A 144179-nucleotide genomic window follows, 5' to 3' on the forward strand; every position below is an offset into this window, starting at 1 on the left:
GGGTCAGGGATGGTGGAAGCAAGTCGGCATTGCTTGCCTCCAGGGACAGACAGCACTGAATCTCTTACTTTGGGTAGAAATACACAGTCTGAATGACAAAACACAACATAACACAGCCCTCTTCCTGTGAAGCCTCTTGAGAATAATAATGTGATCACTTTTTTCTTATTATTATAAATAGATTGTTACACAGCCCTGACTTCTCTAACCTCCATAGAAGTATTAGATGTATTACTCCACCAGGACAATAATAATACAGTGGTAAATTATATTAATTCTACAAATAGTCTGAGAAATTGTGGATAACCAAAAAGGTTAATCCCTGTTTAATCTTCAGTTGCTGTGCTAGTGTGGTATAAATCTGATGGTAAATGGGGTGGCGGGAGAGCAGAATAAAGTACTGCATGTAAAAATAGTCATCTGAAAGTTCACTTCTTACTTTGCTTTGTACTTGGCATTATATTATCTCACAAAAGGCTAGTGAATTAACAATAATTGGAAAATAAGTACTAAAAAGAATGGCATTTTTCTTCCCTTTCTAGTATGCTCACTTTGGATGCAAGAGTGTAGGGAAAGATAGAATTACTGCAGCAGAACTGCACAAACCATTTGTTTGCAGTACAAGAAAAAGGCTCCTCAAGGGGTGGCTAAAATACTCAAAGGATGTATTTTCTATACATCCAAACAAGCCTTAGATTACTCTGTCCATAGCACTGCAACACCAGGCAAGGCAGATACTGAAAACAAGTATTTATTCTCTGCATGGTATTTTTTGTCTCTCCTTGCTGCTGACATTATTCTTATGACACCAGACACTGCATAATTTGACATTTCAAATGTATGGCAGCGTCACAATGATACATGAGGAAATATTTACAGAGCCTGGCACAAGAAGTAAAATTAATACTCAAAAGCAAATGACTTGCTTAGATTGGCTGCCATTTCTCAGTTTGCAGGGTAAATATTCAGTTTAACAGTTAAACTTGGGAACACAAATAATTGATAGCTTTCAAGCAATGACTGTAGATATTTACCAGCTACCTTTTTAAGTACCTGTTTTTTGCCAGCACCAATGTTATTTTGCTGAAGGCATGTCTGGCTATATGACCAAATGTGTCTAAAAATGCACTGTGAATTCATTGTGTTCTTTACGTAAAGAGATTATCTTTAAGATTTCAAGGAGAAAATGTTACATAAACACAACCAAAGAAATAACCCATGGAGGTCATTCAAGGGAAAATTTAAAAACAAAAAAAAAGGAACACCAATGAAGTAGTGCTCTCTGTCCAAAGTATTTGTTCTTTGAACAATTTTAAAATCAATTTGTGAAAAGATAATCAAAAATACACTAAATGTTTCCGCTAGGCTGCCTTGCCCCTCCACCCTCCCCACTCCCTTTGGCAGCATTCATTCAAGACACATCCTCACGCTTGGTTTGCCTTTAGCTCAATCATCTTAAAAGAGTTTTTCTGAAGGTCAAAAAGAAACAAAAAACATGCATCAACATTAAGGGAAGAGGAATAATATGAGTGTGAGTGCCAAGAAAGAATCAAAGAGAAACCAATCATTCCTGGGTAGCAGAAGGAGGACAGGGGAAAAAAAAGCTTCACTCTCCAAATTCCAACACCCCAAACAATCACTTCTCATAATATAAATCAGCAGGATAGATTATGCAAAAATTATAAAACCACTAGTAATATGTCCAATGATCTCATTGCAGCTAATATTAGTGCATAAAATGCTTTGGTCTACATTTTCAAGTGGGTAGCTAAAATGGACAGCTGCATTGCCAAGGACAAAGACCAAATGAATCTTTCCCTGCTCAGTATTTTAGGGTGACAAGGGAAAAGCTAGACTCCTATAGCCTTGAGCACTGCTAGATTAACTTTCTGCAGGTGATAATGGGTCTGTAATCTCCACAGAGTTGGGTTCACTCAGCATCATTACAACACATACTACAGTCACAGCTAGGACTTGGAGATGTTTAGAAGGTTATCAGCCAAGATCTTCCTAAAATAAGATCAAGTTTCTATATAACTCCAGCCTTCTGGATCTAAAATTCCATTTGTTCGTAGGTTTTAGTCTATATATTTGGTTGCAATAAGTTTTGGTTGAGAAGCTTTTGTAATGAGTGATTCTGAATGCATATTTGTGAAGGTGAGAGAATAAGAACTGAATATTCTGCTCCTATTTGTTTCATACTCAGTCCCAAATTAACAAAACCCTGATGTCCTTTCTGGGCTGGTTCTAATTTATATTACCATTTACATTATTTAGTTTTTCCTTAGCTAAAAAGACAAACTCAACAAACACTGGTATAAATAATTTTTGTCATTCTCTAAGCACTCAGATCTGCCATCAAACATCAAGCTGGGTTTCAAATTTTAATGATAAACTAAACAATCTTTTAGTCAGGGCTTTTAATGTCCCTTAGTAAGCTCTTTAAGGTTTTTATTTATTTTTTCGTAACTGCTGAAGAGCTTACTAACTGGCCAATTCACCGTACAATCAAAATAATATAATTTATTTCTAAAGTGGAACTTAGAAGCAGAGTAAATCTCAGCCACAAATTCCTATTAAGCCCTGACCCTGAAAATGAAACCACATGGAAAAAAAACTGGTTTTAGATAAAGAAAAAAAAAGATAAAGTCAGCTTACATTTCAGAGAGGAGCAAGGTCACTTCACCTGGTCTCATGTTGAAGGGTCTTTTGTGAAGACTCTACACTGAACATTTTTCTTCTTGTAGAAGGAATGATCAATAAATATCAATTTGCTTTAAGAAAAATTCTCTGTCTATAAGCAATTTCTCACCAGGGGTTGACAACCCCTCTTTCTTAGAGTCCCAAAGCAGAGCTATTAGACTACATTTTTGTGAGAGCTGTGTCCTTCAGGAACACTTTCAAAGTCAAGTGATATCTCACCTACAAATTGCATGTAGGATTGGCATTGAAGGCATTTAAGTCGGTAATAAAGGTTCACATGGCTAGTTAGATCCTGCAGCTTGGATGGCTCCCATGAGCTCCTACCCCAGGCCTTTACTGAGATGATGCATCAAGACCTTATTTGTTCTTTTCTTAATTCAGATGACTTCCACATCAGCTTGTCAGCAGGTAAGATTCCAGCTCAGAGCTTGAGACTGACATGTCTTTTGAGATAATCGAGCAGATGAATAAATATTATATATATATATATATATATATATATGTACATATATATGCTTATTTTTGGCAGGTTGACAGTATTTGGCACAGAAAGACCAAAGTATTGAGGGAAGGAAAAATAAAGCCTGATCCCCTTTGTTGCAGTTCGTTTATTTAATTTTGTTAAGTATTAGTTGGTACGTTCTTGTTGCTCCCCTGTTATTATGTAATGGTTTAGCCCCAGTTGTCAATATTGTTAACCCCTCCCCTTTTTCCTGAAAGTTCCCTGTCAGTTGTCTTCACCCTGCCCCTTCTCCCCATCCATCATTGTAAACCCCACCTTTCCTTCCAGCTCCTTCTGTGTCTTTCATCCCTTCGTTGATAAGTTATTGGCTACTATGTTGTTACCCCACCCTCGTTGTATCCCCATTGGTCCCCAATACTGTGAACCCCTCCCTTTATTCCTCCCTCTGCGATCCCTGATTGGACCCTGAATTGTGCCCACCCCTGAATAAAATCCGATGCACAGAGGTGCTTGGAGCTTTTTCTCCTGTTCCATCGTGCCAGCTGGCACTGTTGCCTCCGTTCCCTTCACCCTAATAAACTTGTTCCTGGGAAGTGCAGCAGACTGAGCCTCCTCCATCCTTTTGTCGCAACCCACGACGCCTGAGCTAACAGAGCCTAGCAGGGGTCGGAGCTCTGTAGGTTTCGCAGTGGGATCACACTTCCCCTGCGGTTCCTCACTCCTGGCCGCTGCCCGTGCCGGAGTGGCGTTGCAGAGCTAGCCTAAACCTCCAGTGTGGCTGAGGAGCAGCGTCACCCCTTTGCTTTTAAAACCCTGTACTGTCTTGTGAGACCTCATTGGGGGTTACAGTTCATTAGACTAAAAAGACTACCCCAGATAAAAAGATTGAGTAATAATGCCAATTATGCCACTATCTGGGCAAGACAGTGAGACTGAAACAATTACACTAAGTTCTACATTACTGTAGAAGAAAACATTTCATAAATGCTGTCATTGGATGTGTGACACAGTCCACATTGCAGTCCTGTCCAGAGACAAGCAGCACACTGCCAGTCACGCTGCCCAACAGCAAAGTCAATCTCAGACATACGCCACCAAGAACTACATTAGAGAGTGTTGGAAGTATAGAGAAAGAGATTGAAAGAGAAATCTGCTCAATACAGGGAGGGGGTAAAATTCGGAGAGAGAGAGAACATGGAACAAGATAGTGTTGGACTGCATGGCAAATCCTAAAAAAATTGTCAGAACTCCAAAGTATGTTTTTAATACAGAATTGCCTGATATAAGTGAACATACCGTATTTTGCTGCAGGATAGATGAACTCATCTGGACATGGGAAGCAAAACCAGCAGTCAGCAACAGAAGAAATTAGCTCTGTGTACATTGAAAAAAATTCTGAAGCTGTTAGAAATTACGTATCTAAATTCTGAAATTAGAAAACTCTGCAGCTTCCAAAGCAATATCGAGGACCTGATGTAAAACAATACAAAATAACTGCCTAAGTGAATATAGATAAAACTGTGAATATAGACAAAACTGCACACTTGGAATTGTAACAATTAATAGCTTGCATGATAATCTGAAAGAATAATAAACTCTTTAACAACAGATCTCAAGTAGAACTGATTTGTTCAGCATAACTTCCTTTATGTTGTTAAAGCCAAGCTGCATGAAAGAAAAAGATAGATTTATGTATTCTCTCATATGAAAGATGTCAGAAAGTATTGGGGAAAAAAGCTATATTCAGTCTTGCAGGAAGATGATTCACCATCCACCCCTTGTAGTCACTGAAGTCAGACACATTCATTACCCATTATGCTGAGGAGTTTTATTTTTCCCCTTTCAGTGAATAAGTGCTGAATTACCCATATCACTGAGCCATCTCACTAAATGCAGTGGCTGCTGCTCAGCAAAATAATCATGAAAAGTTTACCTGTGAGGAACTCCAGACATTAAAATACACGGAAGCTGCCTCTGACAATATGAGATTTATATTCCATTCTGAGAGGGGTGTACACAAATTCTAAAAATCGCTACTCAGTACTATATGACAGTATAAATGTTCAGAGAATAGTTGTGGCTTAAGTCTGTTCCTTTCATAAGAAGCATTTAGCAATCTTCTGGGACAGGTTGATGAAAATGTGAAAAGAAATCACTACTGAAGATTTATAATCTTCTATATTCTAAGGGTCCCCCGTTCCATATGGATTAGACTTTGAATTGATAGAAGCCATTCCAAACAACAAATTCACTATTTTAATGTAAAATTTAATTTCACTTTTTCTCTAGCTGCACATTATTTTTAACTTTCTTCTTTTAATCAGTTTACTCTGGAACAGCAAAATGCAACCGTTAGGCTGGATTTTTACCAGTCTATGTTTTCCAATATAGCTTGATACTACCTATGTATTAATGTGTTCGTGTAATCAAATCTACTTAAAATAATAGTAATCATTTAAAATGTACTGCTGCTGTCACCTAAATGTATGCTCTGCTGTGCCATATAAAGATCCGCTTACTGTAGAGCTTGAAAATAAATCCATTTTCATCAAAAATGTTTTTATTGAGAATAAACAAATCTCACATGTGTTATAGAACGGTATGGAAGATTCCTCCGAGCTACTATATAGAGGTTTTTTTATGCATTTTATTCACAGTTTTAATGTGGAGTTAGCTTCTTGATTGTTCGCAGAAACAGGAAAAATGAGGCAGGTTCAGTCACTCTATTAAAAATAATGGAATAAGATCTAGTTACTGGACCAAATTTGATCCGTTTAAAATTTTCACTTATTGGATGTGCAGTTAACTACCGTTTCGTTTTTCAACAAAAATTTTAATTAATTACGCGCAATTAAGCTCTGATAAACGTAGCCACAAAAGACACACATTAATTCAAAGCTTTTTCAATTGTCCTTCATGTTTTTGGACAATTATTTTAAATGTTTAAGTGGCTTTTATTCTGCTCTGCTTAAAACTAGAGCTTTACACAGTAGTCCAAAGGGGGTGGGGTCCCTGCCCAGGAAGCAGTTGAGGCAGAGCTTAATGGTAGCGCTCCAACCAAGCTACAAGCAATGATGAAACCAGTTTAACTACTGTACAAGAAAGAAGTAGTTCACATTTTCCTAAAATTTTAATAGAGATGATCAATGCCAATAAGCTAAGCCATGTATTCAGTGTTTTCAAAATCATAAAAAAAAAAAAAAAAAAAGTAAGCCCATATAATTAATCCATTTGCTTGGAAACTGGAATAAGGATAGGCCAGAGAGGTCAGAAGTTAGGTCAGATCATCACAAAGCAAATTTCAGTCCAGGCTCAGCCCTGAGCATGCTGCAAGTTAAGCTGTTTGCTTTGGCCTTCAGACATTTTTAGGACATGTACCAGAAATGCAGATTTCACTCGTTTACCAGTCTCTTGCATTGAACTTCAACAATTCAAAAATAACTCAATCTTATTTCCACTCAGATTTTGTCATCCTTTATGTCAGGGAAACTGCTTGCCCAGTAAAGGACTCCACCATATGTGGCATCCTTCTCACAGCTCATGTAGGGTCTGAAGACAAAAAAAGTAACAGTTAAGCCATGAATATAACATCTCAGTTTTCAACGCACCACTGCAATAAACACATAACAACAACTGCAATAGCTAAATGTAGTACTAAAATTTAAAAAAAAAAAATTTAAAAGTGCTAAGGAATTTGCCTTGATTTTAAAGCTTTTCATCTTGTACTATTTTGCTGAATAAAGATCTTGTATACTTTCAGAACACAGACTTGGATTAAGATTCCCAAAATTGTTCTACAGATATGAAAGAAAACTGACTTCTATGCAACTGCTTCTGGTTGTTGGAAGTGAGGTGCTTGCACACATCATGCTGCCTCTGCCAAACCCAGCTGCAACCAATTTTACAGAGAAAAAATTCTATGCAGGAATTTCAGACAATTACAAGTTGAGTAGCGGTTTTAATTCTGAATATATTGAAAAACCTAGAGTAGATAAAATTACCTATACAAATGGCAAGACTAAAAAAATTATTCAAATCAAAGTATGTTAAGTATAATTAGAAGTTTAGGTGGCATAAATGTACAGTGTGACACAAGAATGATAATGACTCACTTTCAAACTTTCTAGCGTTTCTAACTGACTCAGTCTCAAGATAAATTCAATACTTCAACAATACTCCTCAGAAATTAGCTGTGGTGACAAAACCAGTGCAGATTGCAGGTATTAAAATGCTACTGAACTTCCTGAGTGGGAAGGAAACATTTTGAGGATCTCATTGAATCACATGCACCTTCACTGGGAAAGAAAAAAAAAAAAAAGAAAAAAAGAAGAAAATACTCTGTGAACTGCTGCTATCTACTGGAAATTAAATAGAAAGGCATTTGATTTATCTATGTCTAGAATAAGAGTCAAACCAACAAAAATAAAGCAGCACACTCCTTACAATACTACCCATAATATGTGCCTTGCTGACTTGATCTAATAAGAAAATAATTTCAGTTACTTGTGCAATTGCTTCAGTTAGATTCATAGACTGATTTGTCTGAACTCCTAGGCTTTGTAGGATTTTTGAGTTTTTTCCTTAAATGGTCTCAGATGATTTATTCCCACATACCACCTTCTCATCACTTCAATAAACAAGCCGTTATTTATACTAGGTGGTACTGTTCTTCAGACTAGGAATATGCCTCCTCTTTTAATCAAATGTTCCAGCACATGGCTGAGGTGACACTTCAAATACCAAAAGATGCGCCTTACCAAACTCCAGCTGTCACAAAGACCAGCATCAAGTTCAATGTTACCACTGAGGCTTCTTCTCTGCAGTCAATGGAGAAAGACAGACACCTCCAGAGCTTGATTCATCTCTTCTGTTCCAGGAAAGATAAAGCATTCACTGGGAAGTACCTGCCTCTCTCCTTTTGAGGTGACCAACAAGTCCAGAACTAATAGCTAACCCTCCAACACCTTCAGAAAAGTGAGATGACTCCCACCCTGACTGCCTGAGGCTGTCCCTAATTACCAAGAAAAAAACAGGGCATACTCCAGGATTTTGATTGCCGATCTCGGATCCTCCTGGACTTTGCATGGTTTTCCTTTCTGCAGAAATCAGAGCAATGAGATGAAAGGAGGGAGCAGCCTTGTGCACTCCAGGGTCACAGCCTGACCAGGAGCCAGGATGCAGTCTCTGACAGCCCCTCAATAAGATTAGCAATGGTAGCTTACAGCTGTACATCCTTTCACTGCTGGAGGTATGCCTACTCAGCGTGGTGCAGTACTGCAGAGTGAGCCCCGAGGCTCCTTGGAACAAGGCAGTCCAGGAGCAAGGCAGCTGCCTTGACCCAGCCCTGTGAATCAGCTTTTCATCATAGCTAATTAGCTACTTTAATTCAGCACACTATCCTTGTTATACAAGCTCTACACAGTTCAAAGACAGCTTGGTTATATCTTCATTTTAGATTTAGCCAGAATGCCTGGGAGCTCACACAGATTTAACTCACTCATACTTTTAAAGGTACCTCTGCAACTAAAGGATTGGAAACACGTTTTCCCCACATGAAAATTCATTTTCTGGAGCATAGTTCAGGCTAAGGGAAGATAAGGGAGGAGACCAGTACAAGGACAAGCCCTGAACTACAGGGCTAGAGACAATCTACTAAAACACAAGAAAAAGATCTTTATATATTCAGGAACCTCCATGACTCCAAGGTCAAACTGCTCCCAGTGCTTATAGGCTTAGATAAGCTTATAAAATAGAGTTGGAAAACAAGTGTCTCTTTCTATTCCTTAAAACATTCTGAATGCTAAAAATTTCAATCACATATTACAAGCAGGTATTATGCAAAATTTGTCCTTTTTGGTCTACGTTTCAGTGAAGAGGTTCGGAGAGGACAGTCCCTTTGCAATCTCCAGCCAAGACAGAGCCGCATCTGGGAAGAGTTCCACACTAGGATAGCTGAGGCACGGGCTCAGAATCATCAGAACCAATCCCAGCCTGCACAGCTTGATTTCTTCCAAAAACTGGTATAAATAGTAAAATTACCTAGAGCCTCATCTGACAGTCAGTGAATTCACTGGACAGTGATGATATATATGCGGTATGTCTTTTCCACACATAATCTCTCTTTTTTTCGGTTTAGCCTGCATGTTTTTTGGGAAAGAAGGCTTCTGGCTCACAATACACCAAAAGTGCAAAGACTTGTTTTGCTGTTTTTTGCTGGGGTAGAGTTAAATTCCTTCACAGTGTGGGGTTATGTAAACAGTGTTGGTAATTCAGGGATGTTTTTTGTTATTGCTAATCAATACCAAGGCTTTTTATGCTTCTCCCAGTCCCAGAAGTGAGCAGGCTGGGTGTGCATGAGGAGTTGGGAGGGGAAATAGCCGTGACAGCTGACTCCAACTGATCAAAGGGATATCTGATACTGTATGACACCATGCTCAGCATAAAAAGCTGGGCGCAAGAAGAAGGAAGTAGGGGGGGATATTCAGAGTTGTGGTGCTTGTCCTCCCAAGTCACCACTAGTGCCATGGAGCCCTGCTTTCCTGGATTACTGAACACCTGCCTGCCTATGGGAAGAAGTGAATTCATTCCTTGGTTTGCCTTTCTTGGGTGCACAGCTTTTGCTTAACCTGTTACACTGACTTTATCTCAACCCACAGATTTTCTCACTTGCACCCTTTTGATTCCCTCTGCCACCCCACCAGGAGTGAGTGAGCCCAGAGCCTGTGTGGGGATTTATTGCTGTCTGGGGTTAAACCATGACATTCTCAGGGTATTCATAAGCAGATACCAAAATTACACAGAACTTAACTTCGATACATATTTTTTCTCAGTTTCTGAGAGCGAGGAGCAGCTTAATACATCTACATCATGTAAGGCCAAATGCTCTACTTCCACAATTAGGTTCATGGTGTGCAGGAATGAGTTGTAAATTCCTCCTTCTCATAATCTCCCAGGTAAAGGGAGCTCTCAGAAGAAAAAGACCCTCAGTATCACCTTTACAAAAACAGTAAAGGTGGGGTCACTAAAAACAGTGATGGGGAGTGACAGGAACACGGTATTTCCTGGAATATCTAGTTTAGAAGATAAAGCAAACTTATAAAACACTCATCTTCAAGCTTCATACTGCCCTACCACCAATAATGGCAGCAGAAAAATCCTCCTTTTTTCCTTTTCCACAGAGCAGAAGAGAATCCATACCAGAACGATTTGATCCTTTGTCCATTAGGAGCAACAACAAAATTTGCTAGAGGTAGATGTGGGCTTTTGATGGTTCACTGAAGTTATATCTATTCAATAAAACTACTTTTGAATTCTGTATTCTAAAGATGATTTGGTATGATATGAAAAAGAACCAGCATTGTTCCATGGGTTTCTGAGCATCACAACAAATTCGGAAAGCTTCCATTTTCACCATCACAATAAATATACCAGACCAGTCACTGACATCCACTACTGAATATGCATAGGTCTTTAACAAAACTCACCTTGCTGAAGCCTGATACACTGTGTCAATGAAAACGAAGTACAGTTTATTTAGAACTGTAAGAAAAGGTTTTGAGGTATATCACCATGCTCTGACTCTCAGCACGAACAAAACTCAGTCTCTGAATAGAGTAGCCCTGTCTGCTAATACAGTCTGGGAAATAAATGTCAGAAATGCTTTCATCTGCACTCAAAACTGAACCAAGTTGTCTAAAGGGACAACATACCCTTTCATATACCCACACATCTAGAATGAAACACTTTCACCATGGTATGTGAGACTGGGGAAAAAAAACAATAAATTAATTCCAACTCTGAGAGGAGCTATTCTTTTTTCATTTTAATTTACAGATTTGCACACATTACTCTGTCTTATTTAAAATGTCTGATGGAAATTGGCTTCCGAGTTGACGACAGATCTTGATCTCATGGGACATAAGGAGACAACAGCTTGAGCTAGAAATGAAAGTGCAATTAGAGTTAGTTGCATCATGCTTTAATTTTTAGTCATCCCACAATATCAATCACACAGTTTATACTGGAAAATAAACACCAAGGAACATGGCATAAACATTATGTAACTAAAAAGAAGTAAAAGGAAATACAAGTAGCTTTCTAAGCAGTTTGGGGTGAGGGGTTGATTCCCCATGAGAAAGATAAACATAGGTGTGTTTACTGTCCTCCAGAAGGATGCCTTGCTCCACACAGAGATTTGGTCCAAATCAGACTCAACATACACAGTCCCTGAAGGAAACACTTCACTGCACCAATTGTAACTTGGATTTTTTTAAAATACAGATAAGACTTTTTGAGAAGGAATATAAAGTGTGTTATAGCCTGTTCCATTTATAACTAAAATATTAGCTGATTTTTAATTTTTTTACTGTTTGGATAGTTCTAATCCTTACTACCCTCACATGGTTCCTACTAATCACGTATTGAGGAAAAACATGTGTTTATCAATTCATATTTCCTACAGAATAATATGAATCCTGGCTCCTCAATGTTCAGGAGAAATGCCTAAGAGCAAGCATTTTGTTTATACACAACTTGGTTAAAACTAAACATAATGCAACTGCCTATAGGTGATGACACAGCTAAAACAATCTCCAGCTCCCTTCTGAGTACTGGGGGTCGAAAAGGGATTCAAAATGAAAAATTAGTTTCAGACTTCAAAATGAAATTATGTGAGCCATCCAGGCATAGTGTAAACACCACTGAATGTTAAGCCAAGCAGATGACCTTCTCCCCAGGGAAGAAAGAAAAGCTTTTAAATTACTGTTCAAGCATGGGATTAAGAAAGTAAAATTACAGTTCCACCAACCCCAAGCATAAGCAGCCCACTTCTGCAAAGAAGCAAGTATACTTCTTTCACACTGATTGCCAATGAAGCCCACGTTGGCCAGGACTGCATCTCAGGTGGTTATTTATACCATGTTCACAGCCAGCATTGACTAGCAAACAGACCAGACCTGACCTGACTCCCAGCTGGGCTGTTTGGCTTACCATGAGTTTAGCGAGACAGATACAGGGAAGAACTCACTGTCTCAATTTCTCAGTAGTTTCTGACAGTAGATACTCCTCCTTTGCAGACAAAGTCATTCCCAGCTTAATAGGATTGCAGAGTAGTTTCACATGCAACCCTGGTAGAACCACGATGAAATCAAAGAAACAGACCATAAATGAATCATTCAGTGTGATCAATAGAAACCTCAGCCCAAACTCCAGACACACTGTGGTAGCTGAATGGATGTAAGTCCAGAGCACCAGGAACAGCCTGAAGAGTGAGGCCAGTGTGTGAAACAGTTTGTGCAGATATGAAGAGGAGTCCTTTCTCTGAAGAGAGCCCAAGATAAAACAAGATGTTCTCACTGTGTGGTGATTATCCAAGTGGCCTTGTACTAAACACCCTTCACAACCATTTGTACCATTCAAGCCTTCTGAACTCTCTTTCCTTGCAGATGCCCCTATATAGGTTAGAAGCACAGGCACATTCTCAAGGTGCTTCTAACCTTGAATAACCTTCAGTCCATGATCCTGGTTCAGGAAATGATTTAATGGCATATATCTATGCTCTTTTAAGCAAAGCTGGAAACACGTACTTAAACTTCGGACATAGTGGCATCTAAGCTATGTTTAAACACTCTGGAAAATAAGTTTCTTCTAGAATAAGAATGGGAGAAGGGATGAACTATTAACACTCCTTCCTTTTAACAGACAGTCAAAATGTCTGTGGCAGACTTGGTACTAGCACTAGTCTTACTGTTAGCAAGTTTAATAATTTTAACATCAAAACATTTTACCTATTAGAAGAGTAATTTTAGCATACAACTAGATAGAAGAGTAGGCAATAAGATGAAATGCAGTACTCTAACACTAAGAAAGCATGCCTCCATCACTGAAAAAATGTGAAAGCCAATGTAAATGTTTTACAGTAACATACCCATTTTATAATGTTTGGACCACTGATCAGAGGAAAAAGCTATCAACAGACCAAGACTATAAGAATTCAAAATCATCATTAGAGTCTTCAAAATATTATTAAAATATTACTATTTTAAATTTTTTGAATTATGATATTAAACATCTGTACTACTGTGTGTCAAGAAAGTGAAACACTTATCTGTGTAGTATCTCAGGTAAACAGAGGACCACATCAAAGGAAATAACTGACAAAACCTTCCAAGTACACAAATTAGTCCACAGACATACTTTTATTATTTTTTATTCCTTGCAACCTGTTAGTCAGGTTTTTGGTTATGAAATATCAGCTTCAAAACTTGTCTCCCTCACCTCACTTCAAGAAAAATAGATAAGAATGGTTCAACAAAAATGCCTTTGTATTTGTAAAATATATCTTCCCCTTAGAACCCATAAAAGGACATTTTCCCTTATGTCAAATTTTGCCACAAAAATGTAATTCTGGCTCAGTTACTTTAATTTCTCTTCTCACCTGCTTGACCAGTTCAAATTATAAAACTGACAAAACTGAGTCTTGTTAACTGAGCTGCAACTTAGTTAGCTCAAAGCCAGCTGGGAACAATAGGTATCTTCCATGCCCAAAGAAGAGGAGAAACCTTCACATTCTGTTGGAAAAAGTCAGACTACAAAAGTTTTAGAGAGAATTAAAACAGGCAGGAATAATGTTCCATTTCTTCAGATGCATTCAACATTTTTAAACTGAATGGCAGAGTTGCAAGCTCAGGATTTCTCTCTTACTGCCTGCCAAGCAAGTCAGACCTTCAGCCCTTTCTTTTTACTTCAGTCTACATAATGAATGGCAACACAACACAAAATCCCTGATTCAGTGCTGAGCCTATTTACAATCCATCAGTCCAAGAAAGAGAGTAGATCCTGAGTTTTTTGCTAATAAGCTAAACTCAAATTAAGTTCATCCTTGTCTTTAACATACAGACATTAGCACAGAGGCATCATTTTCCCCAGGGTAAATACAATGGAGTTTTTTTAAACAACTGGTGAAGTTACAATGAGCTCCTAAATAATACATCATCAAGTCTAAACATGTATGTTGACATCCATATTAAAACTTCCAACTTTTAAAATCACAAGTTATCACTCATTTTTACCTCCAAAGAGTCAGTAGATGCCTAACACAAGTCATTGCTTTGAAGACACAGGTCAGACGCCTTACTCAGGTAAGGGGATGTACTAGCAAGCTAGGTGAAAAAAATGTTAAGCTTAACATATTTTCTAACAAAATTTCATTACATGAAAAGATTTCCAGAATGAAGCATTCATACTTTTGAGTTGGAAGCATGTCTTAAATTTAGTTGCCATGTCAGAGAACAGATGAAGAATTACATTAGAGAAGAGCCAAATGGCAAATTTTGTTGTGTTGACCTCAGAAAAGAGAGATAACTATGTTTAAGTCTTTGTTTCTGGCCAAGGAGAGCAGAGATTCAGACTTTTATTTACCATGAAGTACTTTTAGTGTCCTAAATACGTCAGTAATTTCTGTTCCATTATATCAGATTTTCACCTTTGCAGTCATTATTTTCTAGTAAATTTCAAAATAGTTAATGTTTTCCCTACATTCAACCAAGACCAACAAGAAAGGCTTATTTCAGATGGTGTTCCATACACTCAGAAGCTTTAAACTAAAGCACTCGTAAACCCAGCTCATAGCTCACTATACCACACTTAGCAATGCATAAGCAGTTCCATTGACTTGCACCTGTTTGTTCCCAATTCCTCAAGGTCTGATTAAACAGTGACCTCTAAAACACTGTTGAGCAGACCTCAGAGTTGCTTACATTTATTATCTTGTACCATAAGCAACTATTCTACTCTCCAGCATTAATTTAAAATCAATTGCACAGCACCACAGTCAGGTAGTTATCTAAATAGACCTGAGGTAGGTAAGGAGTGAAGAATACACAGAAGAAATTCATCACCAATTCAGATGGATATTGAAAAAAGATAGGGGAAAGAGACTGCATGAATATATAAGAATGTGGACCCATTTTGTGAGTTAATTCTCTCATATTTCATTGCAAACAACTTTCTTTCATTTTTTTTCTCATATTGATTAATTGGGTGAACAAGACAAAACTTTTTACATAGTATAAGTCTGTACAGAGCCTATTATCTAGTTGTCCTGAGGTGACTTTATGATACTAGTCCATAAAAATCAGTGTTGTTTTTTTTTTTACCATTCTTGACAGAATTATTCCAATGACAGACTCTAGCCAACACCCAGACCATCTGGTAAATTTTGTCTTGGCTAGGGTCTAGGTGTGGATTTCACTGGCAAAATTCTCCACATGGATTTTTCTCCCCATCCTCCAGCCCATGAGAGCAGCCCCAGCAACACAGCAGAAACCAGGCACAGGACAGCAGATTGCACGGCAGACCCAGACCTGGCACACAGCTTCAGGCAGAGCAGACACATACAAGAGCAGCCAGGAAGTCACCAAGAATGGACTGAAGAGCATCAAATGAAAAAATAGGAAGGTTCAGAGTGACCAAAAAATGGGGAGGGAACTGTGATGCTGTTCTTAAGCCAGGAACTCTGAGAACATGCTTAGAGATGTTGTGAAATAGACCAGGAGCCTTGAATGAATCTCAACAACTCATTGGGTATATGATGTATTTATTAGATAATAAGAGCAGTGGGAGAAACATGCTGAAGGAATATTCTTCATGATCAAGAGCATGCCAATGGAAACAACAGGGAGAGGCATGTGGCTCTTATTCTCTTATTTCAACTTCCTCCCCGAGAATACTCTTGGGTCTTAGAGTGATTCGGATATTTATTCTCCTTATTTGACAGAAGCAAAGACAGCTGGAGTTACAAATTCTTCTTATACACCGGGATTTCAATTTTGTGCCACGCATGAATGTAGAAAAGCGAGTAAAAATGAAAGACTTTATGACATCTACTGTCAGTCAAAGCCTCAAATCCACTCCATTTGTACAGTAGATTGGTTTTGTTGGTTCTTTTAATTTAAGGGCAATAAAAAGCTTTCTTTTAGAATGAATAACATGCAGAGATTTGGAGCTCTGCATACAAACAAGGCTTTACCAGTGAAAGCATACATTCATCTTTTATTATTGCCATTATTACTATTACGTGATTTTCTTTCCCAAAGTTTTGTTACCTCGGTGAGTTCTACCCTTATCTGTCATTGGAATAATTTATCAGTCCCACACCCATGGGAAAAGGAGACATTTTCTCTTCTTCTTCCTTGAATGTTATCTGCTCCAAGATAAAATATAACACCTGCTGTTTCCTATCAAATACTTATGACTAAAAAAAATAGCACTATATTTGTTATTATAAAGAGATATATTGTATCTCTTTGTGAATGTCACCCAGTTATATTTTTCCATGGAATATACAATTAAGTGTACACACAAGAGAAACAAAACGAAAAGGATCAAGCTAAGCCTGCTTTTCTAAGCAAAAAGAGTAGCAAATGTAGAAATAGGTCATTTTACGGAGCATCCTGGCTACAGATCTGCAGATGGGCTTCTGATGGGTGCTGGGAGCTCTGCTGGGAGCTGCAGGCAGAGGCAGGGATTGCTGGTGTGATGCAATGCCCAGCCCACTCCACAGTGGGGTCTCAGCCTGCAGCACCTGCACATGAGCCAGCCTTTGGGCTAGCACAGCCTCAGGAGCGCTCACTGACTGCAATCGCCTCACTGAACGTGGTAATTTGATTAGATGCTTTGATTAATTTGATTTGATGCTCTTGGAGGTCTTTCCCAACCTTAACAATTCTAGGATAACACAATGTCCATAACTCTCTGTAGCAGGAAGGAAGAGAAACAATTTAACAGACACTTAAGCAAATTAGAAAGGCCAGAGAGATTCAGGGGCTGAAGAAGATTTTTGACACATTCTGCATCCCATTTTGCCAGAGGAAACATGCTGGACCCTGCTGAGGATGTAAGCCTGTGCCTCTGTGTGCATCCTGCTTTCTTCAACATGCACAGACACACTCTGGTCCCCTACAAACATTTGCTGGCAACTAAGAGTCCTTGTGCCTGACATAGCAGTGCCCCAGTGTCCTTGTCCAGATGCATTTATTCCAGAAAAACTACAATTTTGCAGAGAATGCTGAAAGCATTCCATAATTTTCCTGTTACAAACTGTACCCTTAGCAAGAGCGCTTTGATAGCAGAGATCAGCACAGCCACACCAGCATATCCATAGCAGCACTATGTCTGGCCTAAAGTCCTGCACCTTGACCCCTTTTGTCTTCAGCTTTCACCTGTCTGAATAACCACCTTTCACTTTCTCTTACAGCTTTTTCCTTCAGCCTTGATCATCAATTTCCCTGCACAAAGGATGCTGAGTCAGGGTAATGTGCACAAAGATTTATTAGCAGGATCCACTGCTGATGACACATATCGACTCTAATAAAGTAATCTTGAGCAGAAAAACTAAAACAAAAGCAGAGAAGGGCAGAAGAAAGAGGAGATAGGAAAATGCAGAGAGGGGGAGAAAATCTCCCCAGAGGCTAGTGAGTAAGGGCAGCCATGCAGTCCCAGGTGAGCCTCATCCTCTGGACAGCATCTCCTGTGAGGGAGGAGAAGGACTTTTCCATTCATCCTAAATGTTTCACTGAAATAAACTCCAATTCCCTGTGGACTGCTATTGCTTATGTGTTAGCACAGACCACAGTACACTAATATGATGCAAGCACTGTACATCGGCTAATTTTTTAAGCTTTTTTCCACTTATATTATTGGATAATGTTTATTGAGCATGTGGATTACTATTACCTACTTGTTGTACGAAGTGTTTGGTTTCTCTAATGTAAATTAAAGTCTATTCATATTTTAGTGACTGTAATTATCTCACAGTCTTTCCTAATGTAGCTCTCAACTCTTACTGAGGTAGCAATGCCAGAACTAGGCATATGTCTGCAGATTAACACAGAACAGAGCTTTCTGATTTCCAAAGACTGAAACCAGAATTTTTACTATCCTATCCTTGAATTAAACTCACTACATTTCTGGTTATCACAGGTAGGGCAAGTTTATATATGAAAACAGACTCCAGACCAGCAGGGGTGTCTCAGCAAGGAAGCCAAGGACTAAATGCACATGGTGAGTAAATTATCCTCTCGTCTTCCAAACTGCTCCCTCTGGATTGCATTAATGACATGCATTAGTTGTGTGCACCAGCACAGAAAAAACTGAGGCATGTTTCTGAACAATTAATGATCACTTTATCAAGACGGAACAGGTGCACTACATAGGATGGCAGCAGCTAGACAAATAAACTAAATTGTCAAATAAACAATTTGTGAACTTCATTTTACTTCCAAGGATTAGCTCTAATCTCTCCATTTGGATTCTGTCCTCAGCTTCCATTACAGCAAGGTAAACTCACAAGTGTTTGTGCTACGTGCAGGCTTGCTGAGCCACTGACCATGTTTCTCTGAATAAAGATAGAATTCAATTACTAGCATTCAAAGGTTAACAGGGGAAAAAAAAAGACAGAAAATTACTCAGAAAGTTCCAGAAAATGCACTGAATGTCAAAGAGTGCAATCCAAGCAGTTACCTTCTAGCATAACATATGATTAGGTGACTAAATCCACCTATCAACATTACAGGCTGTTAAATGCACTGGGAGACCACCACTGAACCTGTAAGTGAAGATCAAGAGCAAGACAAGACAAGACACACAAGCATAAGGACTCCAGTCCCTGAAAAATTTACAAGTGATTTACTGACATTGGCACGGATGGAAAGAATACAGGCCCACTACCCTGTATCAGGATAACGGGCCAGTCTGCAGGGCATCATCCTGGGAACCACAACAGGTTGTGACAGGCAGTGGGGCTTCCAAGAATCCCACTCATTCCACATATGAAGGGAAACAGGAGTCAGCAAAGTCCATTCCCTGGGAAGCACACCTGTGCTTATCTGGCAATCCAGCCATGCAAAGCACATGCCACTGCCCAGGAACAGGGGCTGTAATCTCAATTTCCCTTGCTTCTTGTGTAAAAGATGTTGACTTTCAGTGTTCCCTGACTCTTGTAGAGGATGGGTGATAATTTCAACACCAGACTGGCACTTAGGACCACACTGTCATATGGATTTCCTATATTCTCAGGTGAAATGTCCCAATGCAAGTGAATTCCAGGACACACTGGGGATGTTCCGTTCTCCAGGCTGACAGTAGAGAGAGGAAGGAAGACTTCGCATTAGGAATGATCCTCGTTCAATGCTGGTGGCTCTTCCTCTGCCAACTTCAAGACATTTCCACCCTTACTTAGAATACTCAAAATTAATTTCCAAAGTGGTGATATTTTTAAATATTGATCTCCTGGGTTTCTTTTAAACAACCCAAACTAAACTGATAAAGCAGTACTCCAGAAAATGAAAATGTTTAACAGCTAGTATCTTTTTTTTCCATGAGGAATATATGATCTTCATTTGGAAAAAAGAACAAAAACAAGAGAAAAAAAAAAAGGTCAGAAGAGTAATTTCAGAAAATTGGTAACAAAAAGCAAGTCTTTCAGCTCCCACAAAACCCCATACACACAAAACTATTATATCACACACTGTGGCAATGGAATAATTTGCCCTTTCAGGTACCTATGAAAACTTGACTGTAAAAATTTTGAATATATAGTACACTGTTAACTCAGAAGACTACTTGTGAGACATCTTTTACAAAAAGCTTCTATTCATTAAAGCAATAATATAGAGAATGGGACAACAGATTTATATTCCAAGAGTCTGTCATTGCAGTTACAGACAGGATGGATGATCATCCTGTACTCTAAATTTCACAAAAGTTTGGTATAAACTAGAAAGTATCACCCAGTTAGAAACTTTTATAAAGAAGTCTTGAAAAGGAATAAACATAAAACCATTTCCAGCAAGCCTCCAGGTCCTACTGAGATGTGCACTAACCTTTGAAGAATCAATCTACACATAGTCCTCAGCCAAATTGTGCTAGTGCTTAAAACTAACAGGCACTTGCTAAAACTGTGCGATTTAAATTGTCCTGGGTTATCTTAAACTTCTTATATGACCTCCTACTGCACAGCACCACAGGACTGAATTGGTTTAAAGCACATGACATCCTTCAAGTACAAAGTTACTACCAGAGCCTTGTTTCTGACCTAGAAACTGAGACTGCCTTTCTGTTACAGAACAGATGGTAGCAGGAAATCAGCTCTAAAGCATGGATCTTACAATTGGCATTTAGCACTGTTTCTAGTTTCTGAATGTGGTCTTCCTCTAAATAAATGCAACCAAATCATTGTGAGAATTGTCTTCTTTTACATATTTGCAGGTTAAATATCTCAATATACCAGAAAAATTACGTTTTTTTTTCTAAATCTTAGCCCCACAAATTCATTCTGGGGAATAGGAAGTCAAGCTGGGCTTTTTCCCATCTTAAACATTCCTACCAGAAATAAAGGCTTCACAAGACAAATTTAACTCCCAGTTGTGCCTCTCTAAATTCCCTACTTTTAAATAAAGCTTTTTGTTTTGAACACCACATCAGGTTAATTTAAATCTTAGATGGTTCTCAGGGCAAATATTTATGTTTTGGAGTTGAATTCAGAGGACTAGAGGTTATAGGAGCACTGCTATGTGCTTCGTACTTGGGATCCTGATGCCGACTGTCCTATGAAGGGTCTCTGCTAGTGGCCAGCCCCAGTCTGCACGCTTGAGTCTCTGAGCATGACTTGTTGCAATGTCTGCTTATTAGTCTTCTAACTCCTTTGGCCCTCAGACTGCTGACTCACACAGATCACCTAGGTTAGAAAAGACGTTTGACTCTCCAAGTCCAACCTAAGTCACCTAACACCACCAAGTCAACTAGAGAATGGCACTAAGAGCCACATCAAGTCTTTTCTTGAACACCTCCAGAGATGATGACTCCACCATCTCCCTGAGCAGCCTATTCCAATAGCCAACCACTCCTTCTGTGAAAAACCTTTTCCTAATGTCCAATCTAAACTTCCCCTGGTGTAGCTTAAGACTACGTCCTCTTGTCCTATTGGTAGTTGCCCACGTGGTTATGTGGTTACAACCTGCTTTTGCACAGTCGTAGAGAGTGATAAGGTCTCTCCTGAGCTTCCTTTCCTCCAGGCTGTGGACCTGCAGCTCCCTCAGCCACTTCTCACAGGACTTGTATTCCAGATCCTTCATCAGCTTCATCACCCTTCTCAGGACATGCTACAGCACCTCAACATTCTCCCTAAATTTAGGGGCCCAGAACTGGACACAGGACTGAAGGTGTGACCTCACCAGTGCTGAGTATCGTGGAAGAATCGCTTCTCCAGTCCTGCTGGCCACTATTCCTGATACAGACCAGGATGCCATTGGCCTTCTGGCAGGGGACAGGTGCTAAGCAAAAGCAGACACACCCATGCTTAACTCTCTTTCCTGAGTGAACACTCTGATCTGACTAAGAAGTTACACAGCTCAGTTGGTATTCTCCTGCACTCCTCAGAGCTTGTGGAAAATTGCTTCAGCACTGGCTTGGGTTCAGTGAGTTTGGCAAAGTCTGTTTGGGATCAAGTGCAAGGTCTGGCCCACACTGGCAATACATTTTAACCATTGTACTGAGTTGCATAAACAAAGTCCTTTCATGGGCAAGCAAGGGAAAGTACCGCCAGACCTGTCAATCTGGTGGAAATTACTTAAAACTAATTTCAACTTTAAGCCCTGTCTCCAAGTCTTCAGCAAACCTGTTAGTTTTAGACCAGCTCTAAAACACTGCAGCACAAATTCCAAAAAACCCAGAAATTATGAGACATAACATTTCTACCTGTTCGTGAAATGCTTCCTAATAAAGCGGACTCTTTTGTCTGAAGGGAGCCCCAGAGAAATCTGGTAGATTTCCTTACTTATTTGGATGCATAAAGCTCCACAGCAATATGGGTACATTTCTGAAAAAGCTGATGGCAAGCCATGTTTATTTGTTCAGGTCTACAGGTTCAAATTGCTCCAGCTAACTTATTTGGAACTAATGCCATTATAAATATTTGTAAATGTCAGAGATTATCCTCTTGGTTGATTCTGTATTACTTACTCTTCAGTGCTTTAAAATGATACAGTACTGTCCTATTTAAAAGTACTTTCTCCAAGTACATGCAAGTGCACCAAATTCAACAGTTTCCTATTGTTTTCAAGTTTCTCAAATGGTGGCAAAAATCAACAACTTGATTCCAGACAAGAAGCTTCATTGCACTATCGTTGCATTCACTGATGGAAAAAAATGCAATAAATAGCTTTAGACTGCAGAGCTGGCAATGTCAAGGTTCTTACTTCTCTATCAGGGAACAGACCTAATTAAATATGCAATACACAGTATACACTAAAGATTTACTGCTGTTTAACCCCTCTACTCTAGAGTTATCAAAAGAGAAAGATAAATATACCAGAAGCACTTCCTAGGAGAAAAGCTGTTTGCTTTGAAAAGAAAAAATTCTCCCTATTTCATCTCTAAAATCCCTTTTAAACAAATACTTAGAAAGGGAAAGATTGTGAAAATTAATACAGAAATTACACAAAAAAGTAGGCCAGGTAATAATACAATCAATCTTGTCATAACCAACACCTACCATCATATAATGGCCATAGCTTCAGTGCATATTATGCTCCATTTTTATTTCTCAGTTTTAGGTATATTATACTTTGCTTGAAATATAAAGAAATAGGGGCCAGAGCTGTCTAAAGACACAAAATCAAACTTACTTTAGTACTTACTTTAAGTACTAAAAATTGCACAGTTCTTGTGTACTTACAATCAGCATGACCCTTACTACTTAGAGAATGGAGCTATATACAAGACATAACAATTCATATATTCAAAATTTGTTCATTTTTCTGCTTTTCCTTCCTTTTGCATTCTTAAAAAAGGCTAATAGCCAAGGATGCATTTCACTGTAAATACTCAATAGCACACTAAAGCACAACATTTCCATTTTAATCCTAAAATAATGTACGCAATAATCTAAACAGCAGTCCAGGTATTTTTCTGTCAGACCACTTGCAGAAAATCAGATTTTACAAAAGGAAAAACTGTCACTGGAACAAAGAAGCAAAGAAATTACTTTGAAAAAGCACATCCAGAAAAGCATTTCTATCATTTTCAGTGGTCAAAAAATTGTAGTAATGTTTGGATTTATCAGCTAAGGACTAATTTTGGTGATAACACTAGATCCATTCTTCAAATAGGAGTCTCACTGTTTGCAAAGGTGGAATGAGGCAACAAACTGAGACAAATCAGGGGAAGTAACTGAAATTATGTATTTGCCAAGACCACTGAGTGCTCTATATTGAGCAAAACAACCTACTAAGGCAGCCTCACTGCAACATATACTTCTTCCTAACTAGACACAGCTTATGCAAACCTTAGCACTGACATACTTTATTGTGCTCACAAAGCCACTACATAGTTCATGTACAACACTCCTAATCTAGATAACCAGATGTTAAAAACAATTCTTTCTGAATACAGTTGATTCCATTCTAAAATACAGATTATACTATGATAGCAAAAGAATTCTTTTCCTGGTATAATACACATCTTCCTTGGAAGATGTGAGAGGTTTACCAGAAAATCTTTTAAAATGATAACAGAAAGCAATACATATTATCAAAAATTATAAATATGCAAGACACAAATTAAATTCTTTATTGTCACGGTGTGAGTGAATGAGAACCTGAGTGTTTTTATATGCTGGATGAGTTCATAATATCTCCCTTGCAGTTTATTTGAACTTTTTCAGAGAAGAAAAATTATTTGCCTGGCCACATTTTATTACTTATAGCACAGATTAGAGGGAATCTTCCTTCCTTCCTGAGACACATTGCAGATCTCTGTCAACGTCTCCTAAACACTTTTCTTTTGTGGGAGTCTCTTCAAAAATGGCAAAGGTGACCCCATGCAGATGAGGGACGAGATGCAACAAAAAACCTTGAGCATCATTAGCTATGGAGATCACACTGTTTTAGGCAAACTACCAAAGATGAGCAAGCAGTTTGCTGGAATGTTCAAAGTAGTCTCACCAAATGTAAGGTGAGTTAGTGATACATCTATGAGAAATGCATAATGCAGGATCAGCACAAATGCAAACCATGCATACGAATTCAAATTGCCTTCCTAAATTCACAGAAGAGCACCTTCCTCATTTGTTTCTCTGAACAAGAATTGTTCTCTACAGATAATAACTGATATTAAGAACTTTCCTAGGGCTGCTAGATTCAACATATTATGTAAATGATGGAATTTATAACTTTCCTCCATCTAAAATTCAATTACAACTCTTATCTGTGATGTAGCAACAGAAAATCCTCTCCTGCACGATGATCCTAATCAGGTTAACCTGAATTTTGACATTGATTTGCATAGAAAAAATATTGGGACTCTGACTACTTATGCATGAAGCAGCAGTTATCTGCCTCCAAGACATCTCCTACATTGGTACAGATCTGTCACCTTGCATGACTCTCCCAGCTTCCAAATTGAGCTTCTGAAGTGGTCCAATTTTCACATCACTGTTCCAAAGTCAGCAGCTATTACCCATAACTAATATAATATGACAACACTCCTCAATGTCTCACTCTTCAAATGCCCTTAGTAATTGCCATCACTCAATGTTTAAAATTATGCATGCTGGGAAAATGTAGCTCATAAGTGTAGAGTCTCTTATGCACAGAGATTCCACTCAAACTTTTAGTCTTGAGTTTTCAGAGGTAATATGAGCCCTGTGGATGCAATTTCTTCTAAACAAATACATTTCAAAGCAATGTTTTCTTCTATGGGGAACATCCTTGAAAATATTATAGAAGGCAGTTTGACCAAATTACCTTCTATTTGCCTGCTACCAATCACACTCAGTTCACGTTGGTTAAGCCATCTGGTTTACCTGGATGCCAGGAACCCACTAGAGTTAATCCTGAGTTTTGCAACCAATTTTGGCAACACAGCTCTAGATTACAGAAGGGGAATATTGACAAATAATGAAGTATAATTACTGCTTGTATTCCTCAAGGTACATTATCCTACTGACTTGTTCTTTCTCTCCCAGAATCAAACATTTCTTTTATGACAGCTCTTCTTCCATAGCAGAGAGTTAATACCCTAACATCAGGCTCAAGCAGACAACCTGATTTTGTCACATAAACAGATACACTGAACCAATAAGCATTTTTAGAGCAAGGTATTACCTGAAATGAGCCAGGGTGACAGAACCAAACCCTTCCTATTTAAAGGGGGCTTAATCTGTAGATACATGCCACCACTGCCTGTTTCCACTGTTCTGGCAGTATAAAAGGACCTTGAAATGGGTGCAAATGCAAATGTCAGATCAAAACCAGCACTGTGCATGCATACTGCAGTCTTTAGCAAGGTACAGAGTTGTGAACTATGGACACAGGTGGTGTTCCTGTGCACAGCAGACAGACAAGTGACTAATGGGTGTGCATGGCTAAATAACAGGAATAAAAGGAACCCAACAGCCACTGCTCCACTCCTTTATCAGAGGTTCAAATGTCCAGATGTAGATCATCACAGAGAAAGAGCGGAAATGCCCTACAACAGCAGCAACTGCAACCCTTAGACCACCAGTGGAAGTCACCGAGACCACAGGAGCTTTCCTAGTGCTTTCTATTACAAACTTTATAAAAGTCTATCATAAGCATTGAGACATGACTGGGGCCCAAAGAAGTGTGGCTCAAAACTCAGCATAAAAAATTTTTATCATTGACAAAAAGTAAGCACAACCTGAGAGAACTCACTCTGAAGGAAATTAGCCCATGTTCTACCAATGATAAACAAGATTAGGTTAAAAGAATTAAGTATGAACTAAGTTTAAGGCAGAAATGTAAAAGTGGCTTTGGGCAAAAAACTTATCTCCTAAAAAGATTGGCTTCACATCACCTGACTTCTTGACACCTTAAGGTGAGAGAAAGCATTAACAAAAGCAACATTTTTCGTCTACCCTGCAATCTTAAGACTGTGACTTGGTCAGTCAGCTGAGTGATCAACCTACCTTCCCTCCATCATCAAGCATTTGACAGGGTGTTATTTTATCAGTGCTAAAAAGCCCTGATGTCTCAGTCCATTACAGAGACTTTCTGAGGGTAGAAGTCTTTTCAGCCTACAGAAACATATACAGAAGTGTCTAGAGAAATCTTTAAAGACTTTTTAAAAGTAAACCACTCAATTTCATGTACTTGACTGGTGGCAAGTTTTTACTGTCATAATCCTTGAAAGCATCCTCTGTTTGCATGGAGGGTAAAAAGTACAGGGTATTTAATTGTATCAAATGCAAACTTATATTTGTTGGTGTATTTACTCTGCAATAAGCCAAGTTTTTGGTTTTTTCCCAATAGAAATAATTGTTAAAAAACATACTGAAGCAAATTAAGTAAAAACAGAAGACAGTTTTCTCAGAACCACTACAAACTCATTTATTTAACAATGTCTTTTCTTTTTGGGATGTTAAACTAACTAAAGATCAGGTAAATTTTGCTTTGCTTTAGTTTTAAGGGTTAGAAAAGAAACAGAAAAGAAAGCAGACAAAAAGAGAAATGGCAAATTTTTCAGATTATACTTCACTGAAAGCATAGACAAAGACGATAGCAAATGCAATCAAGAACAAAAGAGTTTTAAACTAAGCAAGCAGATAGCATATGCAATTAAATGGGGATAAATTAGAATAAGACTAGCAGCAAAAATAAAATCCCAAACTCTCTAAAATCTAGAAGTTTTTTTCTGTTGATCAGGAAAATGCTAAGATAGGCCAATATGGAGAAAGAGATTAAAAAGAGCACTATACATTGCTAACAGTTAATATGATCACATTTTTTGAAGCAAAAATGAAAAGTTTGTTCTGTAGGTGGGACCAGTTAGTCAAGATTTAAAATTTTGCCTATAAACACTTACAGTTCATAATGGAAGTTGTTTCTGGTATTTAGGAAAAAGTAATTTTTTTAAAAAAAGTGGAGATACTGCAGGTGATATAGAAATCCAGAGTGTTAAAGTAGAATAATTATGAACAAGATCTAAAAATTTTGGAAAATTGTCAATTTTTTCCCTGTGTGATTAAATTCAGTTAGCATTAATCTTTCATTAGAAACCCTTTTTGAAGATAAATTATGGACAATTTATTACACACTGTCCCTTTTTAAATTACTTTATAGAATAGATAATAAATTTTTATTTTAAAAATCCTATTGAAAATATACAAGCAAGCTTGTTGCACCTTTCAGCACTAACTCAGCTACAGGAAGACAGCAGTTTTGTCACCCAGAAGTGCTTGAATTATTGATCTGCTCTTGGTGTGGTTGATCCTACATGTAAGAAAATATCCCAGCATTCATCAGCAAATCACAAAGCATTCTCTATTCAGCACCTACCACTACATTATCTTTTAGGGACACCCACTGAGATTCCATTAGTCCTATTTATAGCTTTTAAAACTGGTATTCAGAGACTCCCTGAATCTTCCTTTCCTTTACAGGGATTCTCAAATTCAGACATGAGACTTAAAGGAAAGCACAAGTACACTGTGGAAAACCTTAGGGGAGATAACACATTTTTTCAGACCACCCAGAAAGCTGGGATGCCTCATCCTTTCCTTTAACCACACTGACTTAAAATCACACATGACAATAGGGAGTTAGCACAGAGAAAGATAGTCTTCTAATTTCACACAGCTTTGTGAGAGCATTATTCTTTCACTGTTGGAAAGCAGAAGGAAATGGTATCCATACCCATCACTGCTGAAGAGGTTGCTGAGATATGTGTAGAGATTCACACAATTGAGACTGATGCTGCAAATTGCAGAACAGTATCTCACTGAAAAACATAATGAGCTATTTCAGGAAGCCAAAGTGGGAACAGACAGTGTTTCAGTGCATTTACCTAAGCAATCACAACTCACACTTCAAGGCAATAGAAGCAGTAAAATAAGTATAATCAAAAGAAACTCACTTGTCTAGCTACATTTAATAAATAAGGATGGATGTGGTCCTAAAGAAAGAGAGCTGACCTGTTGGTTGTCCTTCACCAGGATATTTTTTTCCTTAAGTCCTGGTGATGGACAGTCTACATAACATTCTTTTCAATACAGCAAATGTGAATTCTTTGCAATACAGAAACTGCATACAGCTGCTAGGGGTAGAGCCAAAGATGGACCTTCACCCAGAAATCAATCACGTTATGATTAGTTAGCTCTTTCCTCATTAGCAGCACTGGCTCTAGAACAAACATCTGGTCCACATACATGGATCTTTAACGAAACATGGCAATAATTTGTTTTTCAATTTCCCATAACATCCAAATATATAACCAAGAGCACCCTTCTCCTCTGTATTTTCCCTCTGAAAATTAAAAAAAAAAGAGAAAAATTAAGGCCAGAAAGAAAGCACAAAGGAGGGCTCAAAATCAGCAGCTGAAGAATTTCTAAGTTGCACTTGTTGCCTGATAGAAATGTGATAGCTAGATATGTCTGTAACACCCACTTGAAGAGATCTAGGTGCTAGTCTGGGCCTTTGAACACATACAGTACATACCTACCACTGTTGATCTGTAATTCAACACTGAATTCTTAAGTAACATTTTTTGAGGAAGTTAGGAAGTAATGTTTTTCCCATTTTATTGACTCCAAAACTGAAACAGAGACGTCAATAACTAATTTGAGGCCCCTGAAAGAAAAATTTATTATAGACAAGCTTTCACTGCAAGAAGTCATGGAAAGTCCATGCTCTTAAGTAACAGGAAGCACTGGTTTCTGCCTTCAGAGTGAGTTTCATCACTAACGTTTTCAGCATGAATATTTAACATTCACTAAAATGTCACATTCTCCTCTTTTGCTTTTTTTCAACACGATAAGTATCCCCCAGAATACATAAAGCATCTTCTGTTCATCTCTGCACTTAATCTTGTAGCTCTCATGGAAAAGTTTAACCCATATGTCATTTTATTTGTGAGTTCTTGCATGCATTTCCTCTCTGGCCATACAAACAAAACTAAGACCCAGCCATGGATGAACTGGAGTCCAACATTTATGAACATGGAAACCTATGCAAAATGATCTAAAAGGAATCTCAAAAAAAGGTTATCTGAGAAAACCGAAGTCCTCTGAAAATGCTTTTGTTTAGTATGGGCTACTAGGGATATCCACTTTGAACATAAGTTAGATGGCTAAACAAAGGTAAGAAGAAGCCTTGTTCCTGAGTGGGTAGGAAAGACACCCCACTGATATGACAGATGAGATGGCACAAGAATCTGGTCAGCAAAAAGGACAAATTTAATTTACTTAACTTTTTTCTAAAAGGACTGTGTCACGCTAACTACAATTTTCTCTCTGCAATGAATCCTCAACCACTGTTTCTTCCTTGGTATCAATTGGGCGCTATCACTCCAGGCAATTTTTTTTTTTTTTAATGTAAATATCTAACAGGAATGAGACCAAAACAATCAATTCATACCAAATAGACCACTGAATAATCTCCTGGCGATGACCACTTCAAACCACAATTGACGTGGCTGGAAAAGGACTAATGATTTAGATAAGGAAGATGCTTTATGATATTGGCAACCCTTTTGCCCTCTATTTGCTCCCACTACAATCTTTCTAAACTTTCATCAGGGAAGAAGGTTAAGGAAAGATGGCTTGTAATGCAGTATCAGATACAGTGCTTCAAAAACTTCAGCTTCTAATCACATTTCATTTTTAATGGTCATCTCCCAGATTATTTATTTTTCAGATAGCAGCTTAAGTTATTTGAACAACTTTGTGAGCAATTTCCTTTGCCCCATTTCTTCAGACATTTGCAGTAATTTCATAGGTACTAGGTCTTTACATTATTTTCTAGCTCATCACTTTTACTATCATTTTGACTCAGAGCTCATTTCTTTGATGTACAATAATTTGTTATGAGAGCACAGGATATCAAAGGACAGAAATATATTCATCATCTAATGTACAGCATGATCTGCATGTCAGAAAGAAATAGTAAGGTTATCATTTGCGCTTCCTCTCAACCATCTCTCTTGCACAATCGTCAGATTGCTGCATTCAAATTGCAGCTCAAAATTCATTTCACACCAAGAAAGCTCCATTTCATACCAGGCAAGGAGCCTTGCGGTGTAAAATCCTGTATTCTACATTGTACAGAATAAGAAAAGGCCAGCTCCCTTTGTCCCAGAATTGTTCACTGCTCTTTAGATTAATTTGCAACACCATCCAGAACACGGGATTTGGGTTCTATATGTAATTATTTCTTTTTTTTTTTCTTGCTCTGGTTTATTTTTGTTCTTTCCTATTTCACTTTTTCTTTATGGTGGAAATCTGTTTCAGCCAATCAAGGTAGAACCTCTTCTTATTTCATTGTCAACCCATTCCCTGAAAGATGGTTGATGCAGGTTAGCCTGGGCTGGATGCAGCAATGGTATAATGTATCTGTGTGATAAATGTAACCTTGGATAAAAATTCGTGAAAGAATAAATAAGTATATAACTAGATTTATAACAATGTAAAAAGTATATAAAATATAGTGTGGCCGAAGAATTTCCCCAAACCCAGCAGTAACTACCCATTCAGGCGGTAACGACCCTAGGCGACGTTCATCAGCCTGAAAGAAAAAGCAGGACACGAATGATTAAGCTAAACAAAGAAAAGAGCCAGGCCGAGATGGCTATCGACCCCACACCGCACCTGGGCACCCCTCCCTGCAAACCCCAACTGAAGATGCAAACAGGCCGGACAATAAGTGGAAGCCCAGCCGAGATATCTGTCGACTCCACACCGGACTTGGATACTTCACTCTGAAAGCCCAAACCGAAAATGAAATCAAGGAACACTCAGAACTTCTTTACATATGAGGAGACTCTGCCCGGACGTCTATTTGACTCTATTCTCCAACGCCAGGAAATCAATTCATCCAACAATCAAGGACCCTTGGTGAATGGTGCCTGCCTGGAATTTGGCCTCAGGACACAAAATCCCTATAAAAACCCCAGACAGTCTACCCTCCTTCGTGGATTTGGGAACACCTATACCTTTGGGTATAGACCCCTGTCCACCCAGCGCTGCGCTGTTTGTTTTATTGTGGTTTTTCCTCATTGTTTATTTTTATTATAAAAATTGTTTTATAATAAATTGTTTTTTTATTTAACCCAAATTTGCCTTTGCATTTATAACATCTGTAATCCTAATTAATGAAGCTGAAAGATAAAAATCAGCATCAACAACAAGAAGTGCAACATCAGCTTTTGTTGTTCTCTTCCCTTTTATGTCTATTTGTCTTGTTTCATTCCCAGCAAAATGGTACCAAAGCACAAACTTAAGGAAAACAATAACTTGGATTCATTCCAAGCACATTTTCTTTTTCCAAAAGAAGACATTTGATAAAGTCTATAATACCACCTATAATATAGTTCAACTGAAAGAATTCCCTTCTAAAACATTTTTATATACAAAGGAAAACAATTAGGGGATGCCGATAAAACTAATATTCCTTACTTTATTGTATTACATATTTTTACAGATTTTAGTTTTAAATGTATTTTTAAAAATCCCACTTAAATTATACCTCAAATTTTCCAACGATTTTTCTTCCTTTTTTCCATATCTTTATTAAAAGATTAAAATAATTTGCAATGTCAATTGTGGACCTAATAAGCCAAGGTCTTCATGGTGAAACTTCACTATCATACAGAGAGTCAGAATAACATGAGACCATTTAGGAACACTTATTAAAGTAACACCATCAAAAATAAGAATTGTTTGGGTTTTTTTTTCAATTATGCCATTAGTATTCATTTGTGGGGATGTGGGTATTAATGCTTGTACTGGTGAAAGGCAACATTGATTTTTGATAAAAACCTGACCATTCTAATACTAGCTTTGTTCCACCACATATGATGTCTCCTTTGAAACACTTGTGACAGTTCTGATACCAAATCTCCATCTAACATTGCTTACCTTTCTTACATCCACCCTTGTTTTTTGCCACCTCACCCTACACTTGCAATACCTGCCATTCCCATTACATCCAGACACAGCAATGTTTTCATTCAAAAGGCATCCTAATGACTGCCTTCCTCATGAGCACGTCTTGGTTCTAGAAGACAGGTGTCTGCTAGGGAGAGCAGGAGCTTCCCTTGGGATGAAAGAATGTAGACCCCCCTCCCTCCGAATTATTATAATTTTGAAATCAAGGGGCTTTCAGGCAGAGATCTGGGGATAGGAATAACAGTTCTTTACTAGTATAACCAGGCAAACAAACAACAATAACTACAGCATTAACAAGAACACAGAACCAGGGGCCCCGTGACAGCTTTCTCGGCTGAGATGGGATGGGGGAGAGGCTTTGTTTTCACAAACCCCTCGGGCGGTCAGTCCCGGTGCTCCTGCAGGGCTCCGAGGAACAGTCGGCTGGAAACAGCAGGGATGAGCTGAGATCCTGGGCTGGTGGATGAGGTGTATCAGCAGGGATGAGCTGAGATCCTGGGCTGGTGGATGAGGTGTATCAGCAGGGATGAGCTGAGATCCTGGGCCGGTGGATGAGGTGTATCAGCAGCTCCGCGGCGGTGCCTGGCACTGCCACACGTCCCGGCAGGACAGGGGGTGCGAGGCCACTAACAAAGAGGGGAGAAGGAGAAGAAGCAGCAACTCCGTCTGGGTGATGGCGAAAATCCCCTTCTCCCCACCGCAGCAGCTCCGCGACCCAGCAAAACGAAATGTCTTTTTCCCGAAGCCGAAGAAGCCAGCCAAAAACTGTCCCCACCCTCCTTTCCTGCCCCCTTCCCCCCCTGGGCCCGGCCACTCTTTGTCCTTTATCAGTCACCCACTAAATACCCACAGTTAGGTTGCCCCAGCACATAATGGGTAAAAATTCCACGGGCAGGCCAGAACGACAAAAAAAAAAAAAAAAAAAAGGACACCTACCCCTTAACAGCACATAAAGGATATTATTCACTCATACAATTGTCTAATTTTGTCTAATTTTCCCCCTCATTTAAAATTATTGAGTTTTGAGGAATGCTGCAATATACCAGTAATCAGCTGTGTCTATGTTTCTAGGTGAAATTACCACTGCTGCCTCTGAACTGTGGTACCCATGACTCTTCTCCCCAGACTTGGTGTGAGACATGGCCATATCCTACCAGCACACTGGGACCACCCCAACTTCTGCTTCCCTCCCATACCCTTACATTCACTGAGAAATTAGGCATGTGGGCAGTTCAGAAGGAAGGTATCAGCATTCCAGATCCTGCAATCATGTCCAGATGACAGCAAGAAAAGTAGTGTAGAAAAGTGAGGCAGCCTTCCCTCACTGTTTCTGTGACTGAAGGTTTCCTACCATGCTTCTTCAATGAGACTTGACACAGCTGAGATCTGCTAAGGCATTCCCTCTAGATCTCATCTCTCCTAAAGAAAAGTCCGCTCCATGTAATCATTCATTGTAAATAAATACTGTCTGATAATAAATTCTAAGTCAAGGCCTCAGGTAAGTAAGTGATTGATCTTCCTGTGATAACCCTTGCTCTCTCTTATCAATTTGAAATGTTTTTTATCATCACTTGTTTCTTCCTCTTCAGTTACAAATAGAGTTACAAATCCATCCAGAAAATAACAATGTTTTTCTATGTCTCAGCAAATGTTTAGCACACCTGTGGGCTCTGCAAGATAGCAAGAACAATAACCACTAAACAGTAGCCTCCAGCCCTAGAATAGCCTGCAAATGTTAATGCTTAATTAACATGTTAGTGTGCAACATATCCTTTAATTGCAATTAACAAAGAAAATTAGAAATAGAAAGAGACCAAAAGACTAAATAAACAGAAAACAAAGTCCTGAAGAAGAAGTAATTTTGTTCTTCTCAAAGCCAGGAGTCCAAATTATCTGCAGGTTTTTTTACCATAAATTAAGTACACTATTGTATAATATTCATCTAAAACTAACTCCATATTACTACTTGACAAAAAAAAAAATGAGTGTGATTCCATCCAACTTTATACATGTGGATGTCAGGTACAGCAGTAATATTTCAAACCCTACTTCTAACACAGAAGGAAAAGCTGCTAGAATTTTGGCTGGCTGAACAGAACCTGAGCACAATGCAGAAGCTTACTTAAGTGTGGCAGTACTGAACATTGCCACCCTGGCACCTACTGAAGCACAGGGTGTGCTCATTTCCATATCAATGCGACACATGTTTCTCCTAGACAAAGCTGTTTCACACCACTGCAGCTATTTGAACTTTGGAAATAAACGGAAAGGTTTCTGTGTTATTGTTAAAATAACAATGAAACTTATATCCTTTGTGCACAGGATACAGTCAATGAACGCTGTCCTTTGTAGGGCTGTATTGGTGAGTTTGGGCAAAAGGAACGCATTGTTACAGAACTGTGTCATGCAGGAAAGACAAGCATCTCTTTAAATTCAGAACACAGAGTTGCACAAGTAATAGTGATTTAGAAGATTATATTCACTGCAACTTTGTTAGCTAGCTGAATGAGCTTATAACAAAACCTGTGAGTCGACAATAAAGTGAAATATAAGTGATTTGTTCAAGGCCACAGAGAAACACTAGAAACAATTAACAGTCTGTCCCATTTGTGTGCCCATTCATGTTTTAACAAGGCCAAGTTTCTTCTTCTTACCCCACAGACAAAGAAATACTTTCCAGATTCTCACAAATCAATACTAAAATACACTATACCATACAAAACAGTAAGCTGTAAAGCATTAGGAAAGAAAAATAAAATCTTCAAGAAAAGCTGTATCAAAGGACCAGAAGCTTTGTCACATTGCATGAAAACCCAGGGTACCATTGCATCCAAAAGGCTATTACTGGGAAAGAACCACCTCTTCCCTGCAGAGAAAGAAAGCTAAGGGTTCAATGATGTAAAAGCAAGATCATTTAAAATCACTACTTTTAGCTAAGAGGAAACCAACTATTTTTAAACTTGAAGCTTTATAGCCATGTAAAGAACTCATTGTATATGAATATGACTCCTCAATCTGTAATTCCTGTATAATACTTTTATTTAGATTGAAAAGAAAATACATCACATAATAAATTAACAATAATTCCTTATTCTCTGCTCCCTGGGTTTTCCTTACAATGTTCTTTTCACTATGATTACAGGCAAGAAAAAAAGTAACTTACTCAGAAAAAAAAAGTATCAGAAAGTACATTCAAAGATTACCTGTCAACTTGCCACAAGCTGAATTTCATTTCATCACACAACAGCAAATGAGAACAATTTTTTCTCCCATACTCTTTGAAGAGTAGATGCTTTTAAGAAAACAGAAATAGAAATGGTGCTGGTACATTTTTGCTCTTCAGCAACAGCAGGATGGAGGGTCTTTAAGCTCACAAAATCACAGAAGGGTTGCTGATGCAAGGAACCTCTCAAAATCATTTAGTCCAGCCCCTGCTTAAAAGAAGGGTCAGCTAGAGCAAGTAGCTCAGGGCTGTGTCCAGTCAGCTTTTAAATATCATCAAGCAACTACTTCTCTGGACAGTCTCTACCAGTGTTTGATCACTCTTGTGAAAAATGAACTTGTAAAAATTCGTAAAAATCTAAATAAATGTATATAACAATACTATAAAATATAAAGTACAGTATGACACACAAGCCCTTCCCAGATCTAGCCACGAATTCCCACTCAAAGGATAACGATCCTAGCCGGCGCCCATCAACAAAAGAATAGACAGGACGCGGCCCATCAAGCTGACAGGAAAAAAAACTCCTCAAACTGACAAGGACAGGCTCGGTGACCATCAACAGGGAAGAATAGGCAGGACACGAAACATCAAGCCAAAACGGAGAGGCACCGACGAGATATTCATCACCGGACCCGAACACCTCGCCTTGCGGGCTACCGTTGGGGGAAGCCATCAGGTAAACAAAAGGAAAAATCCAGCCGAAATATCCATCGGCTCCAACCCAGATCCAGCCATCCCATCCGGATGGCCTGAACCACAAGAGCCACTCAGAATTTCTTTACATATGAGGAGACTCGGTCCGGACGTCCATTCGACTCTATTCTCCAATGCCAGGAAATCAATTCATACGACAATCAAGGACTGTTGATGAATGGTGCCTGCCTGGAATTTGGCCTCAAGGCTAAAAATCCCTATAAAAACCCCGGACAGTTTACCCTCCTTCGTGGATTTGGGAACACCTATACCTTTGGGTATAGACCCCTGTCCACCCAGCGCTGCGCTGTTCGTTTTATTGTGGTTTTCCCTAATTGTTTATTTTTTTATATAAAAATTGTTTTATAATAAATTGTTTTTATTTAACCCAAATCTGCCTTTGCATTTATAACAGATTGGTGCCGTGACTCGGATCGGAGAAACTGCGGGGAATCTCGCTGCCCGGGACGGGTACCCCCGCTGAATTTGGCGGCCTGGTGAGTGAAGAACCCCCGTAGTTCGTTCCGATATCCGAACCAAATTTAGGCGGAGGTAAAAACCACAATAAAAAAGATAAATCCGGATCGGAGAGCTCGGAAGGCACGGAGCCTTCGGGAGCCGCGGCTTACTTTGCTCGTAAAACGTCTAGTGCGCACAAGGGACACCCACGCAGGAAAATAGCTGTAAGTACTGCTGGTTGAGCGGGCGATCGGGCAAGTGTGTGAGACGTGATCTGATCACGAAGCGAGTGCGGACTTCAAGGTCGCGTTTCCATCCTCCCGCGAGGGAATTGGCCGGCCGCGAAGGAAGCGATACAGAGTGAAAGTTTTTTTTTCCCTCGACACCCCCTCGTAAAACCTGAGACCAAAGGGTGTCTCGGGAACTGATCGCATGGTACTAGGAGGGAAGGGGTCGCCTTGTCGAGCTCGAGGCTGGTAAACCCTCTTAGTAACGGACCCAGGGAGAGGTCCAGGGAAGAATCAAAAGTTCCGATTACAAGAGACCTCAGCTCAGCTCGCTGAAAGGTGAGTATCGGCAAATTTTGATTCCTAAGTACACAACGCAGAAACTGATATCGACTCACGGAGAAGTCGAAGAAAGGTAAGAATATATTTGCGAAGTATAGGGCAGAAAAAGAGTAAGCTTCAAGGAAGAAGCACAGGAAAAGATTCCTCCGATCAAGGGGAGGAATCACCAGACATCCCACTGGAAAGTCCCTTGGGGTGGATGCTAAAACACTGGGAAGATTGTCCCCAAAGGAAGGGGAAATCAAAGGAGAAATTAATACATTACTGTATGGAAGTTTGGAGAGGACAGGAGTTGAGAAGTCACCTCACTTGGCCAGTGTTAGGCACATTTGAAAAATGGACGTGTAACAAGTTGTTCTCCTATGTGGAGGACAAAGTCCCCTCAGATCCTGAGGAGAAGGAATACGCTAAGCTCTCGGTAAATGCCAGAGTAGGGCTATTTCCAATAAAGCAAAAAGAAAAACGTGAGTCGAAAACTGAGTCCTGGGAACCCCTCGATCACTTACCACCCCCGTATCGAGGACCAGCGGGACCTTCCTCTGCCGATCAGGTGGTGCCTTCAGCACCCTTGGGCCCCCGAGACCAACCCACTGAGATACGTGTGTCTCAAGCGGGAGAGTCGGGGCCAGCAGCAATGCCGGCAGCCCTTTCCCTTTCCCCCCTCTGTAACCACCGAAACCACAGCACCCCCCGCGGAGGTTTTTTCTGCGCAGGGCGGGGGAACACCCTCTCCGCTCCTGACGATCCACCCGCCACAACCGGGACCCTCCCATACAACGGAGGGGGCTCCTCCCTTCAACCGGGTGGCGGCAGAAATTCCACAATTAATAACAGGGAGGCAATACACAATCACCAATTCCCCTCCCGCAAGTAGAACCCGTTTAAAAGCAAGAATGATAGATAATGAATGAGGAAAGAGTGAAGAAGGGCACCGGTTGCTCCCTCTTAGGGAAGTACCGACGGCCCCGGGAGTGATCGGTTTTGTGAATGTCCCCCTTAACTCTGGAGATGTAAGAGCATTTAAAAAAGAGATGGGGCGGATGTTAGATGACCCTCTCGGAGTGGCTGAGAGGTTAGATGAATTTTTAGGGAGTAGCATTTATACCTTTGACGATCTTATGGCAATCCTGAGATCACTGTTTAATCCGGAGGAAAGGGAAATGATTAAACAAGCCGGGATCAGAGACTGGGACAGACGCAACCCACAGGGGACGCCAGGTAACCAGAAATAGCCTAGCGCAAGCCCGAGCTGGAATGCACAGACGGAGGAAGGCAGAAAGAACATGATGGATTTAAGGAGCATGATTATACAAGGTATAAGAGAAGCGGTCCCTAGGGGCCAGAACATTAGCAAAGTTTTCAAAGAGTGTCAAAGAAAGGAAGAACCACCCACTGAGTGGATCGAGAGGTTACGGCGAAGTTTACAGATTTATTCTGGGACTGACCCGAACTCTCCTATGGGGGAGGTTCTGTTAAAAACACAATTTGTTGCTAAATCTTAGGAAGATATTAGGAGGAAATTAGAAAAGATTGAGGGGTGGCAAGATAAAAGTCTTCAAGAGCTCCTAAGGGAAGCTCAAAAGGGTACATGAGAAGAGAAGATGAGAAGCAGAAATCGCAAGCTAGAATTTTAGTAACAGCGGTAAAAGAAGTCCAGAAACAAGAACAGATGCAGGGTAAGTTTAAAATCACTACCCGGGAAAGGTCGAGATTCTCACCGGGCAGCCCCGGCCCCATGGAAAGAACCCCCTGAATGCTACTACTGTAAAAAGGTAGGACACATTCAGCGAAAATGTAAACAAAAATTAAAAGATGAGAAAATTTTTCAGGAAGACTAGGGGTGTCAGGGGCTCTTTAATTTAGAGACCAGAACATCCAAGAAGCCCTTGATAAAATTAAAAGTGGGCCCCTAACGACAAGAAGTAAGTTTTCTTGTAGATACTGGGGCAGAGAAAAGTACCCTGCAGAAATTGCCATACGGATGTGTGGCTAGCAGAGAAAAAGTTTTTGTAATCAGTGCAAAGGGAGACCCCTTTGAAGTACCTATAATAAAAGATGTAGAAATAGAATCTGAAAATAAAATTTGCTTAGGGAATTTGCTATTAGTAGAAGCAGCAGATTACAATTTACTGGGAAGGGACATGATTGTTGCTTTAAGAATTAATATCTTGATTAAAAATTCTGAATTAGTGGTGAAAATATTTAAGTTGACTCCTAAAAATGAAGAGAAAATAAACCCTGAAGTATAGCATTCAAAGAGAGAAAGGAGTTGAAACAAATAATTGATGACCTCCTAAACGAGGGTACTTTAGAGCCTTGCATGTCTCAACACATGGGGTGTTGTACCCCCATCCTGGCTGAAAAAAAAAAAAAAAAAAAAAAAAAAAAAAAAAAAAAAGACGGATGATAGTGTCCGATTAGTCCAGGACCGACGAGCGGTAAACGCTAGGACCCAGACTAGATTCCCGGTGGTGGCCAACCCCTATACTTTACTAAATAGACTCACACCAGAAGATGTGTGGTATAGTGTGATTAATTTGAAAGATGCTTTTTAGACTTGCCCTCTGAATGAAAAGAGTAGAGATTATTTTGCATTTCAGTGGGAGGACCCAGATACAAACCGTAAGCAACAGCTAAGGTGGACGGTCCTCCCCCAGGAGTTTGTAGAGTCTCCGAACCTTTTCGGACAAGCTTTAAAACAAATGTTAACCCAATTTGCTCTTGAGGACAGGACAAAGCTTTCACAGTATGTAGATGACTTGCTAATAGCTGGACCGACTGAAGAGAGTGTAAAGAAAAGCACGATTGCCTTGTTAAACTTTCTAAGAAAGAAAAGTTTGAAAGTATCAAAATCCAAGCTGCAATTCACAGAGCCTGAAATAAAAAATAAAATACCTCAGACATTGGATATCTCAAGGAAAAAATTAGACCCGGAGAGGGTAGCAGGCATCCTTGCATTGCCTGCACCAAAAACAAAAAGGCAAATTAGACAAATTCTAGGGCTCTTGGGATATTGCAGGCAGTAGATTGAGGATTTCAGTGAAAAAGTGAAGTTTTTGTATAAAAGATTAAACACTGACAGACTGAAGTAGACTGAACAGAATGAGTCTAATTTCCAGAAATTAAAAACTGTTCTTATGACTGCCCCGGTACTAACTCTACCAGATACGAATAAAGAATTCCAGTCGTTTGTGAATGTGAGTAAACAAACAACACAGGGAGTCCTGACTCAGGAATGGGCAGACAAAAGAAAGCCTATAGGCTTCAAAGATCTTAGATCCAATCAGTCGGGGTTGGCCTACGTGTTTACCAGCAATTGTAACAGTGGCTCTGTTAATAAGAGAAGCAAGGAAAATAACTTTTCCTCCCCTGGTAGTTTACACTCCCCACGATGTGAGAAACATATTGCAGCAAAAAGCAGAGAAGTGGCTGACTGATTCCAGGCTTCTAAAATATGAAGCCATCTTAATCAGCTCACCCGGTTTAGAATTGAAAACCACTGCACAAAAAATCCTGCTCAGTTTCTATTCAGAAAAATTAGTATATGATTGTTCTAAAATCGTAAAGCTGCAGACCAGATAAGTTACATCAACGCAAACTGTGATTGTTTTCCATTTATACATTTTAAATGTGCTTGTTGTAAACAAATTTGAGTAACCCACTGTTGAAGAGAGTACAAACCTAAGAAACTGTGTACCAATTGTCTGACTAAAGAACAGGAGCTGACTAACCGTTTCTTAATACTTGTCACCCGGGCGGAGTTTTTAGAACTTGACTCTCCTGAGTGGTACCTGCTTTTTCAAAAGGGGATTAGAGGTAAACTAGACTCCAAAACAAAAAAAATTGAGTGCCAAAAGACAGTCAAAGTACCGAGCAGGACAGACACAATTAAGTCGTCTCGGTGGGCTGCTTTCAAGAGAAAGTACGCCATTAGGACTACAAGGGCCCCTGAAGAATATCCTTGCTGCCGAGAAGATGGTAATCCCCGCCGTATATTTCTATACGGGCGAAGGGCAAGGCAGAGGGATACACCGGTGGGGAATCCTGACTGTCCTGAGTCTAGCCGTGTGCTTAGCCGAGAGAATGATCCCCGAAGTACCTCCGGGGGAGCGTCTCCTGGGGAAGTGTGAGCAGTGTCAGACTGCCACAGATACCAGACGAATAGTTAACTACTGTCCTCCAGAACGTTGTTTGTCTAACAGCACTCAGTATAATCTTTGTGAATTAAAGGGGAAGGTCTAGTGTTACCACTCAGGGGCAAGGCTTAAGAACGGGCAGTCTAAAACTCCTATGAAAAGAAAGACTGAAACTTCCCATTTCAGGTATAGGAGAGAAGTGGGAATGATTCCCCCAATTCCAATCTGCAGTCAATGTAACAAAACGGTCTAGATAGGGGGGAAAAGACAATCCACCTTTTTGACATATTATGCAGTTAACCCTTTATGTTACAATAAAGCGAATTTGAAAATGTATACCATGGGAGGGAAGGTATATTGAGAAAGTAGAAATTTAAAACATGAAAAAAAAAAAAAAAAAAAAAGGCTTTTTTTAATAATGAACCGATAATCCTTGATTTGTTAAAAAGTAGTGATGACCGGGTATGTTTGCAATTCAACCAAGTATTCTGCTTCTCCAAGGATGAGGAAGGGGTGGACCCTGAAAACAAAATAAAACAACTAACCCTAGAGTTAAAGAAGCAAGAAGCAGAAGCTCGGAAAAAGAGGCTAGAACAGGAGAAGCTTAACTCTCTTAGTGAACATTATGAGCAATTAGAGAAACAATACAGCAATTGGGGGTTGCCAAACCCCAACCAGAATCTTTTCATAGATCTAATGCAAGAAATAGCCACAGAATTAGGTCTATCTAACTGTTGGATCTGTGGCGGTTTAAAATCAGCTGAAAGATAGCCTTGGAAGAGAGAGGAACTAACCCCAGAGTAACTTCTAAAAATGAGAAGGCTCTAAAATATCAAAAACAAAACAAAGACCAGAGGGAAAAGAATTCACTGATTTAGTAGGCTATACCCCGTGTGTAAGCACACTCACGGTGAATTCGGAAAGCAAAACAAAAACCTGGCAACCTGAACCACCCGCGGGCTATTGAAGTCGCTCCCGGGGGAATAACTGTGAATAGATAGAAATAATTGAACTTTACTGGTACAAAAACTCTGGGGCCAATCCCTTCCATGAGCTAATAAGATTGAAGGAATATTGAGATGATCCGGCAAAGTTGAACAAGGGTTGAGAAGCTCCTAATAGTATATATTGGATATGTAAAAAAAAGCATACAGCGAGCTACCCAGAAAATAGAAAGGATCCTGCACACTTGGAATAATTCGGCCCTTTTTCTTTACTCTACCTAAAACAGAGAGTAAATCATTGAGCCCCTCTCTTTGAGACATTAAACAGACAAAGGAGGGAATTAAAACGGAAACTACCAATAGCGGGAGGCAACCAGAAATAGAACGAGGAAGAATGACCTGCCAAAAAGATCATTCAATATTACGGGCCCGCTACTTAAGCAAACGATAGCAGCTGGGGGTACAGAACCCCCATTTATCTCCTCAACAGACTTATCAGATTACAAGCGGTGGTAGAGATAGTTTCTAACCACACTTCAGAAGCCCTAGAACTCCTAGCCAAACAACATTCACAAATGAGAGCTTTTGTGTACCAAAACAGACTAGCTCTCGATTATTTGCTAACCGAGAAGGGAAGAGTGTGTGGCAGATACAACGAATCCGAGTATTGTATGGAAATAGACGATTACGGAGAAACAATAAAAAGATTAGCTGCTGAAATTAAAAAGGTAGCTCATGTGCCAGTCCAAAAATGGAATTCAATCCTACAAGCCTCCTGGTAGGACCAGATATTCGGGCAAGGGGCTTGGTGGAAGAAACTAGTATTTTTCATCACTTGTTCAGTTGCCGGAATCATTTTCCTTCCCTGCTTAATTCCTTGCTTCATCAGACTAATTCACTCTGTTGTGCAAGGAATGCAGATTGCCACACTTCCAATCGATCCTGAAAAAGCACAAGGGAGACCTACTCCTCTCTCTAAACTAATAAAATTAGAGGAAGAAAAAGAAAACGAAAATGTGATTAAAGCCTTAAAGAAGTTTGAAAATAAATATAACCTAGCACAAGCATATAGTGAGAATTCGTTAACAGACTGGGAAGAAGATGAATGTGAGTAAAAAAATTATAGTCCTCCCCTGCAGAATTAGATGAAATAACACGAATTTTTAATGTAATGAATTATTAGGCGGGGGACTGTGAAAAATGAACTTGTAAAAATTCGTAAAAATCTAAATAAATGTATATAACAATACTATAAAATATAAAGTACAGTATGACACACAAGCCCTTCCCAGATCTAGCCACGAATTCCCACTCAAAGGATAACGATCCTAGCCGGCGCCCATCAACAAAAGAATAGACAGGACGCGGCCCATCAAGCTGACAGGAAAAAAAACTCCTCAAACTGACAAGGACAGGCTCGGTGACCATCAACAGGGAAGAATAGACAGGACATGAAACATCAAGCCAAAACGGAGAGGCACCGACGAGATATTCATCACCGGACCCGAACACCTCGCCTTGCGGGCTACCGTTGGGGGAAGCCATCAGGTAAACAAAAGGAAAAATCCAGCCGAAATATCCATCGGCTCCAACCCAGATCCAGCCATCCCATCCGGATGGCCTGAACCACAAGAGCCACTCAGAATTTCTTTACATATGAGGAGACTCGGTCCGGACGTCCATTCGACTCATTCTCACTCCAATGCCAGGAAATCAATTCATACGACAATCAAGGACTGTTGATGAATGGTGCCTGCCTGGAATTTGGCCTCAAGGCTAAAAATCCCTATAAAAACCCCGGACAGTTTACCCTCCTTCGTGGATTTGGGAACACCTATACCTTTGGGTATAGACCCCTGTCCACCCAGTGCTGCGCTGTTTGTTTTATTGTGGTTTTCCCTAATTGTTTATTTTTTTATATAAAAATTGTTTTATAATAAATTGTTTTTATTTAACCCAAATCTGCCTTTGCATTTATAACACTCTCACAAGAAAAATGTGCTTTCTTATGTTCAGATGGAATTTTCTCTATTTCCATTTGTGCCCTCTGACTTTTTTCCTGTCACTGGGAACACCTGAGAAAAGCCTGGCTTCAACTCCTTTGCACACTCCCATCAGGTATTTCTGCACATGGGCAAGGCATCCTTGAACCTGCTCTTCTCCAGGCTGAACAATTCCAGCTTTCCTGGCTTTTCATTCACAGATGAGTGTCTACTTGTACTTAGCATTGGTGAGGCTGCACCTCAAGTGCTGTGTCCAGTTCTGGGCCACTCACTTCAAAAAAGACATTGAGTTGCTGGAGCGTGTCTAGCAAAGGGCAGCAAGGCTCATGAAGGGTCTAGAAAAGGAGTCTTACAAGAAGCAACTGAGGGAGCTGGGATTGTTCAGTCTCAGGAAGGCTCAAGGGGCACCTCATCAACCTCTACAACTCCCTGAAAGGAAGCTGTGGCAAGGTGGGGGCCAGTCTCCTCTACCATGCCTGCAGTAAAAGGAACAGAGGGAACAGCCTTAAACTGAGAGATTCAGATTAGATACTTGAAAAAAATTCTTTTGCTGTTGAAGTAGTCAGGCAGTGGAGTAGGCTACCCAGGGAGGAAGAAGAGTCACTGTCCCTGGAGGTGCTCAAGAAGTGTCTGGATCTGGTGCTGGGTGATCCAGTTTATTGTTAGGTGGACAGTAGGACTGGACCATCTTGAAGGTCTCTTCTAAGACTGATGATTGTATGATTCTATTTATTAATGACACATTATTAGCAGTTGGTGACCATAACTATTTGTGTATTTTAAAGCTGAAGCAAGATACACCCAGCCAGGACAGGGACCAAAAATGCTAATGATAAGGATAAGAAGGAAGGACACAGTTTTCTAGGCATTTCTAGCATAACTGCTACTGAACAGAAGCAAATGTTATAATTCAAATTATTGTAAAGTTAACATTTATAGTCCATTCATCTGAAAATTCTGGCCATAATATCCATGACTTTCTCTACCCATATCCAACTCCTGAGAGAAATATTTCTTATAATTCAAAGTAGTCTTAGCCTCTGGCCAGCAGAAATTTTTTAACTTCTTAGAGGCTTCTGCTTTCTTACTTGAGGACTCCCATCTAAGAGAGAAGCACAACAGGCATACCTGAACAGAAAACTGTTGAGTCCCATTCATAACTCAGTGAATTGCCCAGAATAATATACAACAGCTGAACCCCTCATGTGAACCTGTTATTCCACAAAAAGCCTATTAAGTCTACCTTTATTCCACTAATGGACCATTAGCATCATACCACACTGGAACCAATTTAGGTATAACAAGAAATTATGAGTATGGTTAATGACAAGCATGAGAAGATACTATACCAGTGCTACCAGGCTGGGATAAGTAATCAGTTAGGTGCCATAGCGGTAATCAGTCTCCACCACACAAAATCATGGTCAGGGATCAAGTCTGAAATTCAAAACCTGAGCTAGAAACCATAAAGATCTACAGCTAATAAAAAATGGACTTTGGGAAAGCCTAGTCCTCTGCATGCTACTTTAAACTCTGAACAAGGACTGCAGGCTTCCAGGAGCCTACACTGCACAGGCAAGGTGACCTACAGTGATTTCAAAGGAAGCTTGAACATAGTCAGTCACACAGAAGTGCATCACAGAGAGTCAGACCAAACCTGTAAAGAACCAGACCACAATGGAATCTAAATCCTATCTTAAACCTCTCCCCCAAGTCCTTTCTGGATATCTGAAATAGGGTATTACAGCTCCCAAGGACAGAAGCTCTCAAAGGATATATGATAAAGGTGATGTTTTTTTAGCTTTTAAAAAAATCAAGGTCCTTCTGAACATGTGCTTACATCACACAGGCACAGGAAGTATTAAAATACAACACCCACACATATTGATACACCCCCTCTGAAGTGGAGACATTAGAATGACAGGGCAACTGCTGAAAGTATTCCAAGGATCACAGTTTTGGATCTGCATGCCCACATGAAATTCCTGCAAGTACAAAATTCCCAGTTTTGATGCTAAAGTCTACTTTCAAAATATCCAGCTGTACATTTCCAAAGTTGTACAGTTTTAGAATTTGGAAGGAATTAAAGAACTTCCTTTAGAAGAAGCTCCATAACTTCTAACACTGAAGTCTACAGCTGAGAAAGAAAACTGGCTGTTTTGTCATAAAACAAATGTCCTCCAAGTCATAGATTTCATAGTCTCCTGAGAGAGAAAGGTCCAAATCCCATTGGAATATAACAGGATTGAATGCATGCATTCTAAACTACAATGGAATTTAAGTGCCTACATCCAATTGAAATGCAATTAGATTTGAGTACCTAAATCCTATAAACTGATTGAAAGTCTACCCCCAGTGTTTCACAGGATCATGGGGGTAGGTGGGACTTGGAAATCATATCACACTGTGACTCAACTAAAACAAAAGAATCTACATTTAATTCAATAGGATTATCCCAGTGTTCTCACCTATAGGATTATTTTCTTGGGTTTTATTCTTTTACAACAGAAGGTGGCATTGCTGAACTACTAGTGTTACACAATTACCAGTTCCTGCATTCCCCCTCCCAGCAGAGAAAGTGCTGGGAAGTTAACAGAGGTTGCATAAGGTTCTCTTACATTAATAGGCTTTCCTGATTCTGCAACCCCTAGTCCCTAAACAAGGGTAAATTAAGCTAGTGAGCCAGCCAGCATTAGCAAAACTCATGGTTTTGGCACACAGGATCACAGTGGCTGCACAGATTTTGACCATGCCTATAATATATATACACCAGTCCTCTGGAAAACTAAATAACTAGAAAACGGAGGAAGAACACATCTGGTACCAATATACATTAAAAAAAAAAAAAAAAGACAACAAATACTTTCCACTGTTTTACACATTCAGCAACTAGTTTTGTCGTCCTTTCGCCCTCAATAAAGGCAAATTGCAGGGTACTGCCACAGGGTGGCTTCATCTCGCCTGCGATGCGAGTCACAGCCCTTTCTGCTTAGAGCGGCTTTGCTTCGGCTGCTCGCGTTTCTCCAAGCCGGATTGCCACGGACGGAGCACACAGGGAAGAACTACTACGAAGAGAAAAGCAGGAAGATCACACACCCAATTTTAATCCTGCATAGCTTCTCTCCCGTCAGTGAACTAACAGTCATTCCTGATGATTTTGCGGGCGGATGGAACCTTGAGACATGAAAGCAATGAGCCCACATTCCTCAGCAGCCAGAAAATCCCACTGACTTCCTTGGAATGTCCAAACGACCGAAGAAATTCAGCTTCACGCTTTGTTCCTATACCTGCTCAAGGTGACAGAATAGAATCTCTTCTCTTCAAAGGGCGTGGAAGAGGACTCCTGTTCGACCGACAATGCCATTATAAAAACTGACCTCACTATCACCTGGGGGCTGGTAAAAATTTAATAAATAAATAAAGCCACAAACTGTCAAAAAGCAGACCAGCAAGCTAAAAAATGCGCATTTTGAACTTTCAAATTATTTTAGATGCGAAAAAAACCCACCTTTTTTAAAAAGGAGCTTCATTCGTATAGGTAGGAAACTTCATAAGTAACTATTTACAGTTAAATAAATTGAAACATAGAATATGCAACTAAAATATTGTAATGATGAAATATTATCAACTACTATAAAAAAGTGCTCTGAACAACTGGAAATTAGAATTCTCTTGCTTCTAACTGTTTTTTTTTCTTCTTTTCTGATGCTCTACATTAAGGAATATTTTCATCCTGAATTAGACAAAGTTTAAAGTTCATAATAATTATATACTCAGCATATCTGATTTGGGAGTGCAATTTTCAAAATGTAATTTAATCAATTTCCTCAGATTTAATATAGCATTTTAAAATCTAGTGCATTATCTCTTCCCAGTACTATATATTTAAAAAATAATTGGATCCAAAAAAGTTCCCATTGCATGGCTTCTGAACTAGTCATTCACAAATGCTTTTTGAATGTACTAATTCTACTAATGACGAATACAAGCTACCCTGCAAAATCTGAGACTACTTATTGAAAGACTAGCATCCAGAAAAAACACTAAATTCAAAATTAATTCCAGATAGTTCAATGTGGTGCTGAAACTACTTAACAACAGGAAAAAAGAAAAAAAAAATGGGCACAGAAAAAAAAATTCTCTAATCATCTAAGAATAGAATCCCAAAGAATTCCAGTCCGGTGGTAACATTAGCCCCCAGGGCAGTATTTAGTGACATGGGCAATGTCACAGGCCTGTTCGCAGCCACAGCCCGGATCACCTCACAGCAGTTTTGCTACGCTATTTGTGTCCCCTGCAAAAAGTGCAGAGTTTATACACAGAGAAGCTGTGCAGCACAAACAAGAGGTGCAGTATTTTCCAGAGCCATGAACACAGAAGAGATTTCAGAGAGCGGGTATTGCTTTTAAAAATTACATATAAATAACATAAAATGCATAAAGTGTACTTTTTCACAAGAATTGCGATATGCTTATCTTCTCCAGAGTAACACACTGCTACTTACGTACCCTAAGTCACTATGAGATGGCGAGATACTGATTTATTCCCACCCCCCACGACCCAGAAATTCCCAGATCACTTTGATCCGGGTGCTCCCGCTGCGCAGACACCTCGCGGTACAGCGGGGCTTTGTGGCAGGACTAGGTGAAACCACGTTAAGAGCCCGCAGGCTTTCTTATGCCCAGGAACCCGGAAAGCGGAGACCCCCAGCCCCGCTCCTGCGCCTTCATTCCCAGCACGGCGGCGCAGCCACCCTCAGGGGGCAGCCCCACCCCGCGGGACCCCACCGCGACACCATAGAACTACAAGTCCCAAAACACACCGCGCCCGACGCACCGGAAAGCCAGGCTGGGGCCGACAGACAGGGTACGCCGGTCTTTGTAGTCCCTGCGCGGCCCCGCCCCTCCCGCCGCTCCCGGCCGGCCCCGCCCCCTGCTCCGCCCCCCGTGCGGGGCGGGCCCGGCGGTGGCGCGGCGGGGCGGGGCGCGCGGCGGGAGCAGGTGAGCGGGGCCGCTGTGCGGGCGGGCACCGGCGGCGGGAGCGCCAGCGCCGGGAGTCAGGGGGCAGGCAGGAAGAGAGTGAGGCAGTGGATAGTCCGTGCGGGCAGGACCGGGCCGGTGGAATCTCGCTGCTGCCCGTCCCGTGCCGGACGAGAACGGCCCCCGCCGCCTCCGCACAGCTGTCGCAGCTCCCGCGCACCTGTGGGGAGGCGGCCGCGGGCGGTGGCACCGCCGGGTCCGGTCCCGCTCGGGCGGGACGCCGGGTACGGAACTCTCCGTTCCCCAGGGCGGGGCCTCGCCGCGCCTTCAGGTGTTCTCTCTGCCGGTTCCCACAGCTGTGCAGAGGGACCGGGAGGGTTCCCCGGGCCTCGCCGGTGTCACGGGCTCGGGGCCGCCCTTGGAGTTACGTAAAGCGGTGGCGGCCCTCCCTGAGCGCGGCCCCTCGGCGGCGGGGCCGGGCCGGGCTGGGCGCTGCCCCAGCGGTGCCGGCCGGTCTGGTTTGGTTCTCGGTTTCAGAACCCTCGAGTCGTAGTCAGAAGTAGCGCGCTCCCTGACGTGCGGGTTTTGGGAGTAAGGTACCTGCATTTGCTTCTAGTTCTAGTTTCTAGTAACAGATTCTGGGGCAGGAATTACTCCTGTGTGTGTGAGGTGTGATAAATAGACCACCCCTCCACCCCCTCATTTTGAGTTCATAAGCAAGTAAAAAATGTTAGGTGATTGTTTTGTTTCTAATCAATTATCCTTGAATCGTATGGCTTACATGTTTCTCACTGAATATGCAAGCCATTAGCTGAAAAAGGTTTGGAACTGCGATAGCTGCAAGCTGCAGGCAAGCCCTTTTTAAGTGGTTTTATTACAGCCTATTTGCTTCACCCGCAAAAAGGGAGGTGGCTGCTGTAAACACCAGGATAAGTTGGTGTCATGCTGCTCTTGTAGCATGTGACAGCCGGGTTCCCGGGACTGTCCTATCCTGTTTTAGATCTTACAGTTCAGCGCTTCCAGCAATTCTCTTCCTTCTCTTTTCGTCCTTAACTCACAGCTGGGAATTAAACTAAACAAAATACAGGTTCCGAACAGGAAGCAAACTCTTGCAGAAAGTCAAGTAAATAGCTAGACAAGAAAGTGCAGTCTCTGGGGTATCTCATAGGTGTCATGAGCGGTTTGCTCTTAAAGTTGGTGTGCTGCAATAATTCTGCTGATTCTGTGCAGCTGGGGTAGGAGCAAACTGAGCACACAGACCCTCCTTGATTTGCCGAGGTAAGTAGGGAGTTACGTGGTTTGTCTAAAAGGATTTTTTTTTTTTTTTTAACGAAATTGTTCTCAGTTTCTTTTATTGCACGAATTAGCAGTAAACTATATTCATAGATAAGGCTGGATTCCTGGGGTTGTGACCTTCGTTGGGGCATTGTATTTTTTGCTAATATTCGGTAGCTTTCATAAAGTGCAGTTTGATGTGATTTTGAACCCTGTTGTAACTCATAGCGTGTAAATATTTTATGTACTAGGAAGTTGTGATACTTCTACAGCTGAAGATGGATTTACATATGTATTTAGGAATATATTTGTGTTTGAGAGTCTGGTAATGTAATATTTTGTATATTTATTTCAACTTTTTTTACAACAAAAATATTGAAGTTAAGTGAAGCCATGTATCATTTGCTCACTTGACCTGAAATTTCTGTTACCCAGAGAATACTTTCCTGCTACTCCTCAAAGTTGGAGGAATCTCTGTGTGACACAGGTAGTATCAGTCCCTCTTATTTGTCTGTGGGCATGTTTACTGTGTCAGATTGAGTCAAGAATGTCCTTCAGAAGAAAACAGTGTCATCATCACCTTTAATACTCACTGACTCACAATTTGGGGTGGCCTTGGAGAGTACAAAAGAAACTGAACCAGAAAATGTACCCTGGGAGCAGGCTTAGTGTAGTCCAGCTGCTAATAAGTATCCAGGCAGTGGTACAGAATTAGAGCTGGTCTGAAATGAAAGCTGCTGAAGCATGTACAGTGCAAGTGTTGGCCTCTCAACACCAACGGCTTTATCCTCAGGGTGGTCTGTGTTGAGCTCTCTTGCTTGCCCAATAGGTGCAGCTGCTCAGAAATTCGTGTGCAGTTAGGAGTAGTATGTCGTAAGTAAACAGGCTCAAGATAGTAAGTTCTTGACTGGCATTTGACTTTAAACGAAGAAGTTTTTCTAGGAAAGACTGTTCACAAGTATTGTAACTGGTGAAAGTGACATTGTGGGGTTTTAGGTTTGTTTTGGTTCTTTTCAGAAGGTGATGAAAAGCACAAGCCTTTTTTGCATCTTAAAATTTCACAAACTCCTAGGTTAGCTTAAACACATAGTCCCTGAGATGTGGGTTTATTTTCCACTCCAGATTCACAGTCATGCAACAGAGGATAAACACTTTTTACATACAGATTGTTTGATTTTTTGCACTCTGGAGTCACTTAGGTTCTTCTCTTCACAGGAATTGAATCCTGCACCTCCCAAGAACATAGCTTGGTTGGACATTGTTTAAGGGATGTTCTCAATTTATTGTGCTGGTAACATGGAAGAGCCACTGAAGTGGCAAGTGAAAAAGGAAGTTACCATTTTTAAAATTTCATTTAGATACTTATTTTTTCAGAGAATATTGCTAGAGAAAATTTATCAGACAATGCTTCATGCCTTGCATTAAGGAAAAGTTATTGCAGAGCTTATTGTTCAAGGTAGTAGATTTTCTTACTGAGATGCAGGTGAAAAAAGGCATTTAGATCTGGTATAGCTCCAGGAGAACATCTTGTCTCAGAGACAGGTATGACTTGCTTCTCTCACATTAAGTGAGGCTGAAGCAGGTCAGATGTCTGACACGTGGCTTCGCTCACACAACCAAGTACAGGACTATGTTGCAACAGAAGCTGCTGGATACTTCAAATCCCATCCCTGACCAGCCGAGTGAATCAGCAGGGGTTATGATAGTGACATTTCAGCTCCCTCAGATGCTGCTGAGTGTCCAGCTTCATTCCACAGTGAAGCAGAGATGTTCCAAGAAATGACTGCCAGTTTGAAATTGTTCTCCTGGTCAAGTTAACTGAGCTTTCTGACAGAGTGTGTGAAAATTTCCTGATGTAGCTGAAAGGATGACTGAGTTTGTGTTTTCCTTCACTCAAGGAATTTGTTCAAGAGAATTTTTCAGTCTTGCTCGTGCTGGTTCATTTAAAATTTATTTCTTTATTCCTGTGCTCTAGGATTAATTTTGAGCAAGAGAGGGAATGCATCACTTCACATTCGCAATTAGGAATCTCATTTGGTTTTGCTGCAGTAGATGATTGATTGTCTGATGTGAATCAGGTTGGCGGTTCCCCATTTCACAGCTTCCTGCAGCCTCCTGGTTGATTGGTTTATTCCTGGGTGAAATGGATTATGGCTCAAATCCTGTTAATCCAAAGAGGTGGCATTTAATTTGCATCTTGTAAGAGCTCTTCTTTGGGAGCTTTGTTAAAATGAGGAGAAGGTGCTTTTTGGCAGTTTGATACTGCTGTCTTAATTTTATTTTGCTTTTTCCCCAGAAATGTATGCACACAAAAGGCTTGTATATATTTCAAGACTCATTCGAAATGGTTTTGTGGAAGAAAAAATACTAAATTGTTTATTTATCTTTTTTTTCTGTGCACTTTCTTTTTCTATTTTAATCTTCTGGAATGGAAAACTACCTGCTATAATAACCCTGCTTTTGATGTGTATGCTTGTAAAACTTAATTGCTTCAATTCAGACTCCAGAAAATGTGCCCATTTAACATTGTGACAAACGTCTGTAGCATTATATACAACAGAGTTGTTTTGAAAAAATATCTTGCATTGAAAACAGATCCATTATATTTCAGTGAATGTGTAATATGCAAATATGTTTTCACCTAAGGTGTTTACTGTCATGTCTTTTGATTCATGTCATGTATATTGCTGCCTGTGTGTTTGGCTTGCATAGTCTACTGTGGATGTCTTACGGAACCAATTCTGAGAAAACCTTTTGATGAAACAGTCACCGAAACTACTTCTTATATGCCAAAAAATTGCTGACTCTTTGGATAAGACCAAATAACACTTAAGTCTTAAAGGACAAAAGGATTTTTCTCTTTTGTAATCTTGCTTACCCATGCTATTTTAATAGCTGTGGAAGACAGAACTCTTGTAAAGCTGTCTGTCAAATGGTTGAGATAGAACCTAAAAGCACCATTTTATATGAAGCCAAATTCTTTGTTAAAATGTTTTACCATCAATACTGCAATCTATCATCTCAGAGCTAATACATATTTTTTTCCAAAGCTGTTAATGTTGCTTTGACTTAAAAATGACAGCAATATTTTCTGTCCTTAATTGCAGGTGCTGTTCCTGAAAACAAAAGGAAACATGGTTTATACAACAAATGAAGCTTAAATTACTGGACCAAAAACTGAGGGCTCTTTTTTCATGAAGGATGGCAACACCATATGTTCCTGTTCCTATTCCTATTGGAAGTTCATCATCCAGCTTTACAAACAGAAACCAAAGAAGTTCTTCCTTTGGGAGCATCTCAACGAGTTCAAGCTCCTCAAAAGGACAGCTGGAGGACTCTACAGTTGATAGTTTTAAAAAGATGAGCGTGCCTGACCAGACTGGTTCCACATCATCTGCATGTAGCAGTCCACTTGTTAGGACTAAATTTACAGGTCTGGATACGTCCATAGAATACTGTACTCAGCCTGTAGAAGAAATAGAACAGAATGAAGATTCCAGGAGCTGGGAAGATCGACCATCCACACCTACCATTCTGGGCTATGAGGTGATGGAGGAAAGGGCAAAATTCACTGTAAGTTCTGGGCATAGTATAGTTGATCCTGTAATGAGAAGGCAACAATTGAATGTGCTTTGCATTGTCTTTCAGGAATTAATCGTGCAGTTCAGGGATGTTACCAGTTTAGCTTCAAAGTACTTCCTGACAGGAAAATACCATTCCTGTTACACAGGTGGGAAAACTGGGACTAGAAAGCTGTCTTTCCTGTAATTGTGCATGTGGAATAGAAGGAATTCTGTTTCATGTATCAATTTCTGCTGGAAAAGTCAAGAACTACTTGCAGTTACAATTCCTTGTGAAGTTGAACTTGTGTAAGTTCTGTGTAGTTAAACGTCTAAAATAAAATGTAGTCTTTTGTTTGACATGAATGATAAGAAACTTCGATTTTAGCCCTTTGCAGTTATAATTAACTTACAACATTTCTGTTAAAGTGCAAACATGTAGGTTTCAACTTCTTGCCCAGCTCAGTTTCTAGTGAGGGAAAATCTGTTCTGCAAACAGTCTGGGAAGTTGCTTATGCCATATCTTCTGCCAGAAGAGCAGCCTAACTGGTTTGTATTGATTTGTCTCAAAATGCACTGTTAGCTGGCAGTTCATTTTTTTTGCATGCCATAAATATATCGATGTACTTCTACATTTGTTTTTGTGGGTGTGGTTGAAATACTTCTTTGAGATAATACAGCAGTGCTTGTGGGACTGATGGAAGCTGTTTGTTTCTGATTATTAATTATATTACTTAAGATGAACAACAGAAATATTAATCTGAAATAGGTAAGGAGAAGGAAATAGCAGACAAACATTTTTTTCTTCTGTTTTCTTTTAGATTAGAGAAGTGCAGAATCTTTATGACAGTTAAAACACTAATGAAATCAAGATCTTTTCATAAAAAGTTTAATAATGATGCCTTTTAATTATTTGAGAATGATACCCTGTCTTTTCCTGAGATTCTCAGTTTCTAACATCTTCGTGCATGTTAGCATAAGAGAAGAGCGGAGTTGTTTGTAACAGGCAGATTAAAAAAATATTAAAAAAAGTTTCAAATAATAACCTTCAAAACTAAAATAACAGTCGATATTGTTAAATGTACAAAGATTAGTCTGAAAACACCACAGAATCATTTAGGTTGGAAAAGACCTTTCAGATTGAGTCCAGCCTTTGATCGCCGCCTTGACGACCAGATTATGGCACAAAGTGCCGCATCCAGTCATTTTTTAAGCACGTCCAGGGACAGTGACTCCACCACCTCCCTGGTCAGCTCATTACAGTGTTTAGCCACCCTTTCCATGAAGGAATTCTTCCTGATGTTCAGCCTTCCCTGGCACAGCTTAGGGCCATGTCCTCTTGTCCTGTCACTGGTTCCCTGGGAGAAGAGACTGACCCCCACCTGGCTACAGCTTCCTTTCAGGTGGTTTTAGGGAGCCATAAGGCCTCTCCTGAACCTCGTTTTCTCCAGGATAAATATCCCTCAGCCACTCCTCACATGACTTACCCTTTAGACCTTTCACCAGGTATTGCCCCTTTTCGGACATGCTTCCCTGTTTCTTTCTTGAAGGCATTGCCAAGACATACTCCAGTGTGCCTGTAAGGTGTTCTCTATTAACAATGACAACTTTGTCTCCTTATTGTATGTGGAAGGCCAGGTCACAGTACAAGTGAAACATTCTTCCACTGTAAAATGCTTGGATACATTTTTGCTCTTCCTGATTTCACCTCTGTAGCTGTGTTGGTTTCTGAAATCACACAATTAACTGTTTGTTTTCAGTTGGACGTTCTGCATGCATTTTGCTGTTCTGCATTAAAGCCAGCAAGTAATTAGTCCTAGGAATTTGAGTTGCTTTTGCAGTGCTAAATCAGTCAGATGGAAGACAGTGGAAATCAAAACCACTTGTAAAAGAGAGAAGACTCAATTGCTAAATTTTTTTTTTACTGTTGGTAGCATCTCATAGTTTCCAAAAATAAGAATCTGATTAAGCTGAATGATGTCCAGATTTTGGGAGTTAGATGTTAGTGCAGGTTAGACTACATGTTGCTGAAGCTTTTATGGGAGAGAAAACCTAGGCTGAAAACCTCTCCTAGTAAACATTTAGTCGTAAGTGAATTTGCAGTCTTGGAATGTTCAATTAGCTCAATTAGCTGCTTTTTTTACTTATTTTTTTTTTGTTTTAAGCCAAGTAGAAATGATAATGATACCCTGAATCAGCCAGAGTATGTTACCCCATATGGGTGTATTTTCATAGATGACGATTTTTTTATTTATAGAATGAAGCAATTCATGATTGAGTGGAATAAAGTGAATTTGTTGAATTAATTTGTGATTTTTGCTCAAGATCTTGTATGAAGGAACTGAGAGGTGTTTTTGTAATATTTTAGACCTTATTCATTAATTACAAACTTTAAAGAAAAGTCAAAAAACACTCAACCATCTTTTTTTTTTAACTTTGGCAGGAAAACAAAACATATTTGTTTCAGGTTGCCCATGATTTTGAGGCTGGTAATCAGAAGTTGATTGCACTCCCTATTACAGTTAAGTTCACTGTAATTGGTTAACTTTCTTTTTAAGTTATCTAATGTTCACTTGGAAATTATTCCCTTTTTTCTTGTATACATCTTTAAAAATGCTTTTGCAGAACTCAGAACAGTATACAGGAATAGAATACTGATTAGCAAGTAAATTCACACACACATTCCAAAGTTTCTTGTTCTGTGTTTTGATGTGTACTAACAAAGAGTCTTCACAATTTTTAAGGCAGAAAAATTATATTTTAGTGCTGTTTTTTAAGCATGTCCTGCAGCTTGAATTTTATAAGGTAATAGCTTTTTCCTCTATCACAATCCATGACTTCCACAGGTGACGCCTTCAAAGTGAAATTGTGTTTAAAACATAGATAAGAGAAGTAATTGCTAAAAAATTGCTTTTGATTCACACCATAGTTATCTGTAGTTTCTGTAACTATCTGGAACTTAATATATTATGGAATACAAAATTGCTAGAAACAGTCTCAGACCTGTACAGAACTTAGCTAGCACTGAGGTTATCACATGTTGAGACTGCAGTAAGAAAAATACTCTTTTATCAGCTAGGACAACCTGCTATGACAGCATGAAGTACAGAAAAAGATTTTACTATATTACAGATTAGAAAATGGTTTAAATAGAATTTGGTTAAATGAGGAAGTTTTTATCATTATGATTCTAAAAATACCTTTTTCTTTTTTGTATTATATTTTTAACATACAGACTGGGAAAAAGTAACCCAGTACAATTGCAGAACCTGTCTTTCTTTACATTGAGAGAGTAAGGTTATGACATTTGACACTGTTTAATGTTTTCTATTGAAGTTGTGTTGTTAGATTCATTGTGTTGGAATATTAATCCTCCTAAAAAGTAATTGTAGTATTATCATCATTGTTTTGTTTCTTTATCCATTTGCTTTTAAATAGGGTATGGTGCTTCTTTGCTGTTGTCTCGCTAAATCTGATTTGAGGTATCCATTACTTCCATTATACAGTGCTGGTATAATCATTCTGCTGCAGTTTTCTAGTGAAATCATATTTCGCTTGGAAAGACAAAACCTAACGTTCGAGGCAAATGCAAAGGAGGATGTAATTTTATTCTGCATCATTTCTCCTTGTGAAGCGAGTCAGATGAGACATTTTGAAACAGTATCACACTCAGTACCTGATTGATAACAGTCATCTTAAATACAGAGAGGCCTCCAGTATCAATGAGTAAAACTACAATTTAGTAAAGGTTAAAGTAGATCACTGAAAAATACTTCCCTTACTTTTTTGATAGCCAAGCCTTTTGTTCTGCTGGGCAGTACATTCTTTCTTACAGACAAATAGTTATATGTATTTAGGAATTATAGGAATGCCTTCCTTGAATTCTGAAATTAAATTAAATTCTTTGTACTGGTAATTGTTATCTGCATTTCTTCTACTCTAATTAAGATTTTTTTTTTAATCCATGAGTTTTGTTTCATTAGGAAGTAGAGGATCATTTCAGCCTTCCAGACAGTGCAGTGTGAGGTTTTGCACATTTTTCTGATATTTCTGTCTTTTCACACAGGTATACAAAATACTGGTGAAAAGAAGTCCAGAGGAAAGTTGGGTGGTTTTCAGACGGTACACAGATTTCTCCAGGCTTAATGACAAGGTGGGAATTATAAACTGGTAAATTCTCAGCCATCTTACCTCACCTCTTTCATGTCTTATATTTTTGCCACTTCTTCTATTTTTTTCAGATTTTAATGCATATAAAACACATACTGTATTAATGACTGGAAAAATTATTCCTCATTTTTTCTAAGATACATGAAACAGCTACCACTGATGTAAAGAAGATGTAACAACTTTACCTGAAGCTGTTGGTGTGCTTCAAACTTTATATTTATTCCTAGTTTCTATGATAAAGGAATTAACTCTTGAATATTTATCCCCTGCATGGAAATAGAACTAGGGGCTTGTATTCTCTTGCAGGAATGATCCAGTAGTTCTTTAGTTTTTTTCTGTGTAACAAACTCTACTTTTGTTCATCATAAAACTGAAGATTCATGAACATAAATATGTTCTTTGTGTGTAGATCAGTCTTTAATTGTTTTCAGTATATTCAAAGTTAGTAGTGAAATACTTTTGAAGATGGAGGAAACACCAGATGAATAGGGATTCTGGGTCAACAGCTTAATATTTTTAGAATACTTGAAAAAAATGCTTATCTGGAAAGCACAAGTTTTTATGTTTGGTAAATAGTGTTTGGCTATCTAAAGTAGAGAAACGTAGAGAAACAGTTTCACTTTTCTTTTTCCACTGTTCACTCCTAAGAATAATCTTTCATTGATAGTTCAACACAGTTTCTGCTAGTATGTTCTTTCATATTTCAACATGGACCTTACCAACACATCCTTTCTTTTTCCATAGAAAGGGTTTTTTTTGTATAGATTATCACTTTGGAATTGTGTGCCTAATCAACTAAGAGCTCAAGTCAGCTGAAATTTTAAAAACGGACTTAAAAATTTATCAAGGTTCTTGGTTTGACCTATTTGAATATTTTCTAGGCTACCTTTGAAACACCATTTTAAAACTAAATTGCTAAATGTCAATTAGTTTAAAGATTTAATTCTAAAGAAATACCTGTCTTAAATACAGACTATCTTAAATTAGGGAATGTCTTGATATTGGCAAAAGCCTGACTTCTTTTGAGATGATGATCTTGGTATTTCAACTCAGGTTTTGGAAGTCAGATCAATACAGCACTTTACATTTTGATTCAGCTATGTCAGGTATAAATCAAGGATTGTCTTACCTCCATTGGCTTTTAGTGTGGTTGTTAGTAGTTTGAAAAATTAAGAAGCCAAAATATCTATTAGAATAAATATTTCAATTATATACGTGAAGCCCTTAATCTTTGCCATTAAATCTTTGGCATAAATATTTGGCTTTTACCATTCTTTCTAGGTATAAGTATTTCTGCTTAAAGAAAAATCTCTATTTTTTAAAATTTGTGTCACAGTATGAAGATTTTTCATCTTTCAGTATATATCTAAACCGTTTACTTTTTGGTGTGTAAGACATTATATTTTTATAATACAGAATTGTCAGCTCTAGGAGCTTAAACATACTACCATTCAGGAAATACTAGAGAATTACAAAATAATGACATAATAATAGTTTGAAAACATGTAATGAAGTGTCCAGTCTTAAGAACCAAGAAGTTTACCATTTTTCCCCAAGACTGTGACTCATGTGACATGTGTAATATGTCACATGGTGATGTAGGAAGGAGTAGGAAAGGTGCTGGACCCAATCAAGCAGTCATGGCCAGAATAAGTTGTTTGACCCAGAGGTTTTCCTGCTGTGTCAGAGAAGTGTTCAAGAAAGAATGCCCAGGACTGTGCTGGTGAGAATTAGTCCACTGACAGCAGCTGGCTCTTACACTCTTCATCCACAAAAGAAGTAATCTGTGAGTAGGTGTGCTCTCTCCTTAGAATTAAATTACATGATCCATGTGACCAGACAAGTAAAAGTACCATTAAGCGGACATCTGTGTGGTTGAAAAGCTTTCCCAGTGATAGTTATCTGCAATCTTCTGTACAATTAAGAGGAACTCATGTTGTTGTATTCTATGGGTTCTGTTCTATTCAGATACATTCTTTTATATATATATATCTGTGTGTGTTATTAATCATAACTTGGTAAGAGATGAAGGAATTTTGGAGAACAAAAGATAAAGATATAAAGACGAGTCTAATATCAAGATGAAATTCAGTAAGAGGAAAACATACTTAATATTTAAATTCAGAAATGAAGAGTAAGGCTTTGATAATAAGCCATTCTGTAAATAAGGAACTAGTATTTATCATGGGCTATTCGAATAAACAGTATGTGTGATGTTTAAAAAGCACCTCACTTATGTGTAATGTAAGCAGTACTTACATAAGCAAAGGTTATCCATTAATGTGGTTCTTCCTTTAAAGTGTGTAGAGAAATTCTCTTTGAAATGCAGTATCTGTTCTAACTTTTCTAAAACTTAATCTGGTGAAAGAGTTGTGCATTAGAATTTCCTGTCACTGCAACATTCATATTAATATAATCAATGTATGCAGAACATCTCTGATAGAAATTGGCTAGATCCTGTATTCAGAAAAAAAGGTGAAATCATTCTTGTGGCAACTGAGATACCAGATTTTACAAAGCGTATTTGCTTTTTCATGATGGTTTTAAATCCTCTCCCAGATTTTTCTTTGTCAAGCATAACTTTGAAAAATGTTTTTTTATCAAAGTGGTAAAGTTTTTTATTATCATGCATATTAGAAAAATAATTGGCACCCTTGGAGAGGTTCATTGTTGTATAATCACAGAACCACTAGGTTGGAAGAGACCTCCAAGATCAAGTCCAATGCATGCCCTAATTAGCACCTCAACTAAACCATGGCACCAAGTGCCACATCCAGTCTTTCTTTAAGCACATCCAGGGATGGGGACTCCACCACCTCCCTGAGCAGACCATTCCAGTGCTTTATCACTCTTTTTGTAAAAAACTTTTCCCTAATATCCAACCTATATTTCCCTTGGCACAGCTTAAGACTGTGTCCTCTTCCTCTGTCAGCTGCTGCCTGGAGAAAGAGACCAACCCCCACCTGACCACAGTGACCTCTCAGGAAGTTGTAGAGGGTGATAAGGTAATCTCTGAGTCTCCTTTTCTCCAGGCTGAACAACCCCAGCTCCCTCAGCCGTTCCTCACAGGGTTTGTGTTCCAAGCCCCTCACCAGCCTCGTTGCCTCCTCTGGACTCGCTCTAGCGTCTCAAAGTCCTTCCCAAACTGAGGGTCCCAGAACTGGACACAGCACTCCAGGTGTGGCCTCACCAGTGCCAAGCACAGGGGAAGAATGACCTCCCTGATCCTGCTGGCCACACTATTCCTGATCCAGGCCAGGGGCCATTGGCCTTCTTGGCCACCAGGTCACACTCCTGGCTCGTGTTCAGCAGGCTGTCACCAGTACCCCCAGGTCCCTTTCTGCCTGGGCAATGTCCAGCCACACCATCCCCGGCCTACAATGTTGCAGGGGGTTTTTGTGGCCAAAGTGCAGGACTCAGCACTTGGACTTATTAAACTTCATCCTATTGGACTCTGCCCATCCATCCAGCCATTCCAGGTCTCTCTGCAGAGCACTCCTCCCTTCCAACAGATCAACACACTCTCCCAGCTTAGTGTCATCTGCATATTTACTAATGAAAGACTCAATACCCTCATCCATATTGTCAATAAAAATATTGGACAGAGCTGGCCCCAGCACAGACCCCTGAGGGACACCACTGGTGACTGGCCCCCAGCTGGATGCAGCCCCACTCACCATCTCTCTCTGCCCGGCCATCCAGCCAGTTCCTAACCCAGCACAGAGTGCTCCTGTCCAAGCTGAGGGCTGCCAGCTTTTCCAGGAGTGTTCTGTGGGAGACAGTGTCAAAGGCCTTGCTGAAGTCCAAATAGACACATCCACAGCCTTTCCCACATCCACCAGGTGGGTCACCTGGTCATAAAGGGAGATCAGGTTGGTCAAACATGACCTACCCCTCTTAAATCCATGCTGGCTGGGTCTGATACCCTGGCCATCCTGTATGTGCTGCATGATGGCACTCAGTGTAAACTGTTCTGTTACCTTACCAAATAACTGGCTATGTAAGGCTAACTGGTCTATAATTAATTTTATGCTTTCATTCACTTGTATGTTTTATTTCAAAGAAAAAAATCAGTATTTCTGATGTCAGCTATACCCTGTTGCTATTTAAATAACTCAGAAATACAATTTTGCATGTTACAAGGGTTTGAACCATACTTGCATACTCTTTTTATTCTGGGTGTAGGAAGAACTACTTTTTACAAGAAGTATCTCATGCATGTGCTGTGATTTATTCTTCTAGCCCCCCCAAGAAAGACAAGTTGCAGAGTCGTAGATCTGTAATGGAGTTTTATTCTATATATATGTATATATAGTACTTACTATCCCTGAGTACTTTAGAAGAATTACCACTGAAATTATTATTTACCTTATACATTTTATTTACAGTTTTCTTATGTTTACAGACTCAAAGGCTTTCAATGGAAGACTCAGACACTAAATAACAAATCAAAGGGTTTCATTCCTTTTTGAGGAAAAATGCAAAGCACTCTATTGCATAAGACAGCACAGCAAGTAACAGAACTGTGTCCACAATTTAAGTTGTAATTTGGACTGTACTTCTGGTTGAGACACATCTTGTGGTTGAACTTAGCAGAAGTCAGAAATATCTCATAAATCTGTATAAAGTGAATGCCTGTGGCAAAATTAGTTTTTTTTTTTTAATTTTTAATTTCTTTGTCATTAATTTCAATTTCAGCTGAAAGATATGTTTCCGGGCTTTCGGTTGGCCCTTCCGCCAAAGCGCTGGTTCAAGGATAATTACAATCCTGACTTCTTGGAAGATCGACAGTTGGGGCTGCAGGCATTCCTCCAGAACCTAGTAGCTCACAAAGACATTGCTAACTGGTATGTAATGAACTTTTGCTTGTGCATTTGTGGCTTTTTCCTGTCCATACTCCTCTTATAAAACTCCTAGCTCCAGCAGTGTATCTTTGGGCAGTGTGGTGAGGGATTTCAGTAACATTCATGTCGTGCATTTGGTCATTATGTGAATTATTCAGTGTCCTTTTGAATTAGTCCCATCTTAACATAAAAAAAGTGGAATTGCAATATTTTGAATTGTACAGGGATAATTAAAAGCTGTAATATTTAAAATGTTAGAATAATCCCATTTTTATTCCTAAAACATGACTTTTCTGTGTTTAATGCAGAATTGATAGTATTGTTAATTTATACTAGGTGTGTTAGGCTTACGTAATGGAGTACCTACACTATTGTGCAATTATTTCTTAAAATGTGTATTAAAGTACAATTTTTTATTGACATGACATGAAAGTAATAGGAGTACCTTTTTACAGATTCCTGTACATAAGTAAATGTAAACCACAAATCAAGAAAGTCTTAACAGTTTAAAATAAATCATGTGTTTAAGTAGCAAAGTGCAAAGATTTCTTTCAACGGTATCTTTTTGTACAAAAGCGTGAGATTCTTCCAAAGCAGGAAAATTAATAGGATGTAATTCTGACAAATGAAATGTAAAATAATTTTATTACTGATCAGAAGAGAATTTAAGTAAGCAACTTGCTAGAGGTAACGCAGTTAGTTTTCAAACTTTTGCCAACACCAGAAATAAAAAAGTTGAGGTTGCTGTACTAGAGATTCTTTGAGGAATTTGTCTGAGAGCCTGTCAACATCTGAAACTTCATTCAAAGTAAAGAGTAAGAAATGTTCTAAAGCAAAAATTAATTCCCTTGAGACTTTTAAAGGAACAAAATTTTTAAATTGCCAAGCTGTGGTGTGGGAGAATGAGACCGTATAGTGCTCATACCCACTTTACTTTTTAGTAGAAGGGCTGTTACTACATTTTACATGTTTTTATAAGGCATTTGACTGTTGAGTCTGGACAATAGGTATTTGTACATCAGTCTGAATTTGGTACTGCTTGTAGTAAAAAAAAAGTGGTAAGCATGTAAATAAAAATTATATGTCTCTTGTAGAGACAGGTAGTTATGATAGGGCTTGTATAAAATGGTTAAAAGATAAGGGGAAAAGGTTCAATGGAAATTTAGGGTGGTACCAATGGAATGTTAGATCATAATTGCAGACACTGATGTTCAGAACGTCTTGAAATCTTGAAATTATCTGGAGAGTAGAATGAACAATGAGATCACAAACTACTCCAGAAGGATCCTGAGGTACTGAGTGACTAACATCAATTTTCCTGTCTTGAAGTGGAAAATGACAGTAAGTACAGTCATACAGGTTAATGAACTCAGCTGGTTTTTGCAACCTGGAAAATTAACTATTTATATTGATACCACTAGTTTTCTGGACCAGTTCAGTACTCAGCAACAGTCAAAAAGTTTCATCAAAATCATTAGAGGAACTTAAAAGGGGAAAAGGAAGTTACTACTCTGGGAATCTGAATGGTACTTCTACATAGTTAAGTGCTAAAAGACAGCATTCAGTTTCAAATGAGGTATCTGTTAGAGGTACAGAGAAAGCAAGCAAGAAGAGATGAAACTGCAGAAGAACTTCCCTGCAAGAAGAGTTATCTTTAGTCTGTTGTCTAGGATGAGATGAACAGGGTGTGTGAAGTCATCAAAGGGGAGAGGGAAGGCAAGTAAAGAATGTTAATATTTTGATGATTCATAGTCATCCTGGAGTATGTCACACTGAGTGGCAAAGCTTTGTTGTGAGATGTCAAGAGACAAAGCTTAAATGGTTTCAAAAAGAAATGGGGCTCAACTTATGAGTTTCTGTGTCAGTGGCTATTAAGTATGATTATATGGGTGAGGTATGCAGCTGAGGAGTTTAAAAACTTCTTCATAATTAATTACGCAATATAGGTGTGCCAAAAAGAGAAGGAATCAATCTCTAATAGTCTCTAAATGTAACTTCTGTTATGCTGCTGGAGACATACTGGTGAATGAAGTGGACTTTCTCAAAATAGGTCTGAAGTCTTTATGCTTCATATTGTTGAAGCTAGATCAGCATTTCAGCTGGCGTGTTTTTATCTTGGTGATGGACCATATTGGACAAAATAGTGTTTGTCATAGTTCAAGGCAAAAAACACCAAACTATAACTTTTAGACTGCACTGGATATCAGCTATAAAACGGAATTAATATAAAATGTTTGTGGAACCAAATTGTATTTTGGCTCATGAAGAGATGGTTAACTGAAATGTGGTTTGTAGAATTTTTGTCCGTGTAGGACTCTGCATGAAGACAAAAGTTTTTAATAAACTTTATAACCTACTGATACGGTTCTAATGTTTGGGTCTATGGAAGGTCTAAATTCCTCAAGAAGTGTTTAAAATGAGTGAGATTTGATCCATCTAATATGTTTACCCACTTTTCACAGAATAAATTTACTATTAATGGGAATTAATATTTGTACTACACATAAGCAGTGGTAAGCTTTTCACCCTGTTTCCTACTTTAAAGCTCACCATTTTTCTCCAGTTTTGCAAATAAGTCAAACAGCTTGGGTCAGACCTAAACAAAAAAGGCTTTTCTCTTTGCAGAGAAATCTGTTTTATTTCTCTTTATGTACTGTATTGACAGAGGGAAATTTGCCCTTCGGGGATAGGAGACCTCTTTTGGTATACCTATTTTTTAATAAAACTAGATTCACAAAGTCTTTAAAGATAAAATGGAGGATAATATATGCAGGTGGCTAAATTTAGAGTTTGTGTTTTATAGACTTCTTCTCACTTTTTACATTATATTGAAGATTCAGTGAAAGATCAAATTGAAATTCACCCACAAGTTAAATCATGTTCAGGAAATTTTCATGTAACTCATGAAGTGGGAGAAAGAAGTTTAACCTGCTAAACAGTGGTATCGTCTGGCTTTATATAGATGACAGAGCTGTCCTGTCTCCACCCTGTTATAAGGAGCTTGGAAGGGACGAACTCGGTCAGCTTGGAGTCAGGGATCCCATGTGCTGCGCTGGTCCTTGCTGCCCTCCCTAATGCTGGCACTGCTCCTCCCTGGAGAGAGGTATCAGCCAGCACACATGTACAGCAAGCTCTGTCACAGGACAGAAAAGATCCCTGTGGTACTTTGAAGGCAGAATCTTCTATTCATGAAATGAAAGAAAGAGATATAACACATGGAGACGAGAGCAGGGTCAGAGCAGACTCTTAAGAGCAAAGCTAGGCTGCAGATAAATGTTCATGCCATCAGGTGCCTATTTCAGGTAAAGAAACAACAAGTAAATGTTTAGTGTATTTTAGATGAATGTTCTTTAGAGTCTTTTTAAAACTAAAAGTGATAGTATAATGAATGGTTAGTATTTGAAGTAATTTCTTCTCATTTTGCTTGCCACACCTGGTTGGTTAGGATGGTAGCTGGGTGAAAGTTTTCCTTTCTTGTGAAAGAAAACCTTTGTGAAATCTTTCACTTTGTGAAAGCGTCAAATGCAGAGAAAGAGTGGAAAACAGAAAATTACTGCCTTTTGCCCTCACCTTTCCATAGGACCCAGGTGGGAGGAAGAGACAGGAAATTAAGTTGGGTGTCACATTTTTCATTTTTGTGCACTCACTGCAGTAGGAGATGATTTAAAGATTTACAGTAGTGAGTTCAAGCACAGCATTGCTCCTAAGTTACTATATGCTAATTAATTGTGAATATAATGTTCTGATTTGAGGTTATTTGAAGAAAATTAATGTAACTGAGCAGGAAGGTCTTAAAAAGGTGGCTGAAGAGAGACCTGTTTGGAGATGTTTAGGAGTTCTATGAAAAGTAATCTAAATTTGGAAGGTAGAATGAGACAAATGCTTGAAATACGCTGTAGTAAACCACAGGATTACACCTACTTCCTTCTTCTGGCTTTTGCAAAACAATGCACAAAGGGGGATGGCAACTGTTACACAAATCCAAATGGAATGCATTCATTTGAAATGTGTTTCAGAGATGGCTATGTAGTAGCTCCATGGCACATTGTCTTCTATTATATTATAACTTATTATTTATATAAAAATATATACTGTAAATATAAAAATTATATAATGTGTATATGTTAATGGAGTATGATCCTAGCAAAATGGAGACAGGTTAATACGTTTCAGTACTCATGCTTAAATCCCCTGATACTACCTGAAGGAATTTGCAAATGGATTTTAACAGCATACTTTTCCTCCATCATATAATACTTATAATACTCACTTTTCTCCAGGAGAATTTTTCAAACCTCTTCAATACTTGCCAGTTATCATGTAGCAACAAATTGTATGAAAATTTTAAAAAAATCATGTAAAACTTTGTTCTGAAATTGCTTACTTACCTTCATAATTCATATTCTAAACACTGTCCCTGGTCAACACATACAACTGAGACTTGATAGTTTGTTAACTATTTGTTCATTAATTGTTTTGAATACTAGGGAATAAATTTGAGGATGTAAATTTTTGTGTCACTTAAATACCTCCATTTTGGAATAATTTTTAAGTGTTGTTGCTGGTTTTGTACTTTGAGTAATTAATTTTCTTTTATTTGGTAAAGCCTTGCAGTGAGAGAATTCCTTTGTCTGGATGATCCTCCGGGTCCTTTTGACAGTCTAGAAGAGAGCAGGGTAAGTGCTAAGTAGTGTGATAGAAACAGAATGCAAAAGGCAGGTGTTCTTGGAATATTGTAAGATCTGTGTCATGATACAGAATGAAACACTTCTGTTTCTGATCTTAGACAAAAATCACAAAAGGATGTGTTTCTAGTAGTAGTAGTCTGATAGTAGTCTGTAGTCTGATACTTGGTGCACACTGATCGTCTTTGCTGTACTTCATCCCTGTCCCAGAATATATCTTCTTCTTTGCCTTTTATGAGCCATGGATGAAGTTTGTTTTGTAAAACAACTACTTATATAAGGCACCTGCTGAACATAAGAAGAGATTTTACAAGTTTACATTCAGCACATTGTTACAATGCTTATACCTTAGAGTTCAGGTCTTGCAGGGAAGTATTTCTTGCTATAAAATCACAGAATGATGGAATGGTTTGGGTTGGAAGGAGCCTTAAAGATCACCTACTTCCAACACTCTTGTCGTGGGGGTGTTCTCATGTAATGAATACAGTTACATGATTAACTTTCACCACCAAAAATAATGTTCTTGTAGAAAACTAAGAAGTGTCAAGCAATGTTGTAAACCAGCAGCCTTTCAACATGCATATGAGTGCAGTGAACAAATAATATTGTGTGCTGCAGCCCATTTTATTGGAAGTTCTGCTGACATGCAGAGATGTATCAAGGTTGTCTACAGCAGATGAACTTAGTTTTCTTGCTTTATAGAATAAATAATTCTGTGTTTTAGAATTGTACGTACATTTTTAGTCTTGCAGAAATTATGAATGTTAAATGATGCTTGTTCAACTAAATTGATATTTGCCAGTTTGTTTTGCATATATGTAGGAGTGCCTTGGCTCTTGTTACATCACTGTGTGCGTGCGAAACATTTGGTATGTTTTTTGTGGCAAAAGCTCATATTTGATTTCTGTACAAGCCCTTTTCATCACTGATATTTAAGCTGATGAATTTTTTTTTATATTACCATAATTATTTATTCAGATAATTTAAAAAATTTTAGTGCCTTCTTCATTGGAATTTCAGTCATGCATGCTGTGGTGAAATTATTCTTCCACTGGAATTTAACCAAATCATTAAAACAGCTGTGCTGTTGTAGTTTTAGCTATTACCCATTTCTGTGAAGCTGTTGAGACAGCTGTCATAAAATTGTCCAGGTTATACCGCACCTTATTTATAGAGTGACTGAGGTTGGAAGGGACTTCTTGATATAGTCTATTGCAACCCTTCTGGCTCAAGTAAGGTCAGCTACTGCAGGTAGCCCTGGACCGTGTCCAGTCAGGTTTTTAATGTTCTGCGGAGGAGGCTTCACAGCCTCTCTGTCCAGCCTGCTCCAGTGGCTGACCCACCAGCACAGTTAAAAGGTGCAACCTCTCAGGTCCCGTGGATATTATTATGTCCAATTTGTTTAAGTGCTCCCTGGTCTGGTCTTCCCTCACTGCAGGTGAGTTTTTCTTGATCTTCCTTCTGATTACAGGAAAGGAATTACTCAAGGCTGGTCTTTCCAATCAACACAAAAAGTCCATGGTTTCCCACCTTTCTTTTGTAGATGATGTACTTGTAGAATCCTTTTTTTGTTTCTTTTCACATGCCTTGCCAGATTCAGCTCCAGATTGTGCTTCACTTTCATAAACCTGTCCCTGTAAGATTAGCCAGCAGCCTTACATTCCTCCTGTGTCGTCTCTCCATGCTTTCACCCCTAGCAGAATTGCTTTTTATGTCTGAGCTCAGGAGATACTGAGCCACCTGCCACTTTTGCTTGACTTTCTACTTGTTTAACTGTACTTACTGACCCTGCAGGTGGTGATCCTTAAATATCTACTAGCACTCCTAGACTGCTCTTTGTCTCAAGGTGTTTTCCCATGGATTCTTTCTTCCAAGCAGGTTGCTGAAGAGTCTGCTCACCCTGAAATCCATGGTTGTGATCATGCTTTTTGTCTTGCTTCTGATTGGTAGGAGCCTAAACTCCTGCATACTAAAAGCATCCATATCCATCCCTTACTGTTTGTTGCTTTTATTTTTTTCTTTCCCTGAACTGCCTTATACAGGAAAAACACCAAGGTTCATGTACTTATTCCTGTAGTTCATTTTAAAGATATCTCAAAATTTACTTCTGTTTTGCCTTTCTATTACCATCCAAAGCATGGCAGAAAAAAAAATTCTGTTTACGTGATAATGGAAAATATAGGTATCTTCTGTTTGGTTTGCGTCTATTCTGTTATTCCAAGGACTTGCCAAAACATTTATCTTTTTTCAGGGAGAGATCAAGGTACCTGCTCTGTTAGAAGCTGATTAGGCCTAGAAATTGAATCCCAGAAAAGTAGGCAAAATATTCACTAAATCCATTTTTCTTCTGTCATATCCTTGGTAGCTGTTCCACAGGTCTTTTCCCAGCCATCTCTGTTTCATGATCTGAAGAAGGAAGCAGTGCTGTCTCGCATTCTGTCATTGCTTCTGAAAGGTTGTCCTTTCAGAATTACAGGGAAAATTAGTCCAATGTTGGTATTAAAACTGTTCCAAACTCCAGGTGTTCAGCTGTCTAAAGAACAATATAGCTCATTACAGGCTGTTCTCTTTCTCAGCTTTGGTTCACTTTTCTGTTATTACAGCATCCTTCAGAATATATTGATGTTTTCTTAGTTATGAACCGTGCCTGTGTTTGCTTGGGCAGCTCATACCCAAATTTCAGATAGAGATGAGTTTTTCCAAAAACTCTCATACAGAACAATGAAACAGTTTTTAACACTTGTGCAGGATTTTTATCTATTTTGTGTGTAGGGAAGTTTCCACGTGCCTACATCTAAAGGTTGAAATAATAAACTTAATTATGTTCTTAAGGAAATATTGTCCAATTTTCAGTTAGGGTATCTGCAACCTTGAATGTTTTTACAAAGAGCAGAAAAAATTACTTAGTTGGCTTGGCAGAAATGGGATGACTGCTTAACTAGAGTGATAGCTAAAGCAATCACTACAAATGCTGTGTCAAGAATGAATTGCATGACACCTGCTCTTAGCTCTGGCAGATATGAACAAAGCTATGGCTTAACTCATGGCTGGTCTTCAAGTGCCTATCAACAAAGATATGTTTGCTGTATGAGTCAATAAAATAAATTAAAATTCCATGGAAAAAATAGGTTTACTGAATTGAAAACTCTTCATTTGTTTGTATTGCATAATTACAGGAGAGCTTAACATTTTAAAGATCATGAATCTGCTTCAGTTAAAGCAAAGCATAGTATATTAATGTTTGTAGCATGTTTTAAAACTTTAGGAAAAATAGTGTCTTAACAGCATTGTTCTTAACTGAGCTCGTATAAAATGTTTATATTCATTGGACTCTGAATTAGCAGTTAGTTGCAGGTAATATTAAGCCAAGAAAGTCTCCCACATGGGGCTCTTATTTATAGAGAACATGTAAATTATTAAATCAGAATTGCACATTGCTGCTGGAAGACTTGTGCTTTCCAGTAATAGATGAAGAGGCTCTGTGCCAACGCTTCTGTCACTTCCTGCATTTGCGTTAGACACAGGCTCTTCACGTTAGGTTTTGTGATTGCTCACTGACAGATCCATCAAGATGTGTGACACATACATGTCCTGCTCAGCAGAGGAGCACAGCCTGTTTGTCATGGCTGAGTAATTAATGTTCACAGCATCCTGTTAAACTTCTTCAAAATATTTTGTACTGGTGTTCTGATTGTCATGATTTCATATTTGTAACAGGTGTTTGGTTCAGAACTGTACAGCTTTGTCCTTATCCTGGGTAAGGGAAGTGTACATACTTAATACAGATATTCCTCGCATCATACCTTGAAACTGATTTTCAAGTCATGTGGAAACAAAACTTCTATGAGGAGAAAAGGGACCAGGGAATTCAGTTTATGTTCCATATAGGCAAAAAGGTTCAAAATCAGGAACTACTTTTCTAGTGTCTCTCTTGTGAGACAAACAAATGATGTGATTAAAGTATTTGCATTGCAGTTTAGCATAATAAATTCATCATTCAAAGCAGCATTATTAAGATAATAATTTTGTTTTAAATTTACATAGTTTTTTTATAGTAATCAATCTGAAGGCAAGCAGCTATAACACTGTTACAGATTGATATTTCTAAGAGAAAAGTCAGTAAAGGCAGTCCACTGAAGTTAAAAGTGAAGATGCTCTTAAATTTGTCTTTTAGGCTTTCTGTGAAACTCTGGAGGAAACAAATTATCGCCTACAAAAAGAATTGCTTGAAAAACAAAGGGAGGTTGAATCACTGAAGAAATTATTAACTGAAAAGCAACTTCATATTGATGCTGTTGAAAGAAGAATTAGGTATGTAGAAATTTTAAGGGTTTTAGGAGGTTATCTCCATGAAAGCATTTTCTCTGTCTAGTTACAAGCACCAGCTTTAGTTGTATCTTGGAAACCATTTTCCCTGCATAACCACATACAAAGCAATATTTTCAGTAAGCTCTTTCTCATATGCTGGCTAAAAGCTATTTAGTACAAATGACTGAGAAACCTGTCCTATCTTTTCACTCTAAAGTAACTGTGATTGGTTCCTAATCCTTTAAGTCCTGTTAAGATAGAGCAAGATTCTGTTCTGCTTTTGAAATGTTGAAAATGTGAAATGCCCTGCTAGAGATAAGTGGGAAAATTGCTTTGTGTTACAAAATTCTGTCTGTACTCAAAGCTTTGAACAGAGCATAGGGATCAAGCAGTTCTGTATCTGTAATAATTTGTTTAATTCTGTTCTGAATTGCTTGGAATGAGATGCTGCAGCTACCATTTAAATAGCATGGGAGATTGTCCACTTAAACCCAAGGGAAAATGGTACCTGTCTGCTAAATTCTGTGGCAGGAGCTGAGGAATTGATGTTGTGCTATCCAGCGTCCCATTAGAGCTGCTGAGTCAGTGTGGCAGCATTTCCTTAGCAAGAGAGTGAATTCCTGTGGTATCATTAGAACTTAATCTAATTATTTAGGAACTTTAAAGACCATCCAGTTTCTTCTAGATCAGGTAGCTCAAGGCCCCATCCAACCTGGCCTTCAACACTTACAGGGATGGAGCATTCACTTCTCTGGGCAACCTGTTCCAGTGCCTCCCACCCTCACAGTAAAGAATCTCTTCCTTACATGAGATTAGATGAAAAAATATCCCCTCTGAGTGTGTCAGACCAGGGACAGTGAAGAAATCTAAAAAAAAAAAAAAAAAAAAGGAAAACTTAAAACAAATTTTATTTTAATACTGAATGGGTTGCTGACTGTAGCATATCCAGTTTGACTAACAAATCACAGTTCAAAATGTTCTAGTGAGCTACCTTAGGGAAAGGTTATTAATGGACTTATTGTGGCTGACTGAAAATTCTGATCAGAATACTATATTCAGTTTGTTTCTTACTCCTGAAGGCAAATAATTGTATTTAGAAGATGTTTCCTCTGTTTGATGAAAAAGTTATGACATGCTGCTGGCTTAAATAGTGAAATAGTCAGGAAAAGTTAAATAACTTGCATTTTGCTAAAACATCATGATAGGAAATTCTGTGTAACTGAAAATAAAAAGGCATGAATAGCAAAAATGGGACTTGATATTTTAGTATTTTCCCTGAAGATAGATGATTTTTTTAATACTCAAACAGGCTGCTAGTGTCCCAGACATATAAAATCAGTGAAGGTCAGCTACATAGTGTCTGAAGTCTTGATGAAAAGTAACTATTGTGACTTTTAGCTGTAAAAATTACCAAGTATACTTGTGATGTTGTTTAAGAACTTCAGCTTGTCTGATGGGAAATGAACACAAAAGAAATGTGTCTTTGGCCTTGTTGAAGTAGAATTTTTATTTGGTGGCCCAACAAGAATTAAGCATATTATGCCTACATGCTCTAAAGGTACCTACAATGGATGTGAGGCAGAAGGGGACAGTTGGACAAGTCCTGAGACTTGCAGGAGGATTATTAATATTACTATTGTATTATTGCTGATTTGGTTCAAACATAGGCTGGTAGTCATGTTGCAGAATGCTGTTAAGGCTTTACATAAAATGCATGCATTAAAATAAAATAAGAACAACAGTAGTTGGAGCAATCTTAAAAGGGAAAGAAGTACAGTAGTATCACTTTAAACACAAAACGGATCACAAGTTTTTGTTTCCAATTCAAGTCACAGCTTTCAATGCTAAATTGATGTATGTTTTCTACATAGAGAAATGGTTTGGAAAAAAAGATTTCTTTAGTCAATCTACATGACCATATTCCCATTTGTAGCCAAGCTAGCTGGACCATTATCCTGTGTTGTCATTAAGAAAAAATTGTCTTTATCACTAATGGAAAAATGCATTGCTTTGAAACTTAGTGTGTGGTTTTGGGAAGTTACAGTGAGGAACTTGAGAAACTACTGAAAAATATTTTTGTCATCCTACTCTCTTCCTTCTGACTATATTTCGGTTATAATCCTTCTGCCATTTAGGCAAGATGTGTGTGGCTTAGTCTGAATGTAATTTTTTACTTTGTCATACACACTCCTCTGGGACTTGAATTTTGTGAAGCTGTTAAATTTTCGTTCTCAACCAGAGAATGATAAAATGGCCTGGGTTGAAAGGCCTGCCATGAACAAGGAAACCTCTCACTAGACCAGGTTGCTCAGAGCTCCATCCAACCTGGCCTTGAACACTTCCAGGGATGGGGCATCCACAGCTCTCCAGACAACCTGTTCCAGTGCCTCAGCGTCATCACAATAAAGATTTTTTCCCTAATACTCAATCTAAACCTAACCTCTTTCAGTTTGAAGCCATTCTCTCTTGGGGGAACAGTTCCTGTTACAAGAGGCTCTTATAAAAAGTCTCTCTGCATCTTTCTTTTAGGTTCCCTTCAGGTACTGGAAAGCTACAATTAGGTCACCCCAAAGCCTTCTCTTCTCCAGGCTGAGCAATCCCAATTCTCTGAGCCTTTCCTCATAGGAAAGGTGCTCCAACCCTCTAATCATCTTGGTGGCCCAGAGATTTAGAGGACTTAATTCAGTTTAGGAATAAGCAGCTGGAACAAATAAACTGTTTAAATAGCTATCCAGTGCAAGCCCTGCCATCTCTGTACCAATAAGAGAAATGGGGCATGCAAGAGTGAGATTGAAAGGTTTTTCAATCTTTTTGCAGAAGCTGCCAAGGTTAATATGAAACAAGAGTTCTTCAGTGACAAATGTTTGCTGTATGGATTGGTGGTACTCTGTTCTTATCTGTTGTAGGGATTTATCTTTAGGAAAAGTGAATCGTCAGATATCAGGAGAAGAAAGTGAGTGCAGTGGTGAGGTGGAATCTTCTGCAGTAGAAGCAGACCAGGGTACCCTGTGTGAGGACAGCTGGTAAATACATTATTTTACTTGTATTTTAGTTATTCTTAAAGTATGTTTTTTTAAATGTTTGGTCAAGCATTAATTCTGCACAGCTGAGAAATTCAGCATTTTACTGCAACTCTCTGCTGCATAAAGGCCCTCAGGATAGATAATTTTAGATCTGGAATAAGCAATAAGTTAAAAAAGCTTTGTCAATGTTTTGTGGATTGTCTGCATAAAATGGCTATAGAAAATCATACCAGTTTCCACTTATTGATCTGTCTTTGCAGCTCAGACAAAGAGAACCATGAGCCATGCTGGAGTGGCTCTTTGGCTGGAAATTCTGTTCCAGAAATTGAAGTTGCTGAAGTAGCCTATACCGCGGATGAAGAATAGCTGACCAGCAGCAGCTGCTACCTGGGACAGGTTCATGTTAAGGGTGTATCTGTGGGTAGGATCTTAGAGTAGCTGTGAAGAATTTACAGCAAAGAGCAAGAATGCACATACTGAATGTTTACATAAATCCTTACAAATTTTTAATGTAAGAAATATACCCAGTGCTGCTTTGATTTCAGTTTTTATCTAGCCCTTACATATTTAATATATTGAAATCTAATAAGGGCTAAAATCAGCTAAAGTTTAGATAGTGTACATACACAATTTGGCTGACTTTCTTAGTAGAATGACAAAAGTTTCACATTAAATCATGGAACACATCTAACTCATATGTCATATATTGCCACTGTTGTGACACATTTGATGTGTTCATCTGTTTGGTATTTGTATTTTCTTATAGCCATAAAATAACGCTTGCTGAAGTAAAAATGGACTCGTTTGTTTAGGAATGGAGAATGTGTTGGTTTTAAATTCTAAAGTTGAAGAAAGTTTCTCTGGAAATTTTATGCAATGCAATAGGAAAACTTCCAGTACCAAGAGAAAAGTAGTTACAAAATGGGATCATAGTTGGATATTGTAAAATGGTCATTTTTGCTGAAAGAACTGATCTGAGACCCCCAAAACACTGTGTATTTTCATCCCAAGATAGCATGCTGTAATAGTTTTTGTTCAGTAATGCTGCTTTGAAAATCTGGGATACCTTTGTTATATACCCGTGTAACAAAAAGATCTGTAAGTTTGCCTTTTACTCAGAACACTACCTCTTACCACCTTGCTAATGCATTCATGTTTGTTTAAAAATGTTCCAGATTATATGGAGGTTATTGAAAGACTTCTAAAGAAGCCATATTTTTTCCTGCACAGTTCATAACTAGATTGAATCTAGTTGCAGTGTATTTTTGTTTCAATATATTGTACACATGGGGATGTTGGTACCTATGTTGTATAGCTTATTTTTCAAAATGTATTAAAACAGGAGATGCACTTTATAATTAAGACTCCATTGTGCCAAGTTCAGTTGGCTAATTGGTTGAGAAATGGGAGTTGCAGGGAGAGGATTATGTAGTGCCTTTTTGTATTTTACTTGTTCATTACTGCAGAATTTTGTTACAGTGCTCTGGGTCAGTTCTGTGGAATCTTTGATACAGCATTTTTCTGTTCTTCACTTATTTACTGAAAGTGCCTTGTTTTATTATGCTTTTCCAATAAGAAGAATGCTGTTTTGTTTTAATTTTTTTTGCCCTATTCCACCCACATCGTTGTTTAATGTTGTCAATATGCAGTGTCTTTGTGCTGGAGTTTTCAAAGGGAGCTTTGTACTTCAGGCTATGCATACAATGACCTTGATGCAGAACTGTATAAACCTTCCTAGTGAAATAAAACTATGGACAAAACACCTGTCTTCTTTTTGCATTGTAGAAAAAAACCAAACATTTAATGCCTTGTCTAGTAAAAGGAAAAAATACTGCTAGAATGAGACATTTCTTACCTCGGAGATTTCCTGCACTTACTCAGCCTTGGTCTGAATCCTATTTGTACCAAAAATTGTCTGCATGAAAATGAATGAGAATGCTGTGACACCAGAAACCTTACTGTACTTCCGTTGAAGGTAAAAGTAAAAAGGGAACTGGTTTTCTTTTTGTTTTGTTTTGTTTTGTTTTGTTTTTTAATATCCTACAGAAATCCTCATAGATGCTGAGTGAACTCAATAAAGTTTTGGCACACTATTGAAAATACATGAAATCTTGTGTCAGATGTCACTTACCTATTTGAAAAGATTAAACTTTGTCTATTAAAATCTTGTTAGCTTTACAACTATAAAGATTCTAAAAATATTGAAAAGGTGCTTGGGTCATCCATACCTAGGATTTCCAAAGTACAGTAGGTAAATCTGCAAATCTAGACACTAAACAAAGCATTAATATAATTTGCAGTTTAGTCATGAGAGGGCAAATGAATGAAAACTCCAAGATTTAAAAGATATTTTGCTAACCCAAAGTATTTAGTATGCTATGAATAGACATTTTTGTTCAGGGGGACTTTGTTTTAGCTAAACTGAGCTGGAGAAGGTGAATTTGTTCAGCGGCAGTGTGGCATCACTTCAGCTGTGTTACTGGTTAATGAATGGTTATCCTCCCTAAAGCACATGCAGAATTTGAGGGTGACAGCCCATTGTGGCCTTGAATATCTTGATCAAGGTTTACTGCAAGTCAGTCCCATACTGAATTTTTTTTCTGGTGGACTTGCATCCATTCTGAAACTATTTTCCATGTGTTTCCTTCTTTTTTCATTCACTGCTACAATTTTAGCACAGAAGAAGCCAAGTTTCCGATACTTTATTTGTAAGAATTGACAGTGGAGTTCTGTGCCCTGCTGAAAACAGAGGAATATTCAGACTGGAATTGCAGCAGAGTGAGCTAGTTACAAGAATAACAACCAGTAACACATTGTTCTTTTCTGCTGTAGGTGATGGTCTTAATAGTTCAGCCACTGATTTACAACAGGGTTTTTCCCCTTAGTTTTCGATTGAAATACATAGTGCATAGTTTAATCTTACTGAGGGTTTGCTTTTCCTGAATACTACATCTTTTAATCCTGCAGGATTTTTTATCCTCCAAAGAACATGCAGTCTGCCCACACCAATTCTCTGCTTTTGATTTGTGTACTGCTAAATCAATTAAAATGCTGACTAGTACTGAATCAAGAATGAGTCCCTATAAACTCCCACTCCATACCTTTCCCACTGACAACCTTTAGTTGGGTGTAGAACACCCAACACAACATTAGCAGTGAGTACAATAGTCCCAATTGAACCAGCTCAAGGAGGAGAGAGAATGAATTCACCAAACAGCACCTGACAGTGGTAGGAGAGAGTAGCCTCCATGGTGCACTTTCCAATGAGCTTTTGTGCTCTCCTCTTTGTGGTGAGCATCTTTGTTTTCAGGGGAACAGGTTGGGATCTTACAGTTGAAGTGAAAAGGGACCAGGAAAGCTCCTGTTCTAGATGGTATGTCTGCCCCACATGTTTTTTACTCTCTGCAGCTCATTAGAACACTAAGTAATGTGATTTTTTTTCTCTGCAGTTTCTATTCCTTTTCTTAAATGTAGCTATGAAGGAGCACCATTTATTCTACTAGAAAAAAAAATTGATTTTGAGTAGAACTTTGTGTAGGAAATTTCATGTGTTTTGTTTGTGGAGGAGTTTTCCCTGTACTAGATATGGCAGGCTCTAATACATGCTGGGTGAGTGGTGTGGAATTCCAAAAAGTTATGTTCTGAAGTTGCTGCTACAATCAGGGTTTTTTTTTTAGAAATGTCAGATAACACAAATAAATAGACCAAGGTCACAAATCACCAAGGAAGGGAAGAATCCTATAGGAAACACTCCGGAATGCCAGTTCTTAGGGGTCTTTTCTTCCTGTCGTTCCCTTCTATATTTCAATTAAGTCTGTGGAAGAGATCAACAGGTCCAACACTCCAAACTAGATACATATTTTTCCTACAAAATAGAGAACTTGTTTTGAGGGATGCTTGGGTAACTGAACTGTATCCTCACATCCATGTTTGAATCTAATAAGGAATCTAGGAACTGATAATGCAGCCGTCTCCGAAAGATGTCTCTTCCAAGAGTTTGTACTCTGGCTGAGCAGTCAATGTTCTGACCAGTGGAGTTGGTTGTTCAACATTTTTATGATCTGCAACACATTGTTAATGCAAAGGATCTTAACCTCTTAGAGGAAAGATGAGAGAGGACAGTGAAGGTAGAAGGGAAAGAGGGGATTGCCTTGTCCACAGTTTACACTTTGGCATTTTTCCCCTTCAAAAGTAAAACTCTGTTCACTCATTTGTTGACCAGAACTGCTTCTCCACTAAGTGTTAGTTTCTGTGTTGTGTTTTGGGTTCTGTGTTAATTGTAACCCATTCAGGAACACCTGCTCCCATACTACTGGTGTTTCTTTGCCAGCCTCGCTGCACTAACCTTTATCTCAGTCTTGTCTCAGAGCACAACCTTTTGTGTTTGGTCCTTCTCAGGTTGTGCATTGCAAACAAAACACTGAGCCCGGGGCTTTTGTTCAGTCTTTTTGATCTGACAAGATTTTATTTACCTTTTGTTTCTAATGAAACTATGCGGATTTAGAAGAGGGGAAAAACAGGGAAAATGTTAAACATTTAGCATAAACATGCTTTATGCTAAACAATAAAAGATTAATGTATCTATAGATATCCTTATTTTGTAATAGATAAAACTGACAAACATGTCATCCTCAGAGTAATAGTGACTGTTGGTCAGTTTACAGATTATTTTCCAGCTGGACAGCTTGAGTGTTACACTGGAATAAAGAAGTTTCTCTTGAAATTTCTCCTTGGCTTGATGAGTTCAGAACCATTGTGATGGTTGTTCTAGAGTCAGGAAAAGGCTGTCATGAGACATGTCTAAGCATAACCCCATGTCACATACAAAGCATCTTTTTTCTTCTAGTGGTCATGTTTTAAAAGCCCCAAATTTCAGGTTTATCCAGCATCATCAAAACAAAGTGATACTAGGATTGGAGAATCCTGTTTAACAAGGGTCAGGCAGAGTTACACTGATGCTGCCCAGAGCACAGGATGTGCACAAGCAGGATGTTTCCAAGACAAGCATTTTTCACTGTTATGTAACAGGAAGGCTGAAGGAGCTCTGTAATTGGCTGAGTTTTCAAATGTAATTCTGCTTAGCTGGATAAATCAGAAAGCCTGATGAGCAGGCTATTCTTACTTAAGAGAATTTTTTACATGAAGTCTTACAGAACAGCACCTGACACTGAAATTAAAATTCACGAAATCTAGTGATGTTCTAACTCAACTGGCAAAGCTTCTTTGTCCTTTTATACCTTTAACATCCACCAGACATTGAAAAAATTTGGTCTTCAATGCATTGCTCTGGTGTATAACCCAGATCCTCACAGTTTTCCTGCCTCTCTTTGTATGACTTGTGTCTTTTCTTTGTCATTAAAGGTATCAGAGCATCCAGCCCAGGCTGTAATTTTGGTATGGCTCGCAAATATCATAAACTGCAAAGCTGAGCAGTATGGCTCTGGAGAAAGTGGAGGTGTGGATGTGGGAGTGCTGAACTTGGAGTGATAATTTCAGTCCTCAGAAGTCACCGCTAGCCAGAGCTGAACCCTTTGGCTTTGGGAGACAGGGACATGCATCACCTGTCAGAGAAGAGATCACTCCCCACAGTGCAGAAACCCTTAGCATGGGTCTTCCTTCTAGCAGAGGCTAATTAAAGCACTGGGCTAATAAATGTGATTCTGGGATCAGCAATGACCAAGTCTCATCTATTTTAAGGGAAGTTACAAGGTTCTGCACCTTAACCCTTTGCTCACCCTTCAAAAGCAGTGCTCCAACCTATGTTTTCCTGGTTTCCAACACAATCTTCATGGAGACCCTTCCCCTTTTTAGCCCTTTTAAGCTCTTCACTGAGACTCTAAAGGCTTGCTGATTCATACTCAGTGCTTCATTGACCTGAGGATCACCATAGTGCTCGCCAAAGTTTTTGCCCACTTTGTATCTGAGAGATAGGTTTTATATTTCCCTCTGCTGTGCAAACAAGGAACCTGAGGAAGAAAGCAATTACATGATTCACCCTAATTGCACACTAAGTCAGTTGGTGTAGTCCTAGGGTTACTGCTGATCCCCTTGACTTGTCAGCAGGTTAAAATTAGATGATTTGCTGATCCAGTGAGACTTCTGCCTGTACAATACAGGAACTTTGTCTTGAGATAACTGGATTTCAAGTAGGTTTAAATGTCCTTACTTAAAAATTACTCACTGCTTCTAGATTTATAACATTCCTTTCTTCTACCAGTCAAATTGAACACACTAGGATGCTTGCATGTGGTGGAAAAATGGGCCACTGTTTTCTCAATCCCATGTGGATTAATTCTTTTCATTGAGAAGAAACCACAGCTGCCACAGCTGTTTTATGAGGATGTTGAGGATGACTATGAAATGCTCCTTGGTTGTTCGTTTGGCACTTAATGTAGGTTTGTCAAGCATTGTTCATCTGGCAAGCACCTACTATGAGAAGGTTGCACATTGACCTTTCAAGATCTCATTATTGCCTTGCATTGTCTGAAAAACAGAAAGATAGAAAGACAGATAGATAGAAAGGAAGACAGACAGATTAGATAGACAGATTAGATAGACAGATAGATAGACAGATAGATAGATTAGGAAGCAGCTGCAACATGTGGCAAAACAACAGACTCTCCCCAGATTACCTGTGGCTTGTATCTAGGCATTTCTGGTAACCAGGTTATGGGTGTGATGGAGTGTCCATTTCCCCCTCATTCTACAGGATAAATACACCTGTTACAAACAGAGGCAATAGGCAAGAGCTCTACCCTGTTAGGGCAACTGCTTTGTACGCTTAGAAGTCTTGCCCTGAGAAGTTTATTTTCTGTGTGAGAATGTGCAGTGTGAATTTAGAAGTCCTGCAGCACAGCTTGTAGGATAATTGTAAACTTAACAAAAACATCAGGAGCTTCCTCTTAGATTTTAATTTGGCAAGGGGATAATAACTTGCATTGGAAAAAATAGGTGAGAAAATTGTCTCACTCTGTGTAATTTTTTGCAAAAAAATTAAGATTCGGTGAGGTGTTTGTATGCCTATAGAGACATTGCTCCTGCTTAGGTGTACAAAAGCAGCCCAAAAAATGGCTTCTCATAGAGATAACTGCAGAGAACACTGGTCAGATCTGACTCAGTTGTTACTACCTAAATGGGCAATTAAAAATCATTTAAGAATGCAACAAAATTATGTGCAAAGTAATGTATGATGAAAGTGCATTAAACAATCAAAAATTCAGCTTAACTTTGCTGTGAGATGCATGAGAAACAGAACACATGCAAGTAATCACTTTCATCTATTTTTGCTGCCAGCATGCTGTAGTTCACTACTGGCATCCTCTGTGAGACAAGTTTCACATCTGAATCTAAAAAACCATGGAAAGACCAACATCTTTCACTTTTCAAATGACATGAGTTACACAAGACTCATGATTACCCAAAGGTCACAGGACAAGATCTCTTGTCTTAACAAAGAGGCTTCTATGTTCTGCTCTGGTGAAGCAGCTGTTGACTCAGATTTCAGTTTATTCAGACACAATATGTGCTCTAGACAGATTTTCAGGCTACATAAATTAGTGTCTCAACTTGTTATCATTTTCCTCCATCATTTTTTCTCATTGTCTTCTTTATAAAATTAAATCCTTTGTGTTCAACCACAACTGTCTGCTACAATACAGATAAGATCTGTTCTCAGGTCAGTGCTGTTACAAACTTTTTCCAGAACTACTTGGTTCACACAGGAGGATTTTTTTTCCCTAGCTCAGTAAACTAAATTGACTAAAATATTTTGCTAACAGCTTGCAAAGCATTGGGAACTGAAGGTTTTAACCTGAAAAGTGAAAGGTGGTATCTCCAATCTATGTTTATCTGTGAACTTCTGAAACTGCGTTGCAGCTGTAAGAAGGTGTCTGTTCAGATGGAATTTCCTGTATCAAATAAACCCTCTCCTCGGTAAAGTTACCTTTTAAGATCCAAATCCTCGATAAATCAAAGTGATTAGTTTTACACATGAACATTTACAGCCAACATCAACCAGCAGCTACAATACCTCACTATAGGCATGTCCCAGATGCTCCCACCTAACCCAAAGTAGCACTGACATTATCTCATTACAATGACTGACATGCTCTGAACCCTCACAGCATCTAAGACAGCCTTGACTGAGAAACCCCTCTTGCAATTCAGTCTCCTCAGTGTGTTCCAATGACATCCAGCTTGCAGCTGGTCACTGCAAGGCACAAATCACTGAACAAATCACTGAAAAATTCTTAAAAATTAGTATTTTTAACAGATTTTAAGCTTTGAGGTTAGTATTAGCTCTTTGCCTTGGCCTGAGTGTGTAGAGAGGGCGCTGGTAAACTGCTGCATGAAGATTTGCTTCTGAGCTCCTGCATCAGTCCAGAGCAGGGAACAAAGCTGGGTGCCAAGGTGGCCATAGACAGGGGAAGGGAAGAAAAGAGACAGAAGCCAGAGAAGCAGCTGAGAAGGTGGGTTAGTATTTAAAAGAGCATTTTACCTCTTAACAAGTGGAAATTTGTGGGAGGAGTGGGAGGGTTCCACCCCTGGTTTTTGAACAGCACTTCCAGGCAGGCCTTTTCCTCCAGCATGAGCAATAAGACTGAAATCAGGTCCTGTAAGAAAACTACATCCTGCAGAGTTTCTTTCTGTATGCTGAATCCAGAGCTCCTCCTGGAGGTCTGCAGAGTCCTGCTGCTGATGGAGCTCACCACTGCTGCTGGGCAGCAAAGCGGCTGCACCAGGCACTCCAAAACCCCATATACACACAGACAGTTGGTAATACAACAACCCTACACATGCCTGTACGTCACAGTCCCAGCTGAGTTTAGTTTGTTCATCAGCTGCACCAAGGTCCCCTTAGTAAGCTGAGTACAAAAGTAAAGCTAAGACATCTGGATATATTAATAAATTAAACATACCTGAACACTCACATTACTCCTAAAGTGTAAGTTTAATTTTTTGAGAAAGGAGTGCTAAGCTCAGGGTAGAGCTGGGGTGTCCATGTTAATCCTGTTTGAAAGCACTGAACACTCCTTGCCCCGTAAGACTTGGTGAATGCTGATGTCACAGCAGTGGGAATGAGAGATATTGACACTTACCAGCTCCACGGGAGCAGAACAGCAGCTCAGACAACTAGCCTAACATTTATTTGATTAAATTTAGCTCAAATCACAGATCCTCAACTTGCCTTCAGTCTTAGGGAGAACTGGACGCCAGCCCTGCTGAAAGCCAGCTGAAGGGTACCTACACTGCCCTGCTGCCCCAAAAACAGCCTGGGTAGTAGTGGCTGCTGAGACAGCACAGGCTGTAAGGGCCTGGATGAGCGTCAAGCCCACACTCCCCAAGATGGCATTTGCCCAAAGTTTGTCTTGGTAATAAGGAATTTGACAAATAACTGTAGCAAATAGCAACCAGGGAATCATCAGAAGACTTCTAGTTGCAGGAGGAAAAGTCAGCTAGCATACATACAAGCAAAACATGAAAACACAAGTGTAGTGTGCAGGAGAGGAGGGAAGCAGGGCAGCAGAGAGGCACGAGTGACCCTGCCAGACACACTCATCTTAGGTATGTATACAGGCTGTTCAGAAATTTCTAGGCACATATTAGCATTTCACAACTGTATAATCTAGTTTTATCTGCAGATATTGATCCTAAGAGTATAGTTCAGTGGTGACCAGGCAATTACATGCTGATAACACAACAGACCATTTAAACTACGATCAAAGTCACATAAACCAGCTATACTTTTCCTACAACATACACCTGGCTCAACAGTGCTATGAAGGTGGATCTTGCCACAGTCTCTGCAATGGGGACAGATGTGAGAAAATATGAGAGCTATCTGAGATTATACTACTTGTAGTTCTTAAGATGTGCTACTAAATTATTTTTGAGACTAAATTTTTCTCCTTATGTTTCTAAAAAAATGACAAAATTAAAATAATATAAGCTCTACATCATGAAAGATGGTGAGATTTTCTAAATATTCCCCCTGCACTCTCATCCTGTTCTTCCACCCCCCAGAGCTGTAGACACAGACAGCAGTACTCATACCACAGCAGTTCCTTGGCATTTTGCAACAAAACCCTTAGGATTTACAAAGAGGAAAAGAGAAGCTGCCCAAGCAATTGAAGCCTTTCCACACCAGATAATGAATAGTGGTCCTAAATCTCTTCTCCAGCATTTCATACATACATATAAATATATGTGCGTGTACATAAAAGGTGAGACACTATACACACACACAGACTTTAAAGAAATTTTAATAAGATGAATGAAAAAATGCATTTTATATTTATCTCACTTTATCCTTGCCTATCATATTTTTTTTTCTTTTTCCTTTTTAAAAGACCAGATCATGCTTCCTTTCAAGGCCTGGAAAGTGAAAAACACATATCACTGAAGCAATGATAACATCTTTGTGTCAGAGGGGAGGAGAGGGATGTATTTTTGATATATTAAATTAAAATAATTTCTTGCTACACAATGGTTAAGTGTGAAGGAATGCAGCCCAAACACCACAATTTACACCGAGGTGTGGTTTTTTGTTGGTTGTTTTTTAAAGCAAATCAACTTAAAAGAATTCTTGAATGCTAACTGGCTGCTGAAAGATTAATACATCAAAAAAATGTTTCAAAATATCCTTTGAAGGAGCACTATATCTTAATGACAGTGTAAGGACAGTACTTACAATTTTGCCTGATAGGAAAAGAAATTTAACAAAATCATGTAACACAAACATGACACCAAAATATTTATTTACAGTATATATATATATATATATATATATATATATACACATATATGAACAAGTTTCACTTTTTATTAATGTATTTCCCCTTTTTAAAGTTATCCAGGTTAAAAATTTCTAAGCCTGTTAGGAGAAAAAACAATCTCAGAATAAATAAGCAACAAGAAGGAAGTCAGTTACAGTACACCATCTGCTACCATAGTCCTCCAGTAAAATATGTTCCAGTTAATAGGGTACATTTACAATAACACATTGACACTATTCACTCTCGACTGCTTACATACTAAACAAATACCATCCTGGCGTGAAGAGAGGTATATGTTCAAAGAAGAAAGAGCCATTTGTCCCACTGTTATCTGAATTTACACAGGAAAGCACCACTCCTTCAGCTGAGTTAAATCCCTGCAGCCCCTTTGTCCTTGAAGAAAATGGGTGTCCCAAAAAAATATGGCAACAAACACTGCAGTTATGGAGGTCCATATGGTGTATTTTGGTTTCTGTACATCACTACAGTGTTTCTGAGTACAATTTCACCAACCTCACATCCTGGCCTATGAACTGGTACATAAGTCTGTCTTTCAGGATCACCAGCCACTATACATAAGCCTACAGAGCAGCTCACCTGAACATGGAGTTTCATTTCTTCACCTTTAAAAACAAAATGTTTGAAAGTGCTTGGTCTGAGATTAATAAACTGAACGCACCTGAAGCTCCTTCAGGATCAACACTTGGCCAAACATTGCTGGAAGTCAAACACTGGTTAGCAAAGAAGATCTCTACAGGATTTTTTTGTCTCCAGTGAGGGGTGTTCACATGGAAAATTCTTATTCAAAAACAGCAGGCACACATTTTCCAAAGCAGACTTAAAGTCACTTTAGTTTCAAATTGGAAGTTTAGAGATCCATTAGGTTATAGAGCACTCCAAATAATGCCAAGGGCTGCGTAAGAGCCAAGCACTGTTAAACTACTAATTCAACCAAGAACATAGCCTGGAAGCCAGCTTTTCCAAACTAACCATGGGATTATGTAGGCATGGCTTCATATTTAGAAATACCAGAAGTGTCCAGAACCACTGCCAGCCTCGCATGATCCTGCACCCAGTGTGTGCTAATATGTTTCGTATCCAATTCAGAGACCTACATAAACTACACACTTTGAACACAGGATTCAAGCCAGAAGGGTTAGCAAATGGGTTTGAAATAATTTAGAATATTTTCTATTTTCCTAAATGTTCTTGATTTCAGCTAGCATCTCATGCTGAATTTCAGCAAGCATTAAAACCAAGTAGCATTTTGTTAGTATTTGGTTTCCTACTCCTACAGAGTTCAAAATGTATTTTTAAATTTAAGGCAATTCTGTCCTTTCTTTTTCTGTTTTATTTTGTATTTAAAACAAAAATAATTCCAGACTTTCTCTACTCTCAACAAAAAGGGACAATTTTCTTAGTACCTCCAAATTTTAGGACAGAATTAATACGCACAGTTTTTTCCAGCAAGCAAATTATCGGAAGTGGCAAGATTTGATTCAGCTGTCATACAGATATAATCCAAAAGCAATTCCTCCACAGAGAATGAAAGTTCTGAAAAAGTCAATCTCTCCACAGGGTTTATACATCTTGGGTTTTATTCATGGGGCTCAACTTGAGAGGCTCTGAGCAGACCACATCTAGAAACACATATTTGCTTATACTTAACCTAAAATCCACTAAGCTGAAGGCTACTGGAACCTATTGAAGCTGAACACCCAGCAAATCACAGGCTAAAGCCTGCAGGAGAAGGGGTCAGTCTTCTGTTGCTGAAGACCTACAGAAACCAAGTCCACCACTATTCCCCAGGTGGTTCAGTCACCACTAAATTTAAATTCATTTGAAAACAAGAAGCCTAGATCAAGGACTCTGCTTCCTACACCCCAAAGAACTCCATAGTGTTTTACTATTTCCTTGTGTTGGACAGCAGGCTACTAGCATAGAGCTTAAGAGTTGTTTAATACTTTGTTAGTACAAAGCAGCCTATTTAATTTTTGGGTTGCATTTGAACAGCAATTTCTCCATATATGTAATAGTTTAGCACTCAAGAGTGGCATGTGTTCCTCAGGCTAAAACGCTGTCAGTTGGACAGTAACACACCAACTTCACAAGTAACCCAGAATCAGCTTTTAACCAGGGTTTAAAAAGGCAACTGCAAATGCAACACACTGGTACTATTGCCATTTACAAGCTGAGTAAGAGAAAAGAACCAGATGCTCAGAAATTAAAATTATTTTGAAATTATATAATTAAAAATGTAATCCTTCTGTGAGGATGAGTATTATCACACTAAATAAAGACTCATCCTAGAAAGACAAGGAAGAGGATAAGAATACAGGAAGGTCAAATCTCTTTTGGACTTTTGACAGGGTTAATGCAAATCAGTAGTGTTTGGCAAGAATCTGTAAGAACCTAAGTGTTTTGCTTTCCTCAATCACTGTAATTCTGTAACCTAGTCAGAAATAGTCTAAAATACAATTCAAGTTGACTTAGAGAAATGCATGGGACATTGTGTCCAGTTAAAACAAAACAAGTAACACATCCCACTTCAATAAGCCTACAGAAGAGCTTCCTCTTAATATCTAGGACACCGTAAGTTGCTCCCGGCAGACTTTGAATCTTCATGTCCAAATGAATTGTTAGTAATTCTTGGGCTCAAAGAACTTGCAAGTGAGGACATGTATTAAGTTGTTTTGCTAATATTAAAATAGTCTGAACCAAATAACCCTCTAGTTATAGGGCCCTGACAACTTACTTAACTTCCGCATTTCAAAAACTAATCCAGCTTTGAGCATAAGTGAGGCACACAGGTTTTTACAAACCAACAGATATGGTAAGATAGTACCTATTAAAAACTGATACTAATAATAAAACAAATCTCTTGACAAGGCTGAAAAAAAATATATGCCTGAAGGTTTAGGCAACTACTTAATTATTTTGTTTGCTGGTTTTTAAGCTAGTTTGGTAATATGGCAGTAACACCAGTCTCAGCAAGACATGCCATAAAAAACCCCAGCCTGTATGAAATGCAACCACACTACATCAGTGAGATTATAAAACAGCAGTACAGCTCTTCACATTCTGCACTATAATGTTTGGAGTTTTTAAAAGACCATGCTCTTATGAAGCCCAGGCAGCCAGTTTCTTCATTTCATCTTCATCCTCTGCTCGTTTCCTGGTCGATGCTGCAGATAAAGAGACAATAACAATCAACTAAAGTAACAATCAGAACCATTATATCCATTAGCATGAGGACTTGCATAGTGCTTTTCTGTGTGAAGATCTCAGACCAATTTACTGAGTAGCAAGTTAAACATGAGTAATGCAGGAATGAAGCTCATAAGAGATGTGACTATTCTGCCTCATCATATTTCCTACAGAACCTAAAGTTCATAATACAGGTCTGACGTCATTCCTTCTGAAAGACTCACACAGAAAAAACATTTCATTTCTAAAGGTTGTCACAGCCAGGAAAGGCCCACAAGAATGCTGTCAGTTCTCTCACCCCCATGTAAATGAGCAAAAGTGACCTATCCTGGCCAGCTGCACATCCTGCTACCTTTCCAAATAATGCTGAGAGGTTCTGCACAAGCAAGTCTCTGAATGAACTCACCCTGTTTTAATGGATGGTGTCATTTATTAAATGGAGAAAGACATTCCTGAACTTCCTTTGCTCAGGTGACATCAGTTAACTGCTGTGTTAACAGCAATTCCCAGCGCTGTATCATGCCCCACACACACTTTGTACCCAAATCTCCTATCACACATCACCTGCATCCACTAAACTAAAACCTCATCCAAACTGTCTTCATTTGCTGACCCACAAATTAGACACCAGAGCCCAGGTTCAACCTCAGGCTGCCTCCTCCATGTGCGGGCTGTGCACGCCAGGAGTGGCATCTCTCCAGCCACCAATGGAACACTGCTACTGGGTCCAACACCTGTGTGTGCACCTTTACCGCAGCCAGCTGGCTCCTGCCTGGGGCAGCCACAGGGCCAGGAGCTGCTGTCTTGAGGGAAACTGCAACTACCCTTTGGGGACTAAGGGTGGGAGAGGCACACGGGGGACCACAGGTTCAGTCCCTATTCTGCAAGTGTCACAGGTTCACTTTGTAATCAGGGAAGGTCATTATGCCTCGCTCATTGCAGTTTCCTCATCCTCAAAATCAGGAGGGCAACGTGCATCTCCAGTTGATGCATTATAGATCCATCAACTGGTCTGTTGCTGTGCTGTTTAAGTAAGCAGAGAGTTTCAGAAAGCATAAGCTAGTTTTTCACAGCTTTGAACTATGTAATTGCAACCAGCTCATCTTGCCTGAAGCAGTCATTCAGATGCATGAAGTAGAAAATTAAAATAGTGAGAATCACATGGAGATGGTCTGCATTTAATAAAAATATCAACTGGCACAGCTGGATCTGGAAGGCAATGTATGAACAAATCATAATGGCCAGACTAAATTTTCACTGTTTTTCTAAATCCCTTTTTTTTTACTAACTGTTCTGCAATTCAGTAGATGAGTTCAGTAGATGAGGCCACAGTCTCCACTTGAGCATTTTAAACTGCTTCTCAAGATTTAAGTGTCATCTGCCAAAACACTTACCATAGTATCTGATTTCAGCTGGTCTAGGTAACCTGTTCTGTAGCAGAAACTATAAACAACCTGTGTCACATGTGTGCTGCCCTTACCATCAAGTATTTACATTCTTTTACTAATGTCAGTCACAGCAAGTCTTTCAACTGGCAGTGAAAAGTGTATTAAAAGCTGACTGCCTCTGGCTGAATTCAAAATGAACAGGGCAGAACTACAGGAAAATAAAACTACAGCTTAATACCGGGAATAAGCCTGTTCAGTAGAAAGAAAGCAAAGGAATGAAAATATGTCTTTAAATATGTGCTTCCCAATGCCTCCTTCATTTCCAATTAAAGTACCAGTATAAAATATCAAACCACTACCCTGCAAAGCTGGATCTTTATGACGTAAACATTTGGAATCTAGGTCGGACTCTAATTGAAAGACACTAAGGATTTAATTGCCAAAAAGAAGGAAAAAAAAGGCAAAAAAAAGATCATTCCTCAATGATCTTACTACATTTCAGTAGGAGATTCATCAGTATACAAGCAAGGTATGTGCTGAGTTTGTCACCCCAAATCTACAGAGAATTTGGTCCTAAATGCTTTCACAGAGAAAAATGGAATCCCACTCTGTTTTTTCTGTTAAGCAGATACAGAAATAGGAAAATTAATTTATAACATTTGAAAAGTTACAACAGAGTTAAATGCATATCTGAAACATTCTTTTCCTCTCCCCTTTCTCACAGCACAGCTTAATAATGAGAAATATATAATGGCAAGCAGGCATTTTACCAGGGCGAGAAGGCAGCGATGTGGACGGAACACTTGGCAACCTGACATCTCTCATTCCCTTGTTCAGTTCTTCTTGCTCCAGTTCTTCTAATTCTGCCATCAACTCATCCTAAATTCAAGGAAAACATGATTTACAAATGCAAGGGTACATTTAACCACTATGAAGCAAAGTACTACAAAAAAAAACAGTTTACACCTGAAAGGACATATCAAGAAACAGCACATTAAAAAGTGTAATTTTTACTAAGTATGGGCAATTAAGTAAACCTTAATTGAACACTGAAAATAGGATAATGAAAGTTAGAAACAGGACAAGGAATAAAATTAGAAACAAAACTAACAGCAGTACAATACATGCCAAAAAGGCAAATACAGAGTAAAAAGCCTCGCTGCTGTTCTCAGGTTTGTTCCAAATCTAGAGTCTGTACCCTTCAATGGATTCTAACTTTAATGTGCCTTTTTTCCAATTTTAAAAGGTAAACACCTTCCAGCGGTTATAAGGCAGATTGTCATTAAACATTATGCTTCAGCCCTATCATGTAAGTCCAGGATTATATGTGATTTCAAAGCAGCACTGGAATCAAAACTGTCCTTTGGGTCCTGTTATTCACTCTTGAAGCATTCAGCACTCATGGGCTTTTAGGTGCAGAGGCTGACTTGGACAGACAATCTAATCCACTCGTACAATGCTAAAAATTAAAAGGTCGTATGCTTTTTTAAAAAGCAAGGAACTTATTTCTCAGCTGAAGCTTCCTAAAGAAAGGAAGATAAATGTTACATATTTGTAGAGAAATGGATCTTTGCCACATTGATAAAATGGTTTCAAAGAAACAACGGGCAAAAACCACTGGAGCGGGGTGGGGGAAGTTTAAAAAAAGTAGTAAAGTAGGAGCTATTAGATACTGAAATGGGCTTTGCCTACACATTTATACTTTGTTTATCACCAATGTCGAACTTAAAATGATAGTTGCATAACCACCACAGGATTTATACCTGTATTTACTTTCTCATGGTTTTATAATTTAAGGTAAACATACACTGTGCCAACCCAGGGAAAAGGAACTCATGTTTCTGTGCCTGTCTGGAGCAGGAGAAATCACATGTTTCCATGGTCTCCTTACAGCCATGGCACACATGTTAAGAGAAAATGCATCCAAGTGCATGGAATAAACATCCTTAAAAAAAAAATTAAATTAAATATTATCCTTCAACACAAACCACCTTATACCCCAGCAATTAAGTCACTGATTCTAGCACTCTTAAGGTAGAGTAGCCTACAAACCAGGTTTCCCAGTTACTGCCAAGTGCTCTAAGTGTTAGGCTCCTATGCAAAAGCTGGTAAGATGACACTCCAAGTGACAGGGGCTTATTTCCCACATGAGAACAAAGCACATCAGCTTCAACTGGGATCCCTTAGGAACTTCCTTAGGTCAATCTATAACATGCTTACTAAGCCTAGACTACAAAAAGTTAAGCACTGTTGAAAAGTAAGACACTGTATAACTGTTTGGGGTGACAGGATGTTTTTCAATTGTTCGAAGCTCAGGCCAAATCCCATTCTTTGTGCCAGTAATGAATAAATGTTTCTTGGAAAGTCTATTTACATTCTAAATGGAATTACAGGAAAGCAGGTAATGGGAACAAAATACAAAGAATCATTCTTATTTTCAACAAATTAGAACTGTTGAATGAAACTTCCAATCAAGGCAATATGTGCCATATAGCATTTATATTTTTCTTTGTTGTGCATTTGGGCACATAGGAACAAATTAGCTGGGAACAGAATGAATGGTTTGAGCATTCGGGATATTCTTCAAACCATTCTTAGTGCTTGGCCATTTTGAAACAAAATTGAAAAACAAAACAAAACTGGTTGTGATATTGAGCATGATACCCATCTCTGCATTCCACAGATTACAAGAATTTTTGAGTAACCTTGACCATTGAGTCCTCAACCGTGGTTCAATCAGAAATAAGTTATATCCTGTTTAGATGTACAAAATCAAATCTGGGAGCACTGGATGAAAGCTACTGCAACAAAATTTGAGAAGGTCCTAAATGCCTTGTGGGGTTTCAGAAGAAAAGAGTTTTAGAATGAAACCTTACTGCCTCCAAGAGGTATTACTTCCACCTATCAGACCTACTTCTGCGGTCTGGGCAACAGGGAAAGGACCTGCATCTCCAAGCACCAAAAACAACCTTAAAAAATGGTCCAAATATTCAGAATTATGAACAGCAGCCTGTCCATGACATAGGGACATACACTTAAGTCAAATGGATGTCTATTCGGAGCAACAAAAAATTATATGTTTCAGTGTCCACTTGGAGTAGTACAAATTACATGTTTCAGTGACCTTCCTCCGATGCTCAAATGAGAATAACTACAGGAGTGTAGTTAAAAATGCTTTTCTTAAAATTTAGACAAAAATAAAAATAATTTTTATATTTTTACAGGTGCAGATTTTTATTTAGTGCATTATATATTTTATATATAATATTTTTATTTCATTTTTATATTTATAATAAAATTATACAATTGTCCTGGAGACGGTAAGCTAGAACCAAGGAATTTCACATCCACATTTCCTGAGAAACAAACCACTGCACAGCAAAATAACTATGGAGTTAAAACTCACAGGCCTGAAGTACTAACCTCATCAAACTCATCACCAAAGTTGGCTCGGTTTGAGATAGCATCTGAAATTTCCTGGGCAACATCTTGCTGTTCAGTGATATCTTGCATCAAATCATCGATTTTGTTCAAATCCCTGGCAAGGTAACATGGAAACATTTTTTTAAAGATATATCATTCAAATCCTACAGAACACAGAGGGGGAGTACTTCAAGAACACACTTGAAAAGACCTTATTTTCTTTCTATGCCCATGACTTCTTAAACAGCAGAATTCACCGGCAATGGTCTTCCTCACCTACACCCAGTCCACCTACTTCCATGCTGGGATTACAACAAAAGTCAAACTGCAGTAGACCGCATCTCTCCCTCTATGTGCTCCTCATACCTCTGCCAGACAGTCACAGCTCATGACCAGACCCCCAAGGTCAGCATCTTTACAGGCCTTTTGGTACTTAAAAGGGGGTTTATAAAAAAGAGGGGAAGAGGGTAACATCTTTAACCCAAAAGAGGGCCAATTTAGATTTGATTCAAGGAAGAAGTTTTTTAAAATGAGGGTGGTGAAGCACCGGCACAGGCTGCCCAGAAGTGGTGGATGCCCCATCACTAGAAATATCCAAGGTCAGGTTGGATGGACTCTGGACAACCTGATCTAGTTGAAGATCCTCCTCTTCACTGCAGGGTGTTTGGACAGGATTGTCTTTAAAAGTCCCTTTGAACCCAAACTATTCTACGATTTTATGAATCTTTTTTGATGTTAAGCTTTCACCAGAACTGGGGGGAACTTAACAGAATTTTACCCCATTTAAAGGTTTCCCCTTATCGTTAACTTCATTATTGTTTCAGTTCCTGTTTATTTCTCCCAGAACAACCCTTCTGATTTAACTCTGTTTGTTCAGGCAGAAAAACATCCCTTGAAACAATATAGGACCTATGAAAATAAAAATGTAATTCTCTTTTAGAAGGGGCAGATAGGAAGGAGATGGATCTATTTAGTATTTTGAATCCCACAGTCCAGCTTATGGATTCTGAGGAAAAGAGTCCACCTAGTTTCTATTAGACTTTCTTCTAGACAAACCAAGGACAGAGACCACTCTCCACTGCCAAGATAGACTTAAGAAAACAGATCTCACTAGTTTTAACTAGTAAGTGAATTTCCTTCTAGAGTTATTGTTAGGGAAATATATTTTCCTGCCAAATATAACACTACAGCACTAACAGCATTCCTGACATTCAATGCCCGAACCAAAAATTAAGTCAAAACTATCTAACTTGATACAACAGTCTGTAGTGATGGAATAATTTGAAAGTGGTTAGTAAGTTCAACTTGGAAGCTACTAGAAAACACTTACATATTTTCATGTACTTTTTTCATAGCTTGTGCAGCATAACCCATGTTCTTGAGCACTTCTGTGTTGGTGTGGGAATTTTCCAATGCCTCTCTCTGGAACTCAATAGTCGAAAGTGTCCCATCAATTTGATTCAACTGTTTCTCATATCTCTTTTTTCTCTTCAGCGCTTGTAAGGCAGCTAGAATGGGAAGAGGCAAAGTGCACTGTGTGTTTTCATAGCAAATGCAAGGACAAGTAGTTCAGCACCAAGCTGACCTGAAGAATTTGTAATTCCCACCCTCCTACCTTACTATGAGGGAGACAAACTTTGGCCACACCAGATCAGCAGCCTGTTAATCACCAACAGGCTGTTGCATGAACATGCTGGGAAGCCTCTTTTAGATTAACTCCTTTTAGCACCACAAGGAAAAGCAGCGTCTTCCTCCACTGTGGGAGATCTTGAACTCCATCCTGTGCACACAGGCAAAGCAGGGAAGATGGGAAGGAAAAAGAAAAACATCACAGAGAAGTCAGAAGGGAGGAAACAGAAGAGAGAAGAAAAGAATAAGATGCAAAATGTAAGTAAAACCTAAGGAAGACAGTGTAAGAAGATCTGCCATGATAACCACAACTCCACCAAAAGCGCTTTTTAAACTTTGTCTCAGCAGCAATAACTGTGAAGTGCAACAGAGGGCCCAAATGGTCCAGCCAGGCAGATGAGTTACATCAGAGGAGGATTTGCATTACTCCATTTTTTAGTTCATCTATTTCTTACAATCACTTAGGAATGTGATCTTTAAACCTTAGAATTTAAAAACATAAAGAACTTTGTAGACACAGGCACAGTCAAATCCAGCTACACCCCATTATCTTTGTAAATTGTTGAGATTAGTCTTTTATATTCACTAAGTTATGAGCAGCGTACTCTGCCCAGAGTAAATCATTACCAGAATAAATGCACGTGACAAGCATGAGGAGAAAAGAACTTTCTCTTGGCCTCAGGGTGTAGAACACAGTTTTGCCACAAGCATTTCCTGATGAGAGGCCTTTCCAAACTACACGTGCCAGGCAAAAAAGCCCCACCAAACGAAACCAAGGGGACTGAGTTAACCCATCGTTTGGTTTCTTTCAATGCTATTAGCAGCCCCATTCCTTCCCATGTCTCCTAGAGTTAATTTTTCAAACAGATTCAGTGCCTACAAGCCCCAGCAGCCCTGTGCCCCCCCAAACTCAACCAAAAGTAGCAGCTACTGTTGCAGTCCTGTTAAAATTGCCCATGTGCAATAACACTGAACCTTGACACTGGGTACACAACTTTCCAAATTAAATTAGGATTCCCCCAAGGAGAGCACAAAGATTTAAGGTGTGTAACAGCACACTAAAAAAATCAATGCTTTGTTGACAAATGCTTAAATCAACCTGATCAAAATTACTCATCATGAGCTGCACAAGGACAGGCATTCACACAGCCTAAGATGCCTTCCACCATCTGCAGTGAGATGTTTCAGGACAGCAAACCACAACACCAACAGATTAATCACAGCATTCAAATCCAAGATTTTCCCAGGTTTTGGGGGATGGTTCAAAGATCACGCATATTCTGAAGAAGTTGCACAAACTCCAGATGATGCCATGCACACAGCAAATGTAAGAATTGTAAGTCTCACTGGTGATTCTAAAATACTTAATTATTGATATAATTGATATATTGAATAATTATAATTGATTATATATATAATATATATATAATTGATAATTGATTATTGAATAATTGATATAATACTTAATTAATATTGATTTAATCCCCAACAAGCTTTACCTACTTATTATTTCCCCACTTATTTATGCTTAGTATTCATAGAGTTAAGACACCACCCACTTCCTTTCTTAGCTTCCATTGGATCAAATTTGATCCTGGATTCTTAGGTTAGGAAGCTAGAGGTTCCAGACAAATGTAACAGTCTGAAACTGCGCATAACACCGGCTGGGCCAGAGCGGAGTCGGAGGCCCTGAGGACTAAGGAGCACTAATAAACTGATGCAGAAAGACTTCAGCTGGAACAAGCATCTATCATGGACAGTCTTTTTAGTCAGTGTTCTTCAGAAATGGGACTCCGCAATGCTGCTGTTATTATTGGTTGCTCACAGAGAAAATGGATTTCCTCAGTTACACACAAAGCAGTTGTTTTCAAAATCTCAAGATAATTTAATTAAACCACACCCAAATCAAGAAAACACAGAGAAGCTAAACTCTCTGTGACTTCAGTATTCATAAACAGCTCTTCCTAATTATTGTGGTGCAACATATTATCTTCCTTCTCTTTAGTTTTACCAGTGACTTACAGAATAAAGCACTTCATAGGAAATAAATTCATACTCCTTCCTTATCAAGCAAAGCATTATAAATTCACACCACGCTATATGATTTTCCTGATTTGTGTTAAATGACTGCCCTTTATTGCAGAGTATTTCACTACAGTAGCTCCAACCACTAATTTAAGAGGATTTCATTGTTATTTGGTATCTATTTTTCTGTGTTTTACAAAGTACATAGAACATTTACTGGTTTTCCACTGCATATCGCAAGCATTTTTAAATATTGCTACAATGCTGACACTTTGTTAAGGAAGCAGAAATGGCCAGCTGGGCAGTAAGAATCCTGGCCACACTGAATATCCAGATTTCAAAATGAAAAACGGCAGTAATGACATAATAAGAGTTGTGGCACCCTTCTCATGGTTTCATGACACATCAGACTGAAAAGCAACAGTGCAGTAATACCACCTTTACCTGTCAAGCCCACCACCAACACCCATTAGTACAGAAAGCACCAATGAGCTCATCATCTTCTGAAGCAGAAATAAACTGTTGTCTAATAATCCTTATCATTCCAATGAGAAAACTATGGAAGTAGGCTAAGACTCTTTCTTCTGAAGATGTAACACCACTGTGAAAATACCAGGTCTCATTCTTGGATACAGTTCACAAACCTCCACCTCAGGCCTGCAAGGGATTCTGACCTCCCTCACTCCAGGGACAGCCAAAGACAATGCTGCTGAGGCCATAAAAATTATAGGACCCTAATTAGGCTCATTTTCAGCACTTCATAGTCCTTAAAGCCTTGTGGAGGAAGCCACATGCAGTTACAACTGAGGAGCAAAATCAAGAATACTAATGAGCTGAACCAGTTAAAAGTATTCCAGTTCATGGCAAGACACTTGAAATGTGATCATGAAAGTCAGAGAACAATCACTGTAACTCACAGAGCAAAGACACACCAAGGACTCTCCTTTATGTCCCTGCCAAAACCCCTCACTCCCAACCTGTCCCACAGCCTACCGTAGGCATGACTGTCCTGTCCATCTAACACACATCATTGTTTGGCTTCCACAGCCTCCTGGTTACACCTCATTGAAAAGGAATGCTACACAGCTACATAAACCCTGCCCAAACATAACACACAACATACTTAGCAGCATCTACTTGTGAAAGCCTCACTGTTATTCACACTTTCTTCATAGGTTTTGTCCTCACTAATACTATGGGATTTTTTATGGTTAAGATTTAATCATATTCTGGATGGCTTATCTTTATTCTTTTTATTAAGTTTTTTTAATATTTTTAGGATCTGTGAAAGACACCAGGTTGAAACAACACACATTCATGTGTATGTTACTTTCACAATTATAGGCATGCTTCAGAAAACACATTTCATTTTAAACAAAGTTCTCAAATATTGAGTATCACTTCCTGTTCTTTAAATTTTCTTCTAATGTCATTCAAAATAATGGAGAAGAAAAGCCAATATGTAGATGGAGTTGGGAGCTATGCACTGGCTGAAACTGAGAAACTCCCAAAAAGTACAGCAAGAGATTAAAAAAATAATTTGTCCCTGGAAAGGAGAGGCATTAGAACTCAGTGCTAACTGTGATAAAAATATTGCTTGTCATGATATAACATCTTCAGAAGGAACTTCAGCAAACAAAAACCCCTGAAGTGGTCTAGCTACAATCAGATATTAATGGAGAATGCTGGAAATGTATCACCTCGAAAGCACAGGTAATTCCAGATTAGGTACAGGAACTGCAGAGATTCTTCATAAAGGAAAAGCCAGGAGTATTTCAGGGATGTTTCACATCTATGGCATAGCTAGCACATTACAGCTTTCAAATCAAGTTAAGCCTACTGATGTCACATGAAACCCATTCAAGAATCATATGAAGTCATGAGAAATTGCTGGTGCTTGAATCTGCTCTCTCTTGTGTTGGTGCAACTGACTCAGACTCATGCACATAAAAATCAAGTGAGATCATACTAATTTGGTGCAGTTTCTAGCCCTACATTCATCTTGCTCCAGTTGCAGACAGCCCCATTTTAGTTCACGTAGGCTTCTACACAGATGCAATGAAAAAAAAACCAAAACAAACTACATTAAAATTACCAGTGTTGTCCCTCTGAAACACTCACTTCAACAAGGCAGTGTAGATTAAAACCTTCATTCTCTCATTTGTGTGTATGTTTACATAATATATTTCCAATAGATGGTGGTCAGCACAGATTTTCTCTGAGCTATACAGTACTGTACACTTGCTAATATGCTACCATATGTAAATCAACAGTAATTAAACTGCAAAGCAATTGACATATCAAATGAAGATATATTATTGGGATTTTAAGTTCACTGACTATCCTGCTAAATTTAAGCACTTTGGCACAGCAGGGTTATATTTTAAACAATATGTGGTTCATACTGCTTCTCCTCTGACTGCACTTAGTTTATCCCATTTTGGTTTCAGAAACATTTTTGGTGTGAATAAAAACTATCACACTGAACTTTTAGCCCTACTCCTCCCTCTTTACTGTTCTTAACTTTTGGTCCCTGAGCAAATGACAAAATAAAAAGGCAGTTATTTTTAACCACAATCAGTTTGCAATACAACTCCATGAATAATTTTGTAGATAAAAAACTAGGTAAATTGCGCATTGAGCACTGCAGTAGAAACAACGATCTGGGAGAAAAGCTTCAGATATAAAATGCTGCATGCCTGAAGCAAAAGGCCATCACACACCTGAAACCACTATCAAACAGCTGAGTTAAAGGAGAAGCAGATCCACCTTTTCCCAACAAGTTCTTTTTCCTGTCTGTGCCCCACCCTCTGCTTCGCAGGTGCACAAGCACTCGTGTAGCTACCAGGTCAACTGGATAAGTGGAACTTAAACTATCCTGGGTAAAAATAACAGCCCAGACAAAGAAAACCACAGTATTTTAAAATATGCAGCTTTCTGAAACACACCCTTCAGGGAGCTCTGCTAAGGAAAAGGAAGGGAGCAGCACAAGGGCAGGAGTGAGGCAGGAAATGTTTCTTCTTCCTGAAAATGTGCCAGCTTATAGTTCAGGTTTGGGAAGAAGTTCAGGAGCAGCATGTTGGGATTTAACCAGGAATTGCTACAGTCATAGGAACCAACCTTTTTTCTTGGACCAGCTCAGCAAGCTCAGGCTTTTGCACAATGAATTCAGCCCTAAGAGCCACCTGGTCACTTTGTCCCATAGCAAGTTAGCTTCCAGCTGAACTGTGACAGTACAGAGGTGCTTGGAGAAGGAACCAAGAGACACTCCAGCTGAAGCCAGGGGAGTAGAAAGTGTGAGACTGGGACAAGTGTGACAACTCCCATGCTCTTAAACAGCTGGCTCAGTTAAGCTCTCAAGTGACTTTACTCCCTCTGGATCTGCCTTCGAATCTATCCCATCTTAACCCACAATTTTAAATCCACTCTAACTAAAAGTTAGTTTAGTTAAACTGTCTTTGCTAATAATTATTAAATGCTAAAGTATTACAAATACATTAGAGAGCTAACCAAAATACCTCTAACAGCTCCTCTAAAGTTTGAGCTTACAGGGCATTATTTTTTAAATTATTGAGTAACAGAACAGGCAAAAGACCTGCTTTCTTGTTACATCACAAATCTTTAACTCAAAATGTTCTTCTGTTTTGAAGCATTTAAATTAAAATACAGCTCAGAGTACACAAACAGGTCTCCATGTGACTTCAGGAAGTAATTAACTTGTTTCTCTGAGGCCTGTATATCCCCAAGACACTGACTACCATCATTTGCTTCCCAGGGATGACAACACCAGTATACATAGGAGCCAGACCTTTTGACCCCCTAGCATCCTCTCCTTTGATAGCTTAGAGCATTAGTGACTACTGCTTTATTAGCTACATTCTTTTTTTTGGTTGTATATATAGCTCTTACATGATTTGGACAAAGCATTGCATCACTTTGTTCCTCAGTTGTCAGCAATGGGGATAATGTGCATTTATTCGTGAATATACAGGAGATCCGCACATCCTTCATCTCCTTTGCCAGCTGCCCAGCCAATGCTGAGCCCCCACACAGCAATTCCCTCCCCTCGCTGAGGAGCAGTACTTTGCCCTCCGTGTATCCAGCCAGCATCGACTGCGGTGCAAAGCACGGACAGGTGAATCGCACAGGAAACCACAGACAGTAAATTTGTGAGGAATAACAAATTCCCATCCCGCTATATTAATTCACCGTTCATTAAACACTAATAGATGCCAAAGACCCAAAACCACCATCCCGCCTCGCGTGTGGTGATACTTGCTCAGAGCCCACCGTCGAACCACACTGCACACCTGCGGAATCTGCGGGCCCAGCCCCGGCGAGATCCGAATCCCCGCCGCAGCCAGAGCGCTCCATTCCCGGGATTTAATCGCGCGGGGCCCGGCCGGCACTCACCTCGCTTGTTCTTGGTGCCGTGCTGCCGGGCTACCGCCAGCTCCCGCTCGATCCGCGTCTCCAGGTACTCCTGCTTCTTGCTCAGCATCTCCTCAGTCTCTCGCAGCCGGGCCAGCGCCTCCTGCGGCGAGGGACCCCTGCGGCCCTTGGAGGCGGCCGAGCCGCCCCCCTTGAAGAACTTGGAGATCTTGCTCATGGCGGAGATCCCGGCTCGGCACCCGCCAGCCCGGTCCTCAGGAGCCTCCCTGCCCGGCACACGCCGTGACTGCACTTCCAGATCCCACGGGCGGCGGCGGCACCGCACCTGGTGGCGGGGCGGGCCCGGGGGCGGCCCCGCGGAGGCCGAGCCGCCGCTGCCCTCAGCCAGCGCCGGGCAGAGCGGCGGGAGGAGCCGCAGGGACTCGGGCCAGGCCGGCGCTGCGGACGCGGCTGCCGAGTTTGAGCTTCCCCCCTGCTTTTTTCCCTCATGTCTTAGAATAGCAGAATGCACTAGGGGGTCATCTGGTCCAACATCCCCGCTCATGCAGGGTCATCCTAGAGCGCACGGCACAGGGGTTCAGTATCTCCAGGGAGAGAGATTGCACAACCTCTCTGGACAGCCTGTTCGATTGAGTGGTCACCCACACAATAAAAAAAAAGTTCTTCCTCATATTCATGTGGAAATTCCTGTGCATCAGTTTCTGCCTGTTGCCTCGTCTTATTGCTTGGCACCACTGAGAAGAACCTGGCCCCAACCTCTTGGAACCCTCCCATAAGAGGCTTATAGACATTGGTGAGGCCACCTCTCAGTCGCTTCTTCTCAAGGCTGAAGAGGCTCAACTCTCTTCTTTCCTCCGAAGAGAGATGTTCCAGTCCCTTGATTAATTTGTAGCTCCCTGCCGTATCCTCTCCAGAAGCCCCATGTCTCTCTCTCTCTCTCTCTCTCTGAGGAGCATAGAACTGGAGACATGCCGCAGGAAGGTGTTTCGGAAGGGCATCACGCTCGGAGAATGGCGTGCACGCGGGTCAGGGCTGGGAAAATAACACTGAATTCTGAAGGAATGTGTTTTTTTACAAAAGTGGTGCGTGCGCCATGGCTAAGGAAACCTCAGTGGCATCAACAGGTTACAGGGTGCATGAAGTGCTTCGGGAAACCGGGCTATCTCCGCTCTGCCTCCGGGAATGGCCTCTGCGCCGAAGGACGACGCAAATAGCGACACAAATAAGACACAAAACATGCACTTTTTTTTTTTGCCTGGAACAGCCCAGGAGGAGAACCAGCCGCGCCTCTGAATGCTTGGGTCTGAATGGGCCCGCTGGAGTCTGGAGCTTGGACCGACAAGGGCTGCTAAGAGCAGGTTTTCCTGAGCGCGGAGATGTGGCCCATCCCGCCGGCATTCCCGCAGCTCTGAGCCCGCGGGGCGGGGGTGGGCTCGGGCTCAGGCGCTTAGGCTCTGCCCCGGGGCGGGCCCCGCCGGCCCCTCCGCAGCGCGGCCCCGCCCGCCCCGCCGCTTCCCCGCCTCCTGCGTGCCGCGGACATGGCGGAGCTGGAGGTGGGGCAGCACTGTGGGGTGCCCGAGTGCCGCCAGCTCGGTAAGGGGGAGCTCGGCGGGTCCCGGCGGAGACGGGGATGGTGGGCCGGGGACGGTGCGGGGTCTGCGAGGAGTGCCCCTCCCAGCTCGGGGAGTCCTCTGTGCTGCTATAGCCCTGCCACAGTCCGGTGCCAGCACCTGTCACCTCGGTTGTGTCACTGGGTGGTTAATAGCCCTCTTGCCCCTTCCTCACATTTGGTTGCCTTCAGTGATCTCGGAGAGGTGTGACTGGAGATGTAAGCTCTCAGAAAGAAGCAGCAGAACCGCCTGCACCGAAGGCTTTCTGAGGGACCACTCAAAGATGAAGGGATTGAGATGATCGCGACCTGAGCTGCACGGTCCATTGCGTGGTGGTCTGTCAGAATAAAATCTGAAGGATGGAGAAGCAGAGTAGTGGGCTGGACTTGGAATTTGCTGCCATTAATGATGTGGTGGAGTTCGGCAGATAGTGAAGTGATTTTATCTGTAAGAATTTATGTAGTAGGCAGGGGATGTGCACAGAGGCTTAGGAAGTGTGTGTAATTTTAATCACCCAAGGTCAGTATGTATGATATGATGTGAAGAAGGGGCAGGATCATTATGACTATCCAGTGGAGGAGATGTTCTCCCTTCCAAAGAGCCAGCATGTTGGCAACTCATAAAATAAAATGTAAATTGTTCACTGTCAGTAAATAGTGTTCTGAGGGATCTTGCAATAAATTCAGTTTTTAACATAACTGGTAATTTTGATGGCTAGCCAAATGTTCCAGTATCATAGCTTGATGCTGAAAAAATTTTAATTTAAAGCCTAATTCCAACTTCTGGAAGGTATATTATTTACCTGCTCATATGTTTTTCTGTAATATGAATTAGGGGAGTTAACAAAAGCTACTTCTAGCTAAAGTGTAGATGCAGTTGCTAAGTATTCTTATAAAGATTCCTACCCTGTGATGTAAGCAAAAGTTAATAATGTGAAAATTAAGCTATAAACTATTAGCAAAACAACAACCATGTTGTGTTAACTGAAAAAAAAATCTTTGTTTCAGATTTTCTTCCGTTTGTATGTGATGGCTGTTCAGGTATCTTTTGGTAAGTTCATAGAACCACAGAGTATCTCAAGTTGAAAGGGTCCCACAAGGGTCAACAAGTCCAACTCCCTATTCCTCACAGGACTGAAACTAAAGCATACAACTGAGTATCATTCAGACAGTCCTTGGACTCCAACAGACTTGATGCCATGACCGTTTCATTAGGGAGCCCGATCCAGTGCCCTACCACCCTCTCTAAGAAACTTTTCTTGGTGTTCAACCTGAACTTCCTGTGACACAGCTGTTTTTCATTTCCTCATTTTTTATGCTGTCACTGGGATTTCCTCATCCCAGGTGAAGAATCCTGCACTTGCTCTCATTAAATTTTATATGGTTGGTGACTGCCCAGCTCTCTAGTCTATCCAGAATCTCTCTGTGTGACTTCTCCACCCTCAAGGAAGTTCACAGCTTTTCCTGGTTTAGTATGGCTGGCAACCATGACATGTATTCAGATAATTTATAAAAATATTAAAGAGCACTGGTACTAAAATTGAGCCCTGTGGAACTCCACTGGCCACCAGACTGAAGCAATTGCATTAACTGTGGCTCTCAGAGCCCAAATCATCAGCCACTTCATACTACAGACTTGTCTAGCTGTGTGCTGGACCTTTTGTCAAGAAGGACACTCTGTGAGACAATGTCAAAAGCTTTGCTAAAATGCAGAACACCACATCGGCTGGCCTCCTAGTGTCAACTAAATAGGTGACCTTGTCACAAAATGAGGAGGCTGATTGTGGTTTTTTTCTTGAAAAAAAGTTTGGGGTTTCTTGCAAGGTTGAAATCAGGGCCTGCACTTTGATTTACACTTTGGATTAGGAGAGAGTAGCTGAGAGAAACTCAGAGATTGGGGGCAGATTTCACTTCTAACATATGAGAAGCCTTCAAGGGATTTCTGCCATTTTGGAAGGTGATTGAAAATCCATTTAAACAGACAAACTCTGGTTGCTTTGAATTGAACTCTTAAGCATGTTAGTGTCTTCATTCTCTTGAAATGATTTGTTTACCTTGAGGAATAAGTTCCAAAAGCTAAATGTTTTACATTCTGAGAAAGAATATGATCTATCCATTCAAGAAGTGAAATGCATGGGGATAGAACAAACTTTGGAGAAGATTCATTATCTAATTGAAGTTTTCCCATGATAAAATTTGTCATATTACTCTTTAAACACTTAAATGTTTTCACATGCAGGTTTTTTTTTCCTGGAATGTTGATAACAGTGTGATATTTTCTTCTTTTTCCATAAAGTCTTCAGCACAGGAGCCGGGATGCTCATGGGTGTTCTGAGGTAATTTAATAATATATGACAGCATTAAATTAAAATTCCATGCAACTTAGCTGTGTGTTTTCAGACTAGATGAATGCATATGGTATATAAGTATGAATTATTTAACTGAGAATTTGAAAAGCTTAAAAAAATGAATCTACTCATTTTCTTCTGCTCGAAAGTAAATTGACTGAGTAGGATGACGGTTCTTTTTCTGCCTCTGAGCTGAACATAACCAGGGCAAAAGCAGGAGGGAATAGCCAGACCAGGTTTGCCCATAGAATGGAGAGCTAGGACAGATCTTTGGGGAAGCTGGGATTGCAACTTATATCTGTGGTATCTGTTGATTTACACAAAGTATTTTGTACTTACTCCTAGGTGAATGTGAGAAACAGTTCAGTGAAACCCGATCAGCACAGATCTTACCCATGCTCATACAAGAACTGTAATGGAAAGGAGCTTTTGCCAGTGTTATGTCCTTATTGTGAAAAATATTTTTGTCTCAAGTGAGTGGAAAAGAGTGTTTAAACATCAATATTCATTCACTGATGTATGGAAAAGTCAATATAAGTTTTACTTTGTTGTTTACAGGCATCGTCATCAATCAGACCATGAATGTGAGAAGCTGGACATGCCAAAACCTCGAATGGCTGCCACCCAGCAACTTGTTCAAGATATTATAGGCAAGTACAGAGGGATATATATTCTTTTTCTTATATCTTTTTCAGAACACTATTTGAGCTTCTGGCCTCCTTTGAGGGGTCAGGTTTGACCAAATGAGAGGAAGTGATAGGAGTTCCTTGGTTAAATAGCCCTTAACTCACATGTCAGCATTTAATACTGTTCATCTAAACTGAACCAAAGCAACAGTACAAGGAGAATCTCTAAAGAATAAATAGGAAGCAGGCTTCTTTCAGAATTACTGTCTTGTTGTCATTCTACAAGTACCATAACATAATGAACTGTACTTAGCCATTATTATTTACATATTAATTCATGTGCAAATAATGCAATTGTGTTGGATGCGCATGTCAGTCTGCTGGGATCACACCTACACATTCAAGATGGACAGAAAAGTCTGATTCTACCATGTAATGTTTTGCAGGTTTTGAACAAGCTTTAGGATGGGAAAGAGAATAAATAGCACTGCCCAGCTGGACAGTGGGGTTATGTGTAGAACGGAGGACCTGAAATTGTTACCATATGAACGCTGTAATGGCCATAGGTCATTAAACTTAAGAATTTGTATCTATTTGGCTTTTGCAGCTTGTGTTTACATGATGATAATGTTAATCTGCTTTTCAATGTAAAGGAATTCTGCTAGAACTAAAAATTCTGATGCATGACTTTGGGAGAATATGAACAGACACAAAAGGGGGTGGGATCCTTGGAAATACAATGAGACCCAACAGACTAAGTGGGTGTATGTCATATAATATGGTCAGGAAACTGTAAGAATGTTCACACTAACAGGAATAATACTTTTCTCAGATTCTAAAAAAAGTGATGAAGTGAAAAGCAAAAAACGTAAAGGAGCAAAAAACAGTGAGACGGCAGCAAAAGTGGCATTAATGAAACTGAAAATGCACGCATGTGGGGACAAGTCCTTGCCTCAGGTCAGTGATGTTTGTTTTCAATAACTGAATTCTCAAAGGAACTAGAAAGTTTTCTAAATTGCTTGATCTTCATTGAGTTCCCTCAGCTTGGTTTTGGATTTAATTTCTCAAGACCACAATCCCTTAAAGGTATATTTCAGCCTAGTTTCCAAAAGCAGTCTCACTAGTCTTATGTCCGTTATGTCTGTGTGGGGTTTGGAGCAGTGGAGTCAAGTTCTGTTACTTTATAGCAGAAATGTATTTGTCTGCCACATGGCTGTTACATAGCACTGCAGGGACAAACAGGGTCTTTTGGGGATTTTTGGCAGAAAGATGACATTACTAAGATTTAATAAAGCTTATCAGTCTAGCAGAATTTGATGATCAGCAGAGCATAGAATTTTATTATTAGACTAGAACAGGATTTCTACAATCACTGTCGCACAATTTTGTAAGTAGTGCAGCTCAGAATTTTATAGCACATCTTAGCTTGTGGTTCCTTAGCACCTGGACCCTTTGCAGATAGTGTCAAATCTTAATACTTGGCTAGCAATATTTCCGATTATCTAGACGTGAAATAAAATTGCTTGGTATTCCCACCTAGATTGAATTCATATGTTGGGGCATTGCAGTGGACAATGTGGTCTTATGGTAAGAATGTGCCTTAAAAGTTTGAGTTTGCTAATCTTGAGAGTGTAAAGGGATGAGTATGCCAACTCAGATTGGTACCAAGATGTTTCAGGTGCAGATTCAGCTACTCACCCAGAATTAGCATCTGAAGATTGAGAATGTTGTATATACAACTCCATTTGTATTTGTAAAAAACCCATTGAGAAATTATTTTCATAAACTGAATGACACGATTATCATCCCATTCATGAAACAGGGAAGAAGGAGGTATAGGTAAAGGTCAGTACAATACAGTGGGTGTTGTGATCATCTTTTTACAGCTGAGTTTTCTACAAAGGTAAAAGTAATGATTCCTTGGGCATACTTCAGGTTTGCTTGGGCTAAAAAATCTGTCCAAGTTTCACTCATTTCCTGAGTGATAATGATAAATGATAAAAATGATAAGGAATTATTCATTCTTGGGAATTATCCAAACCTCAGTGAAGGTAAATAGAGTCCCCATTTAGAAACAGTTTTTTATGCGTCCTTTACTTTGGGAGTTAGTAAAGGGACAGACAGGTATTTAAACTTCATAAGGGTAGTTAATAAGAATATTGTCACCCTGAAGAAAGAGAAGGACTGACAGTAGGGGATTCATTTTACTGGTTGGAGAACAGGAGAATGAGTTTTTTCTACTGGGCATCTGGTGGGTGTCTACTGGTTATTTTAAACATCAAACAGCTTTTAAGTAGAGCTTTTACCCATTTTCCCATAAGGAAACTTTGCCCTGGAGCCCATTTTAGTGGACGTTCCACTTCTTGACTTTGAGGACAGGGGGGACACCCAGGCAACCACATGATCATCCTACCATTCCTGGATTTTTTTTCTTTTTAATGAATGCCATTGTCAGATTGCACAGCAGAGGGCATGGGAATGTCAGCAATCTGTTGATTAAATCCTGCCAGAGTGGTATGAACATGCACTTTACCACATGCAAAAGCTTTCCGTAAGCCTTCCTTATTTTATCTCCAGTAAGGGTGTAACACCACCCTTCGGGTGTTCAAGGGAGAAGTCCAACATAATTAATTTGCCAAGTGGACCAGGGGGCTTATTTCCTGTTCACAATCCACTTGGTACCCTGAAAAGGTGACCTTCTTTGTGAGGCCCTAGCATGGTTTCTTCATCAATTGTTTTAATGGCTCAGTAGGTGTTCCCCTGAATGCAGCTCACAGAATATCCATACTGAATGCATTCAGGTTTCCTGGTTGCATTTGCTGGTTTTGGGGGATGCAGGAAGACAAAAAAAGGAGTTCAAATTTTACCTTAACAATTGAATAAGAAACCACTGCTCCATTTACTTCAGTTACTAATATTTTCTGATGTTTCAGAGGGATAGCTCCAGGACATTATTCTCTTTTCTTCTGTGTGGAGAACACTCAGATTTCAAGGAAAATGTACAGGTTGAAATTCAGAGCCAGTTCTATGAACATGGTTGAGATAGTTCCATATGTTCTGAGGGGACACATAAATAAATCCTTTAAAAAAAAGACTTCTGTCTTGTTTCTGACTTTGACTCAGCAAGGATGATCCTAAATAATGAATATATAGCAGTCATCCTTGTTATATTTTACCCCAATCCCATTCAGAATCTCTCCCTCATAGATTACTCTTGACGTTTCTTAAACAAATCTTTCAGTCTAGTAGAAAGAGTGTTTAGTACATAAAAGGAGGATACAGTACAGGATGAAGGATTATCTGAATGCTGGTTTGTGAAGCAAGCATTTCTAGTACAGTGAACTGCTCTAACTGCTTCTGCATTCCCATTTGAGACACTATACTACTGCCAAAAACAAATACTGTTTAATCAAACGCACGTTTTTCTCACGAGGGCAGATACCTTTTCATGTCTGTCTATACATAACAGTGTGCTGTAGGACTGGTGGGAAAAGATGTTCTCTCCACCTTTAAGAACTTACTGTCTGTCTTATCCTCTCCTCCTGCAGCTGGAGAGGATTTGATTTGATGATCTTGGTCATTTATATTTTGCAGTAAAATTGGACTGATGTAATAAAACAAATTTCAGTTGGTAATTTTGGGTCTGAAGTTTTAAGGTTTTTACTGAAAAACTTAAAAAAGTTTTAAGCTTTACTTATAAAAACTTACTAGATGTATATGACTGGAATTACGTGTTTCTGCTGTGGGTAATTTTTGTTTTGTATTTCATGTTTTTCTAGAAAGAAAGAATTTACTTTCAAGTATTTTTACCAAAAGGGAACAAAGAGAAAAGCAAACCCATGTTCTTTTGCAGTAAGTGGAGTATTGGCAAAGTAGTAGATTTTGCAGCTTCCTTAGCAAGCCTTAAAAATGACAACAACAAATCAACATCTCAGGTAAGTCAACAATAACAAACATTTTCTAGATTTTGGCATTTTGGGTTTAGTTTTACTTTTGCCTTTTGTGCCTCTCCCACCCCACTTCTTTCATCTTGGATAGGCAACTCTTGATGTTAATTTCTGTGCTATTTGTCTTACAGAAACTGAGATTATGCCATACTGCCTCTGGAGAAGCCTTGCCATTTGAACACACACTGGAAACATGGCTATCTGATAAAGACTACCCACTGTACAATGGAGGGAATATAATTCTAGAGTATCTTGATAATGATGTTCTGTTTATAGAAGATACAGAGTCCTACTTTAGTTAGTCAATAAATTTTCACAAACAAAAAAAAATCCAGTATTTTTTGGAAGCATGGTATTAAAGCAAGTCCAGTTTTCTTTTAAAATCACTGGTATGCCAGAATCTGTCCTCCACTGTAAAGACACAATTCCCATAAGTTTCTCAGTTGCTTGACTGACAGAAGAGCTATTTCCTGAAAGGAAAGTTATAGTAACTAATATTACAGAAATTCACATTCTAGAATTCTTGCTGTATTGAGCTGTATAATATCAAGAATGTTTTCTTAAATTCGGTATTTATTTTTGTGTAAGTGGTGGCGACAGTATGTCTTAATAAATAATGAAAATGTGAACTTGCAGTATGACAGTTTTCTGAAGGACAGAAACATCCTACACTATTGCAGCGTCTTTTCTACATCTACATGAACAGATTTTATTGCATTTGGAAACCAGCACTGTCCATACACCGGCTCCACATTTTATTCTTGTAATGACATTTAGAAGGAAAGCTTTAGGAAGCAAAAGTAAATTCACTCAGGTGAAGTGAATTTAAAAAACTTCATTTACCCCTGATTGTAAATCTCATTCTGTGATTAGGTGGGGATAAAAAATCTTGATAAGCCTGTCACTTATTTTGTTTTACAATACTCTTTACTGTAGTTTTAACATTACTTAGGTATGAATAAATTACTGGATGTAGTGTGGGTGTCACATAAAGGAAAGTGGTTTTGGTTTCTATGAAGGAAAGGGTTTTCAGTAGCTGGATATTTTGGAAATCTTTGTCTCTTGGCAGCAGAAAGTACAGGAGCACTTTTCTGCTTTCCCTTGCCTGTCTCTCCAGTTATCTTGCTTTCCAGGACAAGAGGAACAGTTCCCTTTTCCCTTGTTTTTTATCTTCCTCCCTTTCATCTGCAATTGTCTATTCATCTTTCTTTTTATCTTAGGCTGCTGTGGTACAGAATATGCTGTCAGAGGCCTACCAGCATTGTGGAACCAGTGAGTTGAGAAAAGCCCTAAACAGAACTTGTTCCCTGCACTGTTGCTACAAAAGCAAGTGAAAAAATGCTGTTGTGCAACAGGGTCATTTCTTTTTAGCAGAAAATCTTTGTTCACTACTTACACCCTTCTTCCTGCCCCTGATTTTTCTGCCTTAGCAGTTGCAGGCAAAATAATTGAAACAACATTTTTTTTGTGGATAAAGAGAAGATAGACTTGGAATGCAGGAATTAAATATTTGGGGAGACCTCAAAGGTTTTACCAGGGTGGTTGCTTTCATCAATCGCCAGTAATGGCTAAGGGCTATCAGCGTGTAAATGACAGTACAAACATGGCAAGTCACAGTTGGTAAGACTCCAAAAAGTTCTCACTATCATCTTATTCCAGGAATGTGTCTAGGATTGTACACAGAAGCTCATTCTAGGTAGTTTTCGGAAACTGAGCAGCAAAATCAAATTAGTCTGACAGATAAATAATTGAGAAGAGGTGAAAACTCTACCCTAATCAATGGTACTAGGAAAAAAAGCAGAAACTTTCCCAGACCTTTAGGATCTTGCATAGGCTAGAATTGCTCCCATTTTACCTGTTTAGATTCAAACATATCATTACTTAGCTTTTTGGTTTTGTTTTTAAAACATGATCTTAGCACATTTTCATACAGAAGTTCAACAGTTGCATTTTCAAAAAAAAAAAACCCAAAAGACTTTGGAGGAGTCATTTCATTCAGTGAAACCACTGTTAATTTTACTGGCCTGTGCTTAGAAGGTGCTGAACTGTTTCACTTCAGAGTTAATAAATCAAACTTTACATACTTTTTTTTTTTTTTTTGCATCTAGAAGTCATGCAAGCAAGAAGAGGAATTTATCAAAAGAACTACTTTGTGGTTTTTACAATAAACAGTGCTTTTAGCCAAACTACAAAAATAGGTGAATACAAGCATTTTAGTTGTTCTAGCTGCAATTTTAGAGAATGCACAAGGTAAAGGACTTACTAACATTTTATGAGATAGTGTGGTAGCAGCTTCTGGCCTTATTCCAGTTCAAAGTCTGCTACAAGGTTGCCTGGCATGTTTTTGTAATATATACAACATTTTGGAAAGGGTTGTATTAACACCAAGAGTTGATTCTGAGTGGATTCTTGATCTGTTAGATTGGCTAGGCAATGCTGTAGTAAACAAGAAATAATATATCACACTAAGAAAGCAGGCAGTAATCTCTCATACTTTTATTTGCACCAAATTCTATTTCTGTGTCTTTCTTAGAAAAGTATGCACCCTGGAGTGTGATCAGTCTGTTTTCAGTCTGATATTCAGTCTGATAGAAAGCAGACTTTCAATAAATCACAGTTGTTAATTTAGTTTATCAGGTGACACATAACAATACACCTTGCAGCTTAGTTCTCTACCTAGTAGCCTTGTACATAAAAGACAAAATTTCATTTCAGCTGAAATAGAAATTGTGGTTTGGATTAGGAAATTTTTTATACTTTTTAGGAGAGAACTTCAGGCATTCCTGTTTTACTTCTGCTGATTTTAAGGTGAATACAGAATTTGAAATCTCCTGTAAGAAATCTCCTGCTGTAATGTTAAGTATAAAATAATGATATAAAAAAAATCATTTTTCATAACACTCGTGTAGTCCTATATAGGTTGTACTGAGGCATGTCCAGCAGCTTGCCTCAACAAAAACCAAATATGAGCCAAAGGACTGTGTGCTTTTGGTATAACCCTGTAAAGAATTATTTACAAAATAATCAACAAAAACACAACTTATCACCTCTGTAGTTCTTTAATGACTCTGAATCCTTACAAAAGCCAGCTTATTCCTGTTTATGAGATGGGAAGGAGGAAATGTGGAATTGCACAGTGACTTGCCCCACACAACAGATTCAATGAGTGGAAACTGTGATTTGGAAGCTGTGATCTTCAGTGATTTGGAAAGGACAAAACTTTTGCCTAGCCCTTTGGCCTAGCTCTGCCTTGGGTCAGCATTGGGGCAATGGGGTAAGACTGCTTCTTTTGGTGTAGTAGGTATTCTATGATTAAGTGTAAAGCAAATTGCAACCCTTGCCCTGTTTAGCCAGATCACCATTTTACATGGGTCAGTTACATCACTTGCAATTTGTAAGGACAAAACAAGCCCTGAATATTCTGCCTTTACTTGATGAGAGACAGTAGCTCAAAAGACCACAGGGAAAAAAAAAATAAAATGAAACTGGTATCAGTCAGGCTTGGAACGTTCTTCTCTCTATAATTTTAATTAATATTGATGGCATCAGTTGCACTGGAAACCGTTTTCAAAAATCGTCGAACTCAGTGAACTTGCTCAGAACCAGTGATGATTCTGAGGCACTGGCACAGGTTTCCCAAGGATGATGTGGATGTCCCACCTCTGGAAGGGAGTAAGGCCCGGTTGGATGGGGCTCTGAACAACCAGGTCTAGGGGAAGGTGATCCCAGCCACGGCAGAGGGGTTGCTTACGATCTTCAAAGTTCCCTCCCACTCAAACCATCTTTTCAATTCTATGATAAACTTCAATCGCATGCTCCATGGGAGAGCATTTACGGTATCTCCGCCCTGCCACGTCCAATTATTAACAAGAAGTCGACATCAAAGTCTAATTTTAACACTTCCCCTGTAAATTTTGACAGCGCCGGCGCCGAAGCTGCCGCGCCCGGCCCTGGGCTCCCTCACACGCAGGCGCGGCCGCCACCGAGCGGCGGCGCCGGAGGAGGCGGGCCCGCGGCGCGTGCGCCTGGGCGGCAGCGGCGGCGGTGAGGGCGGCGCGCGCCGCAGCCGCCATTTCGGGCGCCGCCAGGGGCCTGCGCGTCCTGCAGCGCCCGGGACGCGTCCTGCAGCCACGGGGCGGGGCGTGCGCTCAGCCCATTTCCTCATTTGAGCGGCGCTTGAACGAGGTGAAGCAAAAAAACTTCGAATTGATAAAAAAAAAAAAAAAAGAATGAAAGAAAACAAGCCACAATAATTTTTTTGCATTAATCTCTCCTTTTGCTAGGCTCTTTATCTCGGGAAAGATGGCAGATCCCTGGCAAGAATGTATGGATTATGCAGTTGGTTTAGCAAGGAAAGCTGGGGAGGTATGTATAAGCTCTTCATAAATGATAACGTGATTTATTGAGTCTAATATATGTATAACTTTTGAAAGAGGTTGATGTTGGAATTTCTTTGGAAGAGTATTTTGTCAGAAACCTAAATGGGCATAATAGTTTGTGATGTTCAAGTGCAAGATTAGAGTGTCTTTTATGTTTGCAGCTTGGTTAACTTAAGAAAGCAACTTTGTGCTTTTCCTCGACCTGGAGTCTGATTAAAGCCTAAGGAGTAACTTATTCCTTGAGTTTGATTTAAAAAATAAAATTCAGAACTGTAAACAAAGAGCATCTCGATTTTCACTCCTGTCTGCCTTATTATTTTTCGAACCTGAAAGCTGGTGACAGTCGTTCTTGTGAACACCTCAATCAGCTTTATACAGTGGCTTGTTGATGGCACACAATGCTGTGTTGTGTTCTCTCCATCCTTGGAAGTGTCTGAGGCAGGGCCAGTTGGAGCTCTTAAGTCTGGTCTAGTGGAAGGTGTCCCTGCCCATGGCAGGAGGGTTGGAACTAGATGGTCTTTAAAGCTCCTTCCAACCCAAACCATTCTGTGATTGTTCCTCTAAGTGAAGACTGCTTTGCTTCTGTAAATAAGAGCCATCCCTTACAGTGATGATATTTTGCCATTTGAGATGTAAAATGGCCTAGAACAAGAAAAAGTGTGTACATCTTGGCAGAGCCTCAGCACGAGTGGTTACAAAATGTTTTGGTTCTTAGTAGTTCTGCTTAGTAGATTTGAAGGCTGTGGCGGCCAGACAAGATGGCACATGTACTAATTCTGTCCCCTGGAGCTACAGAATCCGTGGAACACGTGTCTCTGCAACAACCTCATTAAAGTCTTTCCTCAGAAAGTCTTTCTGAGTTACAGTAAAATAATTCTGTGGGTTGTGAAGCCTGAATTCTTGCTTAAGCTGATACTGGTGGTTTTAAGATCATAAATGCAGGGTGTAGCTAAAAATAGCTGACTTGAGCTCAGTGTTAGGTGTTTTATTCAACTCTGGTATTTAAATTTGTAAATCTAAAACTTGTTCTTACAAAATGGACCCTAGTTTCATCTACCTGGAGATCTTCCTTTTTTACTTAGATTTAAAGCCATATAAAACTTTGTACTGAGTAGGGACTAGAGATGCAAATCCCAGCTCCTGCATTTAAATCCAGTTTATGTCACTGCTTGTGTTTTGTGTATGCAGTATGGAAAATGATTGTAAAAATTATACTCAAGTTTTTCTGGAAAACTTAATATTTTCCGTAATGTTAACAGTGAAAGATGTTTTTTCTATTTGTTTTTGTTGTAACAGATAATCTGTGGAGCGCTCAAAGAAGAAAGATCTTTTATGACTAAAAGTTCACCTGTGGATCTAGTGACAGAAACTGATCAAAAAGTAGAAAACTTCATTATTTCTTTGATAAAAGAGAAGTATCCTTCTCACAGGTATGGCTTGTTACCAGTATACTTTTGACAGAAGAAAATTGAAAAGTTTATGATTTTGCTTCGAAAAGTTTTATTACAAGTGGCATGCTGGAAAGTTGTGGCATTCTCCTTCAATAAATGAAGTATTTTAGAGTAGAAGTGGGTTGAAGTTTTGCCCAGGGCTCTAGCAACAAAACAAGGCGTCCCCAGGACTACTGACATGAGACAAAACTTAGGCTGAAAGTCACTTTCAGTTGAGCCAGCTGTAAGAAACTTCTTGGTTATTGTGTTGGAAAATCAAAGATGGCCCCAGGAGACCTGGAACACAAATTTCTTGTCTGCTTTTGAGACTAGTGTTCCTTTGCTGTCTGTGTTGGATGGGTCCTGTGGAACTGAGTGTGCCTTTTGCAAATCTCATACAGTTTTACAACATAAAGCATCCTTAAAAGAAGACAGGATCTTCTTGCTCTGCATAACAGAAAGACTGTCATACAAAATACTAGTTTTCTTAATTGCTCTTCACCTTTTTTCCTTTCTCCTGTCCCTCTCTATACCACTGTTGCCCACCTCCTGAAAAATGTATTCTTGAAGCGTGATCTTTATGTATTTTGCTTACATGGGTCTGTCTTTAGCATTTTGACATAATGGCTCAAATTTAATACAGTTTCCTTAAAGTCAGTTTGCCATCTTTTTCTTTCATTTTTGCAGAGATTTTGTTATTGTGGCTGTATGTGTGAAATGTAAGAAATCTGTGTAGAACTAGAACAACTGAGGTGGTGCAAAAGTTCAGTAACCAAATTGGTATATGCGTAAGGCTTATGGAATGACCTTGAAATAACGGTTTCTGTGACATTGATAAGCATTTTAGACTATTTTAGCTTCTTTTTATTTTAAGTAACCAATGTCGCAGTAGACATAATGATGCTGAACTTCTCCTAGTGAATTACTCATCCACCTGTATTCAGTCTCATTTTTCTGAAGGTCTGCTGCTTTTTGGAAACAAGCTGTTTCTTTCTGATTAGTCATCTTCACTTCTGTAGTTAATCATAAAACTCCCAATCAATATTAAAGGGACTTCATTTGTTTCCTCTCAGCAGTTATTTTACGTGTTTTTGAAGGAAAGTGTGCTGCAGATTTTTCATAGGTTGAGTAATTTGTGATAAATTGTGACCACCTGCAAAAGACCTCAAAGATAATTCCACCCACTTAAGTCATTCTAATAATTTTGCAGTTTAAAACGCATTCATGAGCAGCAAAACTTGTGAAATTTGGGGTGCTGTGGCACTGTTACTTCTGTGTCCCTGGAGTTTAGTACTGTGGCTGAGCATGCACTTATCCATCTACTTCAGGAGCTCTGGTTTGAATTTCATCCCTTTTGTCATGCTTGTAAAACTAAAGTTTTGAGATTAACAACTTTCTGTCATATCTGGGTTGAAATCAGTCTTGAAATTCAACAGTGGCTGCAGTGTTCTAACCAGGTACATAAGACCACAAAGTCTTCACTGAAAACACAAGCTACAAAATAATGTTGTATAACACAAATAAGCTGAAAGGTGTAAATATCTATAGGTATTTTGAAGAAAATTTTATGATGTTACTGGAAAAAAATGATGAAAACATCAATATTCTGAATGCTAAATTCTGGTATTACTTCTGAGTTTAAACATAAAATTACTTTCCCAGCATATTGTGCTTATCCTTGACATTATAAATATTCATGCAAGCTTGGTCAGATATTGTTGGTGCTTTCCGGATAAATAATGTATTTCTCAGCTTTTTGCATATGATCACTGGTGGTACTCAAAGCTTCATCTCACTTTTAAGAATTTCAATGTCAAGGACAATGTTGTAATTCAGATATTTTAAACAATTTCTGTCTTTTAAATGTGTTTCAACTGTAGCTTTATTGGAGAAGAATCTGTTGCAGCTGGAGAGGGCAGCATTCTGACAGATAACCCCACATGGATTATAGACCCTATTGATGGAACTACCAACTTTGTACACAGGTCCACCTTTCTTTTTCTTTTTTTTTTATGCAATCTCAACTGATTACCCTTTTTACTTCTCCAGTTCCATGCATGTAAGGTTGTTTTTAATTTTTAAACTGCTTTAAAAGAGATACTATGAACTTGTTAATAGTTACAATTACTACATATTGAGAGCCATTGGGCAGATTTTGCAAGCATTTTAATGTTCCTGTGAGTATTGTGAGAGTCTTGCTCTTTTACCTACATCAGTTCCATATAGGGCCTGTATTATATGGCAGGGGTCAGCAGCCTGGCATGGATTCCAAAGATAGATGGGCAGATTTGTACAGGAACAGGATTCAGAATAAGAAGTTGAAGCAACTCAACTTCAGGAAAGGAGTAACAGCTCCAGGTGCTGATTTCTAAGAATTTTCAAATCCATTGACCTCTAGGAGCCCCAACTATGAAGGAAATCAGGATATCACTAGTAGTTATCAGTGATATTTCGCAACAAGATGAGGAAGGGACTAGTATAGTAATGCTGACAGCCTGTTTCTTACCTCTTTTAAATGTGACAAATTTTGGCCACTGTGAGCTTTTCTGAGTCTGCTTGATTTCAGTTTTGAAGTGACTGCTGCTATGTGCATAATGGCTTTCAAACACCTTTTGAATCATGCTAAATTACATATTCAGGAAGTTATAAGAAAATAACCCATTCTGCTGAATCTACAGGCTTAAATTTGGGGTTTTTTGCAGAAAGAATAAAAGCAAATGTCTGAGAATTAAAAAAAAATAAAATAATTAATTGGTTGATTGTTTCAAACTAGACTGAGATGCAGTCCACCATGTCTTGCATGGTCCTACTGTCTTCACTCTTTCTGCATTCTTCAGTATCTGTCTTTGTCATAGTTTTGGTGGAGAAAGGGGGGGTGGTAGGAAGTAACTTGGTTCTTTTTATGAGAACATTTTGGCCAGCTTATTCCTTCTGAGAAAGGTTAGTAGCATGAAGGTTTGTTTGCATTCTTCAGCTGTAAAGAACAGTCCCTAGGATAGGAGCAGCTGTTACAGAAATGGCAGCCCCTGGTGGGTCGAAAAGTTTTGTGTTTCAAATGGTAATCAATGTTGTTGGCTCTGTTTTCAGCTAAATTGTGCAAATTTCAAAAAACTATGTTTTATATAGTGCAAGTTTATTTTTGAAATATATATTACATTTAACTGAACACTGTCTTTATTGAGATTAAGCATGGTAATAAAAGAAATGTAGTATCTCACTATAAATTAGTGAAATGTTTTGTTTTGTAGGTTTCCATTTGTGGCAGTTTCAATTGGCTTTGTTGTAAACAAAAAGGTATACTTTTTATTACTTAATATCTAATCAAATCCAGATTAATTACTTGCTCCTAGTTACAACTAAGTTCTGCAATTTCCTATTTCACAGTTAATAAGAAGAAAAGGAAAAAGCCCCTCAAGATATTTTTCCTTTTTCTTGCAGATAGAGTTTGGAATTGTGTATAGTTGTATAGAAGACAAGATGTATACTGCCAGAAAAGGAAAAGGTGCATTTTGCAATGGTCAGAAACTTCAAGTATCGGGCCAAGAAGGTAAGCTGAACTGAGTAGCTTCTTTCTGGTAATTACCAGATTGCAAATGAGACGAGAAATTTGGGACCTGGATATATTGGTATTACTTAGCTCATATTTTTGTTTTGCAAGACTTTCTTTGGCTGTGGGAAGTTTAGTTTTGAGAAACACCTTTTATGTTCTCTTTGATGCATATAATGTGATCTGTGCAAAACCAGGACTCGGCAGTTGAAGATTTTATTTCCCATGTATTGTGGTTTTGTTTCTTTGTTTTTAATTCCCCGTATGTCTGCAGTCTTTCTGAGATTGTTCTTTAGAGTGAAACAAATCTGCCAAACAATTCAGCTTCTCCCAGGTGTGACCTATAAGTCAGTACCATTCTTCCGTGCTTATAACCCTACATCAAGTGAAATCCATGCTTCAAATGAGCTCTTCAAGTATCTCAAGACTGTTTTAATTTTTACAGCAATAGAATTTTATTTAGTAGTGGCATCATTTCGTGTATATGCACAGTTGGAGCAGATAGTGCTTCTTTCATTTTATTTTATTTTTCCTGACATTTTCCAAATAATAACAGACTTTCATATGTTTGATATATGTAATATTTTATTAAGATACCTCACTTTTATTCAGTCTTGTAAGAAAGCAATGAAGTAAACTCTGCTAGTTACTGTGACTATGTAAATTGTGCTGTTGGAAGAGCAAGGTTTTTTTCTTTTACAGACATTACAAAATCCCTTTTAGTAACAGAATTGGGGTCAAATCGTGATCCAGAGGCTATAAAAATAATTCTTTCTAATATGGAAAGACTTCTCAGTATTCCTATTCATGGGTAAGATACGTCCTATTTTCATATATATATATATATATATATATATATATTGACAGCGGTTAATATTGTAAATATGATAATTTTTAGAGCACTTTGGTTGCATTATATTTGACATCTTAAATATGAAATATGATTTAAATGTTTCTGTCTAGTAGCTTCCACAAAGAAACTGTGTTTAACTTTTTCAAGCTGAGACATGCAGAAGAGAACCCTAGCAATAAGTGTTGAGAAGCAAAGCATGTTTGGGCTTGCAGGACTACAAAGTGTTGTATTTACTAGTTAGTTAAAAAAATTAAATACAATTTTGTGCTTTATTTTTCCCTATATAAAACTAGATTAACAGAAGCTATATTACATTTCTTAGTTTCCTTTACCTTGTAGTAATGAAAGTTGTTTTACATATAGATTTATAAGACAAAAGTAGAGCTCCCTTTCCTCTTTCAAAACCATAGTTTTGAGTAGTTTAAATTGTCATAAACTGCTCTTACTTTGTTTGCATTCCATGCTTCTTTTCCTCCAGATAAGCCCAAGTCTACATTTCCACAAACCATTTTGTATAAAGTTAGTTTCAGTAGACAGTTTTTCGTTACTCAACCATATTCATGTTTCTGATCTAACAAGTTTTATACTGAGATTCTCAGGATTCTTGTTTTGGCACTTAACATTTTTCTACTTCCAAAAGTAGAAAGTTGTTGTTAAAGAATATATGCCAAGATGTAAGTAGGAAATACATTTGTGATTTCAACTTAGGCATTTTATTTGTATACAATAGTTTGAGACTGGAGTTGATTTAAGTTGCTTCTTGCAATAGTTTAGCTGCCCTCAGTTAGAATTTAATGTACAGTTTACTGTTAACTGAAATAACTGGAGTTTTTTGTACAAGTCACACTTGCTAAGTACATTGACATTTCCAAAAGAAACTGGAATTTGTGACGCAAGGATTTGGTGAAGTTATCCAGACTAAATTTATGCTGTGTAATTTATTTTTTGTGATTACTGTTAGAAGGTTTGGCAAGTCAGAGATGTTTACTGAGCATCACCAAAGAAACTGAAAAAATACGTGCTTTCAGCACTGAAAAGTGTATACCCTCCTTGAATTCTGATATTCAAAGAGCAGAATAGACTGTTACTGTTTCATCGGACATTATCTTCTATAATATGTTCTAGTTTAAGAAATCATTTAAGATGTGTTCAAACAAAAATTGATTAACAGAATTTGTAAATGTAATTCCTAGAAATTTACTGTATTTTGAAAACACTTCAAGCTGCTTAAGCAACACTTAATTCCCATTTTTTATGTTTCACTGCAGCATTTCATCATACTTGCTCTAGTTCAGTTCACGTCCATCATGACATTCCTGTGTTCTCTGTGCAGTGTACACAGACACTGTAACTTTTTTGCAAACTCTTCTCAGTTAAAACAACATCTTGTATCTCCTTTAGGATTAGAGCTGTTGGTACAGCAGCTGTGAACATGTGCCTTGTGGCTACAGGTGGAGCTGATGCCTATTACGAAATGGGGATTCACTGCTGGGATATGGCAGGAGCTGGAATCATTATTACTGAAGCCGGTGGAGTACTGCTGGATGTAACAGGTAAGTACATGGGCCTGCATAATACTCCTTTGTCCTTTCAAGTGGCTAATAGGGAGCAAAATGTAGCTGAAACGAGAAGGTGAGAAGTTCTTTGCGGTCCTCTTTCCAAGCTACCACTACTGAACAGTTCCCAACCCATTAATAGATTGTATGTTCTAAAGCAACAAGACAACCTTTACTCCCTTGGCTGGTTTCCTGGAAAAGTGAAAAAAGACAGTAAACATGCATTGAAGAGAATTTAAATGCAGCTCATACAAGATAACTGTTGTGTTAAATGCATTTTTGTCCAGAGGAAAAACGCGGTCCTAAATAATAATGTATAATTTACATTCAACTTTTTCAGTGCTTATTTTCATACCAACTTTTTATTTTCTTCATATATAAACTGGTTGCTTTGTTTGCTTTTCTTTCTAGGTGGACCATTTGATTTGATGTCTCGAAGAATAATTGCAGCAAGTAGTCGAGCTATCGGAGAGAGAATAGCCAAAGCACTTCAAGTAATTCCTCTGAGAAGAGATGATGCAACCAACTGAACACCAAAGCTGCACCATAAATGTCCTTATCTATTGTTGTCTCATATCCCACATGGTGGTTGTTCTACACCTTGAATAGATGGTAGTCTTTCAGTACTGATGTGGCTGCTAAGTAGAGCTTTGAGATTGAACAACATTCTAAGTAAGCTTTAACTGTTGAGTACTTTATTTAACATCACAATTAGATAAAAACCTAGAAAAATAAGCCAATATATGCAACTAGTATTTTCAAGTTTTATACTATACTGGAACACATAGCAAGAGACTCTTTGATGTATAGATAAATAAAGATCTCTAGTTCTGTAAGTGACAAAAATAAAACCCACTGTCCTAATACCGCATCATCGTATCTGATCCTGAACCCAAAAAGATGAAGGCATTACTGTTTGTCCAGTCTTTCTCTGTCCAGTCTCCAATGTATTGATTTCCTTACCTCATTGCAGTTTTTGTAGACGTGGTTCACACATTTCCAAACTTGCTGGTTGCTTGTAGTTTTGGCTACAATTTAAAGCCTTTATTACTTGTCTGTCATTGGTTTTGTAGTCATCATTCTACCTTTCCAGTGGTAGATGGACACAATCTCTTCCTTAGCCTCACGTGTGGCCAGTACACTTGCAAATCCATTACAATTTCAAAAGTAACTGTGCCAGAAAATAATGTGCATCTTCCAGAATTAAGTTCTGAGCACACCTGTCACCAAATGTACTTGAAATTAAGTTGCAGTATGATTTGCATTTTGTTAATTTCAATTGGGTTTCTTCATGGATGAGTGTGCTTCAAAGTCTAAGGAATCATTAAATCCAAGAGAGTTTTCAGTACTTCAGCTGGCAAAAAATAAGCCCATAGTATGTATTCTTCACATAATTTTCTAATTTTTCATAATTTTTTATAAGCTACAAAAGCAATGACTAACCAGGATCAGATTTACATTGTGTTTTACAGAATGTACGTAGAGGATGATACATACCTGAACCTAAAGGGTTTATAAATTAAGAAATATTAGTGATTTAATTCTAGGTCGTAGCTGTTGTAAACTTTGAAAATTATACTGGTTCTCTGCATTTTTGTATTTAAGATTGTTAAAAGCATCAGTGCACTGTTCAGATAATTAATGCACTTTAAAAAAATTATGTCAGATCGGTTTTTAGACTGATTTTTTTTTTTTTTTTCCTGTTGAAGAGAAAGTTGTCTCATTGGTTGTTTAGTTAAGACGCAGCAGTGCTTTGGAAAGTCTGACTTTATGTACTGCTGTCCCACTATTTTTACTTTGAAAAATGGTATATTGAAGTTTTAACGGATTGCGTATTATAAATGCCAGGTTTTTATATCAGTTGATTTTGTAGATTTTTCAGAAACGTTTAATTTTAAGATATGTCTAATGCCAGACAATTTTTATTAACAAGGTCAGCCTCCTATTTGAAGGTCTTCCCAAAAAGCCAGACTTAAAATTAATTTACTTTTTAATTCCTGTTGACAAGGATGTAAACCTTTTGAGCATTTCACTGTAACTTTATTGCTGTAAACTATGTGTGTGGGATCACAGTTATTTTTAAGATGTCTTCTGTACCATTTCTGTGGCTTTTGTATAACAAAATCTGCATAACTTTATTTGTGAAATGGATGTATGTCTAAAAAGTACTTAAGGTGGGAGAAGATGTTAGAAATAAATATACTTCAGCAGCAGTGGCTTGAGCTGTGCTTCCTTTCTTAGTATTCATCAGGTCCAGTGCTGTGGCCCATCAAGCTGGATCTGAGCTGAACACTTTGTTCTTGGCCTCGGATGTTCACAGATCATAAACTGTTGTGCCTTTAGATGTAGGATTATGTGTGCACCTGCAGTTGGGTTTTGGAGCAAATACTTCTGCTTGTTCGTATTAGATCATGGTTCATTAATCATCTCCAACCTTAGACTCAAACTTTATCGATTATCTTGCCAGTTGTTTGTGTTGGAGGTCTATCAGCTGATTGAAGCATGTAGTTTTCTCATTGTTAGCTTTCCTAATAATGCCTGAGGAAAAAAATATGTTATTTCCTTTTTTTGGCCCTCTTCTCACTATTTGTGTTGCATACTAGCCATTTTGCTAAGCATTACCTTCTCAGATACCTCTTCAATAAGTGCCCACTTTTTTTGTCATGTGAAAGGACACTGAAATGTAATTATTAAGTTTAAAGACATTTTGTTTATTTTCTAGCCTGTGATTTTGACAAGATTTTGTAATGGAACAGAGAAGTCAAGGTTGCTGTGTATTCAAAATGCTTTTGTAAGTTTGTATATGAAGTAATCCCTGAATGTTCAAAACTACAAGAAGTGTGGTTTTGTTGCTTTGAAAGATGGAGTGGCAGAATTAATCCTCTTATAATTTTTCTAATAATTTCAGATAAAATTGCCTGTTTACAAGGTAGCTTTTGCTGGGTAATGAGACAATTGGAAAGGAAGGGTAGTTACCACAGGTCGAACAGACTGTCAAATTAAGGTCATGAATATTCCTTACAAAGGACTGAATATACAGGAAACTTTCAATGATAGCTTTTCAGTGAGTAACAGGGGACTTCAGCTGGCAAATTCCACTGTGGTTTGAACCCCAGCTCTGAGTGAAGAACACTCAAAATTTACAGATGCAAGAAGATGAAAAGGATGGAGTCAGCAACGACACCAAGTGAAAAAAAAAATTAAAAATACTACTGGAAATTAAAGGACTATATGAGTAAATTTAACCAGTCCCTTCACCTTTGAGAATTTAAATGGTAAACATTGTCACTACACTTACTACAGCACCTACTGCTCGTCTTAACAAAGGTCTTCAGCATAGGGGACTGATTTTTAGCCCTAGTTATATATACTTTATTAGTTTATTAATAAAGTTAAAATATCAATAACATTTTGAAGCATGAAATTTTTACTTTGGAAACCAGACACAAATGGTAAACACTTAAATGGGTATAAATCATGCCAAATCCATTGTGGTCCTTTCTCTCCCAACTGGCTATGGAGAGAGCTTACTAAATATCTGCTGAATACATCTGTAGCTAAGACACAGTAATCATTGTAATAATTCAATTAGAAAATAAATCAACAAAGAACTTCAGGAATTCATCACTATCACTGCTACTACTAAACAAGTAGTGCTGCAAAATAGGTAATAGTGATTTCTAGCACTGCTGTGTATGCAGGAGTGCATCTAGTGTCCTGTCAATCATCCATCACTGACCACTTACTGATTTGCTGATAATTTGTGATTGTTTCCTGTGACAGCCTGTGGAGCTTTGTTCTAGCTGCAAAGTAGAGTATTCCAATAGATACAACCCTCTAGAGCTTTTCCCAGCATGAAGTATTGCCATAGTCCCAAAAGGCTTCAGCATCTGCCCAGCCCTCTTAAACAGCCCTGCAGAAAATCCCTCCTCTGCCCCCCCTCCCCTGATGGAATATGGACTGTCCCTCATAATATCTGTGACCTAAAGCTGTGGTGTAATTTTGCTTAGTCTAATGTCTGTGGGAACTAGGCATTCTGACTAGATATAAAATGTCATCCTGTGGCCTTGGTAATGAAGCATTTTAAATAAGGAAGCTCTCTTTCTTTTCCTGAGGTTCTTCCCATCCTCTCAAAGCCAGCTGCTGATCCAATTCTATTCATTACCAGTGAGAGAGGTAATTACTTCCTTCACAAGTCTGATCCTGTTGCTAAACTGCAACTCTCCAACAGCACATTGGTTTTGGATCTACGGCTGCTGGCAAGGCTGCCTTTATTTGCACAGACTCCAAGAATCACAAGGATGTTAATGATGTGACACCTCAGGAGTGTCAGCCAGATCTCCTGGATGGCAAAATCCATTCCACCTCTGGATGACTGCTTGTCCAGCACCAAGAGCAGCAGTGGATGTAGCCTGTCACATCACTCTCCAGTTTACAATCTTCACACAAAGATCTGCAGCTTCTTAAAGATCAGCAGGAGCTTCTGAAATGTCCCCTGTGCCCACTATCTGGCTTTCTGCCTGCTAAAACAACAGGGCAAAGAAAATCAGACACACTTCAAAGCCATGTGCAGCATTTGGAACAAACAAATTGGAGGACTGTGCTCAGCCGAGAGCACATTATGGCACTGTATGAAAGAGCTACAAACTCCCGCCTGTTTGAGGAGGAAAATGGATTAAAGAATGGAATACTTTCTCCCAAAACAAAGCAGAACTAAATTTCTAGCACAATTCAAGCTATTAAGATGCTAAAAATAATGGTGAGTGTACATCCTGTTCCAGAAGCTTACAGCCTGTCTTGATGACTGGTACATTGCCTGCATACGCTGTGTCACACTTGGTTTGCACAATCCCAATGATGATTTTTACACTGAGGTGATTCCCTCTATACAAAAGTTGCTTCAGCTGGGAATTGGGCCTTCTGTACTCCCATTAAATGGGAAGGAAAAGAGGAAGAGAATACAACAGCAATGGCTGTGCCGCAGCAACAGGCAAACCAACCTCCCCTTTTCATGCAGTGGAAGATTAAGGCTTATGTTTTGTTATGTCTTTCCTTAGTTCTGCAGAGACTACGTTTACAACCACGTGAATCACTTCATTTAGAAGTGGTTGTACTGCAAATACTTGATAAATCACTTCATAGGAGCTCTTCTTCAGCTTTCTGGGTAACATCTTCCTCTGCTGCTGTCCTGGGAGAGGTGGGTCCGTGCTGTTCCATCCTGCCCGCGGATGCAGGCGGAGGGCGGGCTCGGAAGATGCTCAAACCCGCAGGGAGCCGCGCCCCTCACCGCTCCCGGCGCAACACTAGATGGCAGCCGGAGCCAGAGAAACACCAGGAGTCCTTCGGAGAACATTCTCCCACACCTCCCTTTCTCCCTCCTCCTGCTCCCTGTGGTTATTGTCGGATACAATAACTGAGAGCTATTCAGAAGAATTATGCCAAAATTTTTTGAGGACTTTAGCTCTGTTTTTCTGTGATTTGAGAAGGAGTGTGAAACAGTATTTGTGCCAGCAGAATTAACGTTCCCTCCTTTTCAATGTATGTTGAAGATTGTGGTATCAATCACAAAAGATCACAATTCTGAATTCTAAAATAATATAAAAACCATGCAAGTCACTAGATTATTTTGCATTTAATTCTGTAGGAATTTCCCCTGTATTTTTTGTTGTCATAAATTAGGACATGGTTTTTTAAAAGCCTTTCTTTAATCCTACCAGATAATCTTCTGGGCATGCACATATTAATCTGCATGCAGATATAGCCCTGGTACAACAAACCCAGATACAAATAAGCAGGTCTTTATGAGTTTTGAGATATAACTGTTTTATTTTCCAGAGAGAACACAAGCTCTATATTTTTGCCTCCAAATGTGTTGTGATGATGTAAAGGAACTATTGTAGCTGTGTCTGCATTGTCCCTGTACAATAGTATATTGAGACTATATTTTTCAGGATCTGCTCAAGCATGGACAGGTAACACATCTGCTTATTTCGAGGTTCCATGGTCTCTGTGCTGCCTCCTGTAAAAAGTTTATTTGTATTTATTACCTTGCCTACAAAGGCAGTGGCCTAGAGGTTGAATGCCGATGCATTATTGACAGAAGGTTCACTGTTTGTTTCAGTGTGGTTGTTGAGAGCTACTGCCTCCCACAAAAAGAATTTTCTCAGGAAAAGACTTTTCTGGCCTGCCTGTAACACATCAGGAGATGCCCTGCCAGGGCTCACCACCCAGGACATGTCCAGCATAAGGACGCTACCCAGCACATCTCCACAGGCTGATGGGGAGACCCCAAGGTACTCTGCTTCCTAAAAGCAAATAGTGAAAAGAGAGAGATGTCCTGTGATGTCTGCAATGCTCTTTAATACAGCTCAGGGTGAATTAAAATAAGTTACTCTAGTGGGGTTCAGCATGGTTTATCTCTTTTGTACTATGACTTCTTCATGGTATTGCAAGACAACTACACTGTCCTTCCTTCCTCAGTTGCAAATTTCCCTTTGGACAAAGCTCCTAACGCTGTTTCTGGCACTGAGGTTCTTGGCCAAGGACTAATAACTGAGGGAAGAGGGTCCCAGCTAAGATGTGTTGACCTGGGGATTGCTATGGTGTGGGATCTTGGGGAAGGTAGGAGAGGGACTTGGCTAGAATAGGCCAACAGCAGCAGGGACAAGAGGTCCTAATTTGGTACCACCTGATATTGGTGGTACCTGTAGGGAATGTTTCTGTTTTAGAAATGTCATTCCAGCTCTCATGACAAACAGGCATGATGGCATCTATAGAGGTATATAGAAAACCTCTGCAGGGATTTCAATTTTCTATAGTTTTTCCAGAATTAAAACAAGTAAATTCAGGCATAAAAGTTCATCAGAATGACTTTATTAATGGCATAAACCTCCACTTTACTGGATATTTGCATTGGTCTATTGTAGGCAAACAATCACCTCACCACTGAAAGCTAAAAACAGTAAAAGCACCCTTTATTTCTACTTCATTATACTTGAAATTGTGGTTTCAGTTCTCAACAGTCCTCCAGCAAAACACATTAAAAAGAAAGTAATGGTTAATGTTATTAGAAATTCCTGTTTCAATATTTATGTAGTTGTAATTAGCAATGTAATAGCTGTGTAAAAGTAAATTGTACCCCCACTTCATCTGTGTACCTTGTTCAGCTCACTGTGCTGAAATGGAATTCATAATGACAAACTGCCATAGCAGAGGGAGGTAAAAAGCTTTGCTTCTGTAGGCACTTAGATGTTAATAGGAGTTTCCACTGAAAGGAAGTGCAAACCTGGACATAATGACTCCCATCAACAGTCATTTATGTGGCTGACACTGAGAACCACTGCTATTCAGTCAGATGAATCAATTAGTAGAGAAAATATGTTTTCCACAGTAACATTCCAGTTCAGTTAACTTCTCCTATCTTTTATTTAAATATCCTGGAAAATTAATAACTAGTAGTTATTAGCCAGAAGTTATTAGTCAGAAGCATTTCTTTCTGCTGGTTGTACCTGCCAATTCTTAAGCCTAATACTTGAGATTCTAGGAAATGCCACCCCAACTCCATATTTAGTTCCTCCAGTTCAGCAGACTCTGTTACTAGTGTTTATTTCTTCTTCCCAAAGTTTTCATTATAATCTTCAGTGCATCTCAGCTGAAGTCAAGTGGATTATGTCTCCTAGTTAATCCAGACTGGAGAGTTGATTGTCTAGGGTCTGTTTGGTTTTTGTTTTTGTTTTTGTTTCTGTTTCCTTATTTAAATGAAAGAATTATGGACAAAATATTCAAAGGATGGAAAGCAAAGAGAGAAATCACAACCCCATTCCCTCTCTCAGGTAAACATGTTCTTCACTGGAGTTCTTTAGGGTAGGATACCCTCCTACCTTCCCTTTTAGAATGATACTTCAAGAAGCGAGGAAAAAAAAAAAAGAACACAAAAATACATCCCTTGATTTACTTGAAATGAGCACTAAGTCCAGTTACTTCCAACTCCACACATGGCTCTGGTCCTGAAAGGTCTTCTTCTGTACAAAGCCCTGTGGATCAGATGTAATCCATAGCAAAGATTTTAGACTGAGCTTTCTGGAAAACAGATAATTTGCATCTCTTTAAAAAAAAATTACTTTAGCAGAACATCTACGAAAATAAGTAATTAGTTCATTTTTCACAAATATTAAAAGCTATTTAATTGGCTTAACTTTCACAAGAAAAGGCAGCATATGCATAGAGGATGGAACAGAAGATAAGAAAGTGGGAAAAACTCAGTTACAGTTTAACCTATAAAGAGACTACTGATTTTCTAAAACTGGCATCAGTTTACAATAAAAACCCCCAAATCAAATTACAGCTATTGAGATAACGTAGACAGCAAAAGAAGACAGGTTTTTCTGCTCTGTTCATCTTTACCTGAGTATACTCATTAAAATTGTTTCATTTGATGTCTTTTTTTCTCCTCATTTGCTTCATATCTTTCCACACATGCATGATGACACACTGAGGCAGTGTCTCAGACGTGTGACTCTTCCATTACAGTTGTGAAAATTTACCCCTAGCATTTCCAAACGCAGTGCAGGAAGTGCAAATCCACTTTCACCCTGATTGTTGCAATGTCTTCTATCAGTGACTTCAGAGACAGCATGAACTTAATGAGCTCAGACAGCAACACCATTGACAGGATGCGTTTAGTTTTAAAAAGGGCATGTAAGAGGGGGCTGTCTTATGGTGGCAGATATCTTACAAGCTAATGATAGAAAGGACAATTTGCTATAGCTTTCCACCAGAAGGAAGATATTTGGGTAAACAGAAGATTCATGCAACAGAATTTGCTTGGTTTGGTTTAATTTTGGCTCTTAGTTCACTGGCTTTTTAAAGCAAACATTCACAGCAGGTACGTAGGTGGGCCTGAAGAGACACACAGCAGGTACTTTGTCACACTAAAACAGATTGTAGTTGATGCAATTTGAACTAATTAGGTAACTGAAGGCAGGGGAGGAAACCTAGATGGGCAAGGTAGTTCTATGTGTAGCTCTACTTATTTCATGCTGGCACATTCAAGAGCCATGGTAATGACTCCTGGTAGCATGAGGAGAAAGTGTTATGTTAATCTACCACATTCAATACATCTATACTATACATATTTATTACCTAGCTACTTTCCGCATACATAAAGAAAAGAAAAAAAAATGGTTTGGAAAAGTTAAATTTTCCTACTAATTCATGATGATGAAGTTTGAATTTTTAAATTTTTACTTGATAAATACCAATTTAACTTGCCCATTAATTTGCTTTTTTCATGGCTAGGCTAGGAGACCTTGAGTCAAATGCTTTCTTCTCATCACCACGAAAATGCTTTACATCCCTGAGCCTCCACTTTCATCAGTGACAAACCAACACCGTGCCAGAGCCATTTGATTAATGCAGCTGTGCTTTCCCTTTCTTGAACCTCCTATGTGATCCTGTAGTGGGATGTTACTGATTTTTGCAGCTTCGTGCACATCCAGCAAAACATTTTGTCACGTCCTTACCTGAAGGTTCACTTGTATTCCCAATGGCACCAGGGAACATATTTAGGGAAATTAAGCACATGCCTGGGAACGTCACAACCTAATGGGTTACCTGGCTTGAGGGGAATAGGGATCATGGCTGTGTTTTCTAGGACTCCAGAATACACAAAGGCATGGAGACTTTTACCCTCTAAATTTCTCTACCTCATTACAGGTTAGCACTAACAGCACAAAAATCAACAATAGCAAATGGATATGATTAATAAAATTAAGATTTACATATATCTAGCAATAAAAATGATGATAAGCAATCAATAACATAGAATCAATCATTGGCAGATGGCAGATAATATCAGCAGACAATTCTGTAGTAGCAGCAAAGGGGGTATACGTTATTGCAGGTTATTACAAATATAATTCGCAAATAGATTAAAATAGATTATTTCTATGGGTATATAATACTGGCCAGTATCAGGTGAATTAGACAGATTTTAGAAGGGGCCAAACCATACCAAAGGAGAGGATAAACTGACCCCAGAGGGCTACCCAACCATCCTAAAAGTGGTAGGACAATCCCCCAAAACTGCGATGGAAGGGAATTCAGTAAAATAATTATGCAAAGTTCTCACTTTGGAGATAATCTGAGTCACTGAGTCTGGAGTCAGCCAGACATCTCTGGTGAGCATCTAGGTGCTTGCTTAAAGTTTCTGTGGGATTTAACCTGCTTAGGAAAGAAAAACAAGTGAAGCATAGGAAGTACTCAGAGACAGTGGCTTCACTTTGGACAAAAATGCCTTTTAGATCACAGAGGCATAGAGGGTATGGGACATCACCACTTCAAGCAGCCAATAGATGCTGTGAATTTCCACTTTTGCACAGGTAACAACCAACAGATGATGCTGTTTGCTGCTCCTTTAGAACTATTTTGTTTTCCCAAACTGTTACAAATTTTTCAGACAGTATTTTTCACACTTCTTATTTTGAGTCCTATCACTAGTGTCTCAGGATGTCTCTGATTTACAGGTACACAGGTGCACTTCAAAAATGTCAGCTGCATTTCTCAAGCATGTTTCTTTTTCCTAAGTCTAGTACCCTGTATCCCAGTTCCAGGCTGGTAGACTTTTCTCTGTCAATATTTTTCAGCAGAACTCTTTAGTTTGCTCAGCAATTTTTGTCCTGCCTCTTTTATGGCTGTTCATATCAAGACATGCAAAGATTTGAGGGTGTTGCTGGAGCAGAGCCCTCTATCCCAGGAGACAGCAGTGCACATGCTGAGTCTGAGGCAGCACTGACATTTCTTTTTAATAACTGGATCTGCTGAAGCTCTATTGTCGTGTTCACTCATTGGAGTTATTTTCTCCATGTTGCTACTGCTTCTCTTGATAAATGCCTACATTTCTATATAGCTCTTTTTCTCCCACAACAAACCCTTTTTAATATTCTCTGCCATCAATGTTCATTCTTTAATTAATATCACCAGAGACTAATAGGTGTCTCAGCTATGCCACAGCAAAGCAAAAAACTTTAACATGAACCACAACAGCAATGCTAGAATTTAATTATGATTGCAGCTGCTGGAAACAATGATAAAAGATACAGATGAATAGTGATCTTCACCTACATCACAGATATTTGATGTCATAGAGGTTTCAATTCTCAAAGCTGTGCAAGTGCATGACTCTATGAATTTGTGTGAGAGTTTTTCACTTTGTAGAGTTAGGAAAAATTATTGCATTTGTAGTCAGTTTTTTTCTTTGAATGCTTCTAATCACAGCAAAAAGGGAGAGAAGAGTCAGAGTCAACTACAATTGTTCATTCCCAACAAATGTGGTAGCTTCAGTCTGAAAGAGGGTAGGTTTCGATTATCTATAAGGAAGACATTCTTTATTGTGATGGTGGTCAGGTGAAGGGACAGGTTGTCCAGAGAGGTTGTGGATGCCCCACCTCTGTAATTCTTCAAGGTCAGGTTGGATAAGACTTTGAGCAACCTAGGTCTAGAGGAGGGTGTCCCTGCCCATGACAAGGGTGTTGGAACCAGATGGTCTTCAAGGTCACTTAACAATCTAAACCATTCCATGATTTTATGTTTGTTTAAAGTGTTATTACAGACTTCCAGGGACACAGATTCTGAAGGTGTTCCTTCTCTTTGTGACACAATTAGAGATGTTTCTACTAATGTCTAAAATGAATTTTTCTAAAACTTAAGCTCATTACTTCTTGTTGCATTCCATGACAGCATGGAAAACAAAAATTATTCTTATATCAAGTAGAAAACTGAATTTAACCTAAATGATGACCTTGTAGAAAAATTATTCCTTCCAATTTGACAATGAATCATGGAGAATTACAGTTTTGCTTGTGCCTTTCTTCTGGTTCCATCCTCCTAAATACCACTGTAGAAACACTGAAAGGGAGTGTCAAAAGTCCCTATTAAAGTTAGGACATATGGCATATTACTCCTTCCTGAACTGTAAGTACAATTGTCCTTTTGAAGAAGAAAATGTTGAAATTACATAATTTGTTCTTAACATATAGTTTGGCAAGTAATAGAATTTTTTTCAGTATCCAAATACTTAGAATTAGTTTTTAATTGTGGTTAGTAAGAGCCATTATTCCCTGTCTCCCCTCCAGTTCTTGTATGTTCTCCACTGAGGTTACCTCAGCCTGTCCTTAAACATCATTCTGAACAATTTATCAGCCATGCTGAAACATCAAACATGTAAGAATTTTACCTTCCAAGATCTCCCTATCCCATCCTTCACCTATGTTGAAATCTTACACATTTTGGACTTATATTAATTAATACAGACCTGCTCATTATTGAATATTTTAAACAAAAGCAAAAGAAAGATCTGAATATTTTGGCCTTCTCCACATCAAGCTGCTTTGCAAGTGAAGCAGAAGCCTTCCTCTTGCCTGATTCTTCCCTTACTAAGGCTGTTTAAAGCTGAATTTCTTGTTATTTGACATCTTTTATGTCTAGGTCTTTCGGATCCTGTCTGTAATTGCTCAACCTCATTCTTCTTTTCCTGTAACTATGAACATGACCTCCTTTTCATTTCTTCTTCCTCTTCAATTTGAGGGCAGTGATGAAATGACAGGGAGGAAAGCTGCCTCTGTGTTCTGATTGTTTCTGTATCTGTCTTTCCTATTAATTCTTTCTAAATGACAGCCATTCTTCTTATGTTAACCTTCCTTCTCATCAACTTCCCATGAAATTTTTGGGATGCACTACCTGAATTTAGTCAAATATACCTTTTTGAAGGCTGTTGTTTTGCTTTCCTAATCTGCCTTTTTCTTCAACTCTTTCTTTCTTTTGTCAGCATTAATGCAAGCCAATTTCAATATCAGATTCTCTCTACTGGTTATTAGGTAATTTCCAGAATTAACTTCATGACAATAGAAATTAAAACAACAGAGATAAGAAACTCTGTGAGAATTAGGCTCTAAAATATTTCTGAATGGCTGAATTAGAAACGTGCATCCTTAATTAATTCAGCACACCTAGCAATACCACAGTCTGAAACTCCCTGAGGAAAAGTTTGTAGTAAACTACTATAATTAGATAAAATTTCTTTGATGAAGAGTAGTAAGAAGGTTGCATTAATTAATTGGTGTCCTGATCTCTAAAATGCAGGTTAACATTTTTAAAAGCAGTCAGCATCCCCTAACACATTAGTGGTATTCTAAGGCTAAGTTTCATTCACCAGGACATGAAAAATTTTCAGATTTCTACTTCTTTTGCAGATTCTTAGGAAGACAATTCAAATTTAACTCCAGCTGTTTGCAGTACATTTAAGTCCAGTTGTTCAACCCTCAAGACCTGTGTTTGTTAGTACTTCCCCATGAAGGAAGGGGAGTTTCTGCAATGGTCTCAATTCTGCAACTCAATTTCTGGGGCCATTGGGATGGCCATGTGCAGCTCAGCCCCTGCCCTTGTTTGTCTGTGTCCCCCCAGATACTCTTCTGCCTCATGCTGAGGTCATGCTGAGCTCTCAGCATTGGATCCACATGAAGCCAAATGGAAGCTGCTATTCTCCTTCAAAATGTAGCTAGATAGAAAGTATTTTAAACACTGCAACAATCACCAAGAGCTGGGATACAGGGTTTGTTCTCCACTTTGTGGGAAAGAATTAAAACCACCATTACTCACCTTCCAAAGGGTGTGTAACCAAGGGCAGGGAAGGCTCTGCTTCACCTGCTGAACTTGTTCCACTGTGTGGAAAAGTTAAATGCTGAGTGAGTCACAGAAAGTAAGCATGATTCCTCAGAGAGGCAGTTGGGCTGGAGGGTGATGCTCTTTCAGCCAAAATTTGTGTTTGCACTTTACATGAAACAAATATTGCATAAAATATTGATGCAATCCTTGTGGCCAGATCCAAACCAACTGTTCCAAGCTTCACTGTAAGAATCTAATTGCAATGCTGTAAGTCACACTCTTGCTTTCCTGTGCAATTAAAGTTTTTTCCATGTCAAGCAGGGCATTGCAAAAGCGGAAAATTGTGAGCAATCTGAAGACAGGGCACCTGAGTGCAAACTATGAGTCAGGACCCACTAGGCAAAAGAGGGAATTGAACCCAATTTTCCTTAGCTCACATGAGTGCTCCACAACAGAGTGATTTATGAAAAGAGTTTGTTCCTCCGCCCAATCTGTGTTGATAAACAAGAATGAGCTCTGCACTTGCTGCTAAAGGAGATGTCCCTCGTGAAGGCCCAGAGCTGTGAAATCTGCATGGAGGGAAGCATTACTTCACAGCACTGGCTCAGCCATCGGTGACACAGAGAGGGAGGAACTTCAGTAAAATGTCAGAGCTCAGCACTTCCAGCCACCTCGTTTGCATAACTCCCTGTCAGTTTTGCTGCTGCCATGCTCAGATCCACGTATGCTTATACACAGGTCTCTCTGGGTTAGTGCTTTCAAGATGTGTGTGTCACTCTCTTATTGCAGTTGTACTAGTGATAAATAGAAATATTACCTTTCTCTGATCATACTCTTTTTTCTTCAGATAATTCTGTCTAAATTACACATTAGGAAAATGACTGAGTATAGTTAAACATTGGAATAAATTGCCTGAGGAAATCTGTGAAAAGCTTTATCATAGAAGACTTTTACCAAGACATAAGACAAATATCTGCCAGGAAAGTTGTAGGTAGAATTTATCCAGTGTCTGGGTGGGAGGTAGAATGGCTGATCTGTGGAAGTTCTTCCCAGCCATAACTTTCTATGATTCAAGCACCTCTGACTGTAAAGATTGCTTCATACTGCATGTGTATAAAAGCCTCTTGATCTTGATAACAGCACTGTATCTTATATCTTATAAACTTATCATGTCATTTTCAGGTTCACAATTCATAAAACTTTATTTAATGAAAATAGTATCTAAAACCTTTCCAGCAAAGTTAGCCCTGTGTCCAGGCAGCAGATAAGTTGCACTGCAAAAAAATTAATATATCTGCTGAGTTCTCAACAGTCTGCTGAATTGTCAGTGCAGGTAGAGGAATGCAGGCAATAAATGTTTACAGGGAAGAGACAACATGATGCAAATCCTGGGGGTGCTCTTAGCATTTCTCCCAGGTAGTTGATGTAGTTGGGGCTCGATCTGCCTCAACCATCACAAGTGATCACAAGTGTCAGGAGCACAGGCAGGGAACCAAGCAGAAGTTCCTGCTTTCTTTTCTGGTGACAAAAGGAAAATATTCCGGTCATGGAGAAGATGTCCCAGGTAGTGTTTGAACACTTTTAATCAGGAGATTTTAGACTGAGCATTCAGTATACTGTTCATACAGTTTCAAAGCATCACCTTGTGCATTTAAATGCTGCAGCCCCCAGATCTCTTTGGTTAGGACTAAATCTCTCTGGTTAGGACCATTAATTCCTCATTTGGAAACTAATTTCTTCAAATTCTGCTCATTTTCCTCACAAAGAACCTGCCTCTCCTTCTACACATAAATGAGTCTCTAATTGCCTTTCCTCCTACTTGCAAGTCTGTACATGGAAGACTTTTGGAGCTCTGTCTGCATAAATGTTGTTGTATTTCTGCCAGAAGGATGACTAAGAAAACAAAGCCAAAGACTGTAACTATCCTCATAATCTGGTTTTATACATCTCAGAATAAAAGTATATTTTAAACTGGTTTCTGCAGAAGAACCAGCCACAGAGTCATAATGAATTTTTTTTTGCTAGTAATTACTGAAAAGTGTGTTTAGCATTGACAGAAATAAAGAATCAGCAAGTTTATAAAGACCATCTTACTGTGTTTGGGGAGGTCAGAAAAAGGCAACAAGAAGGATCAGGAAAAGTTGTTAAACAGAAGGGAGAAAACTGAGGGCATATTTAGTATTACCTGAAAAGTTCAGGCAGCCTCTGCAAAAAGTAAAAGAATGAACATTCAGTGAAGACAGAGCAAGAAATCATAGATTTAAATTGCAGCAAGAAAGATTAATTCTCATCAGAAAAAAAATCTGGGAGAGAGTGGGAAATATCTCCTTGCAAGTTGTCAAGAACAAGTTATGCAGCTATCCATCAGAAATGCAGTGTTAGTGCTGATCCCTTCAGGGCCAAAGTCCTCTCAAGGTCCTTTCCAGCCATATTGCCTAGCTTCTGACATTATGATTTCTATGATAAGATAGAAACAGATGTAGATTTGACAGGAGAAGTTAGCAACTGGAAGAAAATCCGGCTAAAAACTTTAGAAGATTGTTCTCCTTCACTTCTTTGCCTCAGGAGATTGGAAGTCCCTGGGACAGTGTCTGACTATAAAAAGCAAAAAAACATGGAAGCAGAAATCAAAACTCCTGCTTATATGGTAAGTGTAAGGACACTTAGAAGTTGGAAACAGACTCTACTTTCATTCCTCTGGGGCTTGCTGCAGAGTTGGAAGATGTATAAATATTTATAGTAACAAGTAATAGTAGACTTCTCATCTGCAGTGGCACCAGGAGGGATAGAGAGATTCTATAATCATCATTCTGTTGTTGTTCTGTGTACATCACTACTACAGCAGTCAAGATTCCAACATCTATTATGGCAACACCATCAGGGCCCTAGCTATTAATTAGGGAGGTAGTTAAACCTCTAACAAAATGGTAGAATTGAGGTCACATACAGAAAATCCTGATCTTGAACAGGCGTGTTGCACCAAATGCAGCGACTTGGATTTTGTCCAGATGAAAGTGGGAAAAATGTTGTTGAGAGATTCATGAAGGCAGTGAAAGGTGTCACATTTGTTTCTGCAGCTCAGCTCATGGAGCTGTCAGATGTGAGCCACTGGGAAGAGAATGGAGCAGTTACACCACCTGGGCATTGAAGTTTATTCTTTGTTGCTGTTTGCACACTCAGCAAAAAGCCTGTAGTGGAATCAACTGGCTTGTTAAAACAAGACCCGCTGATTTCTGATCTCAGGTTTTTGGACATTCCCTCTCTATTCTCAGCTACATTTGAGCAAAATGCAAGCAGCCCAGCCCAGGCATTTTGTAATATAACCAAACTCTCTACCTGTTATGCAATGCAGGGAAAATATAAAGAGATGCTCCTGTTAAAAAAGGAAAATTGTCCAGAGTCATGCTGACCTGAAAAAAAATTGAAACTAATTTTACAAGTATTCTGAAATAGCTGGACTGAGCTAAAAGGGTTCACAGGTACTCACTGGGAAACTGGAGTAATAGGACCTAAGTTTCAAAGCAGGAACTGACAGAAATACAGGTGCACAGCTGGGTGGGATGTTGTGGTTTATCCCCAGGCAGCAAGCAGCCAAGCCATCCACAGCCACTCACTAACACCAGGGACTGGGATTGGGAACAGAATCAGCAGAGTAAAAGGTAGAAAACTCTTGGGTTGATATAAAGACAAAAAAAAGCCAAAAGCCATGCATACAAGCAAGGCAAAACAAGGACTTAATTCACTGCTACCCATGGGCAAGCATGTGTCCAGCCGTCTCCAGGAGCTGGGAAGACAAATGACATCACTCCAAACATACCCCCACCCTTCCTTCTTCTTCCCTCAATTTTATAAACTGACCATGAGTCAGGATATTCCATGATCTGGAATATCCCTTTGGTTCCCTGTCCTGGCCATGTCTCCTCCCAGCCTCCCAATACCTCCAACTTCCTCACCAGTGTGACAGTATGAAAAGCAGAAAAGGCCTTTGCTCTGTGCTAGCCTCACTCAGCAGCAATAAAAGCATCTCTATATTATCAGTGCTGTGTCTGGCATAAATTCAAAACACAGCCCCATACCAGCCACTATGAAGAAAATTAGCACAATGCCAGCCAAAACCAGCACACAGGGTGGCTAAAGTGTGTGTCAGCAGGCTCCAGGGACCCTGACTCCAGCTGTCTGGAGCACATAGTGTCTTGTCTCAGGTCTCCTCCCTTTAGAAGTCAGCAGAGATGGCAGGAACAAAGAACAGGGGGGAAAGGAAGGGTCATAGAGGCGGCACCCACAAAAGCCAGAACGCAGAGATGAGAGTAACTGAGCATGGTTGGAGGCGACTCAAAGTAAGCAAGGAGTGGAAGAATCCCCACACAGCTCAGATTTACCTGATTTTTACCCAGGTCAGGGAAAAGCTCATCTATCCAGTTAAATACCAGTTCTTTTCTTGGAGTCAGAGAATTTCTTGCTTGTGCCAGGAAACAGTTAATGAGGAATCTTGGATGTTCATATCTGACATAGTTTGAAATGGGAAACCCAGGCTAAATTACTTTCTACCCCTAATTTGGCACATCAAAGCCTCCTTTTAAGATTGATGACCTAGTTGAAAAGCTTTAGGAAACCAGCTATCTCAGCCCATCTCTGTGATGCTGCTCTGCTGTGTATGAACCACATTTCGGAGAGAAAAAGGAGAGCTAAAAATTACTGGTTAAGTTATTTGGATCTCTGCTATTTTTAGGAAAATATTTCTTCCTAAAAATGCTGTTAAAATCTGCTGCTCCTAGATACAAACTGTTTAATTACAAGTGGGTGATACTGAGTATGATGGATGCTCAGTAGTATTAGTGTGTAAAAATGAAGGGAGAGATGCAAGTTTATAGGAATTCCCTGAGTTTAGACACTTCAATTTTCAGTGCTCTTAAAATGAACCAACATCAGTAATTTCCAAAGGAAATCACACCAAATTTCACTTTTATATGTATGTGCTCTGCTTGGATCAGGCAGCCCTCACTCAGTAAGATGAGTGTTATTCACACTGTTCTTAGAGACCTTTCCATGTCCAGGTATTTTATAATTCTCCTACAGTGAGCCAGACCCTTTCTTTTGTTTTTCTCCTTGTTTCTGATTGTCAGACAATAATATATTTGACAATAATATACATCTTGTTTATCAAGGTAAAGAAAACCCCTTTTCTCCTGCCTAAACCATCAATCTGACAGCATCATTTGACTTCATAAAAATCTGCTACCTTCTTTTTATGGCTGCAGTGCAGCTATGCTAACTGTATGGCTAACTGTACTAAGCTTATCCCAAGCTGAAGAATATTTCATAAATTCTGTGCTTTCTTTCTTGATTTCAAGGATTTTTGTCTTCTCAAAACCCAGTGAGAAGCCAAAAAATGTGCACTTACAACTTCTATCTGAAGAATGTTTCTCACTCTCCTAGATGCAGAGAAATTCGGAATACTCTGAAGGCAAAGAAGCAAATGGAGCAAAACCAAACGATATGATTAAAACTGAGTTTATTTTAAGGTAATTTCATTTAATATTTCGTATTTTTCATTTTGGTGAGAGAAGCAGAGAGGCAAGGGACTGGTTTGGGGTTTATTTTTTTCTGTTTGCTGAGTGCTCTGTCACAGTTTGTCTCCAAAATTCAGAAACGCCTCCCCTGACTGGACAAAATTAGGGAGCAGTAGGTTGGGCCCTGTAGTTTTGTTTCTCATGTAGTAACAAAGAGAAGGCAAAGTTTAAAGAGCCTGGGAATTGTTTTTCGCATAACCCACCCAGCTATCTGTGTATACACACACAATGTATGAAGGTGAGAAACCCTTTTGAATCTGTCATTATGATGATATCAGAAAAGTATTGCTTTATCACCAGTAACTCTCAGGTTCTTTGGATAATGGGTGCATAACATTACAGATCCTGTGGGTATAGCTTATCTGGTCTCCTCACTTGCTTCCCATTACCAGCTCACTGCATCTGCCTCTGTTCCTGGGACGTGTCCTCGGAGACACCTCGCTGTGCCGCGGAGGCTGCGGTGCCCCCAGCCATGGGTGAACCCAGCACGGCTCACACTGCGAGTGTCACCTGGGGAGGCCAGGAGGGGACACAGCCCAGTCATGACTACCATGACAATAACACAGGAGGCCAGTGCCTCTGGTACTGTTGGGCACTGTAGTTGTTCAGGCTGACCATATTGCCCATGGCTGGGAACATGCCCAGGTCCAGGAGCTGACACCTAATTTCCCCTGAATGAGCCCTGTGCAGCCCTAATGCCTGGTGGGAAGCCCTTTGAACAGAAGTGAGCAACCCAGCTTGCCAGGATCTTGCTAAAGCTTACAGAAGTAATAGACACACTGACAAAACTTCAAGTTTTGGAGCTGCTGGTAGAGTTTGTGTGATTTTGAGCAGAGAGCCTTTTTCCTCATGGGCAGTAGCCCACAGGGTCGATGTACCTGCAGTTTGGTACATAAAAGACTGGAAATCAAAGACAGTTTTGGGAGAGCTGGTGGGCTCAGAAGTTAGTCCACTTTTTTCTTTCTGCAGATCAGGTTTTCTGTAAACACTGTTATTATCCTTACAAACTCCACCACTCTCTTACATGTCTTCATGGGCTTGGATTAGCAGAAATTTGGAGTCTCTGATGATACAAGCCAGAGGAGGCTGGGATATTAGCAAAGATGTAGGCAGTCAGCCCTTTAACACCAACCTCTGACTAGCGACACTACAGAGAAATAAATATATATGTAAGGAAACTCAGTTCAGTCAGTCCCAAATATTAAAAATCACAACATACAATGGTGACCTCATATGGCTAATTTTAAATATATGTATTTTAAATTGATAAATTAGGTGCTATTTCTTTTCAGGTACAGGTCTTTAGCAGGGTTTTGGTTTGGGCATTTTTGTAGTCAGCAAATCTATAAACTCAGATTTTAAATGAAAGGCTCTGTCTCCCATGGGCCTTGAAGGAAGCTATGAATGAGAAATACTGGTAAAACCATCAGCTGGAAACACTGCTAGCAGAGTAGAGATATTCTGTGCAGATAGTGTGGAGAATAACTCCAAAATTTATGGAATCAGAAAATAGTCACATTTCTTAGGAAAAAATAATCTAAAGAAAGCTACAAGAAAGGTCAGATCTATTATAGTGCTTTGACTGGTTTTAGATGCTTTTCAAAATCACTTGAAAAGAATAATTCATAGAATAGAATTCAAAGAATAATTCATATTGAGAAAAATAAGGTGAATAGCAGAAAACATCAACATCTGTGTCATAGCAGAATTTCACATCTTCTGTGAAGGCAAGAAATGCTTGCTCTGTTGTTGTACAGAGCATAATATATCCTGTTTTTCTAGGAACATAAATGGTAAAGTACTTTTCTTCAATCTTTTTTTTTTTATTCACAGCTGGTCAATCTTAGCAGTGACAAGGCTTCCTGAGCACGGTTATGCTCACCAAAGGAGAAGACACATAGCTACAGGCTCTTTTCATCATCAATTCCTGTCAGGACTTTGGCACAGCTTGGACTGCTTTTCTTAGCAGGGCACCTGCTACATTTTAAAAAACAAACAAACAAAACTTAATTTCTCTGGGAAGAAAATGCTGTGGCAGCAGTCTGCCAGCCTTGCTGGTACATCTGAGACTTTTATCAGCCATCCCTGCCTGCACATGTAAGGCTCCCATCAGGTACTGGAGGGTGCTAGTATTTTTCCAGATATGTTCCCAAGGGCAAACTGCACATGTCTTGTGAAGGTGTGGGAAGAGTATTTGGACTGTTATGCCCTAATGGGAATAAAACCGCTGTTTAAAGAGTCTCTTCTTTAATAACAAGTTTTCACCACATCACAAAGATTTATCAATCACCAGGTTTTGAACATCATTCAGTGAGTGTTTTTTATACATGAATTCTATGACTCAGATAAGGATTTATTTTAAAACTTCAAACTCAGAGTACTCTTCAATTTCCTCAATTCTACATGACTGTGTGGGGTAGTGTGCTGGGGAGGACAGCCTTAGAGGAAATATCAGCAGGTTGTCAAAATCCTTTTAATCCTATTCAGTGTAAGTAAACTAAATCTTAACAGCTTTCATATTTGTGAGATACCTTCATTTTTCTGAGTTTCAGTTCATTAGTAGATCACCATTTTAATCCTGCTTTACCTGGCACTGCTTTCTCTCTTAAGTAATTGTTTAGAAAAGGATTTAGTGAAAAGAAGGTTATGGAAATGGTAAGGGCATGGAGAGCTGGCCACCAGAAATGACACACTGGTAGCTTGAATAATTGGTCAACATTAGCTGCAGTGGGATTGTCTCATTGGGATTGTGCTTTGATGCACCTGAATTTGCAAAATTCCTTTCAAAAAGAGTCATGAAGCAACAGTCTTTCAGCAGG

The 144179-nt window shown here is 39.2% G+C and overlaps 4 protein-coding genes across 6 annotated transcripts; 3 read left to right on the plus strand and 1 right to left on the minus strand.

The window, feature by feature from the left end:
* Positions 1 to 49106: 49106 nt before the first annotated feature.
* SNX16 (sorting nexin 16) lies at positions 49107 to 77099 on the plus strand. 3 transcript variants are annotated; one of them, XM_088061907.1, is made up of 8 exons: positions 49107 to 49153; positions 53515 to 53980; positions 58034 to 58120; positions 62836 to 62984; positions 67588 to 67657; positions 71841 to 71977; positions 74881 to 74997; positions 75258 to 77099. In XM_088061907.1, the coding sequence occupies exons 2-8, from the start codon at positions 53609 to 53611 to the stop codon at positions 75361 to 75363; spliced, it is 1038 nt and encodes a 345-aa protein (XP_087918033.1). In that variant the 5' UTR covers positions 49107 to 49153; positions 53515 to 53608; the 3' UTR covers positions 75364 to 77099. The 3 variants fall into 3 exon arrangements, with proteins under 3 accessions (XP_087918033.1, XP_087918027.1, XP_087918038.1); XM_088061901.1 differs by lacking the exon at positions 49107 to 49153 and adding an exon at positions 49739 to 50410; XM_088061912.1 differs by lacking the exons at positions 49107 to 49153; positions 74881 to 74997 and having other exon boundaries at positions 53594 to 53980.
* Positions 77100 to 85737: 8638 nt separating this feature from the next.
* On the minus strand, positions 85738 to 102146 carry CHMP4C (charged multivesicular body protein 4C). Its single transcript, XM_005517060.3, has 5 exons — positions 101858 to 102146; positions 95121 to 95298; positions 93791 to 93905; positions 91138 to 91246; positions 85738 to 88957 (listed from the first exon to the last, which is right to left on the minus strand). Exons 1-5 carry the CDS (start codon positions 102051 to 102053, stop codon positions 88893 to 88895), a joined length of 663 nt encoding a protein of 220 aa, XP_005517117.1. The 5' UTR covers positions 102054 to 102146; the 3' UTR covers positions 85738 to 88892.
* A 1187-nt stretch (positions 102147 to 103333) lies between these two features.
* Positions 103334 to 110995, plus strand: ZFAND1 (zinc finger AN1-type containing 1). The gene is made up of 8 exons (XM_005517061.3): positions 103334 to 103429; positions 104454 to 104496; positions 105742 to 105781; positions 106139 to 106266; positions 106352 to 106443; positions 107252 to 107376; positions 110199 to 110354; positions 110498 to 110995. Exons 1-8 carry the CDS (start codon positions 103375 to 103377, stop codon positions 110666 to 110668), a joined length of 810 nt encoding a protein of 269 aa, XP_005517118.2. The 5' UTR covers positions 103334 to 103374; the 3' UTR covers positions 110669 to 110995.
* Positions 110996 to 114415: 3420 nt separating this feature from the next.
* Positions 114416 to 124344, plus strand: IMPA1 (inositol monophosphatase 1). The gene is made up of 9 exons (XM_014253579.2): positions 114416 to 114551; positions 114650 to 114731; positions 116042 to 116175; positions 118056 to 118160; positions 119424 to 119469; positions 119614 to 119722; positions 120425 to 120533; positions 121977 to 122128; positions 122543 to 124344. Exons 2-9 carry the CDS (start codon positions 114669 to 114671, stop codon positions 122659 to 122661), a joined length of 837 nt encoding a protein of 278 aa, XP_014109054.1. The 5' UTR covers positions 114416 to 114551; positions 114650 to 114668; the 3' UTR covers positions 122662 to 124344.
* The last annotated feature ends 19835 nt before the right edge of the window (positions 124345 to 144179 follow it).

Source organism: Pseudopodoces humilis, chromosome 1 (genome assembly GCF_049639895.1).
Source record: "Pseudopodoces humilis isolate 2021_Gansu_Grassland_sample_001 chromosome 1, ASM4963989v1, whole genome shotgun sequence".
NCBI lineage: Eukaryota > Metazoa > Chordata > Aves > Passeriformes > Paridae > Pseudopodoces > Pseudopodoces humilis.

Coding starts and splice junctions, on each gene's coding strand:
- SNX16 (XM_088061907.1), top strand. CDS start 53,609: ATGGCAACACCATATGTTCCTGTTCCTATTCCTATTGGAAGTTCATCA. Junction 62,985..67,587: donor CACAAAGACATTGCTAACTG/GTATGTAATGAA, acceptor TATTTGGTAAAG/CCTTGCAGTGAGAGAATTCC. Junction 71,978..74,880: donor GCTGTTGAAAGAAGAATTAG/GTATGTAGAAAT, acceptor TATCTGTTGTAG/GGATTTATCTTTAGGAAAAG.
- CHMP4C (XM_005517060.3), bottom strand. CDS start 102,053: ATGAGCAAGATCTCCAAGTTCTTCAAGGGGGGCGGCTCGGCCGCCTCC. Junction 95,299..101,857: donor CGGCACCAAGAACAAGCGAG/GTGAGTGCCGGC, acceptor TTCCCATTCTAG/CTGCCTTACAAGCGCTGAAG. Junction 88,958..91,137: donor ATCGCTGCCTTCTCGCCCTG/GTAAAATGCCTG, acceptor CTTTATCTGCAG/CATCGACCAGGAAACGAGCA.
- ZFAND1 (XM_005517061.3), top strand. CDS start 103,375: ATGGCGGAGCTGGAGGTGGGGCAGCACTGTGGGGTGCCCGAGTGCCGC. Junction 103,430..104,453: donor GCCCGAGTGCCGCCAGCTCG/GTAAGGGGGAGC, acceptor TCTTTGTTTCAG/ATTTTCTTCCGTTTGTATGT. Junction 110,355..110,497: donor ACAACAAATCAACATCTCAG/GTAAGTCAACAA, acceptor TTTGTCTTACAG/AAACTGAGATTATGCCATAC.
- IMPA1 (XM_014253579.2), top strand. CDS start 114,669: ATGGCAGATCCCTGGCAAGAATGTATGGATTATGCAGTTGGTTTAGCA. Junction 119,723..120,424: donor TCAAGTATCGGGCCAAGAAG/GTAAGCTGAACT, acceptor TTTCTTTTACAG/ACATTACAAAATCCCTTTTA. Junction 120,534..121,976: donor CTCAGTATTCCTATTCATGG/GTAAGATACGTC, acceptor TATCTCCTTTAG/GATTAGAGCTGTTGGTACAG.